This window comes from Triticum urartu, chromosome 7, assembly GCF_003073215.2.
Source record: "Triticum urartu cultivar G1812 chromosome 7, Tu2.1, whole genome shotgun sequence".
Lineage (NCBI taxonomy): Eukaryota > Viridiplantae > Streptophyta > Magnoliopsida > Poales > Poaceae > Triticum > Triticum urartu.
The window spans coordinates 199486635-199630813 of record NC_053028.1 but is presented as its reverse complement, the minus strand read 5'-3'; the positions used below and the strand labels follow the sequence as shown (position 1 = coordinate 199630813).

The window sequence follows — 144179 nt, the reverse complement described above, 5'->3', positions numbered from 1 at the left end:
TATCTTGTTCCGAGTCGGTGCCGTCAATGATGATGTAGTCTTCCGGGCTAATCTCCTTAGGTTCTTCGTCTTCATCTACTGGTGTCGGGATTCCCATAAATATTCCAACCTTCTTGATCAGATCGTCATTCTTCTCCACCAATACTTCAATTTCCTATCCATAATCTTCACGTGTATCCTTGAGTTCCTCCTCCAGTTCCTTGATTCTAGTCTTTGCCTTCTTCAGGTCTATCATGTCGGCGCACGTCTGATTCTCTTGTCGTCGAATGTGATGATTTAACTCCTGAATAAAAGCTGCAATTGATCCATCTTTCCTGGTGCTAATCGTCTCCCGGTGTTCATCTCGGCGCCCACAAATCTGGTAGATAGTATCCTTGAGATCCTTGCGGTAGACTTCGCTAATGCGTCCCATGGCGATGTGAGGTGCCATACTCTTTCCTAGACTCCAAGTTGGTGCATCAAAAGAAAACTCTATGGCTCAGTGACTGGCATGAACGTCCTTCCTGGAACTTGAACTTGAATCATCCAGCGCTCTTCTTCAGGTAAAGTGGCGTTGTAGGTTCCCGTGAAGCTTGGTACTCCTATGTTCAGGTATCTAGTGACTTCCTTCAAGTGGCATCCAAAGGGTGTATCTTCATCTGGTTGTGTGAACTTGTTCCTTGCATCCGCCATCCTAAAGAGTAGAAAAGATAAGAAGTCGGAAGAGAGGAGAGTGAGTAGTGATCTAGGTCTTTAGCTTAGTGGTCGTGTCCTACAGTCAGCGTGTGCTCTGATACCATCTCTGTAGCGACCAGACCTCAAACAGTCTGATCTCTGTGCTTCGGTGTCATCCCTGGATCAGTAATGCTGACACCACACAGTACTCGAAGGATTTATAGCAGAGTAGCAATCACACACTTATTACATCGAGTGTCTCAAAAGAGAACTTATTACAATAAATATGGCTGAAGGCCATCCAATAACGATAACAGCGGAAAGCTTGGAAGATAGGTGAGTCCATCAACTCCAACGGCATCACTGAGTATAGAACCACGACCTAAAAACTCCTTAATCATCGTCTGAAAAGTCTGCAACATTAACGTTGCAGCCTGAAAACGGGTCAGCACATGGAATATGCTGGCAAGGTAACACATAGAGAGTAATGGAATGCAACAACTATACTATATGCATATTTGGCTGGTGGAAAGCTCTATGGTTACAGTTTTTGCGTAAAGCCAATTTTTCCCTACTTCAAAGGAATAAATTAATTACTAACATAGTGGTTGTTAAACATTGAGAATGGTTGACAGCATTCTCAATCCCAATTAAAATAAGTAACATGTTGAGATTCACATGATAATCCAGGTACTAGATACTCAAGATGTCCATAACCGGGGACACGGCTAATCATGATTAGTTTATTACACTCTGCAGAGGTTTGCGCACTTTTCCCCACAAGACTCGATCGCCTCCGTTTGGTTCTCGCACTACAGGGTGTTTGAGAAGACGGATGACCGAGACATAGTCTTTCAAAAGCGCTAGCACCTTACGATCGGGTAGACCATACCACCTACAACCCCTACATCTGCTAGTCTACCACTGTAAGAGTTCGCACAACTTAGTCAACTATGCCAGAGCCCATAATGGCTTGTGGCTGCACACGTAAGTTTCTAGTATGAAAAATCTCATGATCCCTTTAAGCCTGGATGGCGGTCCAAAAGAAAAACAGGCAAGTCCTAGAAACCCCAGGTGCCTCAATCCACCCAGATGTGTGTTTAAGTTGCCACCTTAGATAAACCATTAATTATCAATCTCACATCTGTCATGGATTTCACTCACCCAATCCACGTCTACTAGCATAGCATGGCATAATAAGCAAACGTAGAAGTAACTCCCAAAGGTTTGATAATAAACAGGTAATAGGTACTACCTCATCTACTTCCCATCCCACAATTTAATTAGATCCTAATCATGCAATGTATGAGGATTGATCTAATGCAATAAAACTGGGTTGTAGAAAGGTATGATCAAAGTGTTACTTGCCTTGCTGATGATCCGCGAAACCTAGAGATTCAACGTAACAGGCGGCGCACTCCGGGTATTCTATCACAGACAAACAAACAAGCATACAATAAGTACTCATCTAATGCACAGGTAAAACGCAAATAGAAGATCTAACCAGGAAGTTCAACTTAAGAACCCTGGTTGGCAAAAAGAATCAAATCGAACGAAGCAAAAGAAAACAAACGGCGAAAGAAACAACTTCATTCTAGTAATCTGGATCTAAGCCAAATTTTACAGTAGAAAAAACTTGTTTAAGCTGATTATTCGGAAAGAGGGTTTCGAGACGAAACTCCAGGCGCTTGAATCGCCTGATTCCAATAAACGAGCGAAAAGTTATACCAAAACGAAAATCGGATTAGAAATCGCGATCAGAAAATAACCGCGAAAAATCTGATGAAAAAGAAAAACGACGAACAGAAATTTTTTTAAACAGCACGGAAAACGAAGCGGCGGCGAACCTCGGGCGGCGCACAACTCCGGCGGCGGCGGGCGGCGGGCGGCGGCGGCTGGGGCTGGCGGCGGCTAGGGTTAGGGCGGCGGTGGCGGGCTGGCTCAGCTCGGGCCTCGGGCGCGCCTTATAAAGGTCCCGGCCAGGCGGAGTCCTGGCCGAGTACGGCCCAAAGTTGGTTCCGCGTTTTTTTTAAATAATTCCGCTCGGAAGAAAAATGAAAAGAAATACTAAACGGACTCCAAAAATCACGAAATAAATTTTCTCGGGTTCCTAAAATCAAGCCCGATAAAGTGAACATTTATCTGGGCCCAAACTACAACTTTGAAAAACGCGCATTTTCCTAAATTCAAATAAAAAATACTGAAAAACTCTGAAATAAATCTTATTTGATTTTTATTATTAAATCCTCAATATTTCTATATTTTGGGAATGTCATTTTATTCCCTCTCTCATATTTTTGTAATAGAAATAATTGATGATAAAATAAATAAAATCAAATGATCCTGTTTATATAATTTGAGAAAACTCAAATATGTAAATAACGAAATCCCCAACTCTCTCCGTGGGTCCTTGAGTTGCTTAGGATTTTCTAGGATCAAAACCAAAAGCAAAATAAAATATGATATGCATGATGACCTAATGTATAACATTCCAAATTGAAAATTTGGGATGTTACACTACATCATTATCATTGCTAGGTTGAGCATCAACATGAACATCATCATTAACATTATCACTAGGTTCATGTTCATTACCAGTTTGTGTTTCGGCATCAAAAATAGAAATATCATTGGGATTCTCAGGTGTGTCAACAACAGGTTCACTAGAAGCATGCAAAGTCCTATCATTTTTCTTTTTCTTCCTCTTAGAAGGACTAGGTGCATCTATATTAGGTCTTTGAGAATCTTGCTCAATTCTCTTAGGATGGACCTCATGATACAAAGGTTCCTGAGTCATTTTACCACCTCTAGTCATAACTCTAACAACATTATCATTCTTCTTATTATTTAATTCATTGAGCAAATCATTCTGACCCTTAAGTACTTGTTCTACTTGATTGGTGATGACCCACAAGTATAGGGGATCTATCGTAGTCCTTTCGATAAGTAAGAGTGTCGAACCCAATAAGGAGCAGAAGGAAATGATAAGCGGTTTCCAGCAAGGTATTCTCTGCAAGTACTGAAATAAGTGGTAACAGATAGTTTTGTGATAGGATAATTTGTAACGAGCAACAAGTAACAAAAGTAAATAAAGTGCAGCAAGGTGGCCCAATCCTTTTTGTAGCAAAGGACAAGCCTGGACAAACTCTTATATAGAGAAAAGCGCTCCCGAGGACACATGGGAATATCGTCAAGCTAGTTTTCATAACGTTCATATGATTCGCGTTCGGTACTTTGATAATTTGGTATGTGGGGACCGGTGCTTGGGTACTGTCCTTACTTGGACAAGCATCCCAGTTATGATTAACCTCTATTGCAAGCATCTGCAACTACAACAAAAGTATTAAGGTAAACCTAACCATAGCATGAAACATATGGATCCAAATCAGCCCCTTACGAAGCAACACATAAACTAGGGTTTAAGCTTCTGTCACTCTAGCAACCCATCATCTACTTATTACTTCCCAATGCCTTCCTCTAGGCCCAAATAATGGTGAAGTGTTATGTAGTCGATGTTCACATAACACCACTAGAGGAGAGACAACATACATCTCATCGAAATATCGAACGAATACCAAATTCACATGACTACTAATAGCAAGACTTCTCCCATGTCCTCAGGAACAAGCGTAACTACTCACAAAGCATATTCATGTTCATGACTAGAGGGGTATTAATATGCATATAGGATCTGAACATATGATCTTCCACCAAATAAACCAACTAGCATCAACTACAAGGAGTAATTAACACCACTAGCAACCTACTAGTACCAATCCTGGACTTGGAGACAAGAATTGGATACAAGAGATGAACTAGGGTTTGAGAGGGGATGGTGCTAGTGAAGATGTTGATGGAGATTGCCCCCTCTTGATCAAAGGAGCGTTGGTGATGACGATGGCGATGATTTCCCCCTCACGGAGGGAAGTTTCCCTGGCAGAACAGCTCTGTCGGAGCCCTAGATTGGATCCGCCAAGGTTCCGCCTCGTGGCGGCGGAGTTTCGTCCTAGGAGATGGCTTATGATTTTTTTTCCTCATTGAAAGACTCCATATAGCAGAAGATGGCCATCGGAGGGCCACCAGGGGGCCCACGAGGTAGGGGGCGCGCCCAGGGGGGTAGGGCGCGCCCCCACCCTCGTGGGTAGGGTGTGGCCCCCCTGGTGAACTTCTTGCGCTCAGTATTTTTTATATATTCTGAAAACGTCTTCCGTGAAGTTTCAGGACTTTTGGAGCTGTGCAGAATAGGTCTCTAATATTTGCTCCTTTTCCAGCCCAGAATCCCAACTGCCAGCATTCTCCCTCTTTATATAAACCTTGTAAAATAAGAGAGAATAGGCATAAGTATTGTGACATAATGTGTAATAACATCCCATAATGCAATAAATACCGATATAAAAGCATGATGCAAAATGGACGTATCAACTCCCCCAAGCTTAGACCTCGCTTGTCCTCAAGTGAAAGCCGAAATCAAAAAATATGTCCACATGTTTAGAGATAGAGGCATCTATAAAAATAAAATACAAACATGAGGGCATCATGATCATTCTTAGAACAGCAACTTACATAATTCTTGTCATATGATTTCTTATTCTAGTGTATTAATTCAATCACAATTTCAAGTATGAATCGTAAACTTCATTGAAAACTAACAAACTATAATCTCAGTCATTGGAGCAATTGCAATTTATCATAGCATAGGAAAGAGTCAATATATAAGAGCTTTTCAACAAGTCCACATATTCAACTATCATATAGTCTTTCACAATTGCGGACACTCACGCAATACTTATGGGTATGGAGCTTTAATTGGACACAGAGAAATATAGGGGCTTATAGTTTGCCTCCCAACGTTTTACCTCAAGGGTAATGTCAACAATAATAGTTCAGGAAAACCCACATCCAATTAGCTATATATACCAGGATCTTTCCAACATACTGTGCTTGCCAAAGGATAAAATGTAAAAAGGAAGGGTGAAGATCACCATGACTCTTATTCAATGTAGGAGATAAAAGTAAAAGATAGGCCCTTCGCAGAGGGAAGCAGAGGTTGTCATGCGCTTTTATGGTTGGATGCACAAAATCTTAATGCGAAAGAACGTCACTTTATATTGCCACTTGTGATATGGACCTTTATTATGCAGTCTGTCACTTTTCTTTCTTCCATATCACACAATCGTATAAAGCTTATTTTCTCCCACACTAATAAGTCATACACATTTAGAGAGCAATTTTTATTGCTTGCACCGATGACAACTTACTTGGAGGATCTTACTCAATCCATAGGTAGGTATGGTGGACTCTCATGGCAAAACTGGTTTAAGGGTATTTGGAAGCACAAGTAGTATCTCTACTTGGTGCGATGAATTTGGCTAGCATGAGGGGGAAAGGCAAGCTCAACCATGTTGGATGATCCATGACAATATAATTTATCTCAGATGTAAGAAAACATAACCCATTACGTTGTCTTCCTTGTCCAACGTCAACTCTTTAGCATGCCATATTTTAATGAGTGCTCACAATCATAAAAGATGTCCAAGATAGTATATTTATATGTGAAGACCTCTCTTTATTTATTAGTTCCTATTAATTGCAATGATGACCAAAACTATGTTTGTCAACTCTCAACAACTTTTATTCATCATACTTTTTCTATGTGAGCTCATTACTCTCCATAAGATCCTTATGATCTCTTTGTTTCTTTTTATTTCTTTCTCTTTTCTTTTATTCACTTAGGATCATGGCAAAATAATCAAGCCCTTGAATCAACACTAATCTTCATTATATATAGCTCACGGACTCGATTACATAGAAGGATCATAAAGTAGAACTCACAACTAGATCATACTAAAACTTTATGCTACTAGATCAAGATATTACCAAAAGGATCGAACTAAGAAAAACGATAAAGATAAAAGTGATGGTGATATGATACCGGGGCACTCCCCCAAGCTTGGCAGTTGCTAAGGGGAGTGCCCATACCATGTGATTATGTCTCCTTTGTTGGTGAAGAAGGTGGAGTTGTTGATGATGGATAGTCGCACATCGAGCGTAGGAGGTCTTCTAACTTGCGTATAATGCCTTTGAGTGCGATGATATGCTCCTTCAACAAAATATTTTCATGTGTGAGATACTTATTTTGTATACGAGCTAACTCAATCATCTTGAAAGTTTCGATCTCAGTTGGGGTAAGAAGATTGTGATCAAGTTGAAGGATGTCTTCTGTTGCCGGAGGTTGGTCCTCCGTTTCCTTCTTGATCCCTTCATCCTTGTTGATCTCCATGGGTTCTTCTCTCTTCAGCTCTATCTTCATTAGCCAAGCATCATTGCCCTCATTGTAGGAGGAGGAGGGAGATGACATGATGCCTAGCTTTGTCAACCCTGGCAGAAAACAGCTCGAAACAAGAATAAGAGATTTTTGCGTGATACGGTGGTCAAAACATTTGGGAGGTTATATAATGAATTTTTACCGACCAAAATACATGTCGTGTAAGAAAACGGAGTCCGGAGAGCGCACGAGGTGCCCATGAGGTAGGGGGCGCCACCAGTAGGGTAGGGCGCACCCTCCACCCTCATGGAGGCCTCGTGTCCTTCCCGGACTACTTCTTATTTTTCTATTTTTCTAAATATTCCAAAACGGAGAAATATTGCCTTAAAACTGTTTTGGAGTCGGTTTACTTACCATACCACATACCTATTACTTTTCGGAGTCTAAAACATTCCGGAATGTGTCCCTTATGTATTCCTCCGGGGTTACGGTTTCAATAACATTGGTTTCAACGTTTATGGGATTACCTGAGATATAATGTTTGATTCTTTGACCGTTCACCACCTTCAGATTTGTGCTTTCGAAGTTGTTGATTTTTATGGCACCGGAACGATAGACCTCCTCGATAACGTAAGGACCTTCCCATTTAGAGAAAAGTTTTCCTGCAAAAAATCTTAAATGAGAGTTGTATAGCAATACATAATCACATACAATAAACTCACGCTTTTGTATCCTTTTATCATGCCATCTTTTAACTTTTTCTTTAAACAATTTGGCATTTTCATAGGCTTGGGTTCTCCATTCATCGAGTGAGCTAATATCAAATAACCTCTTCTCACCGGCAAGTTTAAAATCATAATTGAGCTATTTAATAGCCCAATATGCCTTGTGTTCTAGTTCGAGAGGTAAGTGACATGCTTTTCCATAAACCATTTTATACGAAGACATACCCATAGGATTTTTAAATGTAGTTCTATAGGCCCATAAGGCATCATCAAGTTCTTGGACCAATTCTTTCTAGACCTATTGACACTCTTTTGCAAAATTAATTTGAGCTCTCTATTACTGAATTCTACTGGACCACTAGACTGAGGGTGATAAGGGGATGCAATTCTATGATTAACGTCATACTTAGCAAGCATTTTACGGAAAGCACCATGAATAAAATGTGAACCACCATCAGTCATTAAATATCTAGGGACTCCAAATCTTGGAAAATTAACTTCTTTAAGAATTTTAATAGAAGTGTTATGATCAGCACTACTAGTTGGAATAGCTTATACCCACTTAGTAACGTAATCAACAGCAACTAAAATATGTGTATAACCATTAGAAGCAGGAAAGGTCCCATATAGTCAAAGACCAAACATCAAATGGTTTAATAATGAGTGAATAGTTCATAGGCATTTCTTGACTTCTACTAATATTACCAATTCTTTGACATTCATCACAAGATAAGACAAACTTACGGGCATCCTTGAAGAGAGTAGGCCAATAAAAACCAGATTGCAATACCTTATGTGCAATTCTATCTCTAGCATGGTGTCCTCCATAAGCTTCGGAGTGACACTTGCGTAGGATCTGTTCCTGTTCATGCTCAGGTACACAACGTCTAATAACACCATCTACTCCTTCTTTATAAAGATGTGGGTCATCCCAAAAGTAATGCCTCAAATCATAGAAGAACTTTTTCTTTTGCTGATATGTGAAACTAGGTGGTATGAATTTGGCAACAATGTAATTAGCATAATCAGCATACCATGGAGCAGTATGAGAAGCATTTATGACATTTAATTGATCATCAGGAAAGCTATCATCAATAGGTAGTGGGTCATCAAGCACATTTTCTAGCCTAGACAAGTTGTCTGCAATGGGGTTCTCAGCTCCCTTTCTATCAACAATATGTAAGTCAAATTCTTGTAGCAAGAGAACCCATCTAATAAGTCTAGGTTTAGCATCTTTCTTTTCCATAAGATATTTAATAACAGCGTGATCAGTGTGAATAGTTACTTTAGAATCAACAATATAAGGTCTGAACTTATCACAAGCAAATACAACTGCTAAGAATTCTTTTTCAGTAGTAACATAATTTCTTTGAGCATTGCCTAGGGTTTTACTAGCATATTGAATAGCGTTTAATTTCTTACCAACTCTTTGCCCTAGAACAACACCTACAGCATAATCACTAGCATCACATATAATTTCAAAGGGTAAATTCCAATTAGGTGGCTAAACAATAGGTGCAGAGATCAATGCTTTCTTCAGTATTTCAAATGCTTCTACACAATCATCATCAAAGACAAATGGTATATATTTTTGTAATAAATTAGTCAGAGGTCGAGAAATTTTTGAGAAGTCCTTAATGAACCTCCTATAAAATCCGGCGTGACCAAGGAAACTTCTTATACCTTTGATGTCCTTGGGGCATGGCATCGTTTCAATAGCATCAACCTTGGCTTTATCAACTTCAATACCTCTTTCGGAAACTTTATGCCCCAAGACAATACATTCATTAACCATAAAGTGGCACTTTTTCCAATTCAAGACAAGGTTAGTTTCTTCACATCTCTGCAAAACTCGATCAAGGTTGCTCAAGCAATCATCAAAAGAAGATCCATAGACAGAGAAATCGTCCATGAGAACCTCACAAATCTTTTCACAGAAGTCAAAGAATATAGCCATCATGCATCATTGAAAGGTAGCAGGTGCATTACATAAACCAAAAGGCATACGTCTATAAGCAAAAGTACCAAAAGGGCAAGTAAAAGTAGTCTTTGATTGATCCTTGGCTGACACAGGTATTTGAGAGAAACCAGAATAACCATCTAGAAAGCAAAAATGTGTATGTTTGGATAATCTTTCTAGCATTTGATCGATAAAATGTAAGGGGTAATGATCCTTTTAGTGGCCTTATTTAATTTGCGGAAATCAATTACCATCCTATAACCTGTAATAATTCTTTGAGGAATCAATTCATCTTTATCATTAGGAACGACAGTAATACCTCCCTTCTTAGGGACACAATGGACAGGACTTACCCACTGACTATCAGCAATGGGATAAATTATACCTGCCTCAATGAGCTTTAGTATTTCCTTTCTTACCACTTCTTTCATTTTAGGATTCAGCCGTCGTTGATGATCACGAACTGGTTTAGCATCTTCTTCCAAATTTATTTTGTGTTGACATAGAGTGGGACTAATGCCCTTAAGATCATCAAGAGTATACCCAATAGCAGCACGGTGCTTCTTCAGAGTTTTCAATAATCTCTCTTCCTCATGATCTGAAAGGTTAGCACTAATAATAATAGGATATATCTTTTTCTCATCAAGATAAGCGTATTTAGGAGTATCAAGCAACGGTTTAAGCTCAAACACGGGATCACCCTTGGGTGGAGGAGGATCCCCTAGGATTTCAACAGGCAAATTGTGTTTCAGAATAGGTTCCTGTTTAAAGAATACTTCATCTATTTCCCTTCTTTCATTCATAAACATATCATTTTCATGGTCTAGCAAATATTGTTCTAAAGGATCGCTAGGAGGTACGACAATAGAAGCAAGACCAATAATTTCATCCTTACTAGGTAATTCTTCTTCACGGTGTTGTCTACTAAATTTAGAGAAATTAAAGTCATGAGACATGTCATCTAAACCGATAGTAACAACATCCTTTTTGCAATCTATCTTAGCATTAACAGTGTTTAAGAAGGGTCTACCAAATATAATGGGACAAAAGCTATCTTGTGGGGAACCAAGAACAAGAAAATCAGCAGGATATTTAGTTTTCTCACACAAGACTTCAACATCTCTAACAATTCCCATTGGTGAATTAGTATCTCTATTGGCAAGTTTAATTGTGACATCAATATCTTCTATCTCAGCAGGTGCAATATCATGCATAATTTCTTTGTACAAGGCGTAAGGTATTGCACTAGCACTAGCACCCATATCACATAAGCCATGATAACAATGATCTCCTATTTTAACAGAAATAACAGGCATGCCTACCACAGGTCTGTTTTTATCTTTTGCACAAGGTTTAGCAATTCTAGCAGTCTCATCAAGGAAATGAATAACATGCCCATCAATATTATCAGACAAGAGATCTTTAACAATAGAAATATCAGGTTCAACTTTAATTTGCTCAGAAGGTGTATAAGTTTTAATATTGCTTTTATGAACCACAGTTGAAGCTTTAGCATGATCCTTTATCATGACAGGGAAAGGTGGTTTCTCAACACAAGAAGTAGGAACAATAGGATCATTATAAGTGATAGTATTTTCTTCAACTTTAATAGGTGCAGCTACTTTTACTTCTATGTGAGGATGATATTTAAACCACTTCTCCCTAGGGAGATCAACATGAGTAGCAAAAGATTCACAGAAAGAAGCTACTATTTTAGAATCAAGTCCATATTTAGTGCTAAATTTACGGAAAACATCGGTATCCATAAAATATTTAACACAATCAAACTAAGGTGTCATACCTGACTCCTTACCTTTGTCGAGGTCCCAGTCTTCAGAGTTGCGTTTAATTCTTTCCAATAAATCCAATTTGAATTCAATAGTCTTCATCATAAAAGAGCCAGCACAAGAAGTATCGAGCATGGTGTGATTGTTATCATAAAGCCGAGCATATAAATTTTGAATAATCATCTCTCTTGAGAGCTCATGATTGGGGCATGAATATAACATTGATTTAAGCCTCCCCCAAGCTTGAGTGATGCTTTCTCCCTCGCGAGGCCAAAAATTATATATATAATTGCGATCACGATGAACAAGATGCATAGGATAAAACTTCTGATGAAATTCCAATTTCAATCGTTTGTAGTTCCATGACCCCATATCATCACATAGCCTATACCATGTCAATGCATCTTCCTTCAAAGATAAAGGGAAGACCTTCTTCTTAACAACATCTCCGGATACACCTGCAAGCTTAAATAATCCACAAACTTCATCCACATATATTAGGTGCTCATCAGGATGCGTTTTTCTGTCTCCTGCAAAAGGATTAGCTAGCAGTTTTTCTAATGCCTTCCTCTAGGCCCAAATAATGGTGAAGTGTTATGTAGTCGACATTCACATAACACCACTAGAGGAGAGACAACATACATCTCATCAAAATATCGAACGAATACCAAATTCACATGACTACTAATAGCAAGACTTCTCCCATGTCCTCATGAACAAACGTAACTACTCACAAAGCATATTTATGTTCATGATTAGAGGGGTATTAATATGTATATAGGATCTGAACATATGATCTTCCACCAAATAAACCAACAAGCATCAACTACAAGGAGTAATTAACACCACTAGCAACCTACTAGTACCAATCCCAGACTTGGAGACAAGAATTGGATACAAGAGATGAACTAGGGTTTTGAGAGGGGATGGTGCTGGTGAAGATGTTGATGGAGATTGCCCCCTCCCGGTGAGAGGAGCATTGGTGATGACGATGGCGATGATTTCCCCCTCACGGAGGGAAGTTTCCCCGGCAGAACAGCTCTGCCGGAGCCCTAGATTAGATCCGCCAAGGTTCAGCCTCGTGGCGGTGGACTTTCGTCCGAGGAGATGGCTTATGATTTTTTCCTCATCGAAAGACTCCATATAGCAGAAGATGGCCATCGGAGGGCCACCAGGGGGGCCATGAGGTGGGAGGCCTCGTGGGCAGGTTGTGGCCCCCTGGTGAACTTCTTGCGCTCAGTATTTTTTATATATTCTAAAAACGTCTTCCGTGAAGTTTCAGGACTTTTGGAGCTGTGCAGAATAGGTCTCTAATATTTGCTCCTTTTCCAGCCCAGAATCCCAGTTGCCAGCATTCTCCCTCTTTATGTAAACCTTGTTAAATAAGAGTGAATAGGCATAAGTTTAAGTTCATAATGTGTAATAACAGCCCATAATGCAATAAATATCGATATAAAAGCATGATGCAAAATGGACGTATCAAGTGGTAACCATAGAAGCATGTTTACTAATAAGTTTAAGTTCACCTTTAACATTAGCTATATAATCACCCAAGTGTTCAGGCATATCATCATTGTGTTTCAATTCTCTACCAACATAAGCATTGAAGATTTCTTGTTTAACCATAAAGTCATCAAACTCATCTAAGCACGGGCTAGCAAACTTAGTAAATGAGATTTCACATTTATCGGATCTATAGAGAGAATTTACCTTTACTACCTGTGTTGGGTTATCAAGACCATGTGTTTCTTTAACAGGCGGCAAATTAAGACCATGTAATTCTTCAATAGGTGGTAAATTCTTAACATCTTCACTTTTAATACCATTTTCTTTCATAGATTTCTTTGCCTATTGCATATCTTCAGGACTGAGAAATAGAATACCCCTTTTCTTCGGTGTTAGCTAAGGAGTTGGTTCAGGAAGCATCCAGTTATTTTCATTAGTCAACATATTATTCAATAGTAATTCAGCTTGATCAACGGTTCTTTCCCTAAAAACACAACCAACACAACTATCTAGGTGGTCTCTGGAAGCATCGGTTAGTCCATTATAAAAGATATCAAGTATTTCATTTTTCTTAAGAGGATGATCAGGCAAAGCATTAAGTAATCGGAGAAGCCTCCCCCAAGCTTGTGGGAGACTCTCTTCTTCAATTGGCACAAAATTATATATTTCCCTTAAGGCAGCTTGTTTCTTATGAGCGGGGAAATATTTAGCAGAGAAGTAATAAATCATATCTTGGGGACTATGCACACAACCAAGATCAAGAGAATTAAACCATGTTTTAGCATCACCCTTTAATGAGAACGTAAACAACTTAAGGATAAAGTAATAGCGAGTTTTCTCATCATGTGTAAACAGGGTGGCTATATCATTTAATTTAGTAAGATGCGCCACAACAGTTTCAGATTCATAGTCGTAAAAAGGATCAGATTCAACCAAAGTGATTAACTCAGGATCGACAGAGAAATCATAATCCTTATCAGTAATAAAGATAGGTGAAGTAGCAAAAGCAGGGTCATATTTCATTCTAGCATTCAAAGACTTTTCTTTAAGCTTAGCTAATAATTTTTTAAGATCAGGTCTATCATTGCAAGCAAGAAAGTCTCTAGCAGTTTCTTCATCCATAACATAACCCTCAGGCACAACAAACAATTCATATCTAGGTGTAGCGACCCGACCCGAATGGATCAAGTCTCTGTGCTTATGTGTCATCCCTGGATCAGTATGCTGACACACACAGTACTCGAAGGATTTATAACAGAGGTAAATCACATGTATAAAGTAACGTAAATACTATTACCTCAATCCAAACTCGCGGAAGCAACAAGGTTGTGGTTACCCATCAACACCAACGGCAAAGTTGAGTGTAGAAATCGTAACCCTAACGTATCACTTACTCGTCGTAAGAAACCTGCAACATAAGACGTTGCAGCCCGAAACGGGTCAGTACATTGAATGTACTGGCAAATTCACACCATAGAGAATGATGAACAATGGCTATCACTATATGCATATTTGGTTGGTGGAAAAGCTCTATGGTTATAAGGTTTTTGCGTAAAGCCAATTTTTCCCTACTGCAAAGGAATAAGATTAATTACTATCAGGGTGGTTGTGAAACATTGAGAATGGTTGACAGCATTCTCAATCCCAATTAAAAATAATTAAAACCCAACAACATTAATTAGAAGTAACATGATGAGATTCACAATGATATTCAAGTACTAGATACTCAAGTTGTCCATAACCGGGGACACGGCTAATCATGATTAGTTTGTAAACTCTGCAGAGGTTTGCGCACTTTTCCCCCACATGACTCGATCGCCTCCGTTTGTTTTCTCGCACTACACGGTGTTTGAGAAACGGATGACCGAGACATAGTCTTTCAGAAAGCGCTAGCACCTTACATGTGGGGTAGACCGGTACACCTACATCCCCTACATCTGCTAGTCCACCCCGTAAGAGTTCGCACAACTTAGTCAACTATGCCAGAGCCCATAGTAGCATGTGGCTGCACACGGAAGTTTCTAGCATGAAAGATCTTATGATCCCTTTGAGCCTGGGTGGCGGTCCAAAAAAAAACAGGCAAGTCCTGGTCCCGGCCTGGCGGTCCAAAAAAAAAAACAGGCAAGTCCTGATAGACATCAGGTGCCTCAATCCACCCAGATGTGTGTTTAAGTTGCCACCTTAGATAAACCATTAAAATTATCAATCTCACATCTGTCATGGATATCACTCACCCAATCCACGTCTACTAGCATAGCATGGCATAATAAGCAAACGTAGAAGTAACTCCCAAAGGGTTTGATAATAATACAGGTAATAGGTACTACCTCATCTACTTCCCATCCCACAATTTAATTAGATCCTAATCATGCAATGTGTGAGGATTGATCTAATGCAATAAAACTGGGTTGTAGAAAAGGTATGATCAAAGTGTGAACTTGCCTGCAATGTTGATGAAGATGATGCGCACTCAAAACTCTTGATAGATCTACTCGTCACACTCCGGTCAATCTATCGTAAGGCAAGCAATAGTAACCACACAATAAGTACTCATCTAATGCACAAGTAAAACTCGAACAGAGAACGAACCAGATAGTTCAACTTAAGAACTCCGGTTGCAAAGAAAGAAAAAACCGAACAAACGATGGAAAACGGCGGAAAAACAACTCGGTTCTAGCAAGTTGAAACTAGGTCAAATTTTATTGTGGCAAAAACTTGTTCAAGTTGATTAGACGGAACGGCGGTTTCGAGATGAAACTCCAGGCGCTTGAATCACCTGATTCCGATAAACGAGCGAGAAGATAAACTAGAACGAAGATCGGATCTGAGATCGCGATCGCGGAATAAATCCGACGAGAAGAAAAAGAAGAACGGTTATACGAACAGGCGTCGTTAACCGGGAAATAATCGGTGATCACGTTCGTTGAGACGAACGGTCCGAAAGAAGAACGAAAACCAATCTAGGGTTTTCGGAAAAGAGATCAAAACAAAAAACCGATCTAGAACACCGGAACGGTTTAGCGAAAAATCGGAAAGAAAACGAATCGGTAGAGAAGAAAAGAATCGGAATAGTTTATAAGAAAAACCGAACCGAGGGAAAGAAGAGACGCGGCGCGGTACCTCCGGCGAACGGCGGCGACGGCGGCGTTGGGCGGCGGCGGCGGTGCACAAGGCGGCGGAGGTGGTGACGCAGGGCGGCGGCGGCGCGGCAAGGTGCGGCGGTGGCGGTGACGCAGGGCGCGCGCGCGGCGAAACGGTGGCGGTGGCAGGCAGGCGGTGGCGCGGCAAGGTGCGGCGGTGGCGGTGACGCAGGGCGGCGGCGATGCGGCAAGGTGCGGCGCAGGGCGAGAGGCGCGGCGCGGGTGAGAGGCGTGGCTTGGAGAGGAGAGCTTTGATTTGATGTGTTTAGAGGGGGGGTGCTTGGGTATTTATATTGGGGAGGGGAGGGGTTTACTTGGGGTAGAGGACAAGGAATTAGAATAGGAGTAGGAAAGATCTAGAAAATAAACGAAAGTAGATGAATCCTACTAGGAATCCACAAAGGACGGCGGCTCCCTGGCGCCTTGCGCCTGTTGCGCTCCTCCCTGGGCGTGGCGCGCGAGGGCCTCTGGCCTGGCTGGCTCGGTGGCTTGGGCCTTAGGCCCAAGTCGCTGGAGCTGCTCTCTCTCTCTTTTTTTTTCTAAAACTGTTCCGCGCTCGGAAAAAAAAAACAAAACGAGATCTAAACGAACTCCAAATCTAATAAAGTAAATTTTCTCCGACTCCTAAAAATGAGTCGAACAAAATGAACTTTACTCCGGGCCTAAAAAGCAAATTTTGAAAACGCGCATTTTTCCCTATCCAAATAAAACGCGAACAAAACTCCGGCAAAAGCAAAATTTGATCTATTTATTAAATCTTCATTTTTTCCATAATTTCGGGAAAGTCATTTTATTCCCTCTCTCTTATATTTTTTTTTTGATATCGGAAAAATTATTGAAGATGGAATAAATAAATCAAAAGATCATCTTTCAAATTTGAGAAAACTCCCAACTCATATTTCATATAATTTGAAGAAGTCATTTTATCTTCTCTCGTGAAAATCATTGAGTCGCATAAAGTTTCAGAATTGGAATATTTTCAAATGAAATTCAAATATTTTCAACACCCCTTGTCATTTAAATAAATGGAAGAAGTCATGTCATCTTCTCTCCAGGGTTTTGTGGTGAAAAGAATTTGAATTCACGGAGAGCAGAAAGCAAATATGAAAGTTTGGGAAAGTCCTTTTATTCCCTCTCATTTAACTTTCAAAAAGTTCGAATTCACTCACTTTCAGACAATCAATCAAACAATCAATCAAATCTATCTATTTTTTATAACATTCCAAAATTTAGAATTTTGGGATGTTACATAGAATTTTGGGATGTTACACTAGGGGAGAATCTTCATCATCACTTTCATCAATATTATCAGTTTCAATAATTTCATTCTCTCTAGCCCTAGCAAGTTGCTAATCAAGAAATTCACCTAATGGCACAGTAGTATCAAGCTTAGAAGTAGTTTCATCATAAATATCATGTGAAGCAAAAGTGGCATCATCAATAACATGTGACATATCAGAATGAATAGCAAGTGTAGGTGTCGCAAGTTTACACAAAACAGAAGGTGAATCAAGTGCAGAGCTTGGCAGTTCCTTACCTCCCCTCGTAGTTGAGGGAAACATCTTGGTTCTTTGATCTTCCAAGTTCTTCATAGTGATAAGCAGATTTAAATCCCAAGTGACTAAAAGAATAGAGCTATGCTCCCCGGCAACGGCGCCAGAAAATAGTCTTGATAACCCACAAGTATAGGGGATCGCAACATCTTTCGAGGGTAGAGTATTCAACCCAAATTTATTTATTCGACACAAGGGGAGCCAAAGAATATTCTCAAGTATTAGCAACTGAGTTGTGAATTCAACCACACCTGGCAACTTAATATCTGCAACAAGGTATTTAGTAGCAAAGTAATATGATAATAATGGTAACGGTAGAAAAAGTAATATTTTTGGGTTCTGTAGTGATTGTAACAATAGCAACGGAAAAGTAAATAAGCGAATAACAATACATGAAAAGCTCGTAAGCATTGGATCGGTGATGGAGAATTATGTCGGATGCGATCGAGCATGCAATCGTTATAACATAGGGTGACACAGAACTATCTCCAGTTCATCAATGTAATGTAGGCATGTATTCCTAATATAGTCATTCGTGCTAATGGAAAAGAACTTGCATGACATCTTTTGTCCTACCCTCCCATGGCAGTGGGGTCCTATTGGAAACTAAGGGATATTAAGGCCTCCTTTTAATAGAGTACCAGACCAAAGCATTAACACATAGTGAATAAATGAACTCCTCAAACTACGGTCATCACCGGTAATGGTCCCGATTATTGTCACTTCGGGGTTAAGAGAACATAACACATAATAGGTGACTATAGACTTGCAAGATAGGATCAAGAACTCACATATATTCATGAAAACATAATAGGTTCAGATCTGAAATCATGGCGCTCGGGCCCTAGTGACAAGCATTAAGAATAGCAAAGTCATAGCAACATCGATCTCAGAACATAGTGGATACTAGGGATCAAACCCTAACAAAACTAACTCGATTACATGATAAATCTCATCCAACCCATCACTGTCCAGCAAGCCTACGATGGAATTACTCACGCACGGCGGTGAGCATCATGAAATTGGTGATGGAGGAAGGTTGATGATGACGATGGCGACAGATTCCCCTCTCCGGAGCCCCGAAAGGACTCTAGATCAGCCCTCCTGAGAGAGTTTAGGGCTTGGCTGCAGCTCTGTATCGTAAAACGCGATGAATCCTTCTCTCTGATTTTTTTCTCCCCGAACACAAATATATGGAGTTGGAGTTGAGGTCGATGGAGCGTCAGGGGGCCAACGAGGCAGGGGGCGCACCTAGGGGGTAGGCGCGCCCCCACCCTCGTGGACAGGGTGTGAGCCCCCTGACGTGGATTCTTATTCCAGTATTGTTTATATATTCCAAAAATAATCTCCGTTGATTTTCGGGTCATTCCGAGAACTTTCATTTCTGCACACAAATAACACCATGGCAATTCTGCTAAAAACAGCGTCAGTCCAGGTTAATAACATTCAAATCATGCAAGTTAGAGTCCAAAACAAGGGCAAAAGTGTTTGAAAAAGTAGAAACGACGGAGACGTATCAGGAATCGATCACGGAGGGCTTCTGTATCAACACCATAGCCTCTTCGAAGATGTGTGAGTAGTTTACCACAAACCTTCGGGTCCATAGTTATTAGCTAGATGGCTTCTTCTCTCTCTTTGGATCTCAATACAAAGTTCTCCTCGATTCTCTTGGAGATCTATTTGATGTAATTCTTTTTGCGGTGTGTTTGTCGAGATCCGATGAATTGTGGGTTTATGATCAAGATTATCTATGAACAATATTTGATTCTTCTCTGAAATGTTTTATGCATGATTTAATATCTTTGCAAGTCTCTTCGAATTATCAGTTTGGTTGGGCCTACTAGATTGATCTTTCTTGCAATGGGAGAAGTGCTTAGCTTTGGGTTCAATCATGTGGTGTCCTTTACCAGTGACAGCATGGGCAGCAAGGCACGTATTGTATTGTTGCCATCTTGTGACGCCCCCGATTTGACCATACACTAATCATACACACAAATTTGTATGATCAAGATCAAGGACTCACGGGAAGATATCACATCACAACTCTAGACACAAATTAAAATAATACAAGCTTTATATTACAAGCCAGGGGCCTTGAGGGCTCGAATACATAAGCTCGAATACTCCTACGGATAACTTTGTGCACCTATCGAGTATCCGCTCATCCTCAGTTGATTCTTGTACTTCACAAAAGTCTTCGTAATACCATTCGTTCTTGTGAAAATCCTCAACAGCCTATTGTTCTTGAATTTCCTGCTTGGTTGCATTATGGTTAATACCATAAGTCTAGTAATCTTATTGTCAGCCTTGTCATTATCATTTTGAGTCCGTTGATACAATATGTTGCGAATGCTCGCAACCCTCAATCAGGTCCTAGAATTCATCCTTCCGGCTCAGACGTCATTTTAACATGTGCTGAATCTCGATCAATCAAATCGCCATCTATTGTACCCCTAAGGCTATTCTACCTATACATCCCTAATCAGAGCATTGCTTCTGATCCCTTGTCATGGAATTCATAATTCCTTTGCAATTGAACTTTGAGTTAGTCAGTTGTTTCTATAATCTGATCTCCTTGCATTCTTTCTTCCTCTGGTTGAGTACTGATGCTCACATCAGATCCCTTGTGGACCACCAAACCCCCCTTTTTCGGATTTTACCCGACAACGTCCTTCATATTCAATAAGCTTGTGAGCCTTTCCTCGGATACATAATGCTTTTGGTAAATTGTATCCTCTGCTTTCTCAAGCATGCTCTACTACCGAGATCGCGTTATTTATTCTTGGAATTTATGATATATGTTCCTAAGATGCCTCGATGGGTTGAACCTATGCCTTCCCTAATCTATGTGAACTCGGGAGTTATGCGGGTTATACTCTACTGGCTTTTCGTCAGATAAATTTCAATACTACAGTTTCATCAAGAGCGAGAAATAAAATGAAAGGTTGTGGATTGTAGAAGTGGGAGTTGACCTTGAACCTTTGTGTTCATGCCCACAGACATGGTGTGGAACTTATCATGAAAGCTTCTTGCAAGGATATTTAATCTTTTGAATAATTCTTCCGGTATCTTCTTGCAAGGATATTTAATCTTTTGAATAATTCTTCCTAAGATCCCTTGCATTTATGGTCCCGACCATATTTCCTCCTTGATCCCATTTACTGGGTAAGTTAAATTACTTATCCTCTACAACTCATTTCCCCTGTCCAATCTCTACTCTGATTTACCTTCTGGCATTGCACCTAGTACTTGATACTGGGAAGCTTTATACCCCATCACATCATTCCTAGCCCGATCAGCTATATTTTTATCATATAAACTTTTTAACTGTGCTACCTGGTCCTTATGCCCGGAGCAACTTCCGAAGATGATCTAAGCTTACGTCGATCTTCCTCATCTTATCATTTCGCCTTGAACAACAAGCTTAATTTCGAGTTTGTGTCGTACCCATGGTCCCAATAATATTTCGATTCATCATTCCTTTGACTAGATGTCATCACCGATCGATTACGTCTTCATGAAATCTCTCGACAAATGTGTCATGATCATCATCAACATTCTGAGCTTTTCCAGGCTATCAATCGAATTCATGATGAGAAATACAATCCTTGCCCCTCGATGATTTGTGTTATCATTGACAACATTCTTATATTTTCCCCAACACAAACTTGTTCATATAATTTTGGAATTACATCCTTTTTGACAGGTCGATGGATCACAGCTGAACCCATCGGCCACATCCCCATCTATTTCCTGATAACAAATTCATGATATGTTGTAGAAAATTCCTGATGGATCCGTTGTGAATCCAAGGTCCGACCTTTACCCGATGACCATGTCAATGCTATCCCGAAGCATGATTGTTGTACTCAAACATCAACAAGAACATTGGAATCATAATGCTAAATGTTTTTTTATCATCTATCCAAACACCGTTGTACAGGTAACATCATGAATTCCCTCACCCCTTTACCTAATTGGTTATCTACTTACTATCGTATCGTGGATATCATCCTCTGCTTGTCCTTGGGAAGGATATACTCCTGATAATTTTGTTTAACCACATTTTCCCTTCCATTATTTTGATTAATATACTAATCATATTTTCCTTTCCATTCTTTTGTTTAACCTTTCCGGTAAACTAACTTATCTCATTAGAGATAATTTCCTACTTATGTAAACACCTCGGTGTACAATTTGTCAGTAATACCCTGTTACTATTGTTGATGACATTTTGGTAACCACCGATGGACGAGAACTTTGCCTATTGGTCCGCCTCGTTTCAACGAGCAGGAAAATAGTTCTCTTCGTCCCTCGCCCTTGGTACCAACGTTGTTGGCAACATAATTGGCAGTCTATCATCTGCCATGCCTTGCTATCGGTCCCCTTTCTACTTTAAACCCACATGGTGGGCCCATAACCCACAGTTCCACAGGATCGAAACCTTACTCTCATGTACAATATTGTTTTCGAAACATTCTTTGCACTTGGCTTTGTATGTAATTCACGAGCCAACTTCCACCCCATGTTTCATTCTGGTATCAGAGGCAACATTATTCTTCATTGCTCTGAACCCCATCATCACTTGTTTTAGGCATCCGCTGGATGCCTACCTGGTTGAAACTTGTTGAACCTCCTTATAGCACTCTTGATACATTGCTTGGTGCTTCTAAGATCTCCTTCCTTGAGATAACTATCGGATGTCGATCCTTTCAGACATCCGCTCTTATAGCTTCCCTCTTATTTCACTCCTTAAATCTCGGGACGAGATTTCTTGTAGTGGAGGAGAATTGTGACGCCCGAAAAATTAAGCTACAGTAATCCAAAGTTAATTGTGCCATGTCATCATTTTTTTCTGTTGCTAAATCCCACGTTGTTCCAAACCGGTTCAAAATTCAATTTCAAATTAAAGTCAAAATTCAGATTTGTCGAACGGTGAAACTAACATGTTTGAATAATTCTATAAATTCCCCTAATCATTGTCATGTTGGAACCAACCTCATTTGAATTCCCGAAATGCCCGTGAAATTTAATTTGGTGGTCCAGCAACAATTAAATTGGCCTATCCAATTTCTAAAAATCGTTAGGCAACTCCTTTTGAGCCCAAACTTTTTCGTGCCTTATAAGAATATTGTCTAGTATTTATATGACATGTTTCACATTTTACAAAAGTTTGTTTGGTGGGTCAACCAAATGCAAAAGTGGAGCTAAAAACTAAAACAGAAAAGTTTAAAAGGAAAACAAGAGAAAAATGAAAAAAAAGCCTCCCCCCAGGCTTCATAGCCCACTTGGCCACTAGGCCGGCCCACCTACCCCACCCTCCTGCTCCTTCCTGTTCACGAGAGGTGGTGGCGCGCATCCGACCACCATGGCCGCGGCTGTGAGTGCGTGGCGGCCATCCCGCGGTTCCCCGTCATGTATAAGCTGGCCCCGACGCCCTCCTCCCTCCCTTGACGAACCCTAGCCGTCCCCCCCCCCCCACTCGATCGCTCCACTCCTCTTGCTCCCCTCTCTCTCCCGAATACAGCCGACACCATGCATCGCTCGTAAGGATGGCAATGGGTCAGGTTTGGATCAGGTTGAACAATATCAAATCCATATCCATATCCATGAAGACAGTCTTTGCCCGTCCATGAATAAGTCCACGGGTGAAAAATTGTGTCCATGTCCAAACCCGATGGATATCCATACCCACTGGATATCCATTGGGTCCTCTCAATATATACAAATATGACATAAGACAATGTTAACATAAGATCTTCCATTCTTCACCTCGTGGCAAGCTAGACTTCACTTATTGTAAACATCATCTTATGGTAAATGAGCGTCCAGTAACAATCTAATATCATTTAGTATTTTACTAAAAGATGGAATAATGAGTCATTTAACGAGGAGATAAAAATAAAGGAAGGGGCGCTGGAGTATGTTAGTGGGGATTGAATGTCAACTAATGAAAGTTACGATGGGGATTGTGCAATTCCTTTTGCATGATTTACATAACAAAGTTTAAAATTGCAATGGGAGATGTGACTATGGGGTAGGGATAGCAGATTTTTGCCCATTAATGCATACTATCGGGTCGGATTTGGATATATCCATGGATACAAGATTATATCCATGCCCTACCCGCGAGCAATCGGGTCGGATTTGGGCACCGCCCATGGGCACAAAAATATATCAAAACCCTATCCATTCGGATCGAATATCCATGAATATGCATGTCCATGATTAAAATTGCCATCCTTAGTCGCTCGATTCCGCGGCCACCGGCGCCCCCGCGCTCGGGAGCCTTGTCTGCGAGGTGCGCCGGCCACCACTTCTTCTTCCTCGACCATTGGTTGAAGCCGGGGCGATCTACAGCGAAGGAATCGAGCCCTTCTTTGTCCTCGAACGGGCTTCTTCCCGGCGAACTCCGGCGCCGTCGATCCTCCCCGAGCCTGCTGCCCTCCCCTACCGAACCATAGTGAGCACATGCTCCCCCTCGTCCTGTTTGCTTTGATCCTCGTGCCCCTAGCATTTTTTTGCCTTAGCCGTTGACCGTCGCGCCGCGCCAGAGCTCGTGTCGAGCTCACGCTCGCAACCGCCATCGCCTGCTACCCGCGCCGCACGAACCTCGGCTGAGCTCGCAGTCGCCCTGACCGTCCGCGCTTCGGACGCGCTCACCGCGCCCGCACACCGAGTCCCGTCCGCACCCTGACCGCCTATGTCTGCTCAGGGCCGCGCCCTCGCACGTGCGCGCGTGCTCGGGGGCCGCCCTCCCTGCCTTGTGGGCTGCTGCTACCTGCTGCTTGTGCTGCTGCATGTGCACGCCCGCATTATGCCCGCAATTGCTCGCCGCGCCCCCCTGACTTGAGCTGTTGCCGCTGCTAGCTGCTCTGCCCGCACATCACCTCTGCCGCTCGTGCGCTCGCCCCCTGGCTAATGCCGTGACCTCCGGCGCGCCCGTATGTGTGCGTGCGTGCAGTGTGTGTGCGTTGAGTGGGTGGTCGAGCCCGCTCTGCCCGGCCATGCCCACCTCCAGCCTCGCCGCACCGCTGCACTACTTCTGCTTTCCTGCTCCCGCGGTGCCTGCTGCTATGCTACACTGCTACAGTAACATTCAGTTACTGTAGCTAGTGCTAGCTTTTCTAATTTGACATTGTCTGGCCCTCTGTACAGCCTCTAAAGAACGTCTAATCAGCGGTTAACATGGGTAAAATTAATATGAGTAGAAAGTACACTTGACAAACTTCATTTTATCCCACTAGACGAAATCCTTTCGATGCGTGGATTAATTCCTACGAAAATCACAAAGTTCAACGTTCTGTTAACTGAAAAACTGAAAACAGCTTTATTTTCATAGCTACTTTAGAGCTCTTGATGATCAAGCAAATGAACTCTAATATGGATGTAGTTGGTACTAACATGTAGATCACAGAAAAATTCTCAAAATTGATATAAGACACAAAATCATAGGAGGTACAGATCCATAGTTGTAGCCTTTTGAAAACAGCTAAGTGATGTTAAAAACTGGCAAATTCTCAGACTTAGCAGAATTTCAGAGGTTTTTCAGAATATTATTTAAATCTTTGAAAAATCTTAGAAAATAATCCGTAACTCGGATGAAAAAGTTTTATACATGAAAGTTGCTCAGAACGACGAGACGAATCGGAATACGCTCTTCGTTCGTCTGTCACATGCCCCTAGCATAGCAAACATCGAACTTTTCCCCTCCGGTTCATCTGTCCGAAAATGCCTAACTCCGGGAAAACATTCCCGGATGTTCTCCCCCTTCTCCGGTATCGTGTAGCACCGCGTTAAAACATACCTAGCTCTGCATGTTGTCCTGTTATGCATTGTTTGCTCTATATTTACTATTTCTTCCCCCTCTTCTCTCCGGTAGACCCCGAGACCGATGTCGCCCCTGTGTTTGACTACGTCGACGACGACCCCTCCTTGCTAGAGCAACCAGGCAAGCAAACCCCCCCTTGAGCATTCCGATATCGCCCATTTTCTTTCCCTCTCATGCTTGCATTAGAACTGCTACTGCTTTCTGTATGATCCTACTCGGATGCATAGCCTGTTTTTGTTACCTGCTTTCATACCTTACTTGCTTATCCTAAACTGCTTAGTATAGGTTGGATAGTGATCCATCAGTGACCCCCACCTTGTCCCAGTTGCCCCGCTTTATGTTCAATGGCTCGATCAACGTGATCGACGTCCAGGCCCCGACACCGCACATCACCCCCTAGTTGTATGACTCTGTAGAGTTACCATCGAGTGCCGAGGGTGGAACCTCTTACATCACTCCTGATGAGATCTCTGTAGTGTAGCTATATGGTCGAGGTCATCGAGGGTGATTTCCTCCTTAACCACTTACGTTACGGCTCTGTCGTGCAACCCATCAAATGTGAACCTCGAGGGTGGATCCTCTTACGTTCACCTTGATGATAACATCGAGTGGGATTCACCGGGGGTAATTCCTCGGGTTTTCCCCTTGGTGTTCGACACACAGTTACTATGGTTACTATGACTTTGCACTGAGCCATGTTACTAAAGACGGGTCGACCCCGAGGGGTACCCGCGCGAGCTTAGTAGCGAGTGATGTGGAGTCGGGTTGACCTGGAAGGTGCCCGCGAGATACTTATGAGGCGTGGCCGGGCATTATTAGCCCTTGCCGCAAGTACTCAAGATGGGGCGACGGGGTCACATTGATCGTGAGTCTCTGCTCGTTACCGCGTGCTCCTAATCCACTACAATTTGGATATTTGATCCGAGGGGCCTCTGGCCTGATAGCACTAACCATCACGTGGGCATAGTATGGGTGTTCTACGTCGTATTCATCAGCTGAAGTTTAATAGACGTCAGCGACTGAGCGGCGCGCGCCGGGTTGGACTGCGTAAGCTCCTTCCTTGTTGAAGGAGGTAGCTAGGTCTGCTCACCGGCCGCCCACGCAACGTGCAGGAGTTCCCGGGGAGATGGCCCATGACCCCTGGGGGCACAGGTTTAGTCCTGCGTGCTGACCTCTCTATTAAGCCTAGGTCGGGTTGCGGCGTATTGTTTGGCCGAGGCCGGTCATGACCCAAGAAAGTGTGTCCGGCCGGAGTTAATCAAGCATGGTGGGTAAGTTTGTGCACCCCTGCAGGGAAGAAAACATCTACCGATAGCCTGTCCTACGGTAACGGACCCTTGGAGTTGTATCCCGATCGATACAACTAGAACTGGATACTTGAGTTGAGAAATGGATATGAGAAATGGATAGTATGTCTCTGGGATTGCTTTCTCGCAGGGAGTCGAGAAAGGATCTCTGGCCGAGGTTGATAACACTACTACTTTACTTTATGCTACTCTTATCTCTCCTGACGCTTGAAGATGCTTGAAGATGCTAGTCTTCGATAGGCTAGGCTTTCTCCTTCTCTTCTGGAATTCTGCAGTTTAGTCCACAGATACAGCCCATTTCATCTGATACAGATGCATACTTAGTTTAGATCTGATGTAAGTCTTGCGAGTACTTTGGATGAGTACTCATGGTTGCTTTGCTACTTCTTTTCCCCCATACCCGTTTGTTGCGACCAGATGACGGATCCCAGGAGCCAGACGACGCCACTGATGACTACTACTACCCGAAGGATGCCTACTACTACGTGGAGACCGCAGACGACTAGGAGTATTTAGGAGGCTCCCAGGCAGGAGGCCTTGCCTTTTCGATCATTGTTGCTTTTGTGCTAGCCTTCTTAAGGCAATCTTGTCTAACTTATGTCTGTACTCAGATATTGTTGCTTCCGCTGACCCTTGTCTATTCAAGCTTATGTATTCGAGCCCTCGAGGCCCCTGGCTTGTAATATAAAGCTCGTATTATTTTAATTTGTGTCTAGAGTTGTGATGTGATATCTTCCCGTGAGTTCTTGATCTTGATCATACACATTTGTGTGTATGATTAGTGTATGGTCAAATCGGGAGCGTCACAAGTTGGTATCAGAGTCGACTGCCTGTAGGAATCCCCCTTCCAAACTCTTCGGCCGAAGTCGAGTCTAGACATTGAAAAACTTTTACTAACATGGATGTGTGCCTTACGGGCCCACGTCGCCATTTGGGTGGTATTAGGATCTTTTACTCCTCGATCTATACTCTGGGACTCTGATCTCTCTTCTATTCGGGTTAAATGATTTTACTAAATCAGACTCTAGGTTCTCGTAACTACATCCGCCCGGAGAGTCCCTTATTTCAGATGATCGCCTGCTGCATCAGAAGATTCCGAAGATACTCGACGATTTTCTCTCAAGACTTTGTGCCTGTTGCCTTTGCAATTCCCTACCACCGAAATATCCTTATGGATAACTACACACACTTACCAACCTTACATTATATCCCATTGATCTTGTTATTACAAGATGCCCTGAACTGCTCTCCTTTTCCAAGAATCCTTTGAGCTTACTGCCTTGCAGTTCCTTGTCATCTGAATACTCCTACGGATAACTTTGTGCACCTATCGAGTATCCGCTCATCCTCAGTTGATTCTTGTACTTCACAAAAGTCTTCGTAATACCATTCGTTCTTGTGAAAATCCTTAACAGCCTATTGTTCTTGAATTTCCTGCTTGGTTGCATTATGGTTAATACCATAAGTCTAGTAATCTTATTGTCAGCCTTGTCATTATCATTTTGAGTCCGTTGATACAATATGTTGCGAATGCTCGCAACCCTCAATCAGGTCCTAGAATTCATCCTTCCGGCTCAGACGTCATTTTAACATGTGCTGAATCTCGATCAGTCAAATCGCCATCGATTGTACCCCTAAGGCTACTCTACCTATACATCCCTAATCAGAGCATTGCTTCTGATCCCTTGTCATGGAATTCATAATTCCATTGCAATTGAGCTTTGAGTTAGTCAGTTGTTTCTATAATCTGATCTCCTTGCATTCTTTCTTCCTCTGGTTGAGTACTGATGCTCACATCAAATCCCTTGTCGACCACCAAACCCCCTTTTTCGGATTTTACCCGACAACGTCCTTCATATTCAATAAGCTTGTGAGCCTTTCCTCGGATACATAATGCTTTTGGTAAATTGTATCCTCCGCTTTCTCAAGCATGCTCTACTACCGAGCTCGTGTTATTTATTCTTGGAATTTATGATATATGTTCCTAAGATGCCTCGATGGGTTGAACCTATGCCTTCCCTAATCTGTGTGAACTCAGGAGTTATGCGGGTTATACTCTACTGGCTTTCCGTCAGATAAATTTCAATACTACAGTTTCATCAAGAGCGAGAAATAAAATGAAAGGTTATGGATTGTAGAAGTGGGAGTCGAGCCTGAACCTTTGTGTTCATGCCCACAGACATGATGTGGAACTTATCATGAAAGCTTCTTGCAAGGATATTTAATCTTTTGAATAATTCTTCCGGTATCGTACAGAGGTGGGCATGGCCGGGCAGAGCGGGCTCGACCACCCACTCAACGCACACACATTGCACGCACGTAAACACACGGGCGCGCCGGCGGTCACGGCATTAGCCAGGGGGCGAGCGCGTGAGCGGCAGAGGCGATGCGCGGGCAGAGCAGCTAGCAGCGGCAACAACTAAAGTCAGGGGGGCGCGGCGACCAGTTGCGGGCACAATGCGGGCGTGCACACACAGCAACACAAGCAGCAGGTAGCAGCAGCCCACAAGGCAGGGAGGGCGGCCGCCGAGCACGCGCGCGCGCGCGAGGGCGCGACCCTGAGCGGACAGAGGCGGTCAAGGTGCGGACGGGACTCGGTGTGCGGGCGCGGTGAGCGTGTCCGAAGCGCGGACTGTCAGGGCGACCGTGAGCTCAGCCGAGGTTCGTGCGGCATGGGTAGCAGGTGATGGCGGTTGCAAGTGTGAGCTCGACACGAGCTCGGGCGCGGTGCGACGGTCGACGGCTGAGGCAGAAAAAGGTTAGGGGCACGAGGATCAAAGCAAACAGGACGAGGGGGAGCATGTGCTCACTGTGGTTCGGTAGGGGAGGGCAGCAGGCTCGGGGAGGATCGACGGTGCCGGAGTTCGCCGGGAAGAAGCCACGGTCGAGGACTAAGAAGGGCTCGATTCCTTCACTATAGATCGCCCCGGCTTCAACCAATGGTCGAGGAAGAAGAAGCGGTGGCCGGCGCACCTCGCAGACAAGGGTCCCTAGCGCGGGGGCGCCGGTGGCCGCGGAATCGAGCGACGCATGGTGTCGGCTGCATTCGGGAGAGAGAGGGGAGCAAGAGGAGTGGAGCGATCGAGTGGGGGCGGCTAGGGTTTGTCAAGGGAGGGAGGAGGGCATCGGGGCCACCTTATACACGACGGGGAACTGCGGGATGGCCGCCACGCACTCACAGCCGCGGCCATGGTGGTCGGATGCGTGCCACCACCTCTCATGAATAGGAAGGAGCAGGAGGGTGGGGTAGGTGGGCCGGCCTAGTGGCCAAGTGGGCTGTGAAGCCCGAGGGGAGGCCTTTTTTCCTTTTTCTCTTGTTTTCCTTTTAAACTTTTCTGTTTTAGTTTTTAGCTCCACTTTTGCATTTGGTTGACCCACCAAACAAACTTTTGTAAAATTTGAAACATGTCATATAAATACTAGACAATATTCTTAGAAGGCACGAAAAAGTTTGGGCTCAAAAGGAGTTGCCTAACCATTTTTAGAAATTGGATATGCCAATTTAATTGTTGCTGGACCACCAAATTAAATTTCACGGGCATTTCGGGAATTCAACTGAGGCTGGTTCCAACATGACAATGATTAGGGGAATTTATAGAATTATTCAAACATGTTAGTTTCACCGTTCGAGAAATCTGAATTTTGACTTTAATTTGAAATTGAATTTTGAACCGGTTTGGAACAACATGGGATTTAGCAACAGAAAAAAATGATAACATGGCACAATTAACTTTGGATTACTGTAGCTTTATTTTCCGGGCGTCACACCATCGAGGATAAAAAGATGGGGTTTATATCATATTGATTGAGTTTATCCATCTACATCATGACATCTAGCCTAATGCGTTACTCTGTTCTTATGAACTTAATACTCTAGATGCATGCTGGATAGCGGTTGATGTGTGGAGTAATAGTAGTAGATGCAGAATCGTTTCAGTCTACTTGTCGCAGATGTGATGCCTATATATATGTTCATGCCTAGATATTCTCATAACTATGTGCCTTTCTATCAATTGTTCGACAGTAATTTGTTCACCCACCATAGAATTTGCTATCTTGAGAGAAGCCACTAGTGAAACCTATGGCCCCCAGGTCTATCTTCCTTTATATTATTCTCCCGTCAACAAGCCATTTTTGTCACCTTTATTTTGCAATCTTTATTTTCCAATATATACAATAAAAATACCAAAATATTTCTCTTATTATCTCTATCAGATCTCACTTTCGTAAGTGACCGTGAAGGGATTGACAACCCCTTTATCACGTTGGTTGCGAGGTTCTTGTTTGTTTGTGCAGGTACGAGGGACTTGCGTGTAATCTCCTACTGGATTGATACCTTGGTTCTCAAAAACTGAGGGAAATACTGACGCTACTTTGCTGCTTCACCCTTTCCTCTTCAAAGGAAAACCAACGCATGCTCAAGAGGTAGCAAGAAGGATTTCTGGTGCCGTTGCCGGGGAGATCTACGCACAAGCCAAGACATACCAAGTACCCATCACAAACTCTTGTCCCTCGCATTACATTATTTTCCATTTGCCTCTCGTTTTCCTCTCCCTCACTTCACCTTTGCCACTTCTTCGCCTTCTTCCCATATGTCTTTTTGTTTGTGTTTCCATGTGCCTTCTATTTGCTTGCTTCTTTGCTTGCTAAAAATCTATTGATATGGATCCACTTAAAGTGTTCTACTTGGATCATCTTTGATCCTTATGCGCTCGTGCTGAAACCCCAACTAGCCTAGTTTATGGGAAATCTTTAGATGAGCATGCTCATTTTGTGCGTCATCGTTTGTCTGAAAAGGGGAAGCTCTTATGGTATCAAATAAATAGTTTGCTATGCTATGCTTGGAATCTTTGTGAAATTTATGACTTTAATTGTTGCTCTAAGAACCCTAAAAAACACCTTCCCTACCTATGTGAGTTTAATGATAATGAAATCTTATCTTCTTATGGAAAAGGTGTTTATAGTTACTATGATATCGAACAAATTGAAGAATTTTTCATTTTTAAGGGTGCTCATGAAGTTGCTTCTTTGATTGAAAAGTATGATATTACTCTCTACAAATCTGAAAATTCCGACATACTTAAATATTGCTATGAAAACTATGCTCACAATGCCTATGTTAAGGAATTTATTGAGAGAATGACCGTTTCTTTGGAAGAAAATAATGATATGCACGAATCTATAGATAATTATGATTCCGATGATTTGATTGAAATATCCCTTGATGAACATGATGCTTTCTCTTCTTATAGCCATGATGCCAATATTTATGGAGATGAACTTGCTATAGTTCCTTATGTTAAACACGATATTATTGCTATTGCACCCATACTTGATAGTTCCTTGAATCAAAAGCATGATTGCAATGATTTTACTATAAATTCTATTGATGTCAATTGTGCTAATAATATGCAAAACCCTAAGCTTGGGGATGCTAGTTTTGCTCTGACTACTATTTATTGTAATGATCATGATTGGGGTGATTCTTCTTTTGATATTGAAAATTTATTTAATCTCCATGACGAATATGATATTGATAATAGTGTTTGCAATAATATTGAAAGTGGTTTGGAGAGGTCATGACTTCAGTTAATGGTAATCCCACTATTTTGGAAGAGTGTCAACTTCGTATGCATGTGGATCGTGTTGAGAATATGTTGTGTGATAGCTATTTTATTGAATTTGCTTATGCTCCTACATGTAATTATTATGAGAGAGGAAAATATGGTTGTAGAAATTTTCATGTTACTAAATTACCTCTCGTTATGTTGAGATTGCTATTGTTTCTTCCTCCTTCGTTGCATATGCTAGTTTTTGCTTGTCTTGATAATTTGTTTGCTTATATAATGCCTATGCATAGGAAGTATGTTAGACTTAGATGTTATTTTCATATGTTTCATGATGCTCCCTTCGCGTTTCAATTGCTATCTTTCATGTGAGCATCATTAAAATTATAGATGCCTAGCTAGGGGCGTTAAACGATAGTGCTTGTTGGGAGGCAACTCAATTATATTTTTTGTTTCTTGTTTTTTGTTCCTGTTTAGTAATAAATAATTCTAGCTTCTGTTTATATGTGGTTTTATGTTTTTAATTAGTGTTTGTGCCAAGTAGAACCTTTGGGAAGGCTTGGGGGAAGTCTTTGCGATCTTGCTGTAAAAAACAGAAACTTTAGCGCTCACGAGATTTGATGCCCTTTTTTACTGGAGAGTGCGATTAGGTTGATTCTTTTTGAAGATGATTAATAGGAAAATTCCTCACGTCCAAAAATTTATTTCAGAATTTTTGGGGTTACATAAGTATTCGAAACCTATAGATTAATACAGACTGTTCTGTTTTTGACAGATTCTGTTTTTCGTGTGTTGTTTGCTTATTTTGATGAATCTATGGCTAGTATCGGGGGGTATGAACCATAGAGAAGTTGGAATACAGTAGGTTTAACACCAATATAAATAACTAATTAGTTCATTACAGTACCTTGAAGTGGTGGTTTGTTTTCTTATACTAACGGAACTCATGAGATTTTCTGTTGAGTTTTGTGTTGTGAAGTTTTCAAGTTTTGGGTAAAGATTTGATGGATTTTGGAATAAGGAGTGGCAAGAGCCTAATATTGGGGATGCCCAAGGCACCCCCAAGGTAAAATTCAAGGACAACCAAAATCCTAAGCTTGGGATGCCCCGGAAGGCATCCCCTCTTTCGTTTTCGTCCATCGGTAACTTTACTTGAGGCTATATTTTTATTCACCACTTGATATGTGTTTTGCTTGGAGCGTCTTGTATGATTTGAGTCTTTTATTTTTAGTTTACCACAATCATCCTTGCTGGACACACCTTTTGGAGAGACACACATGAATCAGAATTTATTAGAATACTCTATGTGCTTCACTTATGTCTTTTGGGCTAGATAAATTTTGCTCTAGTGCTTCACTTATATCTTTTTAGAGCACGGTGGTGGTTTTATTTTATAGAAATTATTGATCTCTCATGCTTCACTTATATTATTTTGAGAGTCTTATAGAACATCATGGTAATTTTCTTTGGTTATAAAATTAGTCCTAATATGATAGGCATCCAAGATGTGTATAATAAAAACTATCATAAAAGTGCATTGAATACTATGAGAAGTTTGATACTTGATGATTGTTTTGAGATATGAAGATGGTGATATTAGAGTCATGCTAGTTGAGTAGTTGTGAATTTGAGAGATACTTGTGTTAAAGTTTGTGATTCCCGTAGCATGCACGTATGGTGAATCGTTATGTGATGAAGTCGGAGCATGATTTATTTATTGATTGTCTTCCTTATGAGTGGCGGTCGGGGACGAGCGATGGTCTTTTCCTACCAATATATCCCCCTAGGAGCATGCGCGTAGTACTTTATTTCGATAACTAATAGATATTTGCAATAAGTATGTGAGTTCTTTATGACTAATATTGAGTCCGTGGATTATACGCACTCTCACCCTTCCACCATTGCTAGCCTCTCTAAGACCGCGCACCTTTCGCCGGTATCATACACCCATCATATACCTTCCTCAAAACAGCCACCATACCTACCTATTATGGCATTTCCATAGCCATTCCGAGATATATTGCCATGCAACTTACCACCGTTCCGTTTGTTATGACACGTTTCATCATTGTCATATTGCTTTGCATGATCATGTATTTGACATCATATTTGTGGCAAAGGCATCTTTATAATTCTTTCATACATGTCACTCTTGATTCATTGGATATCCCGGTACACCGCCGGAGGTATTCACATAGAGTCATATGTTGTTCTAGTATCGAGCTATAATTTTTGAGTTGTAAGTAAATAAAAGTGTGATGATCATCATTATTAGAGCATTGTCCCAAGTGAGGAAAGGATGATGGAGACTATGATTCCCCCACAAGTCGAGATGAGACTCCGGAAAAAAAAAATAAAAAAAAGGCCATAAAAAAGAGAAGACCCAAATAAAAAAGGAGAAAAAAGGAAAAAAATGAGAGAAAAAGAGAGAAGGGACAATGTTACTATCCTTTTACCACACTTGTGCTTCAAAGTAGCACCATGATCTTCATGATGGAGAGTCTCCTATGTTGTCACTTTCATATACTAGTGGGAATTTTATATTATAGAACTTGTCTTGTATATTCCAATGATGGGCTTCCTCAAAATGCCCTAGGTCTTCGTGAGCAAGCAAGTTGGATGCACACCCACTTAGTTTCTTTTGTTGAGCTTTCATACACTTATAGCTCTAGTGCATCCGTTGCATGGCAATCCCTACTCATTCACATTGATATCTATTGATGGGCATCTCCATAGCCTGTTGATACACCTAGTTGATGTGAGACTATCTTCTCTTTTTTTGTCTTCTCCACAACCACCATTCTATTCCATATATAGTGCTATGTCCATGGCTCACGCTCATATATTGCGTGAAGGTTGAAAAAGTTTGAGAACATCAAAAGTGTGCAACAATTGCTTGGCTTGTCGTCGGGGTTGTGCATGATTAAATACTTTGTGTGATGAATATAGAGCATAGCCAGACTGTATGATTTTGTAGGGATAACTTTCTTTGGCCATGTTATTTTGGGAAGACATGATTGCTTTGTTAGTATGCTTGAAGTATTATTATTTTTATGTCAATATTTAACCTTTATCTTGATCTTTTGGATCTGAATATTCATGCCACAATAAAGAAAATTACATTGAGAATTATGCTAGGTAGCATTCCACATCAAAAATTCTGTTTTTATCATTTACCTACTTGAGGACGAGCAGAAATTAAGCTTGGGCATGCTTGATACGTCTCCAATGTATCTATAATTTTTGATTGTTCCATGCTATTATATTATCTGTTTTGGATGTTTAATGGCCTTCATTATACCTTTTTATATTATTTTTGGGACTAACCTACTAACCAAAGCCCAGTGCGAATTGCTAATTTTTTTTGCCTATTTCAGTGTTTCGCAGAAAAGGAATATCAAACGGAATCCAAATGGAATGAAACCTTCGGGAGAGTTATTTTTGGAACAAACGTGATCCAAGAGACTTGGAGTGGACGTCAAGAAAGAAGTGAGGAGGCCACGAGGCAAGAGGGCACGCCCAGGGGGGTAGGCGCGGCCCCACCCTTGTGGGCCCCTCGTAGCTCCACCGACCCACTTCTTCCTCCTATATATACCCATATACCCTGAAAACATCCAGGAGCACCACGAAACCCTATTTCCACCACCGCAACCTTCTGTACCCGTGAGATCCCATCTTGGGGCCTTTTCCGGCGCTCCGCCGGAGGGGGAATCGATCACGGAGGGCTTCTACATCAACACCATAGCCTCTCTGATTATCTGTGAGTAGTTTACCACAGACTTTCAGGTCCATAGTTATTAGCTAGATGGCTTCTTCTCTCTCTTTGGATCTCAATACAAAGTTCTCCTCGATTCTCTTGGAAATCTATTCGATGTAATTCTTTTTGCGGTGTGTTTGTCGAGATCCGATGAATTATGGGTTTATGACCAAGATTATCTATGAACAATATTTGATTCTTCTTTGAAATCTTTTATGCATGATTTAATATCTTTGCAAGTCTCTTTGAATTATTAGTTTGGTTTGGCCTACTAGATTGATCTTTCTTGCATGGGAGAAGTGCTTAGCTTTGGGTTTAATCTTGCGGTGTCCTTTCCCAGTGACAGCAGGGGCAGCAACGCACGTATTGTATTGTTGCCATCGAGGATAAAAATACGGGGTTTATATCATATTGATTGAGTTTATCCCTCTACATCATGACATCTTGCCTAATGCGTTACTCTGTTCTTATGAACTTAATACTCTAGATGCATGCTGGATAGCGGTCGATGTGTGGAGTAATAGTAGTAGATGCAGAATTGTTTCGATCTACTTGTCATGGATGTGATGCCTATATACATGATCATGCCTAAATATTCTCATAACTATGCGCTTTTCTATTAATTGCTCGATAGTAATTTCTTCACCCACCGTAGAATTTGCTATCTTGAGAGAAGCCACTAGTGAAACGTATGGCCCCGGGTCTATCTTCCATTATATTATTCTCCCGTCAACAAACCATTTCTGTCGCCGTTTATTTTGCAATCTTTATTTTCCAATCTATACAATAAAAATAAAAAATATTTATCTTATTATCTCTATCAGATCTCACTTTCGTAAGTGACCGTGAAGGGATTGACAACCCCTTTATTGCCTTGGTTCCGAGGTTCTTGTTTGGTTGTGCAGGTATGAGGGACTTGCGTGTAATCTCCTACTGGATTGATACCTTGCTTTTCAAAAACTGAGGGAAATACTTACGCTACTTTGCTGCATCACCCTTTCCTCTTCAAGGGAAAACCAACGCATGCTCATGAGGTAGCAATCAACCCGACTCCACATCACTCGCAATTAAGCTCGTGCGGGTACCCCTCGGGGCCGACCCGTCTTTAGTAACATGGTGATGTCTACTACACAACCTTCTTCTTGTAGACGTTGTTGGGCCTCCAAGTGCAGAGGTTTGTAGGACAATAGCAAATTTCCCTCAAGTGGATGACCTAAGGTTTATCAATCTGTAGGAGGCGTAGGATGAAGATGGTCTCTCTCAAGCAACCCTGCAACCAAATAACAAAGAGTCTCTTGTGTCCCCAACACACCCAATACAATGGTAAATTGTATAGGTGCACTAGTTCGGCGAAGAGATGGTGATACAAGTGGTATATGGATAGTAGATAAAGGTTTTTGTAATCTGAAAATATAAAAACAGTAAGGTAACTAATGATAAAAGTGAGCACAAACGGTATTGCAATGATAGGAAATAAGGCCTAGGGTTCATACTTTCACTAGTGCAAGTTCCCTCAATAATAATAACATAATTGGATCATATAACTATCCCTCAACATGCAACAAAGAGTCACTCCAAAGTCACTAATAGCGGAGATCAAACGAAGAGATTATGGTAGGGTACGAAACCACCTCAAAGTTATTCTTTCCAATCAATCCGTTGGGCTATTCCTATAAGCGTCACAAACAGACCTAGAGTTCGTACTAGAATAACACCTTAAGACACAAATCAATCAAAACCCTAATATCACCTAGATACTCCAATGTCACCTCAAGTATCCGTGGGTATGATTATACGATATGCGTCACACAATCTCAGATTCATCTATTCAACCAACACACAGAACCTCAAAGAGTGCCCCAAAGTTTCTATCGGAGAATCATGATGAAAACATGTGCCAACCCCTATGCATAGGTTCATGGGCGGAAGCCGCAAGTTGATCACCAAAACATACATCAAGTGAATCACGTGGTATCCCATTGTCACCACAGATACACACAGCAAGACATACCTCAAGTGTTCTCAAACCTTTAAAGACTCAATCCGATAAGATAACTTCAAAGGGGAAACTCAATTCATTACAAGAGAGTAGAGGGGGAAGAGAAACATAAGATCCAACTATAATAGCAAAGCTCGCGATACATCAAGATCGTGCCAAATCAAGAACACGAGAGAGATAGAGAGATCAAACACATAGCTACTGGTTCATACCCTCAGCCCCGAGGGAGAACTACTCCCTCCTCGTCATGGAGAGCACCGGGATGATGAAGATGGCCACCGGAGAGGGATTCCCCCTCTGGCAGGGTGCCGGAATGGGTCTAGATTGGCTTTCGGTGGCTACGGAGGCTTCTGGCGGCGGAACTCCCGATCTATTGTGATCCCCGATGTTTTTAGGGTATATGGAGATATATAGGCGGAAGAAGTACGTCAAGGGGGCCACGAGGGGCCCATGAGGGTGGAGGGCGCGCCCTAGGGGGGTGGGCGCGCCCCCCTACCTCGTGGCCTCCTCGAAGGTCCCCTGACGTGCACTCCAAGTCTTCTGGGCTTCTTCTGATCCAAAAATAGGTTTCGTGAAGTTTCAGGTCAATTGGACTCCGTTTGATTTTCCTTTTCTGCGATATTCTAAAACAAGGTAAAAACAGAAACTGGCACTGGGCTCTTGGTTAATAGGTTAGTCCCAAAAATGATATAAAAGTGTATAATAAAGCCCATAAACATCCAAAACAGTGGATAATATAGCATGGAGCAATCAAAAATTATAGATACGTTGGAGACGTATCAGCATCCCCAAGCTTAATTCCTGCTCGTCCTCAAGTAGGTAAATGATAAAAACAGAATTTTTGATGCGGAGTGCTACTTGGCATAATTTCAATGTAATTCCTCTTAATTGTGGCATGAATATTCAGATCCATAAGATTCAAGATAAAAGTTCATATTGACATAGAAATGATAATACTTCAAGCATACTAACTAAGCAATTATGTCCTCTCAAAATAACATGGCCAAAGAAAGTTCATCCCTACAAAATCATATAGTTTAGTCATGCTCCATTTTCGTCACACAAGAATGTTCTCATCATGCACAACCCCGATGACAAGCCAAGCAATTGTTTCATACTTTAGTAATCTCAAACCTATAAACTTTCACGCAATATATGAGCGCGCGCCATGGATATAGCACTATGGGTGGAATAGAATAATGAGGGGGTTATGTGGAGAAGTCAAAAGGGAGAAAGTCTCACATCAACGAGGCTAATCAATGGGCTATGGAGATGCCCATCGATTAATGTTAATGCAAGGAGTAGGGATTGCCATGCAACGGATGCACTAGAGCTATAAATGTATGAAAGCTCAACAAAAGAAACTAAGTGGGTGTGCATCCAACTTGCTTGCTCACGAAGACCTAGGGCACTTGAGGAGGCCCATTGTTGGAATATACAAGCCAAGTTCTATAATGAAAATTTCCCACTAGTATATGAAAGTGACAAAACAAGAGACTCTCTATCATGAAGATCATGGTGCTACTTTGAAGCACAAGTGTGGCAAAGGATAGTAGCATTGTCCCTTCTCTCTTTTTCTCTCATTTTCATTTTTTCATTTTTTTGGGCCTTCTCTCTTTTTTGTGGCCTTTTTCTCTTTTTTTCTTCTTTTTTTTTGGCCTTCTCTTTTTATGGCCTTTCTCTTTTTTTTTTTTCTCACTTAGGACAACTCTCTAGAAAATGATGATCATCACACTTCTATTTATTTACAACTCAATGATTACAACTCGATACTTAGAACAAGATATGACTCTATATGAATTCCTCCGGCGGTGTACCAGGATTGCGATGATGCATGAGTGACATGTATGAAAGAATCATGAGAGGTGGCTTTGCCACAAATACGATGTCAACTACATGATCATGCAAAGCAATATGACAATGATGAAGCGTGTCATAATAAACGGAACGGTGGAAAGTTGCATGGCAATATATCTTGGAATGGCTATGGAAATGCCATAATGGGTAGGTATGGTGGCTGTTTTGAGGAAGATATAAGGAGGTTTATGTGTGACAGAGCGTATCATATCACGGGGTTTGGATGCACCGGCGAAGTTTGCACCAACTCTTAATGTGAGAAAGGGCAATGCACGGTACCGAAGAGGCTAGCAAGGATGGAAGGGTGAGAGTGCGTATAATCAATGGACTCAACATTAGTCATAAAGAACTCACATACTTATTGGAAAAATCTACAAGTCATCAAAAACCTTGGTACTACACGCATGCTCCTAGGGGGATAGATTGGTAGGAAAAGACCATCGCTCGTCCCCGACCGCCACTCATAAGGAGGACAATCAAATAACACCTGATGTTTCAAATTTGTTACATAACTTTACCATACATGCATGCTACGGGACTTGCAAACTTCAACACAAGCATTTCCCAACTTCACAACTACTCAACTAGCACGACTTTGATATTATTACCTCCATATCTCAAAACAATCATCAAGCATCAAACTTCTCTTAGTATTCAAAACACTCATAAGAATTTTTTTACTAATCTTGTATACCTAGCATATTAGGATTTTAAGAAAATTACCATGCTATTTAAGACTCTCAAAATAATCTAAGTGAAGCATGAGAGTTCATCTATTTCTTCAAAACAAAACTACCACCATGCTCTAAAAGATATAAGTGAAGCACTAGAGCAAATGACAAACTACTCTGAAAGATATAAGTGAAGATCAATGAGTAGTCGAATAATTATGCAACTATGTGAAGACTCTCTAACATTTAATAATTTCAGATCTTGGTATTCTATTCAAACAGCAAGCAAAGCAAAATAAAATGACATTCTAAGAATGGCAAACATCATGTGAAGAAGCAAAAACTTAGGATCAACCGAAACTAACCGATAATTGTTGAAGAAGAAAGGTGGGATGCCAACTGGGGCATCCCCAAGCTTAGATGCTTGAGACTTATTGAAATATTATCTTGGGGTGCCTTGGGCATCCCAATCTTGAGCTTTTGTGTCTCCTTAATTCCTCTCATATCAAGGTCTCCCTAAATCTCAAAAGCTTCATCCACACAAAACTCAACAAGGACTCGTGAGATAAGTTAGTATAAACCATTGCCAAAACCTTATCATACTCTACTGTAGCAAATCACTAAAATTATAATTCAACATTGCATACTAAATGCCTCTGCATATTTAATAGTCCTATCCTCAAATAGAATCATTAAAGAAGCAAACATATGCAAACAATGCAAACATAACAGCAATCTGCCTAAAAAGGACAGTCTGTAAAGAATGCAGCAACATCCATACTTCTCTAGATCCAAAAATTATGAAAGAAAATTACCACTTCATTAAATTTATCAGATCTTAATATGCAAAAGGTTTCAACATTTTATCACATTCTGACTTTTCTAGGGAATTATTGCAACAGCGGTAAACTTTCTGTTTTCAAACAACAACATGAAGACTTGTAACATAGGCATAGTAAAGACTATTAATGCCACTTTTATTGAAGTAAAAGATGCAAAACATTGTTATAAATAACAGAAAGAAAATATTAACAAAATAAATTGACGCTCCAAGAAAAAAACATATCATGTGGTGAATAAAAATATAGCTCCAAGTAAAGTTATCGATGAACGAAGACGAAAGAGGGGATGCCTTCCGGGGCATCCCCAAGCTTAGGCTCTTGGCTATCCTTGAATATTACCTTGGTGTGCATTGGGCATACCCAAGCTTAGGCTCTTTCCACTCCTTATTCCATAGTCCATCGAATCCTTACCCAAAACTTGAAAACTTCACAACACAAAACTTAACAGAAAACTCGTAAGCTCCGTTAGTATAAGAAAATAAATCACCACTTCAAGGTACTGTAATGAACTCATTCTTTATTTATATTGGTGTTAAACCTACTGCATTCCAACTTCTCTATGGTTTATAAACTCTTTTGCTAGCCATAGATTCATCAAAATAAGTAAACAACACATGAAAAACAGAATCTGTCAAAAACAGAACAGTCTGTAGTAATCTGGATCAAACTTATACTTCTGGAACTCATAAAATTCTCAAATAGATTTATGAACCTGAGGAATTTATCTATTAATCATCTGCAAAAAGAATTAACTAAATAGCACTCTCAAATAAACATGGAAGCAATTCTCGTGAGCGCTAAAGTTTCTGTTTTTTACAGCATGATCAACAAGACTTTCCCCAAGTCTTCCCAACGGTTCTACTTGGCACAAACACTAATTAAAAGCATAAAACCACATCTAAACAGAGGCTAGATGAATTATTTATTACTAAATAGGAACAAAAAGCAAGGAATAAAAATAAAATTGGGTTGCCTCCCAACAAGCGCTATCGTTTAACGCCCCTAGCTAGGCATGATGATTTCAATGATGCTCATATAAAAGATAAGAATTGAAACATAAAGAGAGCATCATGAAGAATATGACTAGCACATTTAAGTCTAACATACTTTCTATGTATAGGGATTTTGTGATCAAACAACTTATGGGAACAATAATCAACTAGCATAGGAGGGCAAAACAAGCATAACTTCAAAACTTTAAGCACATAGAGAGGAAACTTGATATTATTGTAATTCCTACAAGCATATATTCCTCCCTCATAATAATTTTCAGTATAATCATGAATGAATTCAACAATATAACCAGCACCTAAAGCATTCTTTTCATGATCTACAAACATAGAAAATTTACTACTCTCCACATGAGCAAAATTCTTCTCATTCGGAATAGTGGGAGTATCATAAGAGACTCGAATACTATAAATTGTTTCCACATTAAAAGAGTAATGTTCAGAAAATGGGCAACCATAATCATGAAAAGTTTTATAAATATAATCACTACTTTTTATAGCATAAGTATCATCACAATAATCATCATAGGTAGGAGGCATGCTATCATCATTATAAATTTGCATATCAAAACTTGGGAGACTAAAAATATCATCTTCATTAAAATAGCTTCCCCAAGCTTAGGACAAACATTAATTTCAGCAAATATATTCTCAAAAACATCATCTTCATCAAACATAACATCCCCAAGCTTGGGCCTTTTCATATCATAAGCATAATCACTCTCATAATTAATAGTATGGATAGCACCAATAGTATAGCAATTATCATATTCTTCCAAGCAAGTGCAAAAAAGATTTTCAAGATCATAAGAAGTATCATTATCTTCCACAATTATATTTTCATGAGGCACAATAGTAACAGTAGCAACATTATTTGGGAGAGATATCTTCTTACCTCTCTTCCTTTTTCTTTTTTTCTTCTTCACCACATCATGTGTGGGTTCAATCCTCTTCTTGGAGCTCCTTATTAATGAGATTGGTTGAATAGGAGGCTCCTCCTCATTACCTGATTCATCATAAGAAATAATAGGAGGGTATTGGGAAGCCTCTTCCCTTTCATTAGTATTCTCTTCATCTTCTATTTGTTTTCTTTTCTTTATGTAATTGGCAATATAAGGATTTTCAATACAATTCACCGCACAATACATATAAATCTCCTCTAAATCAAAATGAAGAACTCTATCAAGGGAAAATTTTGGAATATCCTTAGTTATACGTTTCATTTCTTCATAACCCAAGAGCAAACTAAGTTTTTTTTGAATATTAAGAGCAAACTAAGTTCATTATGATGTGCAAGGGAAATCAAGTCATCACAATTTTTGGACACGATACGATCATGAAACAATTTGCATCGGATAGCTAAATGACTCTGTTCATTGCAAAGTCCACAAGTACGGCCAAGAAAATTTAAATTTTCAGCACAATCATCTAGCCTTTCTTGCAACAATTTAGTTTCTAAGTACTTATGCCTCTTGCAATATCTATCTTCCCTATTTGGTGTGTTTGTACAAACCCAATGTACTCCACAAAAATTGACATGTTTATAGGAGACAACATAACTAGTGCAATCATCATTAGTATCATGGATATTCAAAGAATTCGTACTAACAACATTGCAATCATGCTCATCATTCAAAGATTTAGTGCCACACATTTTATAGATTTCTTCTTCTAGCACTTGAGCACAATTTTCCTTTCCACCATACTTACGAAAGATATTAAAAGGTGAAGCGTATGAGACAAACTCAATTCCATTTTTTATAGTTTTCTTTTATAAACTAAACTAGTGATAAAATAAGAAACTAAAAGACTTGATTGCAAGATCTAAAGATATACCTTCAAGCGCCAACCTCCCCGGCAACGGCGCCAGAAAAGAGCTTGATGTCTACTACACAAACTTCTTCTTGTAGACGTTGTTGGGTCTCCAAGTGTAGAGGTTTGTAGGACAGTAGCAAATTCCCCTCAAGTGGATGACCTAAGGTTTATCAATCCGTAGGAGGCGTAGGACGAAGATGGTCTCTCTCAAGCAAGCCTGCAACCAAATAACAAAGAGTCTCTTGTGTCCCCAACACACCCGATACAATGGTAAATTGTATAGGTGCACTAGTTCGGCGAAGAGATGGTGATACAATTGGTATATGGATAGTATATAAAGGTTTTTGTAATCTGAAAATATAAAAACAGCAAGGTAACTAATGATACAAGTGAGCACAAACGGCATTGCAATGATAGGAAATAAGGCCTAGGGTTCATACTTTCGCTAGTGCAAGTTCCCTCAACAAAAATAACATAATTGGATCATATAACTATCCCTCAACATGCAACAAAGAGTCGCTCCAAAGTCACTAATAGCGGAGAACAAATGAAGAGATTATGGTAGGGTACGAAACCACCTCAAAGTTATTCTTTCCAATCAATCCGTTGGGCTATTCCTATAAGCATCACAAACAGCCCTAGAGTTCGTACTAGAATAACACCTTAAGACACAAATCAATCAAAACCCTAATGTCACCTAGATACTCCAATGTCACCTCAAGTATCCGTGGGTATTATTATACGATATGTGTCACACAATCTCAGATTCATCTATTCAACCAACACATAGAATCTCAAAGAGTGCCCCAAAGTTTCTACCGGAGAATCACGACGAAAACGTGTGCCAACCCTTATGCATAGGTTCATGGGCAGAACCCGCAAGTTGATCACCAAAACATACATCAAGTGAATCACGTGGTATCCCATTGTCACCACAGATATGCACGGCAAGACATACATCAAGTGTTCTCAAATCTTTAAAGACTCAATTCGATAAGATAACTTCAAAGGGGAAACTCAATTCATTACAAGAGAGTAGAGGGGGAAGAGAAACATAAGATCCAACTATAATAGTAAAGCTCGCGATACATCAAGATCGTGCCAAATCAAGAACACGAGAGAGAGAGATCAAACACATAGCTACTGGTACATACCCTCAGCCCCGAGGGAGAACTACTCCCTCCTCATCATGGAGAGCACCGGGATGATGAAGATGGCCACCGGAGAGGGATTCCCCCTCCGGCAGGGTGCCGGAACGGGTCTAGATTGGCTTTCGGTGGCTACGGAGGCTTCTGGCAGCGGAACTCCCGATCTATTGTGCTCCCCGATGTTTTTACGGTATATGGAGATATATAGGCGGAAGAAGTACGTCAGGGGGGGCACGAGGGGCCCACGAGGGTGGAGGGTGCGCCCTAGGGGGGTGGGCGCGCCCCCTACCTCGTGGCCTCCTCGAAGGTCCCCTGACGTGCACTCCAAGTCTTCTGGGCTTCTTCTGATCCAAAAATAGGTTCCGTGAAGTCTCAGGTCAATTGGACTCCGTTTGATTTTCCTTTTCTGTGATATTCTAAAACAAGGTAAAAACAGAAACTGGCACTGGGCTCTGGGTTAATAGGTTAGTCCCAAAAATGATATAAAAGTGTATAATAAAGCCCATAAACATCCAAAGCAGTAGATAATATAGAATGGAGCAATCAAAAATTATAGATACGTTGTAGACGTATCACATGGTTCAGTGTAAAGTCATAGTAACCATAGTAACCGTGTGTCTAAAACCAAGGGGAACCCTGAGGAACCACCCTCGATGAAATTCCACCTGATGTTATCGTCAAGGTGAATGAAGGAGGAATCACCCTCGAGGTCCACTCTTGAGGAGTTGCACGAAAGTGACGTTATCGGGAGTGGAGAAGGACGAATCACCCTCGATGGCCATAACCGATGAACTAACCTACAAGGTTAGCATCAGAAGTGCCGATGAGGTATCACCCTCGGCACTCGATAGTAACCCAGTAGTGTCGAGCAACTAAGGGGAAAGTGATGTGCAGTGCGGGGGCCTGGTCTTGGATCCCGTTGCTCGGGTCTTCTGATAATCCAGTGGGGCAGTCGGCACAAAGTGGGGGCCTCTGATGGGTCTCTACCCAGCCTATACTAAACAATTTAGGATAAGCAGGTAGGTAACAACAGCAGGTTACAATAAACAGGCTATGTAGCAGAAATAGGATAACAGTAGTAGCAGCAGAGTCTAATGCAAGCACAATAGAGAAGGGAATGGGTGATATCGGAATGCTCAAGGGGGGGGGGGTTGCTTGCCTGGAAGCTCTGTCGAAAAGGAAGAAGTGTCGTAGTCGACGTAGTCGATCACGGGGGCATCATCGGCCTCGGGGTCTATCGGAGAGAAGAGGGGGGGGGGACAGTAAATTTAAGCAAACAGATGCAACACTAAGCATGAAAAGACGATATGCAGAACTAGGGTCGACCTAACGTAGTGCTGCACGAAATAGATGAAGGGGGAATTCAACCGGGAATGTATTCCCGGTTTCGGACCGTGTCAGACAGATGACCAGAGGGGGAATGTTCCATGTTCAGATAGTTAGAGGCATCTAACAGGTAAACGGACCGGGTATTCGGATTCGTTGGATTTTTCTGAGCAACTTTCATATAAAAAACATTTTCATCAGAGCTACGGTTTATTTTCTAGGAATTTCTAAAGTTTTAACCATTTTTCTAAATTGTTTAACTCAAATTTTATTACAGAAATACATTTGTTACCCTATGTGTGTCTAGCCATAGTGTATGACTAGTGGTCCAAGTAGTGCTGAGTCAGCTAGGTCAATAGCAGTTGACCAGTCAACATTGACTGGTCAACAAGGTCAAGGGGACCCACATGTGGAATTTTAACACTAGTTTATCATTATTTTTAAAGTAGTGGGCTCCAACTGTCATTGATACAAAAGGGTAATTAGAGGGGGGGTTAGTTTGACAGTGGGTTAGCCCCTAATTAACAAGGGCAGGGCCCGCTGACAGTGGCCCAGGGGCGGCTGCAGTAGCCGGCTAGCCACGCTGGGCCGCATGCGCGCGACCTCTGGTCGAAGCCACGGGCGCGGCAAGGCCGACCGGCCGGGACTCCGGCGGGCGTGGCACCGGCAGCCGGTGGCGGGCACGGCCGCGAGCACAGTAGGGCGAGCAAGCGATGGAGGGCTGTGGGGGCACGGTGAACTGGAGGGGAGGCGGTTGCAGGAGTGCGGGGCGAGGGCCGGCGCGAGGCAAGGCTTGGCGGGCGCGTGCCTGGGCGCAGCCGGGCCACAGGGTGTGTGTGTGTGTGTGGGGGGGGGGGGGGGGGGGGGGGGTGTAGCAACGAGACACATAGCGGGGCGAGGGTGCAGCCGGCGGAGCATCCTCGGCGGCGAGCAGCAGCAGGGCAAGCGGTGGCGGCGAGCAGCAGCAGGGCAAGCGGTAGAAGGCTGCGAGCGGCGAGCGGGAGGTGAGGAGCACGGGTGAGGAAAGCCGCAGACAGCGGCAGCAGCGCGGGGTGCAGCCGGACATCGGCCGGAGCAGGCAGGCGCGCGATCGGGTCGGCGGCTGCGGGCGAAGGCGGGCGCAGGACGGAGCGGACAGGGGCGCAAGAGACGCAGACCGGGCATAGGTCCGGCGGCCTATGTCAAGAGGAAAACGGGAGGAGGAGCAGGGGAACCGGAGGAGGGCTCACTACGAGAAGGTCGTGGATGAGCTCGAGGGGGTTGGGGACGGCCGGAGCTCGCGGTACGATGGCGAGATGGCGGCGGTCGAGGTTGGTGGAGCCGGTCGATGCCGTCGTTGTGGTGCTGCTCCCGACGAACGGTGACTCGAAGAAGACGCGGTGGTCCACGGGGGTCCGCCTGGACAACTCCTCCAACGCCGGGGAGTACGCAGGCCACGGCAACGGCGACGACACACACGGTCACAACGCGATCTCGCGAGCTCGTTTTCAAGCGGAAGGAGAGGGGGCACGATGGGGAAAGAGAGGGGATCAGATGCGCTCGATCTAGGGTTCCCAAGGGACGTTCTTAAAGGGCTGGGGGTACTGTGATGTGCGTGGCGGCTATCTAGCCGTGGTGGCCATGGATGTGCACCACGCACATGTCCCTGCCTCCTCCCTGTTGAGAGATAGGAGAAGGCCTTAGGTGGGCTGGACTTTAGACTGTAGCATTGGGCTATAAGTGAACAGTGCTCATTTCTATCCCCTTTACATTTTCTCCAGTGTTTTGCATTTAGAATTCATACCAAATAAATTTAGTCGATTAAGAAACTTGCTACATAAATATTAGTCATTATTTTGGAGAGGCCCGCAATGTTTCAAGTCAAATGGAAAATACATAAACATTCGTTTATTTTGAAAAGGGTATTTTTGTTGTTTCTGAACCACTTTATATTTTACTAGGGATTAATTGGTGAGTAAAATGATGTTGGTTCAACATGTTAAAAGATCAGGGGAATTTATACTAAATTTTGAACATTTTAGTTTTATACTTTGGAGAAATAAACATTTGACTTGCAATTTAAATTTGAATTTGACTTTGATTTTTGGACAAGTGGCAAGTTGCATAGTAATCATGATGATATGGCCACCATTAGGGGGGATTACTGTAGCAAGATTCTCGGGGTGTTACATCCAATCTAGGAGCAACGAATGTTTTACTAGCATGTTCTTTAGCAAAGACAAAAGGATTCCGGCTTTGGTTCTCTCATGAATAATGTTCAAAAAAAAATCGGTCAATGCAGCGATTTATCAGTACTCGGTGGGTGAACGAAAAGATTATGCCATATCATCACCGTTTATCATTTGGGCCAATTTATTGCTCTGATAAGCGATTTATCGGGAATCTATCGATAAATCAGACCTATTCATAGCACTATGTGTGTAAGAAATATGTTTATTTGTGTTTTGTGTGCCTTGTTATGTAATATGTACAACTATCCTATTTTGTTTGTCATTGGACAAGGATTCAAAGGCAAAAAATCAAGGTAACACTTCTGTCCAATATTATTTTGTGTTGGATATAGCATATTTTAGTGCTGAAAACCAGGGATTTGTAAAAAATGGCCGATTAATGGTCAAGTGGTCATAAAATCGATTAATCGTCTAATTTTTGATTAATCCCCAATCCCTAGCCGACCGAGACGCTAATAATAATCGATATCCGCAACATGTCATGATTAGGCTCAATACTCACATGAACATTCGACCATAAGCTCCCCTCTGAACTCAGCAATCGGGTTCTCCTGCATAGATTGAAGGGGGTTGAACCGATGAGAGCATCGGGGGATTATGCAGCACAACTTCTATATTGAAGAAGCGTGCACAGTATTGTTGATTTGGACTCTAGCATTGGCACGCTTGCCTCATAGGAACATTGTGCAGTCGCCGCCAGAAGCGGCACCACACTATCACGTGCGGACGGACCTGTGCTGGATGTGCTACATGCAAGATTGTGGAGAGGCAGTCGGCCAGTAGGTGAGTGGGTTTTGATCGAATGGGTGGAAGTACACTAAGAATTTGATGGGTAGAATTTAGTGAGCGAGTAGTCGATGATAATTTGGTCATCCAGATTTTAGCATGTCTAGCCGGACTTACTATTAAAGCGTACACATGTCCAATACTCCAATACCAGATGAAACTTAGTGCTACATGACAAGAAGTATCTAGTACTCCCAACCTTGGATGTTCCCATGCTCCCATGTTTTAAAAAATATATTCAATATTTCAGAAAGTTCTAAGACTTTTAAGAATGTTCATAAGACATGTGCCTACAATCACTATTTTTTTTAAATCTACCCTCGAAACATATAGAGAAACAAAAAAAAGGCATCTAAATGTGGTTTTTTGCTTGTCTTTTGGTGACACTAATTGTCCTATTTCTTTTTAATTTGTCAATGTGTATTTTGATTGGATTGCAAAAATTACGGGCATAAACACATGTCTCATGAACATTCACACTTTCTTTGAATTTTTTGAAACATAAAAATCAACCTTTTTATACATGAGAGTACCAAGGCCTCCTTTGGTTCATATTTTTTTTGAGCATCAGTACAGACACAAACGCTCATATACACGCGCATACACTCACCGCTATAAACGCATACACGCACACCCTACCCCTATGAGCACCTCCGAGAGACTGAGCCGGCATATCATCTTGAGATTTACGAAGTCACCGTAGACGCCTCGTCGTCGACGGGAACGTCTCCTCCCGCTGAAAGCGCATCGCCGGAAATCCTGAAATAAATTCAGAAATAATGCGAGCACCAGGATTTGCACCCTGGTGGGTTGGGGATACCACTGTCCGCCTAACCATCTCAACCACAGATTGGTTCGCCTCCTTTGGTTCATATGATAGGAATGGAATAAATAAATTATAGAAAATAAAATGGCATGTATCTTGATTCCTACAGGGAAAACGATGTCATTTCATTCATAGGGTAAGAAAAGTTTCCATTAGATCTTACCCTTTTTTTCTTCCTTTGAAATGCGAAAGATAGGAATCAATCCTACGACAGGAACCCACAAACCTATATAATTCCTATAGAATTTTTTTTATTTTAGAGCCATTTGATTTGTAGAAATCAATTCCTATTTTCATGTAGGATTGGTTTCTCTCCTTCATATTTAAGAAATTTTTAGCTCAGATCCAATATATTAATGAAAAAAATCCTATCGTATGAAAAACTAAGATACGTGCAGCTTCAGTTCCTACAACTTTTTTATTGCCATGCTATTTCCTACCCTATGAACAAAAGAAGACCTTAAATAAAAAAACTTCTTGCAAGAATCCTATCATATATAATTCATACAAAATTCCTAATATTCAAAGTTCCCAAGATTGGGAGCATTAGACATTCTGCCTGCTACAGGACTCCACTAGATTGCGGGCCCTTCTAAAAAAACTAGATTGCGGGCCCGTGGTGTCAGATTTAGTGAGTCCACGCTCCTCATGCCACATGAATCTGCCATTATGCTGCCACTACCTATCCATTGGATCTATCGTACATGGACCGTCCGTGCTAAACACTTGTCACTGCCATATGGGCCCAAGAATCGTAATCATCAGTAGGCCCTACCTGTAGTGGACAGCCAACAGGTAGCATAATCTTCCATGAAAGAGACGAGGGGAGAGCGATTAGCTAAGGCTTTAAAAAAGAAGAGGGGGAATAACCGGAAAAAATAACGTGGAAAAACATAGCGAACTCAGAGTGGGGGATTGGATCCCTAGGCGAGGCCGGCGGCGATGGCGGCAGCTTCGGAGATGTACATTGGGAGCGTGATAAGCCTCATGTCGAAGAGCAAGATCCGGTACGAGGGCGTCCTGTACACCATCAACACCGAGGAGTCCAGCATCGGGCTCAGGAATGGTGGGTGTCCCGCATCCCTTCCGTCGTTACCCTCCTTCGCTTCCTGGTCGGTCGCAATTTGTGGAGCGAGTACGCAGTGCCCCACGATGTTGTTGAATTGTCGTAGATTTTAGTTTATTTTCATTTCCTTTGCTCAACTTTGTGTTGCCGGTGGTGCGAAATTTTAGTCCCCCTTTTGCAGGATTTATGTCGAAGTTGGGATTTAGGTTTTATTCCTACATCTTTTCAATTTCCAAACAAAAGCATTCTATCAATTATCTTCTAGTGAATTATTAGGTGGCGTTGGGGAAGGCGAATTCAAATTCATGAAGTTGGTGATTAGTTGAAGATTTGTTACTTATCTCTTTGTTTCCTTGTGCTTAGTAAAAGTTCATCATCTTCGGCATAGCCTAGCACAATTACTTTAGTTCAACAGCGAGTCTGACTTAAATGTGGGGTGGGGGATTGTTCACAGTGATCCCGTAGTCAAGCTGTGGCGCCCCCCATTCAATCGTACACTAATCATACACGCAAACGTGTACTATCAAGATTAGGGACTCACGGGAAGATATCACAACACAACTCTACAAATAAAATAAGTCATACAAGCATCATATTACAAGTCAGGGGCCTCGAGGGCTCGAATACAAGAGCTCAGTCATAGACGAGTCAGCGGAAGCAACAATATCTGAGTACATACATAGGTAAACAAGTTGCCATAAGATGGCTGGCACAAACTGGGATACATATTGAAAGAGGCGCAAACCTCCTGCTTGGGATCCTCCTAAACTACTCCTGGTTGTCGTCAGCGGCTTGCATGTAGTAGTAGGCACCTCCAGAGTAGTAGGAGTCATCGTCGACGGTGGCGTCTGGCTCTTGGACTCCAAAGTCTGGGCACAACAACCGGGTATAGAAAGGGGAAAAGGGGGAGAAAAGCAACCGCGAGTACTCATCCAAATTACTCGCAAGCAAGGAGCTACACTGCATATGTGGACTGAACTGCAGAATGCCGGAATAAGAGGGGGATAGCTAGTCCTGTCGAAGACTACGCTTCTAGCAACCTCCATCTTGCAGCATGTAGAAGAGAGTAGATGGTAAGTTCACCAAGTAACATCGCATAGCATAATCCTAACCGATGATCCTCCCCTCGTCGCCCTGTGAGAGAGCTATCACCGGTTGTATCTGGCACTTGGAAGGATGTGTTTTATTAAGTATCCGGTTCTAGTTGTCATAAGGTCAAGGTACAACTCCAAGTCGTCTTGTTACCGAAGATCACGGCTATTCGAATAGATTAACTTCCCTGCAAGGGTGCACCACATTTCCCAACACGCTTGATCCCCTTTGTCCGGACACACTTTTCTGGGTCATGCCCGGCCTTAGAAGATCAACATGTCGCAGCCCTACCTAGGCACAACAGAGAGGTCGGCACGCCGGTCTAAATCCTATGGCGCAGGGGTCTGGGCCCATCGCCCATTGCACACCTGCACGTTGCGAGGGCGGCCGGTGAGCAGACCTAGCAACCTCCATTTCCAAGGAAGTTGCGTTACGCGGTCCAACCCGGAGCACGCCGCTCAGTCGCTGACGTCACGAAGGCTTCAGCTGATACCACGACGTCGAGTGCCCATAACCGTTCCCGCGTGGTTGGTTAGTGCGTATAGGCCAGTGGCCAGACTCAGATCAAATACCAAGATCTCGTTAAGCGTGTTATTTAGAAGTAACCGCAGACGCCGACCAGGGCCAGGCCACCTCTCTCCTAGGTGGTCTCAACCTGCCTTGTCGCTCCGCCACAAAGATCCACCCAGAGGACCGTCGGGACAAAGGGCCTTTCAGCCCCCAATCTGTGAATCACTCGCGGGTACTCTACGAGCCGACCCGTATTTAGTCATCACATGTATCATGTATAAAATATATAATATATACCCGTGATCACCTCCCTAGTGGTCACGACCCGATAGTATATCATGGAAGACGGACAAGAATGTAGGGTCACTGATGATAAACTAGCATCCTATACTAGGCATTTAGGATTGCAGGTAAGGTATCAACGACTGTAGCAACAATGACAGGCTATGCAACAGAATAGGATTAACCAAAAGCAGTAACATGCTACACTACTCTAATGCAAGCAGTAAAGAGAAGAATAGTCGATATCTGGTGATCAAGGGGGGGGGCTTGCCTGGTTGCTCTGGCAAGTAGGGGTCGTCAACAACGTAGTCGACCGGGGCACCAGCAGTGGCGTCAGTCTCGTAGTCTACCGGAGAGAAGAGGGGGAAGAAACAATGAATACAATGCAAACAGATGCATATCGATGCATGACATGACAAGTAACGGTGCTAGGTGTGCCCTAACGCAGTAGGAGGTGATACCGACGAAGGGGGAAAACATCCGGGAAAGTATCCCCGGTGTTTCGCGTTTTTGGACAAATGAATCGGAGGGGGGAAGTTGCGTGTTTGCTATGCTAGGGATGTGTGGCGGACGAACGGGCTATGAATCCGGATTCGTCTCTTCATTCTGAGCAAGTTTCATGTACAAAGTTTTTCCATCCGAGCTACGGTTTATTTTATATTAATTTTAAAAGATTTAAATCATTTTGAGGATTTATTTAATTATTTTAAATAAATATTATCCAGAATAGTGTTTGTTGGCGTCATCATGACGTCAGCATGATGTCAGCAGTCAACTATGACCGTTGACCGGTCAAACTAACGTGTGGGTCCTGCATGTCATACACTGCTAACTAATTAACCAATTTAACTAGTTTAATTAATAGATTAGTTAGGTTAGGTAATTGATTAGGTTAATTAAACATGATTAATTAAGTTAATTAATCGATTTTTAATTAATTCTTTTTTTAAATGTCCTCGGCAGTGGGTCCCGTTCGGCAGTGGCCTAGAGGGGGCCTAGCGGGCGCTGGGGACGGGCATGCGGGCATAGCCACAGCCCGCCCGTTAGCGATGCGAGGCCGGGGCCATCGGCAGCGGGGGCAGGAGGGGGGCTCGGCGAACGGCGGTGAGCAAGGAGGGGCCGGCGAGGCGCGGCGTGGCCGGTAGAGGCACGAGGCACGGCGAGCCACGGGAGCAGTGGGGCGCCGGTGGTCATGGCCACGGTCGTAGGCAACGGCGGGCGTCGCCAGGGCGTGCAGCAAGAAGGCCAAGAGCGGGGCCGGCGACGAGCGGGCGCGGTGGAAGTGGCCAGCGCGGTGGCGGCGGGCACGCGGCGGTTGCAGCAGCCGGCAGCAGCAGCAGTGGCGGCACGGTCGGGCCGGCAAGCTAGCCAGGGGCTCCGGTGACAGGGGCCATCCCAAGCGCGCGCGTGAGGGCGAGGTAGGGCACGGGCCAGTGGTGGACGGCGCCACGGGGAGGGAGAAGGGGCCGGGGTGTGGTGAGCGGCAATGACGGACTAGCAACAGGGGACAAGGCTACGGGCGGTTGCGGGTGTGCACGCATAGGCACGTGCAGGGGGCGCAGCTCGGCGCGTGTATGGGGTGGTGTGCGCGTGTGTGTTGTGGACGGCGCCGACAACAGAGGAAAAGGAAGGGAGCTCATGGCGGGTCGCAGGGAACGGGGTAGTGGGGCATGGGGAGGACGACGAGGACGACGGCGTCGGAGACGGGGAGGTAGTCCGATGAGGTGGTCCTCCAGGGGGTGCCGATGCGACATCGACGAGGTGGCTGTGATAACCCACAAGTATAGAGGATCACAACAGTTTTCGAGGGTAGAGTATTCAACCCAAATTTATTGATTCGACACAAGGGGAGCTAAAGAATATTCTCACGTATTAGTAGCTGAGTTGTCAATTCAACCACACGTGGAAACTTAATATCTGCAGTAAAGTGTTTAGTAGCAAAGTAATATGATAGTAGTAGTAACGATAGTAAAAGGTAATGATAGCAAACGTAATGTTTTTGGTATTTTTTAGTGGTTGTAACAATAGCAACGGAAAAGTAAATAAGCAAAGAACAATATATGGGAACAGTCATAACATAGGGTTCATCATGTCACATGCGGTTCATCATGTAACAGTCATAACATAGGGTGACACAGAACTAGCTCCAATTCATCAATGTAATGTAGGCATGTATTCCGAATATAGTCATATGTGCTTATGGAAAAGAACTTGCACGACATCTTTTGTCCTACCCTCCCGTGGCAGCGGGGTCCTAATGGAAACTAAGGGATATTAAGGCCTCCTTTTAATAAAGTACCAGACCAAAGTATTAACACATAGTGAATACATGAACTCCTCAAACTACGTTCATCACCGAGAGTGGTCCCGATTATTGTCACTTCGGGGTTGCCGGATCATAACACATAGTAGGTGACTATAGACTCGCAAGATAGGATCAAGAACTCTCATATATTGATGAAAACATAATAGGTTCAGATCTGAAATCATGGCACTCGGGCCCTAGTGACAAGCATTAAGCATAGCAAAGTCATAGCAACATCAATCTCAGAACATAATGGATACTAGGGATCAAACCCTAACAAAACTAACTCGATTACATGATAAATCTCATCCAAGCCATCACCGTCCAGCAAGCCTACGGTGGAATTACTCACGCACGGCGGTGAGCATCACGAAATTGGTGATGGAGGAAGGTTGATGATGACGATGGCGACGGATTCCCCTCTCCGGAGCCCCGAACGGACTCCAGATCAGCCCTCCCGAGAGGTTTTAGGTCTTGGCGGCGGCTCCGTATCATAAAACGTGATGAATCCTTCTCTCTAATTTTTTTCTCCCCGAAAGCAAATATATAGAGTTGGAGTTGAGGTCGGAGGAGCTCCAGGGGGCCCATGAGGTAGGGGGCGCGTCCAAGGGGCAGGCGCGCCCCCATCCTCGTGGCTAGGGTGTGGGCCCCCTGGTCTTCATCTTTTGCAAGGACTTTTTATTATTTCCAAAAAGACGTTCCGTGAAGTTTCAGGTCATTCCGAGAAATTTTGTTTCTGACATAAATAACACCATGGCAATTCTGCTGAAAACAGCGTCACTCCGGGTTAGTTCCATTCAAATCATGCAAGTTAGAGTCCAAAACAAGGGCAAACGTGTTTGGAAAAGTAGATACGACGGAGACGTATCAACTCTCCCAAGCTTAAACCTTTGCTTGTCCTCAAACAATTCAGTTGACAAACTGAAAGTGATAAAGAAAAACTTTTACAAACTATGTTTGCTCCTGTTGTCGTAAATATGTAAAGCCAGCATTCAAGTTTTCAGCAAAGATTATGAACTAACCATATTCACAATAACGCTTAGGTCTCATGTTTACTCATATCAATGGCATAATCAACTAGCGAGCAATAATAATAAATCTCGGATGACAACACTTTCTCAAAACAATCATAATATGGTATAATAAGATGGTATCTCGCTAGCCCTTTCTGAGACTGCAAAACATAAATGCAGAGCACCTTTAAAGATCAAGAACTTACTAGACATTGTAATTGTAACGCCTGGATAATCATGCTACAGTAGTCCCACTTAACGATGCCACGTCACCTCTCTCATTGTAGTTAATCTCGGGTTAGTTCAAAACCGATTCAAATTCAAATTTAAAATAAAGTTAAATAATAAAAGTTTTCAAAAGTTAAAACAAAAATGTTCGAGCGGTGCAATAATTTGCATATGTAATTATGGTGTAATAAACACATTTTTATAAAGTGCCTAAGTATTTTAAAATGAATTAAAACAGAAAAGAAAATAAATAAAAAGAAAAACTAAAACTAAAACAAAAAAAGAAAAGGGGAACAAAGCCCCCCCGGCCATTTGTGGCCCAGCTGGCCAGCCCAACTGGGCAAAGGGCCAACCAGGCTGGCCCAACCGGCCACTCCCCTCCATAACCCCCCACCCACTACCTAGACCCCGACCGACACACCCCCACTCCCCCCCTCCCGCAAAAATATCTCCCCCCTCTCCCCCGACTGGATCGGGATCAAGGGAGGAGACCGCCGCCGCCGCTCAGACCCCCTCGCCGGCCTGCCTCCCGCTCCGCCGCGTCGTCTCCATCCTCCTCCTCACGCCCCGCTGCCCCCCCCCCCCCGATTCCCCCGTGAGGCCCCCTCCTCCTCTCTCCCCCGCACGTGCCCGCACCGGCCGCGCTCACCATGCGCCCGCGCTGCCCCGTGCCCGTGCAAGCGCCGTGGCCGCGCCCTCTTCCCCCCCACGGCTCCCTCGCCCCGCGCTCGTCCCACGCCTGCTGCCGCTCTGCACAGCTGTTGCCGCTCGAGCTGCCCCCCTCCCTGCGCGCACAGCTCGCCTCCGCCGCATGCAGCTCGCGCGTGCGCGTCCCTGACGCGGCCGCGCCCGCCCTGCTGCCGCCTTTCCTCGACCGCCTCCGCCTTGCCCGCAGCCTCGGCTGCTAGCACAGCCGCCGCCGCCCGAGCTCCCACTCACGGCCACCACGGCCCCTGCCGCTCCCCACCGCGCGGCCTCACGCACGCGCTAGCACCGTCCCATCGCCGCGCGCCGCTCCCCAGCTCCCCACGTCGTGAGCTCCTGCCCCTCGCCTGGCCTCCACTCGCCGGTGGCCGCGCTTGGGTCCTACGCCCGCGCCCTGGCTACTCTGGCGCTCGCCCCGCCCTGCCCTTGCTGTCCGCCACCACCGCCCGTCGCAGCGCTCGCGACCCCTAGACGCGTGCCTGCCTCATTGAAGTGCCCCACCTGCTGGTCGTCGCTCTGCTCGGCGCCGCCTCCTCTGCCGCGCCACCGCGGCCCCTCCCATCTCCGGCCGCTGCAGGCCCTACCCCGCTGCGCCATGCTCGCTGGCGGCGCGCCTTGGCCGCGGCCACGCCTCGGGCGTGTGCGCGTGAGCCCTGGAGGGTCCGTCCCGCCCCGCCGCCCATTACGTCCGCCCGTTAAGGCTCCCCTCTGGGCCACAGACAAGTGGGGCCCAGCCCCTAAAACGTTTTTATAAAATGAAAGAAAAAGAAATAAAAATAAATTAATAATTAATTAATTAATTAATCATGTTTAAATTAATCTAAGTAATTATTTAATTTAATTAAATAGTAATTAATTAGCTAAACCCTAATTAAAATAAGCAGTGTATGACATGCGGGACCCACCTGTCAGGTTGACCAGGTCAACTACTGACGTCATGCTAACGTCAGCAAACACTATTCTGGATAATGTTGAATTAGAATAATTAAATAAATCCTAAAAATGATTTAATTCTTTCAAAATTAATAAAAAATAAACCGTAGCTCGGATGGAAAAACTTTGTACATGAAAGTTGCTCAGAACGATGAGACGAATCCGGATACGCAACCCGTTCGTCCGCCACGCATCCCTAGCATAGCGAACATGCAACTTTTCCCCTCTGGTTCATCTGTCCAAAAATGCGAAACACCGGGGATATTTTCCCGGATGTTTCCCCCCTTCACCAGTACCACCTCTTACCGCGTTAGGGCACCCCTAGCACCGCTACTTGTCATGTCATGCATCACTATGCATCTGTTTGCTTAATATTTATTGTTTCTTCCCCCCTCTTCTCTCGCAAGACACCGAGATCGACGCCGCTGCTTCCCAGTACGACTACGGTGTTGACGACCCCTCTCTCTTGCCAGAGCAACCAGGCAAGCCCCTCCTTGATCACCAGATATCGCCTACTCTTCTCTCTACTGCTTGCATTAGAGTAGTGTAGCATGCTACTTCTTTCCGTTAATCCTATTCTGATGCATAGCCTGTCATTGTTGCTACAGTTGTTGATACCTTACCTGCAATCCTAAATGCTTAGTATAGGATGCTAGTTTATCATCAGTGGCCCTACATTCTTGTCTGTCTGCCATGCTATACTATCGGGCCGTGATCATGTCGGGTGTTGATCACGGGTATATACTATACCCACTACACATGATATATGTTGTGCCTAAAGTCGGGTCGGCTCGTTGAGTACCCGCCGTTGATTCACGAATTGGGGGCTGGAAGGACATACTTTCCCGACGGCCCTCAGTGTGGATCTTTGTGGCGAAGCGACAGGCCAGGTTGAGACCACCCAGGTGAGAGGTGGGCCTGGCCCTGGTCGGCGTTCGCGGTTACTTCAAGATAACACGCTTAACGAGATCTTGGTATTTGATTTTAGTCTGGCTACTGGACTATACGCACTAACCAACCACGCGGGAACGGTTATGGGCACTCGACGTCGTGGTATCAGCTGAAGCCTTCGTGACGTCAGCGACTGAGCGGCGTGCTCCGGGTTGGACCGCGTAACGCAACTTCCTTGGAAATGGAGGTTGCTAGGTCTGCTCACCGGCCGCCCTCGCAACGTGCAGGTGTGCAATGGGCGATGGGCCCAGACCCCTGCACCATAGGATTTAGACCGGCGTGCCGACCTCTCTGTTGTGCCTAGGTAGGGCTGCGACATGTTGATCTTCTAAGGCCGGGCATGACCCAGAAAAGTGTGTCCGGACAAAGGGGATCAAGCGTGTTGGGAAATGTGGTGCACCCTTGCAGGGAAGTTAATCTATTCGAATAGCCGTGATCTTCGGTAACAAGACGACTTGGAGTTGTACCTTGACCTTATGACAACTAGAACCGGATACTTAATAAAACACATCCTTCCAAGTGCCAGATACAACCGGTGATCGCTCTCTCACAGGGCGACGAGGGGAGGATCATCGGTTAGGATTATGCTATGCGATGTTACTTGGTGAACTTACCATCTACTCTCTTCTACATGCTGCAAGATGGAGGTTGCTAGAAGCGTAGTCTTCGACAGGACTAGCTATCCCCCTCTTATTCCGGCATTCTGCAGTTCAGTCCACATATGATACCCCCTTTTCCATTTGATACCAATGCATACATTTGTAGTGTAGCTCCTTGCTTGCGAGTACTTTGGATGAGTACTCATGGTTGCTTTTCTCCCTCTTTTCCCCTTTCTATACCCGATTGCTGCGACCAGGCGATGGAGCCCAGGAGCCAGACGCCACTGTCGATGACGACTACTACCACTCGGGAGGTGCCTACTACTATGTCCACCCCGCTGATGATGACCAGGAGTAGTTTAGGAGGATCCCGCAGGAGGCCCGTGCCTCTTTCGATCTGTATCCCAATTTGTGCTAGCCTTCTTAAGGCAAACTTGTTTACTTATGTCTGTACTCAGATATTGTTGCTTCCGCTGACTCGTCTATGATCGAGCTCTTGTATTCGAGCCCTCGAGGCCCCTGGCTTGTAATATGATGCTTGTATGACTTATTTTTATTTGTAGAGTTGTGTTGTGATATCTTCCCGTGAGTCCCTGATCTTGATCGTACACGTTTGCGTGTATGATTAGTGTACGATTGAATCGGGGGCGTCACAAGTTCGTATCAGAGCCGACTGCCTGTAGGAATCCCCCTTCCACACTCCTTGGCCGAAGTTGAGTCTAGACATTGCAAAAACTTTTACTAACATGGCTGTGTGCCTTACGGGCCCACGTCGCCATCTGGGTGGTATAATGATCTTTTACTCCTCGATCCTTACTCTAGGACTCTGAACTCTCTTCTACTCGGGTTAAACGATTTTACTAACTTTAACATTAGGATCCCGTGACCACCTTCACCCCAAAGTTGGATAAGCCCTAGTTATTCCTTAGAGTAGTACATTCAACTTTATCCACACTGTCATTTGACTCCTTTGAAACACCCTTGTTTTCAGATGGAGCCCACGAGACAGGTCGTGCACCACACGACGGCCATTGGTGCCTCGGGATCACCTGCTGTGTTGGTTGAGATGATGACCTATCTGGGTTATCGCTGGCACCCTGAGTACACCGTCTACGAGGAGTACCAGGACTTCAACCAGGAGCAGTACCGTGCCATCGTCCACCTCTACTCTCGGGAGTATGACTCCACTACCGTGCTGCACACTGCTCATGGTGTTGGAGTGACTATCGACATGGCAGTCCACGATGCTGCTTATGCTGCTCTAACATGGCTTCGTGGCGAGTACCGGGAGTTGGACACCTCCCCCTTCAGGCACATTGCTATCGCATCCGATGTTGGTGCGGAGGGATACTACACTGCTGCCTACTCTACTGTCACCCGAGAGCCCTTCTACCATCAGAACCTGGTTCTGCATGCTGATGGGCTGGATAGAGCTAACCGAGCTCTTCACCACGAGTTGTACACCGCCCGTCAGCACCTGTACCATGCTCTGACGCTGTTGCACTACCCCTCTGTCTGATCTGGTGATCCGCCGTGTTCTGCTATCTACCCTACCAGGACCGTGATGCCCCAGGGTGTCGGCTGGCCGGATGTGGGAGGCTACTCTCCCGCACTTGGTCCTCTCCTACCACCTGCGTGTCGGGTTCCGCACCAGAGTATCCGCTGACCCCAGGCTACTCACGTAGAGGACTTCCCTTCGCGTCACTACCAGCTGTCAGGCTACACCTACCTCCATAGTTCCTCCTGGGACTGATGTAGGCTTGCTTGTTAGTGTTAGATGCATTCACTGCGAGCCTGCGTGCCGCCTATGATGTTCTTAGGCTATGTACTGAACTCTGTGTATCGAATTCTATGCATGATCTCTTCTGTAAGATATGCCAACTACTAAGTAGTATCTATCGTGTTCCTTTCATTATGTATGTTTCATCATGAATGATTCTTGTCCTTGCAAATTCTCAATACTGAACTACCCTTGTTATATATTAGCAGGATGGTTAGACCAGGTGGTCGTGGTCGTGGTGGCCATGCCCCACCACCGCCTGAGTACATGGCTGGTATGATCCAACAGTTCGAGCTGAACCGCCAATTCATGGAAAATATGATGGCTCAGTTTCCTCGCCCCAATACGGACCAGCAGCCAGCCCAAGTGACTCTGCAGGATTTCATGCGCCTCAACCCAACTGTGTATCACAGATCAACTCAGCCTCTGCATGATGATGACTGGCTCCGTGACATCACCTATGAGATGGAGTCTGCTGATGTAGCCCCTGCCAGCTATGTCACATTAGCTTCCTTCTTCCTGAAAGGACCCGCTGCTCAATGTGTTGGAAATATGCCCTAGAGGCAATAATAAAAGCATTATTATTATATTTCCTTGTTCATGATAATTGTCTTTATTCATGCTATAATTGTGTTATCCGGAAATCGTAATACATGTGTGAATAATAGACACCAGCATGTCCCTAGTAAGCCTCTAGTTGACTAGCTCGTTGATCAACAGATAGTCATGGTTTCCTTTCTATGGACATTGGATGTCATTGATAACGAGATCACATCATTAGGAGAATGATGTGATGGACAAGACCCAATCCTAAACATAGCATAAGATCGTATAGTTCGTTTGCTAGAGTTTTCCAATGTCAAGTATCTTTTCCTTAGACCATGAGATCGTGTAACTCCCGAATACCGTAGGAGTGCTTTGGGTGTGCCAAACGTCACAACGTAACTGGGTGACTATAAAGGTATACTACGGGTATCTCCGAAAGTGTCTGTTGGGTTGACACGGATCAAGACTGGGATTTGTCACTCCGTATGACGGAGAGGTATCACTCGGCCCACTCGGTAATGCATCATCATAATGAGCTCAAAGTGACCAAGTGTCTGGTCACGGGATCATGCATTACGGTACGAGTAAAGTGACTTGCCGGTAACGAGATTGAACGAGGTATTGGGATACCGACGATCAGATCTCGGGCAAGTAACATACCGATTGACAAAGGGAATTGTATACGGGATTGATTGAATCCTCGACATCGTGGTTCATCCGATGAGATCATCGAGGAGCATGTGGGAGCCAACATGGGTATCCAGATCCCGCTGTTGGTTATTAACTGGAGAGCGATCTCGGTCATGTCTACATGTCTCCCGAACCCGTAGGGTCTACACACTTAAGGTTCAGTGATGCTAGGGTTGTAGGGATATGTATATGCAGTAACCCGAATGTTGTTCGGAGTCCCGGATGAGATCCCGGACGTCACGAGGAGTTCCGGAATGGTCCGGAGGTAAAGAATTATATATAGGAAGTGCTATTTCGGGCACCGGGACAAGTTTCGGGGTCACCGGTATTGTACCGGGACCACCGGAAGGGTCCCGGGGGTCCACCGGGTGGGGCCACCTGCCCCGGGGGGCCACATGGGCTGTAGGGGTGTGCGCCTTGGCCTACATGGGCCAAGGGCACCAGCCCCAAGAGGCCCATGCGCCTAGGGTTCAAGAAGGGAAGAGTCCCAAAGGGGGAAGGCACCTCCTAGGTGCCTTGGGGAGGAGGGATTCCTCCCTTGGCCGCACCCCCCTAGGAGATTGGATCTCCTAGGGCGGCGCCCCCCCTTGGACTCCCTATATATAGTGGGGAAAGGAGGGCCTCTCACCCCACGCCTTTGGTGCCTCTCTCTCCCTCTCCAACACATCCTCCTCCTCCATAGTGCTTGGCGAAGCCCTGCCGGAGTACTGCAGCTCCACCACCACCACGCCGTCGTGCTGCTGCTGGAGCCATCTTCCTCAACCTCTCCTTCCTCCTTGCTGGATCAAGAAGAAGGAGACTTCACGCTGACCGTACGTGTGTTGAACACGGAGGTGCCGTCCGTTCGGCGCTAGGATCTCCGGTGATTTGGATCACGTCGAGTACGCCTTCCTCATCCCCGTTCTTTGAACGCTTCCGCGCCTGATCTACAAAGGTATGTAGATGCAATCTGATCACTCGTTGCTAGATGAACTCATAGATGGATCTTGGTGAAACCGTAGGAAAATTTTTATTTTCTGCAACGTTCCCCATCAGTGGCATCATGAGCTAGGTCTATGCGTAGTTCTCTTGCACGAGTAGAACACAATTTGTTGTGGGAGTAGATGTTGTCAACTTTCTTGCCGCTACTAGTCTTATCTTGCTTCAGCGGTATTGTGGGATGAAGCGGCCCGGACCAACCTTACACGTACGCTTACGTGAGACCGGTTCCACCGACTAACATGCACAAGTTGCATAAGGTGGCTGGCGGGTGTCTGTCTCTCCCACTTTAGTTGGAGCGGATTCGATGAAAAGGGTCCTTATGAAGGGTACATAGAAGTTGACAAATCACGTTGTGGCTTTCACGTAGGTAAGAAAACGTTCTTACTAGAACCCTATTTCAGCCACGTAAAACTTGCAACAACAATTAGAAGACGTCTAACTTGTTTTTGCAGCAAGTGCTTTGTGATATGATATGGCCAAAGTTGTGATGAATGATGAATGATATATATGTGATGTATGAGATGTTCATGCTATTGTAATAGGAATCACGACTTGCATGTCGATGAGTATGACAACCGGCAGGAGCCATAGGAGTTGTCTTTATTTTTTGTATGACCTGCGTGTCATTGAGAAACGCCATGTAAATTACTTTACTTTATTGCTAAACGCGTTAGCCATAGTAGTAGAAGTAATAGTTCGCGAGCAACTTCATGGAGACACGATGATGGAGATCATGATGATGGAGATCATGGTGTCATGCCGGTGACAAGATGATCATGGAGCCCCAAGATGGAGAGCAAAGGAGCTATGTGATATTGGCCATATCATGTCACTATTATTATTTGATTGCATGTGATGTTTATCATGTTTTGCATCTTGTTTACTTAGAACGACGGTAGTAAATAAGATGATCCCTCATAATAATTTCAAGAAAGTGTTCCCCATAACTGTGCACCGTTGCGATAGTACGTTGTTTCGAAGCACCACGTGATGATCGGGTGTTAGATTCTAACGTTCACATACAACGGGTGTAAGACAGATTTACACATGCAAACACTTAGGTTGACTTGACGAGCCTAGCATGTACAGACATGGCCTCGGAACACAGAAGACCGAAAGGTCGAGCATGAGTCGTATAGAAGATACGATCAACATGAAGATGTTCACCGATGTTGACTAGTCCGTCTCACGTGATGATCGGACACGGCCTAGTTAACTCGGATCATGTTATACTTAGATTACAGGAGGGATGTTTATCTAAGTGGGAGTTCATTGAATAATTTGATTAGATGAACTTAATTATCATGAACTTAGTCTAAAATTTTACAATATGTCTTGTAGATCAAATGGCCAATGTAGTCCTCAACTTCAACGCGTTCCTAGAGAAAACCAAGCTGAAAGACGATGGCAGCAACTACACGGACTGGGTCCGGAACCTGAGGATCATCCTCATAGCTGCCAAGAAAGATTATGTCCTACAAGCACCGCTAGGTGACGCACCTGTTCTCCCTGTAGAACTAGACGTTATGAACGCTTGGCAGGCACGTACCGATGACTACTCCCTCGTTCAGTGCGGCATGCTTTAAAGCTTAGAGCCGGGGCTCCAAAAGCGTTTTGAGAGACATGGAGCATATGAGATGTTTGAAGAGCTGAAAATGGTTTTTCAAGCTCATGCCCGGGTCGAGAGATATGAAGTCTCCGACAAATTCTTCAGCTGTAAGATGGAGGAAAACAGTTCTGTCAGTGAGCACATACTCACTATGTCTGGGTTACATAACCGCTTGACTCAGGTGGGAGTTAATCTCCCGGATGACGCGGTCATTGACAGAATCCTCCAGTCGCTTCCACCGAGCTACAAGAGCTTTGTGATGAACTTCAATATGCAGGGGATGGAAAAGACCATTCCCGAATTATTTGCAATGCTGAAATCAGCAGAGGTAGAAGTCAAAAAGGAACATCAAGTGTTGATGGTGAATAAAACCACTAAGTTCAAGAAGGGCAAGGGAAAGAAAGCTTTCAAGAAGGACGGCAAGGGAGTTGCCGCGCCCGGCAAGCAAGCTGCCGGGAAGAAGCCAAAGAATGGACCCAAGCCCGAGACTGGGTGCTTTTATTGCAAGGAAAGTGGTCACTGGAAGCGGAACTGCCCCAAATACTTAGCGGACAAGAAGGCCGACAAAACAAAAGGTATATGTGATATACATGTAATTGATGTGTACCTTACCAGTACTCACAGTAGCTCCTGGGTATTTGATACCAGTGCGGTTGCTCACATTTGTAACTCAAAACAGGAGCTGCGGAATAAGCGGAGACTGGCGAAGGACGAGGTGACGATGCGCGTCGGGAATGGTTCCAAGGTCAATGTGATCGCCGTCGGCACCTACCTCTACATTTACCTTCGGGATTAGTTTTAAACCTTAATAATTGTTATTTAGTGCCAGCTTTGAGCATGAACATTGTATCAGGATCTTGTTTAATTCGAGATGGCTACTCATTTAAATCCGAGAATAATGGTTGTTCTGTTTATATGAGAGTATGTTTTATGGTCATGCTCCGATGGTGAATGGTTTATTCTTAATGAATCTCGAGCGTAATGCTACACATGTTCATAGTGTGAGTACCAAAAGATGTAAGATTGATAATGATAGTCCCACATACTTGTGGCACTGCCGCCTTGGTCACATAGGTGTCAAACGCATGAAGAAGCTCCATGCTGATGGACTTTTAGAGTCTCTTGATTACGAATCATTTGACACGTGCGAACCATGCCTCATGGGTAAAATGACCAAGACTCCATTCTCAGGAACAATGGAGCGAGCAACCAACTTATTGGAAATCATACATACTGATGTGTGCGGTCCAATGAGTGTTGAGGCTCACGGTGGCTATCGTTATGTTCTCACCCTCACTGATGACTTGAGTAGATATGGGTATGTCTACTTAATGAAACACAAGTCTGAAACCTTTGAAAAGTTCAAGGAATTTCAGAGTGAGGTTGAGAATCAACGTGACGGGAAAATCAAGTTCCTGCGATCAGATCGCGGAGGAGAATACTTGAGTCACGAGTTTGGCACGCACTTAAGAAAATGTGGAATAGTTTCACAACTCACGCCGCCTGGAACACCTCAGCGTAATGGTGTGTTCGAACATCGTAATCGCACTCTATTAGATATGGTGCGATCTATGATGTCTCTTGCCGATTTACCGCTTTCTTTTTGGGGCTATGCTTTAGAGACTGCCGCATTCACTTTAAATAGGGCTCCGTCGAAATCCGTTGAGACGACACCGTATGAATTATGTTTTGGGAAGAAACATAAGCTGTCGTTTCTAAAAGTTTGGGGATGCGATGCTTATGTCAAGAAACTTCAACCTGAAAAGCTCGAACCCAAGTCGGAAAAATGCGTCTTCATAGGATACCCTAAAGAAACTATTGGGTATACCTTCTACCTCAGATCCGAAGGCAAGATCTTTGTTGCCAAGAATGGATCCTTTCTAGAGAAGGAGTTTCTCTCGAAAGAAGTAAGTGGGAGGAAAGTAGACCTTGATGAAGTATTACCTCTTGAACCGGAAAATGGCGCAACTCAAGAAAATGTTCCTGAGGTGCCTGCACCGACTAGAGAGGAAGTTAATGATAATGATCAAGATACTTCTGATCAAGCTCCTACTGAAATTCGAAGGTCCACAAGGACACGTTCCGCACCAGAGTGGTACGGCAACCCTGTCTTGGAAATCATGTTATATGGACGAAAGTGTCGAACCCCTCTGAACTGGACAGAAACTGGGGAACGTCCACTCTTCGGTCCGAATATTATCCAACAGGCCGAAGAACAAGTCCGCATTATTCGCGAGAATCTCAAGACTGCTCAGTCACGTCAGAAAAGTCAGTATGACCGTCATCACAAAGACATTGTCTATCAACCTGGCGAAAAGGCTTATCTTCGAGTTACACCAATGAAGGGTGCTCACCGCTTCGGGATCAAGGGAAAGCTAGCTCCTCGCTATATCAGTCCCTTCACTATTCTCGAAAGGCGTGGAAAGGTGGCATATCAACTGGAGCTTCCGCCGAACCTTTCTCAGGTTCATGATGTGTTCCACGTGTCATAGCTCCGCCGTTGCTTCAAGGACCCAATTCGAGTAGTGGATCATGAAGTGCTCGAATTGCAACAGGACCTCTCCTATAAAGAGCATCTGGTCCACATTCTCGACCAAGCTAAACGCCGCACACATCAGAAAGCGATCAAGTTCCTCAAGGTCCAATGGTTGCATGACTCTAATGATGAAGCCACTTGGGAACGCGAGGACCGCCTCTGTGATGAATACCCCGCACTGTTTCCTTCTACCTCCTAAATCTTGGGACGAGATTTCTTGTAGTGGAGGAGTTTTGTAACGCCTGGATAATCATGCTACAGTAATCCCACGTTAATGATGCCACGTCACCTCTGTCACTGTAGTTAATCTCGGGTTAGTTCAAAACCGATTCAAATTCAAATTTAAAATAAAGTTAAATAATAAAGTTTTCAAAATTTAAAACAAAAATGTTCGGGCGGTGCCATAATTTGCATATGTAATTATGGTGTAATAAACACATTTTTATAAAGTGCCTAAGTATTTTAAAATGAATTAAAACAGAAAAAAAAAAAAATAAAAAGAAAAACTAAAACTAAAACGAAAAAAGAAAAGGGGAGAAAGCCCCCCCGGGCCATCTGTGGCCCAGCTGGCAAGCCCAACTGGGCAAAGGGCCAACCAGGCCAGCCCAACTGGCCACTCCCCTCCATAACCCCCCCTCCCCACACACACACACTACCCAGACCCCTACCAACACACCCCCACTCCCCCCCGCAAAAATATCTCCCCCTCTCCCCCGACTAGATCGGGATCGAGGGAGGAGACCGCCGCCGCCGCCCGGATCATCCATCGCCGCCCAGACCCCCTCGCCGGCCTGCCTCCCGCTCCGCCACGTCGTCTCCATCCTCCTTCTCACGCCCCGCTGCCCCCGTCCCTACGATTCCCCCGTGAGGCCCCCCTCCTCCTCTCTCCCCCGCATGCGCCCGCACCGGCCGCGCTCACCGCGCTCCCGCGCCGCCCCGTGCCCGTGCACGCGCCGTGGCCGCACCCTCTTCCCCCCACGGCTCCCTCGCCCCGCGCTCGTCCCACGCCCGCTGCCGCTCTACACAGCTGTTGCCGCTTGAGCTGCCCCCCTCCCCGCGCGCACAGCTCGCCATCACCGCACGCAGCTCGCACGCGTGCGCCCCTGACGGGGCCGTGCCCGCCCTGCTGCCGCCTTTCCTCGACCGCCTCCGCCTTGCTCGCTGCCTCGGCTGCTAGCACAGCCGCCGCCGCCCGAGCTCCCGCTCACGGCCACCACGGCCCCTGCCGCTCACCGCCGCACGGCCTCATGCACGTGCTAGCACCATCCCGTCACCGCGCGCTGCTCCCCTGCTCCCCGCGTCGTGAGCTCCCGCCCCTGGCCTGGCCTCCACTCGCCGGCGGCCGTGCTCGAGTCCTACGCCCGTGCACTGGCTACTCCGGCGCTCGCGCCGCCCCTGCCCTTGCTGTCCGCCACCGCCGTCCGTCGCAGCGCCCACGACCCCCTGGATGCGCACCTACCTTGTTGCCGTGCTCCGCCTGCTGGTCGTCGCTCCTCTCGGCGCCGCCTCCTCTGCCGCGCCACCGTGGCCCCTCCCATCTCCGGCCGCTGCAGGCCCTGCCCCGCCGCGCCATGCTCGCTGGCGGAGCGCCTTGGTCGCGGCCACGCCTCGGGCGTGTGCACGCGAGCCCTGGAGGGTCCGTCCCGCCCCGCCGCCCGTTACGTCCGCCCGTTAAGGCTCCCCTCTAGGCAACACACAAGTGGGGCCTAGCCCCCAAAACATTTTTATAAAATAAAATAAAATGAAATAAAAATAAATTAATAGAATTAATAATTAATTAAGTTAATTAATCATGTTTAAATTAATTAAGTTAATTAATCATGTTTAAATTAATTAAGTTAATTAATCTAATTAATTAGTTAATTAAGTTAAACAGTAATTAATTAGCTAAACACTAATTAAACTAAGCAGTGTATGACATGCGGGACCCACCTGTCAGGTTGACCAGGTCAACTGCTGACGTCATGCTGACATCAGCAAACACTATTCTGGATAATGTTGAATTAAAATAATTAAATAAATCCTAAAAATGATTCAAATATTTTAAAATTAATATAAAATAAACCGTAGCTCGGATGGAAAAACTTTGTACATGAAAGTTGCTCAGAACGACGAGACGAATCCGAATTCGCAGCCCGTTCGTCCGCCACGCATCCGTAGCATAGCGAACACGCAACTTTTCCCCTCCGGTTCATCTGTCTGAAAATGCGAAACACCAGGGATATTTTCCCGGATGTTTCCCCCCTTCATCGGTACCACCTCTTACCGCATTAGGGCACCCCTGGCATGTAACGCCCCGAGACCGATGTGCCATGTGTCTTCCTGTTATTCGCTGTTGTTGCCTTGTCATTGCTTGCGTGTCATGCATTGCATATCATGTCATCATGTGCATTTCATTTGCATACGTGTTCGTCTCATGCATCCGAGCATTTTCCCCGTTGTCCGTTTTGCATTCCGGCGCTCCGTTCTCCTCCGGTGGTCATTTCTACCTTCTTCTCGTGTGTGGGGATTAAACATTTCCGGATTGGACCGAGACTTGCCAAGCGGCCTTGGTTAACTACCGGTAGACCGCCTGTCAAGTTTCGTACCATTTGGACTTCGTTTGATGCTCCAACGGTTAACCGAGTAACCGAAAAGGCCTCGTGTGTGTTGCAGCCCAACACCCCTCCATTTTGGCCCAAAACCCACCTAAACCTGCTCTATTATCTCGGTCGTTCAATCACGATCGCGTGGCCGAAAACCGCACCTCATTTGCACTCTCCTAGCTCCCTCTACCTATAAATAAGTGCACCCCGTTCATTTTCGCGGACGAAACCCTAGCCATCTTCTTCACCGCGTCGCCGGACACGTCCGGGCGGAGCCGGACATGTCCACCGCCGCACTGCCACGTCGCTCGACCAATAGGAGTGCGCCACGTCACCCCGCCGCTGATCTCCACCAACCACGCGCTGCCACGTCGCCAGCGCCGCGCCCTCCTCTCTCCTCCGCCGCCGTGGCCCGAGGGAGCCCAGATCGGGCCCGCCCCGGGCCATATCGGGCCACCGCCGCCCTAGCGCCTCCTGTCGGCCGCGAGCATCTCCGCCGCCACCGACGCTCGCCGGTGTCGACCGCCGGCTCGCCTCACCTTCCCCGCCGCCGTTTCTTCGCCGGAGTGCGCGCCCCGGCCGGATCCGCCTTATCCGTCGCACCTCGCCTCCACTCGAGCGCCACCGGGCGCCGCTTCCACCGGACGGCACCTCCTCGGCGGCCGGGAGCCCGGCGCCTCGCCGGACCTCGCCGGTCGTACCGGACTCGAGCTCGCCGGAGTGCCTCGGTTTCCGTGCCAAACCCTAGATCTGTTTTCAGAGGGTATATTTTTCCTAAGTCCCCGAAATTCCCAGATTCAAATGCTCATGTTCATCGCATCGTAACTTTGCATCCGTAGCTCCGTTTTGGGCATATAGCATATCAAAATGTTCGTCTCAGAGAGTACATCATTTCATCTCATTGCATCATTTTCATTTGAGTTCTTCTTGATGCCCGAAATGCTGTTAGAAGAGTGCTACTTGAGATAATTGTTAGATCTGCTGCTCCATTTAGATATTTGTCATTTTTGCCATGATTATTGTGTGCATGATATGCCCATGAGCTCTACATATGTTTTGTTAAGGGTTTTGCCATCTTTCCAGAGGTGCAACCCATGTATTTTTTTGATGTGTGTGGTGACTAGCACAAGCTTGCAAAGTGAGGCACTTGGTAATGCTGATTTCAGGGACTTACCATTTCCACCAAGTCTTTGAGCTGTTTATCTCATATGGCCATATGTTCATGTTGTTTCCTAGTGATCCGTTGTTTCCTAGTGATCCGTGCATCTTTTGAGGATGATTAGTAAGGATGTTTTGTTACTCTTGTAGTGCTTTATCCATCCATGTCTTTGTTTGCAATTATGGAGCACCCTAGCTTGAGTCAATCGAGCTCTACTTTTTCTATTTCGTGAATCTGGGCAGATTGTCTACTTGTTAGCAATTTTGCCGATGATGTTGTAGTTGATACGTGCATGCTATGGTATTGTTCTTGCCATGTCTAGCTTGTATAATGTGTATTCTTGATGGGTGTATGCTTATATTGTCATGCCTTGCTCTGTAGTGAGTGCATCGAGCTCGTAAACATGCCTACTTGATATCTGTTTTCAGCATGCTCCGGTTTTCACTAAGTCTGTGATTTGATTATGTTTTTGCCATGTTCACATGCTTGCAAATGTATTTTCTGATCCCTTTTGGCTCAAGGACACTAAGGGACTTTTGTTAATATCTTTGATTAGCTCCATGCCATGCTTTACTTTTCCATGTTCAGGTCCTGTAGCATGTAGTTTTGTTGCTACAAAGTGTGCTACCTGATCTGAAATTCCAGACAAGTGTTAATTTCACTAAGTCTGAAATCTGTTTACCATATGCATTTTTGCCATGCTTGTTTGAACCTGTTAATGTATGAATTGGCCGTAGCTCAGTGCTAGACTTTTGTTAAGCATCATGAATGGATCCCTGCCATGTATTTTGTTGTCATGTTTGAGTGCTCTAGCATGTTCATCTCATTGCATTTAGATGGCTACTTGCTGTAAATCGCAGACCGGTGCCATATTTGAATCGCTTGCCATTTCCAAACCGTAACTCCGATTCCGGTGATCTTTATATCGTTTTCAAGCGATTTCATCTCACCTTTCCAGTGGCATGCTTGGATTTCCATGTTGAGTCCAGGTTCAATCATTCCTTGTAAAATCATGCATATGCATTGCATACCGCATCTCGCATATCATACCATGTTCATGTGTTGGTTGTTTACTATGTTGTGTGCTTCTTTTCCGGTGTTTGCTTCTTCGGGTTGCTTCTGATAACGTCGCGATTGTGAGGACCCGTTCGTCTACGTCCGTTTGTCTTCTTCATGGACTCGTTCTTCTTCCTTGCGGGATTTCAGGCAAGATGATCATACCCTCGAAAGCACTTCTATCTTTGCTTGCTTAGTTGCTCGCTCTTTTGCTATGCCTATGCTGCGATACCTATCACTTGCTTATCATGCCTCCCATATTGTTGAACCAAGCCTCTAACCCACCTTGTCCTAGCAAACCGTTGTTTGGCTATGTTACCGCTTTGCTCAGCCCCTCCTATAGCGTTGTTAGTTGCAGGTGAAGATTGAAGTTTGTTCCTTGTTGGAACATGGAGATGTTGTTCCTTGTTGGAACATGTTTACTTGTTGGGATATCACATTATATCTTATTTTAATTAATGCATCTATATACTTTGGTAAATGAAGGCTGGCCTCTTATGCGCTGTGTTTCCCACTCTTGCCGCCCTAGTTTCCGTCATATCGTGTGTTCCGGAGTTCCTTACGCGGTTGGGTTATAATGGGAACCCCTTGACAGTTTGCTTTGAATAAAACTCCTCCAGCAAGGCCCAACATTGGTTTTACCATTTGCCACCTAGCCTTTTTTTCCTTGGGTTAGGCCAGCCCAAGGGTCATCCTTATTTTAAACCCCCCCGGGCCAGTGCTTGTCTAAGCGTTGGTCCAAACTAGAGCCCCTTGCAACGCCACCTCGGGGAAACTCGAGGGCTGGTTTTAGTTGTACGGATTGCTTATCCGGTGTTGCCCTGAGAACGAGATATGTGCAACTCCTATCGGGATGTCGGCGCATCGGGTGGTCTTGCTGGACTTGTTTTACCATTGTCGAGGATGTCTTGTGGAACCGGGATACCGAGTCTGATCGGAACGTCTCGGGAGGAGGTCTATTCCTTCGTTGACCGTGAGAGCTTGTGATGGGCTAAGTTGGGACACCCCTGCAGGGATTTGAACTTTCGAAAGCCGTGCCCGCGGTTATCGGCAGATGGGAATTTGTTAATGTCCGGTTGTAGAAAACCTGAAGTTGACCTTAATTTAAAATGCATCAACCGCGTGTGTAACCGTGATGGTCTCTTTCCGGCGGAGTCCGGGAAGTGAACACGGTGTTGGAGTTATGCTTGACGTAGGTTGTTCTAGGATCACTTCTTGATCATACTTCTATCGACTGTGCTTTGCCTTCTCTTCTCGCTCTCATTTGCGTATGTTAGCCACCATATATGCTAGTCGCTTGCTGCAGCTCCACCTCATACCTTTTACCTTACCCATAAGCTTAAATAGTCTTGATCGCGAGGGTGCGAGATTGCTGAGTCCCCGTGACTCACAGGTACTTCCAAAACCAACTTGCAGGTGCCGATGAGTCCGTGCAGATGACGCAACCAAGCTCAGGAGGAGCTCAATGAAGATCTTGTCCTTTGTGTTGTTTCATTCTAGTTGATCAGTAGTGGAGCCCAGTTGGGGTCGATCGGGGACCGTGTCGCATTTGGGGTTCTTCTTTTATTTTGGTTCCGTAGTCGGACCTTGATTGTATCTGGATGATGTAATGCTTTATTCCTGTAATTGTGTGAAGTGGCGATTGTAAGCCAACTATGTATCTCTTTTCCCTTATTGTATTACGTGTGAAGATTACCTCACTTGCGACATTGCTTTCAATGCGGTTATGCCTCTAAGTCATGCTTCGACACGTGGAAGATATAGCCGCATCGAGGGCGTTACATGGCACCACTACTTGTCATGTCATGCATCGCTATGCATCTGTTTGCTTAATATTTATTGTTTGACCCCCCTCTTCTCTCGCTAGACACCGAGACCGACGCCGTTGCTTCCCAGTACGACTACGGTGTTGACGACCCCTTTCTCTTGCAAGAGAAACCAGGCAAGCCCCCCCTTGATCACCAGATATCACCTACTCTTCTCTCTACTGCTTGCATTAGAGTAGTGTAGCATGTTACCGCTTTCCGTTAATCCTATTCTGATGCGTAGCCTGTCATTGTTGCTACAGCTGTTGATACCTTACCTGCAATCCTAAATGCTTAGTATAGGATGCTAGTTTATCATCAGTGGCCCTACATTCTTGTCTGTCTGCCATGCTATACTATCGGGCCGTGATCATGTCGGGTGTTGATCACGGGTATATACTATACCTACTACACATGATATATGTTGTGCCTAAAGTCGGGTCGGCTCGTTGAGTACCCGCGGTTGATTCACGAATTGGGGGCTGGAAGGACATACTTTCCCGATGGCCCTCTGTGTGGATCTTTTTGGTGGAGCGACAGGGCAGGTTGAGACCACCCAGGTGAGAGGTGAGCCTGGCCCTGGTCGGCATTCACGGTTACTTCAAGATAACACGCTTAACAAGATCTAGGTATTTGATATGAGTCTGGCTACTGGCCTATACGCACTAACCAACTACGCGGGAACAGTTATGGGCACTCGACGTCGTGGTATCAGCCGAAGCCTTCGTGACGTCAGCGATTGAGCGGCGCGCGCCGGGTTGGACCGCGTAATGTAACTTCCTTTGTAATGGAGGTTGCTAGGTCTGCTCTCCGGCCGCCCACGCAACGTGCAGGTGTGCAATGGGCGATGGGCCCAGACCCCTGCGCCATAGGATTTAGACCGGCATGCTGACCTCTCTCTTGTGCCAAGGTAGGGCTGTCCGTGTTGATCTTCTGAGGCCGGGCATGACCCAGAAAAGTGTGTCCGGACAAAGGGGATCGAGTGTGTTGGGAAACGTGGTGCACCCCTGCAGGGAAGTTAATCTATTCGAATAGCTGTGATCTTCGGTAACAGGACGACTTGGAGTTGTACCTTGACCTTATGACAACTAGAACCGGATACTTAATAAAACACACCCTTCCAAGTGCCAGATACAACCGGTGATCGCTCTCTCACAGGGCGACGAGGGGAGGATCATCAGTTAGGATTATGCTATGCGATGTTACTTGGTGAACTTACCATCTACTCTCTTCTACATGCTGCAAGATGGAGGTTGCCAGAAGCGTAGTCTTCGACAGGACTAGCTATCCCCCTCTTATTTCGGCATTCTGTAGTTCAGTCCACATATGATACCCCCTTTTCCATTTGATACCAATGCATACATTTGTAGTGTAGCTCCTTGCTTGCGAGTACTTTGGATGAGTACTCACGGTTGCTTTGCTCCCTCTTTCCCCCCTTTCTATACCCGATTGCTGCGACCAGACGATGGAGCCCAGGAGCCAAACACCACTGTCGATGACGACTACTACTACTCGGGAGGTGCCTACTACTACGTGCAGCCCGCTGACGACGACCAGGAGTAGTTTAGGAGGATCCCAGGCAGGAGGCATGAACCTCTTTCGATCTGTATCCCAGTTTGTGCTAGCCTTCTTAAGGCAAACTTGTTTACTTATGTCTGTACTCAGATATTGTTGCTTCCGCTGACTCGTCTATGATCGAGCTCTTGTATTCGAGCCTCGAGGCCCCTGTCTTGTAATATGATGCTTGTATGAATTATTTTTATTTGTAGAGTTGTGTTGTGATATCTTCCCGTGAGTCCCTGATCTTGATCGTACACGTTTGCGTGTATGATTAGTGTACGATTGAATCGGGGGTGTCACAGTAATTCATGGTAAATGAGATCCAGTCAAGTCATACTCAATGTAAACTAACAGTAATGAATGCAAATGACAGTTGTGCTCTCCAGCTAGTCTTTTTTAATAAGAGGATGATGACTCAACATAAAAGTAAATAGATAGGCCCTTCGCAGAGGGAAGCAGGGATTTGTAGAGGTGCCAGAGCTCGGTTTTGAAATAGAGGTGAATAATATTTTGAGCGGTATACTTTCATTGTCAACATAACAACCAAGAGATGGCGATATCTTCCATGCTACACACATTATAGGCGGTTCCCAAACAGAATGGTAAAGTTTATACTCCCCCTCCACGAACAAGCATCAATCCATGGCTTGCTCGAAACAACTTGTGCCTCCAACTAACAAGAATCCCAGGGGGAGCTTTGTTTGCAATTATTTTGATTTGATTTGCTTAAAGCATGGGACTGGGCATCTCGGTGACTAGCCATTTTCTCGTGAGTGAGGAGCGGAATCCACTCTTCTTGAGAATAACCCGCCTAACATGGAAGATATGGACAACCCTAGTTGATACATGAGCTATTCGAGCATACAAAATAGGATATTTATTTGAAGGTTTAGAGTTTGGCACATACAAATTTACTTGGAACGGCAGGTAGATACCGTATATAGGTAGGTATGGTGGACTCATATGGAATAACTTTGGGGTTTATGGAGTTGGATGCACAAGAAGTATTCCCGCTTAGTACAGGTGAAGGCTAGAAAAAGACTGGGAAGCGACCAGCTAGAGAGCGACAACAGTGATGAACATGCATTAAATTAATCAACACCGAATGCAAGCATGAGTAGGATATAATGCACCATGAACATAAATATCATAGAGGCTATGTTGATTTTATTTCAACTACATGCGTGAACATGTGCCAAGTCAAGTCACTCGAATCATTCAAAAGAGGATACCACCCTATCATACCACATCACAACCATTTTAATAGCATGTTGGCATGCAAGGTAAACCATTATAAGCTCCTAGCTAATTAAGCATGGAACAAGAAACTATGATCTCTAGTTGTCATTGCAAGCATGTTTATTCATAATAGGCTGAATCAGGAACGATGAACTAATCATATTTACAAAAACAAGAGAGGTCGAGTTCATACCAGCTTTTCTCATCTCAGTTAGTCCATCATATATCGTCATAATTGCCTTTCACTTGCACGACCGAACGATGTGAATAATATTAAGAGTGCACGTGCATTGAACTAAGCTGGAATCTGCGAGCATTCAATAAACAGGAGAAGACAAGGCAATATGGGCTCTTGGTTAAATCAACAATAATGCATATAAGAGCCACTTCAACAATTTAATCATGGTCTTCTCCTATCGCCCCCCAAAGAAAAGAAAAGAATTAAAACTATTTACATGGGAAAGCTCCCAACAAGCAAAAGAAGAATAAGAAATCTTTTTGGGTTTTTTTATTACTACTATAAGCATGGAAATTAAAACTAGCTAAAAGCTACAACTATTTTTTTGTTTTTCTTAAAGTTTACTAAACACACAAGAAGAAAGCATAAAAAGTAAATAAACTAGCATCGATGATACAACGAAAAAGTATGAGCACCGACATCTAACAATGAGTGTGTGAACATAAATGTAATGTCAGTGAGAAATACGTACTCCCCCAAGCTTAGGATTTTGGCCTAAGTTGGTCTATGGCCACGGTCGGCCTGGCTGATATCCATAGTAACAGTTGGGGTCGTACTGCGATGCAGCGGCTATTGCCTCCTGAGCTGCAGCGTGGCGGCGAGCTGCCTCCACCCTCCTCTCATACTCATCTGCCTCCTCTCTGGTAATAAAATGTCTTCCTTTCGCCTGATAATCAAAGAAGGCAGGAGCAGGGAGAGTAATACGGACAACATGACGTCTGTCAAAGATTAAGCGATACTGGAGAGGTGATTCATTCCTCTCGACAAACTGGTGGTGAACCATAGCATTAAAGTCTAGGTAAGTAGGAGGCAATTCAATATCATCATTACGTATGGTTACACCAAGAAAATCAGCTAAGCGGGTTGCATAAATTCCTCCAAAGAAATCTCCATTAAATCTATTATGATGCAACCTACGTGCAACAATGGCTCCCAAATTATAAGATTTATCTCCTAACACAACACTCCTAAGAATACTGAGGTTAGGGACACACATGTGACATGCCTCATCTTTACCATTAATGCATCTACCTATGAAGAGAGCAAAATAATGTATAGCAGGAAAGTGAATGCTCCCTATGGTAGCTTCTGTTATATCTCTAGATTACCCCACAGTTATACTAGCAAGAAAATCTCTAAATTCAGATTTGCGAGGTTCCATGACACTACCCCATTGTGGAAGTTTGCAAGCAGTGGTAAAATCCTCTAAGTCCATAGTATACGATTTTTCATAAAGATCAAACAGGACAGTTGGAGAATTACGTGAAGATGAAAATTCAAACCTCCTCACAAAGGAACTAGTGAGATAGTGGTACTGGCGGCACTTTTCCTCCTCGAAGCTCACAAGATCAGCGTTACACAAATATGCGTTAAATTCTTCCTTGATTTATGCTTGATCCATAAAGTCCTCTGAAGGCCATTCACAGGGCCACACTGGAGCGTCCCTTGGTGGCTCATCATCAGCATCACGCATTGCAAGCTTGGGCTCTTGTTTCCTTGAAGAGCCGCCTTGGTACATTTTCCTGAACATATTTCTTCCTCTGAAAAATTTCTGAAATTTTTAGTAACTTCAAAAATAAAAGTGAACCAAACTCAACAAAATTGATAGCAACAACTCCTACAAGTGCCTAGAGCCTTGATACGTCTCCAACGTATCTATAATTTTTGATTGCTCCATGCTATATTATCTACTGTTTTGGGCAATATTGGGCTTTATTATCCACTTTTTTATTTTTTGGGACTAACCTATTAACCGGAGGCCCAACCCAGATTTGCTGTTTTTTTGCCTATTTCAGTGTTTCGAAGAAAAGGAATATCAAACGGAGTCGGAACGGAACGAAATCAATTGGAGAAGTTATTTTTGGAAGGAAAGCTACCGGAAAAGCTTGGAGTGCACGACAGGAAAGAAGGGAGGTGCTCACGAGGGTGGGGGGCACGCCCACCCCCCTAGGGCGCGCCCCCTGCCTCGTGGCCCCCCCTTCGGTCTCCTGATGTATCTCTTTCACCCATATATACCTACGTATCCTAAAACTTCCAGAACAGACAATAGATCGGGAGTTCCGCCGCCAGAAGCCTTCGTAGCCACCGAAAACCAATCTAGACCCGTTCTGGCACCCTGCCGGACGGGGCAATCCTTCTCCGGTGGCCATCTTCATCATCCCAGTGCTCTCCATGACGAGGAGGGAGTAGTTCTCCCTCGGGGCTGAGGGTATGTACCAGTAGCTATGTGTTTGATCTCTCTCTCTCTCTCGTGTTCTTGAGGTGATACGATCTTGATGTATCGCGAGCTTTGCTATTATATTTGGATCCTATGATGTTTCTTCCCCCCTCTACTTTCTTGTAATGAATTGAGTTTCCCCTTTGAAGTTATCTTATCAGATTGAGTATTTAAAGATTTGAGAACACTTGATGTATGTCTTGCCGTGGATATCTGTGGTGATAATGGTATATCACGTGATTCACTTGATGTATGTTTTGGTGATCAACTTGCGGGTTCCGCCCATGAACCTATGCATAGGGGTTGGCACACGTTTTCGTCGTGATTCTCCGGTAGAAACTTTGGGGCACTCTTTGAGGTTCTATGTGTTGGTTGAATAGATGAATCTGAGATTGTGTGATGCATATCGTATAATCATACCCGCGGATACTTGAGGTGACATTGGAGTATCTAGGTGACATTAGGGTTTTGGTTGATTTGTGTCTTAAGGTGTTATTCTAGTACAAACTCTAGGGCTGTTTGTGACACTTATAGGAATAGCCCAATAGATTGATTGGAAAGAATAACTTTGAGGTGGTTTCGTACCCTACCATAATCTCTTCGTTCGTTCTCCGCTATTAGTGACTTTGGAGTGACTCTTTGTTGCATGTTGAGGGATAGTTATGTGATCCAATTATGTTATTATTGTTGAGAGGACTTACACTAGTGAAAGTATGAACCCTAGGCCTTGTTTCCTAGCATTGCAATACCGTTTACGCTCACTTTTATCATTAGTTACCTTGCTGTTTTTATATTTTCAGATTACAAAAACTATTATCTACTATCCATATACCACTTGTATCACCATCTCTTCGCCGAACTAGTGCACCTATACAATTTACCATTGTATTGGGTGTGTTGGGGACACAAGAGATTCTTTGTTATTTGGTTGCAGGGTTGCTTGAGAGAGACCATCTTCATCCTACGCCTCCTACGGATTGATAAACCTTAGGTCATCCACTTGAGGGAAATTTTCTATTCTCCTACAAACCTCTGCACTTGGAGGCCCAACAATGTCTACAAGAAGAAGGTTGTGTAGTAGACATCAAGCTCTTTTCTGGCGCCGTTGTCGGGGAGGTGAGTGCTTGAAGGTATATCTTTATATCTTGCAATCGAGTGTTTTAGTTTCTTATTTTATCACTAGTTTAGTTTATAAAAGAAAACTATAAAAAAATGGAATTGAGTTTGTCTCATACGCTTCATCTTTTTAATATCTTTCGTGAGTATGATGGAAAGGAAAATTGTGCTCAAGTGCTAGAAGAAGAATGCATTAGAATGTTTGGCATTAAATATTTGAATGATGAGCATGATTGCAATGTTGTTAGTATGAATTCCTTGAATATCTAAGATGCTAATGATATGCAAAGCCACAAGCTTGGGGAAGCTATGTTTGATGAAGATGATATTTTTTGTCCCCCAAGTTTTGATGAGCAAATTTATTATGATGAAAGCATGCCTCCTATATATGATGATTATTGTGATGACACATATGCTTTAAATAATAATGATAACAATGAAACTTGTCATCTTGATTTCAATTTTCAATCCCATGATAGTTACTTTGTTGAGTTTGCTCCCACTATTCCGAATGAGAAGAATTTTGCTTATGTGGAGAGTAATAAAATTTCTATGATTGTAGATCATGAAAAGAATGCTTTAGGTGCTGGTTATATTGTTGAATTCATTCATGTTGCTACTGAAAATTATTATGAGGGAGGAATATATGCTTGTAGGAATTGCAATAATATCAAGTTTCCTCTCTATGTGCTCAAAGTTTTGAAGCTATGCTTGTTTTACTTTCCTATGCTAGTTGATTGTTGTTCCCATAAGTTGTTTGCTCACAAAATCCCTATGCATAGGAAGTGGGTTAGACTTAAATTTGCTAGTCATATTCTTCATGATGCTCTCTTTATGTTTCAATTCTAATCCTTTATGTGAGCATCATTGAAATCATCATGCCTAGCTAGGGGCGTTAAATGATAGCGCTTGTTGGGAGGCAACCCAACTTTATTCCTTATTTTTTGTTCCTGTTTAGTAATAAATAATTCATCTAGCCTCTGTTTATATGTTGTTTTATGTGTTTAATTAGTGTTTGTGCCAAGTAGAACCTTTGGGAAGACTTGGGTGAAGTCTTTGTGATCATGCTGTAAAAAACAGAAACTTTAGCGCTCACGAGAATTGCTGCCATTTTTTATTGGACAGTGCTATTTAGTTAATTATTTTTGCATATGATTAATATATAAATTACTCAGGTCCAGAAATTTATTTTAGAATTTTATGAGTTCCAGAAGTATACGTTTGATCCAGATTACTGCAGACTGTTCTGTTTTTGACAGATTCTGTTTTCAATGTGTTGTTTACTTATTTTGATGAATCTATGGCTAGTAAAATAGTTTATAAACCATAGAGAAGTTGGAATACAGTAGTTTTAACACCAATATAAATAAATAATGAGTTCATTACAGTACCTTGAAGTGTTCTTTTGTTTTCTTTCGCTAACGGGGCTTACGAGTTTTCTGTTAAGTTTTGTGTTGTGAAGTTTTCAAGTTTTGGGTAAGGATTCGATGGACTATGGAATAAGGAGTGGCAAGAGCCTAAGCTTGGGGATTCCCAAGGCACCCCAAGGTAATATTCAAGGACAACCAAGAGCCTAAGATTGGGGATGCTCCGGAAGGCATCCCCTCTTTCGTCTTCGTTCATCGGTAACTTTACTTGGAGCTATATTTTTATTTGCCACATGATATGTGTTTTGCTTGGAGCATCAATTTATTTTGTTAGGATTTTCTTGCTTTTATTTATAACAATGTTTTGCATCTTTTATTTCAATAAAAGTGGCATTTATAGCCTTTACTATGCCTATTTTAGAAGTCCACATGTTGCTGTTTGAAAACCGAAAGTTTACCGCTGTTGCAATAATTCCCTAGAAAACTCAGAATGTGATAAAATGTTGAAACCTTTTGCACATTAAGATCTGATAAATTTACTACAGTGGGAATTTTCTTTCATTATTTTTGGAGCTAGGTAAGTATGGATGTTGCTGCATTCTTTACAGACTGTCCTGTTTAGGCAGATTGCTGTTATGTTTGCATTGTTTGCATATGTTTGCTTCTTTAATGATTCTATTTGAGGATAGGACTATTAAATATTCATAGGCATTTAGTATGAAATTTTGAATAATAATTTTAGTGACTTGCTACAGTAGAGTATGGTAAGCTTTTGGCAACGGTCTATACTAACTTATCTCACGAGTCCTTGTTGAGTTTTGTGTGGATGAAGCTTTTGAGATTTAGGGAGACCGTGATATGAGAGGAATTAAGGAGACACAAAAGCTCAAGCTTGGGTATGCCCAAGGCATCCCAAGATAATATTTCAAGAGGTCTCAAGCGTCTAAGCTTGGGGATGCCCCGGTTGGCATCCCACCTTTCTTCTTCAACAACTATCGGTTAGTTTCGGTTGATCCTAAGTTTTTGCTTCTTCACATGATGTTTGCCATTCTTAGAATGTCATTTTATATTGCTTTGCTTGCTGTTTGAATAAAATACCAAGATCTGAAATTCTTAAATGTTAGAGAGTCTTCACATAGTTGCATGATTATTCGACTACTCATTGATCTTCACTTATATATTTCGGAGTAGTTTGTCGTTTGCTCTAGTACTTCACTTATATCTTTTATAGCATGGTGGTAGTTTTATTTTGTAGAAATATATGAACTCTCATGCTTCACTTATATTATTTTGATAGTCTTAAATAGCATGGTAATTTGCTTAAATAATCCTAATATGCTAGGCATCCAAGAATAGTAAAAACTTTCTTATGAGTGTGTTGAATACTAAGAGAAGTTTGATGATTGATGATTGTTTTGAGATATGGAGGTAATAATACCAAAGTCGTGCTAGTTGAGTAGTTGTGAATTTGAGGAATACTTGTGTTGAAGTTTGCAAGTCCCGTAGCATGCACGTATGGTAAACGTTGTGTAACAAATTTGAAACATGAGGTGTTATTTGATTGTCCTCCTTATGAGTGGCGGTCGGAGACGAGCGATGGTCTTTTCCTACCAATCTATCCCCCTTGGATCATGCGCGTAGTGCCGAGGTTTTTGATGACTTGTAGATTTTTGCAATAAGTATGTGAGTTCTTTATGACTAATGTTGAGTCCATCGATTATACGCACTCTCACCCTTCCATCCTTGCTAGCCTCTTCGGTACTGTGCATTGCCCTTTCTCACATTGAGAGTTGGCGCAAACTTCGCCGGTGCATCCAAACCCCGTGATATGATACGCTCTGTCACACATAAACCTCCTTATATCTTCTTCAAAACAGCCACCATACCTACCTATTATGGCATTTCCATAGCCCTTCCGAGATATATTGCCATGCAACTTTCCATCATTCCGTTCATCATTGTCATATTGCTTAGCATGATCATGTAGTTGACATAGTATTTGTGGCAAAGCCACCATTCATAATTCTTTCATACACGTCACTCTTGCTTCATTGCATATCCCGGTACACCGCCGGAGGCATTCATATAGAGTCATATCTTGTTCTAGTATCAAGTTGTAATCATTGAGTTGTAAATAAATAGAAGTGTGATGATCATCATTTTCTAGAGCATTGTCCCAAGTGAGGAATAAAAAAGGCCATAAAAAGAGAAGGCCCAAAAAAGAGAAAGGCCATAAAAAAAGAAGAAAAGGCTCAAAAAATGAGAGAAAAAGAGAGAAGGGACAATGCTACTATCCTTTGCCACACTTGTGCTTCAAAGTAGCACCGTAATCTTCATGATAGAGAGTCTCTTGTTTTGTCACTTTCACATACTAGTGGGAATTTTTCATTATAGAACTTGGCTTGTATATTCCAACAATGGGCTTCCTCAAGTGCCCTAGGTCTTCATGAGGAAGCAAGTTGGATGCACACCCACTAGTTTCTTTTGTTGAGCTTTCATACATTTATAGCTCTAGTGCATCCGTTGCATGGAAATCCCTACTCCTCGCATTAACATCAATCAGTGGGCATCTCCATAGCCCATTGATTAGCCTCGTTGATGTGAGACTTTCTCCTTTTTGTCTTCTCCACATAACCCCCCTCATTATATTCTATTCCACCCATAGTGCTATGTCCATGGCTCGCGCTCATGTATTGCGTGAAAGTTTATAGGTTTGAGATTACTAAAGTATGAAACAATTGCTTGGCTTGTCATCGGGGTTGTGCATGATGAGAACATTCTTGTGTGACGAAAATGGAGCATGACTAAACTATATGATTTTGTAGGGATGAACTTTCTTTGGCCATGTTATTTTGAGAGGACATAATTGCTTAGTTAGTATGCTTGAAGTATCATCATTTCTATGTCAATATGAACTTTTGTCTTGAATCTTATGGATCTGAATATTCATGCCACAATTAAGAGGAATTACATTGAAATTATGCCAAGTAGCACTCCGCATCAAAAATTCTGTTTTTATCATTTACCTACTCGAGGACGAGCAGGAATTAAGCTTGGGGATGCTTTATACGTCTCCAACGTATCTATAATTTTTGATTGCTCCATGCTATATTATCTACTGTTTTGGGCAATATTGGGCTTTATTATCCACTTTTTTATTATTTTTGGGACTAACCTATTAACCGGAGGCCCAACCCAGATTTGCTGTTTTTTGCCTATTTCAATGTTTCAAAGAAAAGGAATATCAAACTTAGTCGGAACGGAACGAAATCAACTGGAGAAGTTATTTTTGGAAGGAAAGCTACCGGAAAAGCTTGGAGTGCATGACAGGAAAGAAGGGAGGTGCTCGCGAGGGTGGGGGCGTGCCCACCCCCCTAGGGCACGCCCCCTGCCTCGTGGCCCCCCCTTCGGTCTCCTGCCGTATCTCTTTCACCCATATATACCTACGTATCCTAAAACTTCCAGAACAGACAATAGATCGGGAGTTCCGCCGCCAGAAGCCTCCGTAGCCACCGAAAACCAATCTAGACCCGTTCTAGCACCCTGCCGGAGGGGGCAATCCTTCTCCGGTGGCCATCTTCATCATCCCGGTGCTCTCCATGATGAGGAGGGAGTAGTTCTCCCTCGGGGCTGAGGGTATGTACCAGTAGCTATGTGTTTGATATCCACTAGTAGAAAACGGGCCTATTGTCCCAGTTCGTAAGGGTCTTTTGTCCCGGTTCGTGAACCGGGACTAAAGGGTCATTACTAATGCTCTGTCCCTTTAGTCCTGGTTCAGTCCAGAACCGGGACAGATGGGCCTCCACGTGGCCTGTGCGCGGAGCCCAGGAAGGAGGGCCTTTGGTCCCGGTTGGTGGCACCAACCAGGACCAATAGGCATCCACGCGTCAGCATTTCTGTGGCTGGGGTTTTTGTTTTTTTTGGAAGGGGGGGGGGTTGGGGGGTTAATTTAGGTGTTTCATATATTGTGTTAGCTAGCTACAATTAATAGAGAGAAGTGTCCTCTCTTATGTCCGTGCTTGGTCGATGCTACGTACTATACATACGTATAGAGAGGACTAGACACGCTAGCTAGCTAGTAAGCAAATGAAGGAAACAGAAGATCGTCATGAACATATATGCATACAGAGAGAAGTGATATTGACCACCTCTCCTTCTCCGAGAGATTGGTCGAACAACAAGTTCTCTTATATCTATCCGACACTATCGGCTACATATATACAATAATTATCTCTTACAAATATAATCTCCTAACATACGGATGCATGGTCCACATAGTATTCTCCGTCTTCAGCGATCACGTGGTCAAGAAAGAATGCCGCCAATTCCTCTTGAATTGCTCGCATGCGAGCTGGTGCTAGGAGTTCATCCCGCTTCCGAAACATCTAATTTGAAGAAGGGGGTCAATACATATATATATATATATATGAATGAATGAAACTCAATACAAATGATGGTAATAAAATAAAATTGTGAATATTGTTATTTACGCACTTAATATTGTTCGCCAGAGTAGCCCCGCTCACAGGGCGTGTGGCGGATGGACTCGCAAACGTAGTATCCACAGAAATCATTCCCTTGTTCCTGCCACAACCACTTTACAAGAAATAGAGGTCGATCAAACTGATAAGCAAGAATGCCAAATGGTATTGATGAAACTAGCGCTTGAATCACTAGGAGATGCGCGGAACATGCTACTATAGTACTTACTTTCGGGTGTCTAAATTCCAGCTTCTTCGGCAGTCCCGGAGCTTTTTTGGTGAATTTTCTCCAAACCCTGCCAAACAAAGAAAACAATTACTTGATATCAGAAATGAACAAAGTTGCTGATATGGTGGATAATGATTGATTTAACTTACTTCTCGAGCATTTGAGTCATGTCCGCATACTCCTGGGGATCTTTTCATTTAGAGTCCAAGACAGTTACTACTCCCTGCTCAAGCTTAATCTCTAGGAGAATATAGTGGAACCTGCGCACGCATGCATAACTCATCAATTACATTACTATAACCTTGACTAATATATAAGGGAAACCGAATATGCACAAGACAGTAACACTCACTTGAAGTTGTAAGGAAAGAGTATTATATCTTTGTTTTCATTTATTACCAACGATCGTAGCAAGTTGGCCTCGGTATCTGCGACATGAAATTTAACCTCAGTTGCATCTATGAGATTTGTGTTAATGAACCCAATATCACCGATTTGTCTTTTCTTTAATTCGACGATCTTCAATCTGCATAATATAGTGAGGATAATTATAAATACATGCAATGAAAGAGCTGAACTATATAGAGAGACTTAATGACAGAAGTAGTACTACTTACAGACAGTAGCAGGTGACCGTTGCTTTATCGAGGGCCAATTGATTGAAAAACTGAAAGAACTCCTCAAATGGAACATGCAACAGTTCAATTCCAACGAGGTCATGCTCCTTTTTAACTCTCACATACAAAGTATTCCTCCCCCCAGACTCTCTGCAGATTTTCAAGTACCAACCATGCAATCTTCGCATCATCGTTGATAGAGATCTTTCATCTTTGACGAGAGGCTTCCCGTACTCGTATCTTTGTATCTGCACCTCCAAGAAATCATAATGTACATCGTCGGGCAGGTAATCTCCAAGATTGCTATAACCGGGCACCATCCTCAGATCATTAGCGACGATGTCGCTAGGCACCTTGAGCGGGGGGCACGATTGCTTCGCTTGTTCGCCGAGCTGGGCAATTTGTTTCCCAGCTCGTTGTTCTTTCATCCTTTGATCACTGACAGTACTTCCCGACCGCTCCGCTTCGGCAAATGCCTTTCCAATAATGCGCTCATAGTTGCCTTTCGGCGGAGACTTGGGTGGTTTTATCAGGGCAGCCAGAGTGCGCTTCGCTTTCACCGGATCTACCTTCTCCTCCGGAGGTGGATGTTTCTTTGCTTTCACCCCTTCAAAGAAGTTCCTCACTTCTTCTCGCGCAATCTCGGCGTTCTCCTCTGGGGTCCTCTCGTATGGTAACTTCTCTGGAGTCTTCAGAGAAGGACTGAATCTATATGTCCTCCCGCCTCTGGCTGTACTGCTAGACGTCGGCAGAGCAGATGGAGCAGCTATCTTCTTTACTTACTTACGAGGCGGAGGAGAAGGAGTACGATGCACCGGAGCAGCCGGAGCAGCGGAGGGTCTCTTCCGCCCTTGCTGACGAGGCGGGGAAGGAGGAGGCTGGCTGCTCAGGCGCGCCGGCACAGGCGGAGAAGGAGGCGGAGTGCTGCCACACGCCGGAGAAGGAGCCGGCCGAGTGCCCTGATCGTCACTCGCCGGAGGAGGAGGCGGTGGAGGAGGCGGAATGCCCTGACTCGCCGGAGGAGGAGGCGGTGGAGGAGGCGGAATGCCCTGACTCGCCGGAGGAGGAGGAGGCGGAGGCGTCCAGTTCGGAAGGTTGATGAGCTCCTTCCGCCATAGGCATGGAGTCTTCAGAGCAGAACCCAGCCGAGTCTCCCCTTCACCAGTAGGGTGGTCAAGCTGGAGGTCCTCAATCCCTCCGTTATTTCATCCACCATGACCCTAGCATATCCTTCTGGAATCGGCCGGCAGTGAAAAGTTGCGCCGGGTTCAGTAGGAAAAACAGAGCCAACAGCCGCCTTGACCTTCATATTAATCCATTGCATCATAAGGTGGCAATTTTGAGACTCCGTGATAGCATCCACGGGATAGCTGGCAGGATCCATCAAGACATGCTCCGGCTGAAGCAGCTCGGTGGAAGCCACGCTGCTTCTCCGCTGAGATGGCGGGGTAGCTTCGGGGGAAGCTTCGGCAGTTCTTTTGCTGCGATTTGCTTCTCGTTCCTCTATCGCTTGTACCCTAGCGTGCAGCGCCTACAGTTGGGTCTGCTCCACTTTCTTCCTCCTCTCGTGGCATTTGTAACCGCCTGCGTCCGGAAACCCAGCCTTCCACGGAATGGAGCCTGGCGTGCCTCATGTCCGTCCAGGGTGCTCAGGATTCCTGAGGGCCATTGTGAGCTCGTCGTTCTCTCTGTCTGGAACGAACGTCCCTTGCTGCGCTGCTTCGATATAGTGCTTAAGCCTCTTGACTGGTATTTCCATTTGCTCGTCTGTCCAAATGCACTTCCCTGATACAGGGTCCAAGGTTCCGCCAGCCCCGAAGAACCAAGTCAGGCAACGGTCTGGCCAGTTAATTGTCTCTGGTTCGATCACTTTATCAACCAGATCATTCTCAGTCTTGGCCCACTTAGGCCGGGCTACGAGGTAGCCACCTGACCCCGTGAGATGGCAATGCTTCTTCTTTGCAGCATTTTGCTTGTTTGTCGCCGACATCTTCTTACTCTTTTTCGATGTCTTGTGGGCCACAAATGCGGGCCAGTGATCTCTGATCTTCTCATATCTGCCCTTGAATTCTGGTGTCTCTTTTTTATCGACAAACTTATTCAGCTCGTTCTTCCACCTCCTGAATAGGTCTGCCATCCTCTTAAGAGCAAGAGACTTGATTAATTGCTCTTTAACTGGCTTCTCCGGATCATCCTCTGGCAGTAGGGTGAAATTTGACTTCAGCTCAGTCCAAAGATCATTTTTCTGCATATCATTGACATAAGACACCTCAGGGTCTTCTGTAGTCGGCTTTAACCATTGCTGGATGCTGATCGGGATCTTGTCCCTAACCAGAACCCCGCACTGAGCAACAAATGCGTTCTTTGTCCAGATGGGTTCAATCGGTTGGCCGTCGAGCGTGATTGCTATGATCTCAAACCTTTCATCCGAGCTCAACTTTTTCTTCGGGCCTCGTCTCTTTACCGAAGTTGTGCTCAATCCGTAGGGCTAGAAAAAAGAACAAAGACTTAATTAATATGTGTACATACCAAAACAATGAATGCATCAATTAGCTAGTTAGCACAGGCTTAACTAATATATATACCTGGCCGGACTCGGTTCGGTCACCGGAGCCGTCATCACGGTCTCCTTCTTGCACCGGCATTGGGTCACCGGAGCCGTCCTCACGGTCTCCTTCTTGCACCGGCATTGGGTCACCGGAGCCATCATAATCATAGCCAGCTGCTTCTAGACCATCGGTGTCGTTGAGAAACAACGAGGAGACGACATCACTTCCTCGTGCGATCATGTCCCCCAACAACTCTTCTTGTACTTCGTCTCGGGCAGTGTCCATAGTTTCTACAAATATTTACAACATGGCAATTATTATTCAAACATGACAGATGGATATATTAGTGGCAAACATAGAACTAATATTAATTAGTGGCCTCGACGCTGCTTCTCTAGGGTTTGGGGTGGCCTCGACAATGCTTCAAGTGTTTGGGGTATATCGACAACGACAACACACGTACATGGGAAAATAATATTATCGGGGAGGGGGTATATTGACCCCCCATGTGTTGAAGTTATTGGGAGGGGGTATATCGACCCCAACCCCCATGTGTTGAAGTTATCGGGAGTTTATATCGACACAACATACGTACATGGGAAAAAAATATTATCGGGGAGGGGGTATATCGACCCCCCCCCCCACGTGTCGAAGAAAAAAAGAAGAAAAAAAATAAGAGAAGAAGAAAGGAATAGAGGAGAAGAAGAAAAAATAGAATATATCTTTTTTTCTTCGACACGTGGGGGGGGGGGGCGATATACCCCCTCCCCGATAATCTATCTTTTGCATATATACATGAACATATATACGTGTGGCTTGTGGGACATGGATGTAGTGTCCGACATCGACGACCACATGTATCTCACACCGACGATACTTGCTATTTAGGGTTTTCCTCTACCGCTCGGCGACCCTCGACGACCCTCGTTCCCGATAAAAAAAAGAGGAAGAAGAAGAAAAAAAAGAGGAGAAGAAAGAATAGAGGAGAAAAAAGAGGAGAAGAAAGAATAGAGGAGAAGATTCTCCTCTATTCTTTCTTCTCCTCTTTTTTTTCTTCTTCCTCTTCTTTTTTCATCCTCCTCTTCCTCTCATGTTCGACGACCCTCGACCCCTCGGCGGCCCTAGACCCCCTCTCGACCCTCGACCCCTCGGGGACCGTCGACCCCCTCTCGACCCTCGACCCCTCGGCGACCCTCGACCCCTTGATGATCCTATAACTTTTTTTCTCCCCGATAATTTTTTTTCTCCGAGAGAGTTAGTGTTCCCGAGTGAACCGGAGGGGGCATTGGTCATATCGGATTCGTCATATTTTCTATGAATGTTCTATATACATACATCCATCGATATCATTCCATACATACATAGACATCTACATTATATATGAACAAAAAATATCAAAATTTACATATACATACACACATACATACATACACATGACCCCCCTCATTCATCATATCAAATTCATCATATCAATATTTTGCAAGGGGAAGGAAGGAATGGGGGAGGATGGGGCGGTAGCTACCTCTCCCGGCAGGATCGGGGAGGAGACGCGGGCGGCCGGCGTCGGGGGCGACGGCGACGAGGACGGGCTCGGGGTCGGTGAGGGCGACGGCCGGGCGCGCTCGGCGACGACGGCGAGGCAGGGCGCGCTCAGTGGGGCGGACGGGCTCGGGGGCGCAAGGGGTGCGGCAGGGCACGCTCGGGGGCGGCGGACGGCAACGGCGTGGGCAGCGGACGGCGTCGGCGTGGGCTCGGGGGCGGGGCAGGGGCAACGACGTGGGCGGCAACGGCGAGGCAGCCTGGCGGCGATGAGCTCGGCGGCGTCGGGGGGAAATGGGCGATGTAAACTGAAACCGCTAAGTGGTGGGTATATATACATGAAGCATTGGTCTCGGTTCGTGGCACGAACCGATACCAATGCCACCTATGGTCCCGGTTCGTGCTACCAACCGGGACCAAAGGTCTCATTTCGGCAGCCCAAAGGGCGGGAAGCAGAGGCCATTGGTCCCGGTTCGTGCTTCTAATCGGGACCAATGGCCTGCGCCGCGGTGCGGTGGGAGTTTTAGTCCCACCTCGCTAGCTGAAGAGCTCCCGCACCTATTTATAAGCCCTGCTTTGTGTTCCCTTTCGAACTCCTCTGAACTGCAGGCTTACGAGCCTAATGGGACACTGCAATGCCTGTGGGCCAATGGGCCTGCTGCGGGCCTGAATCCTGGCCCATGCTTGGGTTTCTAGTCGTATTCAGGCCGTGCTGGCCTAGTAGGTGGCATTTTTTTCTTTTTTGCTATTTATTTTTTCATTTCTACTTAGAACTAAAAACTTATAGTTTTTTAGTGATTTCTTTTTTCTTTTAGGTCACAAAAATTATAAACTTTCTGTTAGTGCCATTAGTTTTAAAATTTGAATAGTTTAAATTTGAATTTTTTAAAATTTGTGTGAATCACTAGTTTATGAATAACTTTACTATAAAAATTGATTTTTGAGTCATTCTTTTTCCTGCTATTTAATATTACTGTGTTTTATCATTATACTCAATTTGGTAATTTTAGTTAGTCATAACAAATATTATAGGCATTTTTTTCTTTTTTGCTATTTATTTTTTCATTTCTACTTAGAACTAAATACTTATAGTTTTTTAGTGATTTCTTTTTTCTTTTAGGTCACAAAAATTATAAACTTTCTGTTAATGCCATTAGTTTTAAAATTTGAATAGTTTAAATTTGAATTTTTTAAAATTTGTGTGAATCACTAGTTTATGAATAACTTTACTATAAAAATTGATTTTTGAGTCATTCTTTTTCCTGCTATTTAATATTACTGTGTTTTATCATTATACTCAATTTGGTAATTTTAGTTAGTCATAACAAATATTATAGGAATTTTTTTTCTTTTTTGCTATTTATTTTTTCATTTCTACTTAGAACTAAATACTTATAGTTTTTTAGTGATTTCTTTTTTCTGTTAGGTCACAAAAATTATAAACTTTTTGTTAGTGCCATTAGTTTTAAAATTTGAATAGTTTAAATTTGAATTTTTTAAAATTTGTGTGAATCACAAGTTTGTGATTAACTTTACTAAAAAAATGAACATAGATGCACCTATAGAGAAAATTCAACCTAAATTCATAATCAATTTCTATGAATTTCAGAGAAATTCATTATGAATTTAGGTCAAATTCCCTGTATAGGGGCATCTATTTTCACTTTGAGAGGAGCTCAACAAGGCAGAGAGGGACGGGCTTATAAACCGGTGTGGGCGCCCTTCGGTTGGCGAGGTGGGACTAAACTCTGAGCGCAACGAGGACCAACCCTTTAGTCCCGGTTTGTGGCACAAACCGGGACTAATGGTCATGGGCCAGGGGCGAGCCCTATTTTTTCCAGTTTTTTTGTTTTGTTTTCTGCATTATTTATTTTCTTTTGTTTTTTGCTTCATTTTTAAATTCTTTTTGCTTTTAGTTTTAGAAAAATTATAAACTTTCTGTTAGTGCCATTAGTTTTTAAATTTGAAAACACTTTTTTAGTTTTTTTGTTTTCTTTGTTGCTTTATTTATTTTATTTTGTTTCTACTTACAACAAAATACTTATTGTTGCTATTTCTATGTTTTTCCGGTTTTTTTTATTTTGTTTTCTGTATTATTTATTTTCTTTTGTTTTTTGCTTTATTTTTTAATTCTTTTTGCTTTTAGGTCAGCAAAATTATAAACTTTGTGTTAGTGCCATTAGTTTTAGAAAAAATTATAAACTTTCTGTTAGTGCCATTAGTTTTCAAATTTGAATAGTTAAAATTTGAATTCTTTGAAATTTGTGTGAATCACAAGTTTGTGATTAACTTTACTAAAAAAAATGAACATAGATGCACCTATAGAGAAAATTCAACCTAAATTCATAGTTTTCAAATGAACTCTGAAAAAGTTGGCATAGCATACTCGTGTGTTACAAAGTTGGCATGGTATCATCATAATAGTTGCGGGAGAAAGTCTTCACTTTTTCTTCGCTTGTGTCATTTGCTTATTGCGCCGTAACCATGGATAATCTTCATCGTTTATCAGGATGCTTGGGTCAGCCTTGACATTGAAGGGAGGAATTTCATGAAACTTTTCATAATCTTCAGACATGTCTGTCTTGCCCTCCACTCCCAGGATGTCCCTTTTTCCTGAAAGAACTATGTGGCGCTTTGGCTCATCGTATGATGTATTCGCTTCCTTATCTTTTCTTTTTCTCAGTTTGGTAGACATGTCCTTCACATAGATAACCTGTGCCACATCATTGGCTAGGACGAACGGTTCGTCAGTGTACCCAAGATTTTTCAGATCCACTGTTGTCATTCCGTACTATGGGTCTACCTGTACCCCACCTCCTGATAGATTGACCCATTTGCACTTAAACAAAGGGACCTTAAAATCATGTCCATAGTCAAGTTCCCATATGTCCACTATGTAACCATAATATGTGTCCTTTCCGCTCTCGGTTGCTGCATCAAAGCGGACACCGCTATTTTGGTTGGTGCTCTTTTAATCTTGGGCGATCGTGTAAAATGTATTCCCATTTATCTCGTATCCTTTGTAAGTCAATACAGTCAAAGATGGTCCCCTGGATAACAAGTACAGCTCATCACAAACAGTGTTGTCAGCTCTGAGACGTGTTTCCAGCCAACTGCTGAAAGTCCTGATGTGTTCACATGTAATCCAGTCGTCGCACTGCTCCGGGTGTTTGGAGCGCAGACTGTTCTTGTGTTCATCGACATACGGGGTCACCAAGGTAGAGTTCTGTAGAACTGTGTAGTGTGCTTGAGACCAAGAATATCCGTCCCTGCATATTATTGAGTCACTTCCAAGAGTGCCTTTTCCAGTCAGTCTCCCCTCATACCGCGATTTAGGGAGACCTATCTTCTTAAGGCCAGGAATGAAGTCGACACAAAACCCGATAACATCCTTTGTTTGATGGCCCATGGAGATGCTTCCTTCTGGCCTAGCGCGGTTACGGACATATTTCTTTAGGACTCCCATGAACCACTCAAAGGGGAACATATTGTGTAGAAATATGGGCCCCAGAATGACAATCTCGTCGACTAGATGAACTAGGACGTGCGTCATGATATTGAAGAAGGATGGTGGGAACACCAGCTCGAAACTGACAAGACATTGCGCCACATCACTCCTTAGCCTTGGTACGATTTCTGGATCGATCACCTTCTGAGAGATTGCATTAAGGAATGCACATAGCTTCACAATGGCTAATCGGACGTTTTCCGATAGAAGCCCCCTCGATGCAACCAGAAGCAGTTGCGTCATAATCACGTGGCAGTCATGAGACTTTAGGTTCTGGAACTTTTTCTCTGGCATATTTATTATTCCCTTTATATTCGACGAGAAGCCAGTCGGGACCTTCATACTGAGCAGGCATTCAAAGAAGATTTCTTTCTCTTCTTTTGTAAGAGCGTAGCTGGCAGGACCTTCATACAGCTTCAGAGGCATGCCGTCTTTTTCGTGCAAACATTGCAGGTCCTCCCGTGCCTCAGGTGTATCTTTTGTCTTTCCATACACGCCCAAGAAGCCTAGCAGGTTCACGCAAAGGTTCTTCATCACGTGCATCACGTCGATTGAAGAGCGGACCTCTAGGTCTTTCCAGTAGGGTAGGTCCCAAAATATAGATTTCTTCTTCCACATGGGTGTGTGTCCCTCAGCGTCATTCGGAACAGCTAGTGCGCCGGGACCCTTTCCAAAGATTACGTGTAAATCATTGACCATAGCAAGTACGTGATCACCGGTACGCATGGCAGGCTTCTTCCGGTGATCTGCCTCGCCTTTGAAATGCTTGTCTTTCTTTCGACATTGATGGTTGGTCGGAAGAAATCGACGATGGCCCAGGTACACATTCTTCCTGCATTTGTCCAGGTATATACTTTCAGTGTCATCTAAACAGTGCGTGCATGCGTGGTATCCTTTGTTTGTCTGTCCTGAAAGGTTACTGAGAGCGGGCCAATCATTGATGGTCACGAACAGCAACGCCTTTAGGTTAAATTCCACCTGTCTGTGCTCATCCCACGTACGTACACCGTTTCCATTCCACATCTGTAAAAGTTCTTCAACTAATGGCCTTAGGTACACATCAATGTCGTTGCCGGGATGCTTAGGGCCTTCGATGAGAACTGGCATCATAATGAACTTCCGCTTCATGCACATCCAAGGAGGAAGGTTATACATACATAGAGTCACGGGCCAGGTGCTGTGATTGCTGCTCTGCTCCCCGAAAGGATTAATGCCATCCGCGCTTAAAGCAAACCATACGTTCCTTGGGTCCTTTGCAAACTCATCCCAGTACTTTCTCTCAATTTTTCTCCACTGCGACCCGTCAACGGGTGCTCTCAACTTCCCATCTTTCTTACGGTCCTCACTGTGCCATCGCATCAACTTGGCGTGCTCTCCATTTCTGAACAGACGTTTCAACCGTGGTATTATAGGAGCATACCACATCACCTTCGCAGGAACCCTCTTCCTGGGGGGCTCGCCGTCAACATCACCAGGGTCATCTCGTCTGATCTTATACCGCAATGCACCGCATACCGGGCATGCGTTCAGATCCTTGTATGCACCGCGGTAGAGGATGCAGTCATTAGGGCATGCATGTATCTTCTCCACCTCCAATCCTATAGGGCATACGACCTTCTTTGCGGCGTATGTACTGTCGAGCAATTCATTATCCTTTGGAAGCTTCTTCTTCAATATTTTCAGTAGCTTCTCAAATCCTTTGTCAGGCACAGCATTCTCTGCCTTCCACTGCAGCAATTCCAGTACGGTACCGAGCTTTGTGTTGCCATCTTCACAATTGGGGTACAACCCTTTTTTGTGATCCTTTAACATGCGATCGAACTTCAGCTTCTCCTTTTGACTTTCGTATTGCGTCCTTGCATCGACAATGACCCGGCGGAGATCATCATCATCGGGCACATCGTCTGGTTCCTCTTGATCTTCAGCAGCTTCACCCATTGCAGCATCATTGGGCACATCGTCTGGTTCCTCTTGATCTTCACCAGCACCCGCCGTTGCAGCATCACCGTATTCAGGGGGCACATAGTTGTCATCGTACTCTTCTTATTTGCCGTCTTCCATCATAACCCCTATTTCCCCGTGCCTCGTCCAAACATTATAGTGTGGCATGAAACCCTTGTAAAGCAGGTGGGAGTGAAGGATTTTCCGGTTAGAGTAATACATCGTATTCCCACATTCAGTGCATGGACAGCACATAAAACCATTCTTCTTGTTTGCCTCAGCCGCATCGAGAAACTCATGCATGCCCTTAATGTACTCGGAGGTGTGTCTGTCACCGTACATCCATTGTCGGTTCATCTGCGTGCATTATATATAATTAAGTGTGCAAATTAATAGAAGTTCATCATCACATTAAAACCAAAGTACATACATAGTTCTCATCTAATAACATATAGCTCTTCAGAGCATCTAATTAATTAAACCATACATTGAAACTATGTAAAACATTTCAATGCGAAAACAAATGCGATCATAATCGCAACCAAGGTAACAATTGATCCAACGGCATAATGATACCAAGCCTCGGTATGAATGGCATATTTTCTAATCTTTCTCATCTTCAAGCGCATTGCATCCATATTGATCTTGTGATCATCGACGACATCCTCAACATGCAACTCCAATATCATCTTCTCCTCCTCAATTTTTTTTATTTTTTCCTTCAAGAAATTGTTTTCTTCTTCAACTAAATTTAACCTCTCGACAATAGGGTCGGTTGGAATTTCTGGTTCACATACATCCTAGATAAATAAAATCTATGTTACGTTGGTCGGCATAATTTTCATAAACAATAAATGAACCAATAGTTATAAAGATAATATATATACCACATCCGAATCATAGACAGGACGAGGGCCGACGGGGGCGGATACCAAAACCATCGCACTATATAAGATGAAATAATAAAAGTAAGAAAATAATACAAGTATCTATGTAAACATACAAGTAAGAATATTTTTTCCTTTCAGAAAGAAGATAAGAACAAGAGGCTCACCACGGTGGTGCCAGCGATGAGCTCGGCGCGGGTGATCAACGGCAGTGAAGACGGGGACGAGGCGTGACGGACCGCTAAACCTAGACAAATATTGAGGAAAATGGAGCTTGGAGGTCGAGCTTGGAGAGGAGAAAGCTTAAGTAGTGTGGCTCGGGCATTCCATCGAACACCTTGTGTGCATAGGAGGTGAGCTAGAGCACCACCAAGCCCTCTCCCCCTCGGCCAGAAAAAACAGAGCAGTGTGCTCTACTCTTACGCAAGGGGGTATATATAGGCACCTCATTGGTCCCGATTGGTCGCATGAACTAGGACTAAAGGGGAGCCTTTGGTCCCGGTTCAAGCCACCAACCGGGACCAATGGTGGTGGGCTAGGAGCGAGGCCCATTGGTCCCGGTTCATCCCACCAACCGGGACCAAAAGGTCCAGACGAACCGGGACCAATGGCCCACGTGGCTCGGCCGGCCCCCTGGAATCACGAACCGGGTCCAATGCCCCCATTGGTCCTGGATCTGGACTGAATCGGGACAAATGGGCTGACCCGGCCTGGACCTTTGCCCCCTTTTCTACTAGTGCTCTCTCTCTCTCGTGTTCTTGAGGTGATACAATCTTGATGTATCGCGAGCTTTGCTATTATATTTGGATCCTATGATGTTTCTTCCCCCCTCTACTTTCTTGTAATGAATTGAGTTTCCCCTTTGAAGTTATCTTATCAGATTGAGTCTTTAAAGATTTGAGAACACTTGATGTATGTCTTGCCGTGGATATCTGTGGTGACAATGGGATATCATGTGATTCACTTGATGTATGTTTTGGTGATCAACTTGCGGGTTCCGCCCATGAACCTATGCATAGGGGTTGGCATACGTTTTCGTCATGATTCTCCGGTAGAAACTTTGGGGCACTCTTTGAGGTTCTATGTGTTGGTTGAATAGATGAATCTGAGATTGTGTGATGCATATCGTATAATCATACCCGCGAATACTTGAGGTGACATTGGAGTATCTAGGTGACAATAGGGTTTTGGTTGATTTGTGTCTTAAGGTGTTATTCTAGTACGAACTCTAGGGCTGTTTGTGACACTTATAGGAATAGCCCAACGGATTGATTGGAAAGAATAACTTTGAGGTGGTTTCGTACCCTACCATAATCTCTTCATTCATTCTCCACTGTTAGTGACTTTGGAGTGACTCTTTGTTGCATGTTGAGGGATAGTTATGTGATCCAATTATGTTATTATTGTTGAGAGGACTTACACTAGTGAAAGTATGAACCCTAGGCCTTGTTTCCTAGCATTGCAATATCGTTTACGCTCGCTTTTATCATTAGTTACCTTGCTGTTTTTATGTTTTCAGATTACACAAACTATTATGTACTATCCATATACCACTTGTATCACCATCTCTTCGCCGAACTAGTGCACCTATACAATTTACCATTCTATTGGGTGTGTTGGGGACACAAGAGACTCTTTGTTATTTGGTTGCAGGGTTGCTTGAGAGAGACCATCTTCATCCTACGCCTCCTACGGATTGATAAACCTTAGGTCATCCACTTGAGGGAAATTTGCTACTGTCCTACAAACCTCTGCATTTGGAGGCCCAACAACGTCTACAAGAAGAAGGTTGTGTAGTAGACATCAAGCCTATATCATGCATCAAGACTACTTGGAACCACATAAATTTGACATGCAAGCTCAAGAACAGGGTCACCTAGGCAGCACAAATTTGCAATGAATAAAGTACTAGAACAAAAACTAATTGGACCAATGGAGGAGTCACATACCAAGGAACAATCCCCCCAAGCAGTTTTGTGAGAGGTGCTTTGAGCAAGGAGATCGAAAATGGCAGCAAAATGAGCTTGGACTCGGGTTTGAATTGGATAATTGTGTTTGTGGGAGGAAGGAGTGTGTGGGTGCAGGAATAAGTGGAGGAGGGCCATCGTGGGCCCACGAGGCAGGGGGGCGCGCCCTCCACCCTCGTGGCCAGGTGTATGCCCCGCCTGCTGTGTTCTCAGTGCCAAATATTCTCAAATATTCCAGAAAAAACATATTTAAATTTCAGGGAATTTGGAGAACTTTTATTTTTGGGGTATTTTTATATTGGACGGATAATTCAGATAACAAACAGAAAATACTAATTTTATTTTATTTAATATAAATAACAGAAAGTAAACGGAGGGTACAGAGAGTTGTGTTTTCTAAATTCATCCATCTCATGATCATCAAAAGGAATCCATTAACAAGGTTGATCAAGTCTTGTTAACAAACTCATTCCGAATAACATGGAACCGGAGATTTCTCGAATAACACTAGGTTACCTCAACGGGGATATGCACATCCCCAACAATAAGAATATCATATTTCTTATTGACAGTAGGTAGAGGAAATTCAAAACCTCCAAAAATAATCGATGGAATTTTTCCAATAGAATTGATACTATGAACTTGAGGTTGTTTCCTCGGAAAGTGTACCGTATGCTCATTACCATTGACATGAAAAGTGACATTGCCTTTGTTGCAATCAATAACAGCCCCTGCAGTATTCAAAAAGGGTCTTCCAAGAATAATAGACATACTATCATCCTCGGGAATATCAAGAATAACAAAGTCCGTTAAAATAGTAACGTTTGCAACTACAACAGGCACATCCTCACAAATACCGACATGTATAGCTGTTCATTTATCATCCATTTGCAAAGATATTTCAGTAGGTGTTAACTTATTCAAATCAAGTCTATGATATAAAGAGAGAGGCATGACACTAACGCCGGCTCCAAGATCACATAAAGCAGTTTTAACATAGTTTCTTTTAATAGAGCATGGTATAGTGGGTACTCCTGGATCTCCAAGTTTCTTTGGTATTCCAGCCTTAAAAGTATAATTAGCAAGCATGGTGGAAATTTCACCTTCCGGTATCTTTCTTTTATTTGTAACAATATCTTTCATATACTTAGCATAAGGATTCATTTTGAGCATATCAGTTAATCGCATACGCAAAAAGATAGGTCTAATCATTTCAGTAAAGCGCTCAAAATCCTCATCATCCTTTTTCTTGGATGGTTTGGGAGGAAAAGGCATGGGTTTCTGAACCCATGGTTCTCTTTCTTTACCGTGTTTCGTAGCAACAAAGTATTTCTTATCATAACATTGATTCTTTGATTGTGGGTTATCAAGATCAACAACAGGTTCAATTTCTATATCATTATCATTGCTAGGTTGAGCATCAACATGAACATTATCATTAACATTATCACTAGTTTCAGGTTCATTACCAGATTGTGTTTCAGCATCAGAAATAGAAATATCATTTGGATTCTTAGGTGTTTCAGCAATAGGTTCACTAGAAGCATGCAAAGTCCTATCATCTTTCTTTTTCTTCCTTTTAGAAGGACTAGGTGCATCTATATTATTTCTCTGAGAATCTTGCTCAACTCTCTTAGGGTGGCCTTCAGGATACAAATGTTCCTGAGTCATTTTACCAGTTCTAGTAGCCACTCTAATAGCAAAATCATTATTCTTACTATTCAATTCATTGAGCAAATCATTTTGATCTTTAAGTACTTGTTCTACTTGAGTGGTAACCATAGAAGCATGTTTACTAATAAGTTTAAGTTCACCTTTGACATTAGCCATATAATCACCCAAGTGTTCAAGCATATCAGCACTGCGTTTTAATTCTCTACCAAAATAAGCATTGAAGTCTTCTTGCTTAACCATAAATTTATCAAACTCATCTAAGCATGGGCTAGCAAACTTAGTAAATGTGATTTCAGCTTTATCATATCTATAGAGAGAATTTACCTTTACTACCTCTGTCGGGTTATCAAGACCATGTATTTCTTCAATAGGAGATGGATTAAAATTATGCATTTCTTCGACAGGCGGTAAATTAAGACCATGTATTTCTTCAATAGGAGGTAAATTCTTAACATCTTCAGCTTTAATACCCTTTTCTTTCATGGATTTCTTTGCCTCTTGCATATCTTCAGGACTAAGAAATAGAACACCTCTCTTCTTCGGAGTTTGTTTAGGAATAGGCTCATGAAGTGTCCAATTATTTTCATTAGTCAACATATTGTTTAATAGAATTTCAGCTTCATCCGGTGTTCTTTCCTTGAAAACAAAACTAGCACAACTATCCAGGTAATCTCTGGAAGCATCGGATAGTCCATTATAAAAGATATCAAGTATTTCATTTTTATTAAGAGGATGATCAGGCAAAGCATTAAGTAATTGGAGAAGCCTCCCCCAAGCTTGTGGGAGACTCTCTTCTTCAATTTGCACAAAATTATATATATCCCTTAAGGCAGCTTGTTTCTTATGAGCAGGGAAATATTTAGCAGAGAAGTAATAAATCATATCCTGGGGACTACGCACACAACCAGGATCAAGAGAATTAAACCATATCTTAGCATCACCCTTTAATGAGAACGGAAATATTTTAAGGATATAAAAGTAGCAAGATTTCTCATCATTAGTGAAGAGGGTGGCTATATCATTTAATTTAGTAAGATGTGCCACAACAGTTTCAGATTCATAGCCATGAAAAGGATCAGATTCAACCAAAGCAATTATATCAGGATCAACAGAGAATTCATAATCCTTATCAGTAACACAGATAGGTGAAGTAGCAAAAGCAGGTTCAGGTTTCATTCTAGCATTAAGGGATTGCTGCTTCCATTTAGCTAATAACCTCTTTAGATCATATCTATCATTGCAAGCTAAAATAGCTCTAGCAGATTCTTCATCCAGAACATAACCCTCAGGAACAACGGGCAATTCATATTTATTAGGGGAGGAGTCTTCATCATCACTTTCATAAATATTATCAGTTTCAATAATTTCATTCTCTCTAACCCTAGCAAGTTGTTCATCAAGAAATTCACCAAGTGGCACAGTAGCATCAAGCATAGAAGTAGTTTCATCATAAGTATCATGCATAGCAGAAGTGGCATCATCAATAACATGCGACATATTAGAACGAATAGCAGAAGCAAGTTTAGGTGTCGCAAGCTTACTCAAAACAGAAGGTGAATCAAGTGCAGAGCTAGATGGCAGTTCCTTACCTCCCCTCGTAGTTGAGGGATAAATTTTTGTTTTCCCGTCTTTCAAGTTCTTCATAGTGACCAGCAGATATAAATCCCAAGTGACTCAAAGAATAGATCTATGCTCCCCGGCAATGGCGCCAGAAAATAGTCTTGATAACCCACAAGTATAGGGGATCGCAACAGTTTTCAAAGGTAGATTATTTAACCCAAATTTATTGATTCGACACAAGGGGAGCCAAAGAATATTCTCAAGTATTAGCAGCTGAGTTGTCAATTCAACCACACCTGGAAACTTAATATCTGCAGCAAAGTGTTTAGTAGCAAAGTAATATGATAGTAGTGGTAACAGTAGCAAAAGGTAATGATAGCAAAAGTAATGTTTTTGGTATTTTGTAGTGGTTGTAACAACAGCAATGGAAAAGTAAACAAGCAAAGAACAATATATGGGAAGCTCGTAGGCAATGGACCGGTGATAGAGAATTATGCCGGATGCGGTTCATCATGTAACAGTCATAACATAGGGTGACACAGAACTAGCTCCAATTCATCAATGTAATGTAGGCATGTATTCCGAATATAGTCATACATGCTTATGGAAAAGAACTTGCATGACATCTTTTGTCCTACCCTCCCGTGGCAGCGGGGTCCTAATGGAAACTAAGGGATATTAAGGCCTCCTTTTAATAGAGTACCAGACCAAAGCATTAACACATAGTGAATACATGAACTCCTCAAACTATGGTCATCACCGGGAGTGGTCCCGATTATTGTCACTTCGGGGTTGCCTGATCATAACACATAGTAGGTGACTATAGACTTGCAAGATAGGATCAAGAACTCTCATATATTGATGAAAACATAATAGGTTCATATCTGAAATCATGGCACTCGGGCCCTAGTGACAAGCATTAAGCATAGCAAAGTCATAGCAATATCAATCTCAGAACATAATTGATACTAGGGATCAAACCCTAACAAAACTAACTCGATTACATGATAAATCTCATCCAACCCATCACCGTCCAGCAAGCCTACGATGGAATTACTCACGCACGGCGTTGAGCATCATGAAATTGGTGATGGAGGAAGGTTGATGATGACGATGGCGACGGATTCCCCTCTTCGGAGCCCCGAACGGACTCTAGATCAGCCCTCCCGAGAGGTTTTAGGGCTTGGCGGCGGCTCCGTATCGTAAAACACGATGAATCCTTCTCTCTGATTTTTTTCTCCCCGAAAGCAAATATATAGAGTTGGAGTTGAGGTCGGAGGAGCTCCAGGGGGCCCACGAGGTAGGGGGCGCGCCTAGGAGGGCAGGCGCACCCCCACCCTCATGGCTAGGGTGTGGGCCCCCTGGTCTTCATCTTTTGCAAGGATTTTTTATTGTTTCCAAAAAGACGTTCCGTGAAGTTTCAGGTCATTCCGAGAACTTTTCTTTCTGCACATAAATAACACCATGGCAATTCTGCTGAAAACAGCGTCAGTCCGGGTTAGTTCCATTAAAATCATGCAAGTTAGAGTCCAAAACAAGGGCAAAAGTGTTTGGAAAGTAGATATGACATACATGTATTAGGCTGCGATAGCGCGGCGACGGGGTAGGGGTCGCCCAATCCCGATCCAGTCGGGGGAGAGAGGGAGGAGTGAGTGGGGTTCGTGGGGCGGTTGGGCTAGGGTTTCGGGGTCCATGGGATAAGGAGAGGAGTGGGGGTGGGCTACTTGGGCCGGCCTGGTGGCCAGCTGGGCTAGTTGGCCCAATGGGAGCGGGGGGCTTTTCTTTGTTTTTCTTTTGTTTTGTTTTATTTTCACTTTTACTTTTTTTTCTTTTTTGTTTTATTTCACTTTAAAATATTTAGGCATTTTCAAAAACAATTCTCCACAATATCAGTGCGGGGTATTCATCACGCAGGCGGTCCTCGCGCTCCCAAGTGGCTTCATCTTCAGAGTGATGCGACCACTGGACCTTGAGGAACTTGATCGCCTTCTCACGTGTGCGGTGTTCAGCTTGGTCGAGAATGCGGACCAGATTCTCTTTATAGGAGAGGCCATGTTGCAATTCGAGCACTTCATGATCCACTGCTCGGATTGGGTCCTTGAAGCAGCGGCGGAGCTGTGATACGTGGAACACATCGTGAACCTGAGAAAGGTTCGGCGAGAGCTCCAGTTGATATGCCACTTTTCCACGCCTTTCCAGAATAGTGAAGGGACCGATATAGCGAGGAGCTAGCTTGCCCTTGATTCCGAAGCAGTGAGCACCCTTCATTGGTGTAACTCGAAGATAAGCCTTTTCACCAGGTTGATAGACCATGTCTTTGTGATGACGGTCATCCTAACTTTTCTGACGTGAGTGAGCAGTCTTGAGATTCTCGCGAATAATGCAGACTTGTTCTTCGGCCTATTGGATAATATCCGGACCGAAGAGTGGACGTTCCCAAGTTTCTGACCAGTTCAGAGGGGTTCGACACTTTCCCCCATATAACACTTCGAAGGGGCCCATCTTCAGACTAGCCTGATAGCCATTATTATAAGAGAACTCTGCATAAGGGAGAGATTCCTCCCATTTCTTGCCTAAGGAAATTACACAAGCTCGAAGCATGTATTCGGGTACTTGGTTGACACGTTCAACTTGACCTTGCGACTGAGGATGAAACGCACTACTGAACGACAGATGAGTTCCCATAGTGTAACATCCCAAATTTTCAATTTGGAATGTTATATATAGGTCATCATTGCATATCATATTTTATTGCATTTTGGCTTGATCCTCGAAATCCTAAGCAACTCAAGGACCCTCGGAGAGAGTTGGGGATTTCCCTGTCTTCATATTTGAGTTTTATCAAATATTGAAACAATGATTTTGGTTTTAATTATTTTTCTCTCTGAAAATATTTCATATTAAAATATATGAGAGCATTGAGAGGAGATAATATGACTTCTCCAAAATAAATGAAATATTGGTGGAAAAAGATTAAAATCAAATATTTAATTTTTTTATCCGGAGTTTATTGCTATTTTATTTGAATTAGAAAAATTGCACGTTTTTCAAATTGCATTTTAGGGCCAAGAAAATGTTCATCTTGTTCTAAATATATTGTTTAGACGGTGAAAATTTGTTTTGGCATTTTTAGATTTTTATTTTATTTTCTAGGATTTATTTGGTTTCGGTGAAATTATTTTAAAAAACGTGCAGCACCCGACTGGGCCAAGGCCCAGCCGAGCCAGGCCGCCGGCCCAAGCCGCCCGCGCCTCGTCTCCGAGCTGGAGACCGCGAGCGCCACCGCCGCCGCTAGTGGAGTCCGGCTGGGACTCCTCCCACACCGCTTGCCCCTTCCCCAAGCCGCCGCCCCCCCCTCCCCTTATAAGCCGCCGCACCCCCCCCCCTTGGACTCCGAGCCGCCCTGCGCCACCTGCCACCGCAAGCCGCCCGCGCCGCCGCCTCGCGCTGCCGCTGCCGCTGCCGCTTGCCGCTGCCGCCGCTACCCCGCGCCGCCGCTTGCCTCCGCTGCCCCGCGCCGCCCCGCCCCACTCGCCGGAGCCGCCCCGCCGCGCCGGACCTCGCTGGAGGTATAAGCGCCGTTCATTTTTTTTATAAAAACTGGTTCGTTTTTTTAGAAAACCCTAGTTTTTTTGGATATTGGTTCGCCGGTTTTTCTCGGTTTAGTTACTTTGCGGATGTTCGTCCATACGTTCGTCATAACGAACGTGTTCACTCGTTAGCCGCAGACAACGAACGTCGTTCGTTAGCCTTTTCGTCAGTTTTCTTTTTTTGGAACTTTCCGCGATTATTTTCAATCGCGATTTCTGATCCGATTTTCGTTTTAGTTTATCTTTTCGCTCGTTTCTCAGAATCAGGCGATTCAAGCGCCTAGATCTTCGTCTTGAAACCCTCTTTCCGTTTAACCAACTTGAACAAGCTTTTGCTACTATAAAATTTGACCTTAGTCCAGATTAGTAAACGGATCTTGTTTCTTTCGCAGTTTGAGTTTCGTTGCTCCGTTTGACTTGATTCTTTTCGCAAACCGGAGTTCTTAAGTTGAACTTTCTGGTTAGATCTTCTTATTTGAGATTTGCCCATGTTTCTTTGCTTGATTGCTTATGTATGCTATTGTTTGTTTGCGATAGAACACCCGGAGTGCGAAGCGTGCTACTACGAGTCCCTAGGTTTTGCAGATCATCAGCAGGGCAAGTAACACTTTGATCATACCCCTTTATCACCCAGTTTTATGCATTAGATCCAATCCTCAAACATTGCATGGTTAGGATGTGATTAACATGTGGGTTGGGAAGTAGTTGATGAGGTAGAACCTATTGCCCTGTTATATTCAAACCCTTGGGAGTTACTTCTATGTATTGCTTTTATTGCTATGCTATGCTCGTAGACGTGGTTGGGTGAGTGAAATCCATGACAGATGTGAGATTGTTAATTAATGGTTCAACTTAAGGTGGCAACTTGAATACACATCTGGGTGGATTGTTTGTTGGGCACCTAGGGAATCCAGTGTTGTCCTAGGATATCCTAGAGTACCGGTGTGATAATCCTATGGTCCGCCACCCAGGCTCAAAGGGAACTGAGATATTTTCATGCTAGAAACTTACATGTGCATCCACAAGCTATTATGGGCTCTAGCATAGTTGAGTAAGTTGCGTGAAGCTCCCGAAGAGGTGGATCAACAGGTAGAGGGATGTAGGTTGGTATGGTCTGCCCGGAGTAAGGGGTTAATGCTTCTGAAAAACTGTCTCTCGATCATCCGTTTCTCAAACACCTTGTAGTGCGAGAAATCCATCGGAGGAGATTGGGTCTTGTGGGGAAAAGTGTGCAAACCTCTGCAGAGTGTATAAACTAATCATGGTTAGCCGTGTCCCCAGTTATGGACATCTTGAGTATCTAGTACTTGGAGTATCATAAGTATCTCATCACTCTAAACTAATAATGTTGGGTTGATAATTACTTTAATTGGGATTGAGTTGGAGGAACCTTCTCAATGATGTTTCAACTACCATGATAGTTAAATAAAATCTATTCCTTTGTTGTAGGGAAAAATTGGCTTTTCACAAAAACCATAACCATAGAGCTTTCCACCAGCCAAATATGCATGTAGTGATAGTATTATTCTGTTCTTGCTCTACTGTGTTACTTTGCCAGCATATTCCATGTGCTGGCCCGTTTTCGGGCTGCAACGTATTATGTTGCAGACTTTTCAGACGAGGAGTAAGGTCCGTTAGGTCGTTGCCGTGCAGCTCAGCTATGCCGTTGGAGTTGATGGACTCACTTTATCTTCCAAGCCTTCTGTTGTTATCGTATTAGATGGCCTTAAGCCATATTTATTGTAATAAGTTCTCTTTTGAGACATTCGATGTAATAATTGTGTGATTGCTACTCTGTTATAAATCCTCGAGTACTGTGTGTGTCAGCATTACCGATCCAGGGATGACACTAAAGCACAGAGACTTGACCGTTTGAGGTCGGGTCACTACACATAGCTTCTTGGAAACTTGCCCAGAATCTTGAAGTGAACAAGCTGCCATGGTCTGAACTCATAACCAGTGGGATACCGTGAAGTGAAACAATTCTGGACTTGTAGAGAGTTGCAAGCTGACTAGCACTGATTGTTTCTTTGACCGCCAGAAAATGTGCAACTTTAGAAAGCCGGTCAATGACGACAAGAATAGCATCATTACCTTTCTGTGATTTGGGAAATCCAGTGACAAGTCCATTTCAACATGGTCCCATTTCCATTCAGGAATAGAGATAGGTTGCAGAGTTCCAGCAGGCCTTTGATGCTTTGCTTTGATACGACGGCAAACGTCACACTCAGCAACATATCGAGCAATGTCTTGCTTCATATTAGACCACCAGAATCTCTGACGAATGTCTTGGTACATCTTTGTACTACCGGGATGAATAGACAAAGGCGTATCATGAGGTTCTTTCATAACCCATTTAGTCTGATCCAGGTTTTTTCTTCAAACATGGTACCACTAGGCAGCCTTTGAAGTACAAGGCGCCATCATCGGTGATACTGTAGAATGATGGCTTTCCTTCTGCGAGATAGCGTTTAATCTTCTCGACTTCAGAGTCATAAAATTGAATAGTCTTGATACCGTCTAGGAGATCTGGTACGACAGCCAGGGTATTTAGAGAACCCTTAGTAACAACACAAAGATCAATGTTTTGGAACTCTGAGGGAGGGGGAGTGCTACCTCCTGAGCACTGTGTTGGTTTTCCCCGAAGAGGAAGGGATGATGCACCAAAGTAGCGTAAGTATTTCCCTCAGTTTTTGAGAACCAAGGTATCAATCCAGTAGGAGGCTACGCGCGAGTCCCTCGTACCTGCACAAAACAAATAAATCGTCGCAACCAACGCGAATAGGGGTTGCCAATCCCTACACAGCCACTTACGAGAGTGAGATCTGATAAATATGATAAGATAATATTTTTGGTATTTTTGTGATAAAGATGCAAAGTAAAATAAAGGCAAAGTAAAATGCAAAGGAAATAACTAAGTAGTAGGAGACTAATATGATGAAGATAGACCCGGGGGGCATAGGTTTCACTAGTGGCTTCTCTCGAGAGCATAAGTATTCTACGGTGGGTGAACAAATTACTGTTGAGCAATTGACAGAATTGAGCATAGTTATGAGAATATGTAGGTATGATCATGTATATAGGCATCACGTCTGAGACAAGTAGACCGACTCCTGCCTGCATCTACTACTATTACTCCACTCATCGACCGCAATCCAGCATGCATCTAGAGTAATAAGTTAAAAACAGAGTAACGCCTTAAGCAAGATGACATGATGTAGAGGGATAGACTCATGCAATATGATGAAAACCCCATCTTGTTATCCTCGATAGCAACAATACAATACGTGCCTTCCTGCCCCTACTATCATTGGGAAAGGACACTGCAAGATTGAACCCAAAGCTAAGCACTTCTCCCATTGCAAGAAAGATCAATCTAGTAGGCCAAACCAAACTGATAATTCGAAGAGACTTGCAAAGATAACCAATCATACATAAAGGAATTCAGAGAAGATTCAACTATTATTCATAGATAGACTTGATCATAAACCCACAATTCATCGATCTCAACAAACACACCGCAAAAAGAAGATTACATCGAATAGTTCTCCACAAGAGAGGGGGAGAACATTGTATTGAGATCCAAAAAGAGAGAAGAAGCCATCTAGCTAATAACTATGGACCCGTAGGTCTGAGGTAAACTACTCACACTTCATCGGAGGGGCTATGGTGTTGATGTAGAAGCCCTCCGTGATCGATGCCCCCTCCGGCGTAGCTCCGAAACAGGCCCCAAGATGGGATCTCGTGGATACAGAAAGTTGTAGCGGTGGAATTAGGTTTTTGGCTCCGTATCTGATCGTTTGGGGGTACATAGGTATATATAGGAGGAAGGAGTACGTCGGTGGAGCAACAGGGGGCCCACGAGGGTGGAGGGCGCGCCTGGGGAGTAGGCGTGCCCCCTACCTCGTGGCCTCCTCTTTTGTGTCTTTATGTAGGGTCCAAGTCTCCTGGGTCTTGTTTGTTGAGAAAATCACGTTCCCGAAGGTTTCATTCCGTTTGGACTCCGTTTGATATTCCTTTTCTTTAAAACCCTAAAATAGGCAAAAAACAGCAATTCTGGGCTGGGCCTCCGGTTAATAGGTTAGTCCCAAAAATAATATAAAAGTGGATAATAAAGCCCAATAATGTCCAAAACAGTAGATAATATAGCATGGAGCAATCAAAAATTATAGATACATTGGAGACATATCAAGCATCCCCAAGCTTAATTCCTGGTCGTCCTCGAGTAGGTAAATGATAAAAACAGAATTTTTGATGCGGAGTGCTACTTGGCATGATTTTAATGTAATTCTTCTTAATTGTGGTATGAATATTCAGATCCGAAAGATTCAAGAATTTTTTTTAATATTGACATAAAAATAATAATACTTCAAGTATACTAACAAAGCAATTATGTCTTCTCAAAATAACATGGCCAAAGAAAGTCATCCCTACAAAATCATATAGTCTGGCTATGCTCCATCTTCAGCACACAAAATATTTAAATCATGCACAACCCTGATGACAAGCCAAGCAATTGTTTCATACTTTTGACATTCTCAAAACTTCTTCAATCTTTACGCAATACATGAGCGTGAGCCATGGACATATCACTACAGGTGGAATAGAATGGTGGTTGTGGAGAAGACAAAAAGGGAGAAGATAGTCTCACATCAACTAGGCGTATCAACGGGCTATGGAGGTGCCCATCAATAGATATCAATGTGAGTGAGTAAGGATTGCCATGCAACGGATGCACTAGAGCTATAAGTATATGGAAGCTCCAAACGAAACTAAGTGGGTGTGCATCCAACTTGCTTGCTCATGAAGACCTAGGGCATTTTGAGGAACCCCATCATTGGAATATACAAGCCAAGTTCTATAATGAAAAATTCCCACTAGTATATGAAAGTGATAACATGAGAGACTCTCTACTATGAATATCATGGTGCTACTTTGAAGCACAAGTGTGGTAAAAGGATAGTAACATTGTCCCTTCTCTCTTTTTCTCTCATTTTTTTAGTTGGGCCTTTTCTCTCTTTTTTTGGCCTCTTTTCTTTCTATTTTTTTCGTCCGGAGTCTCATCCCGACTTGTGGGGGAATCATAGTCTCCATCATCCTTTCCTCACTGGGACAATGCTCTAATAATGATGATCATCACACTTTTATTTTTCTTACAACTCAACAATTACAACTCGATACTTAGAACAAAATCTGACTCTATATGAATTCCTCCGGCGGTGTACCGCGATATGCAATGAATCAAGAGTGACACGTATGAAAGAATTATGAATGGTGGCTTTGCCATAAATACGATGTCAACTACATGATCATGCTAAGCAATATGCCAATGATGGAGTGTGTCATAATAAACGGAAAGGTGGAAAGTTGCATGGCATTATATCTCGGAATGGCTATGGAAATGCCATAATAGGTAGGTATGGTGGCTTTTTTGAGGAAGGTATATGGTGGGTGTATGATACCGGCGAAAGGTGCGCGGTATTAGAGAGGCTAGCAAAGGTGGAAGGGTGAGAGTGCGTATAATCCATGGACTCAACATTAGTCATAAAGAACTCATATACTTATTGCAAAAATCTACAAGTTATCAAAGCAAAGTATTACGCGCATGATCCTAGGGGGGTAGATTGGTAGGAAAATACCATCGCTCGTCCCCGACCGCCACTCATAAGGAAGACAATCAAAAAATAAATCATGCTCCGACTTCATCACATAACGATTCACCATACGTGCATGCTACGGGAATCACAAACTTTAACACAAGTATTTTTCTCAAATTCACAACTACTCAACTAGCACAACTTTCACCATCTTTATATCTCAAAACAATTATCAAGCATCAAACTTCTCATAGTATTCAACACACTCATAAGAAAGTTTTATTATTAATCTTGTATACCAAGCATATTAGGATTTTAAGCAAATTACCATGCTATTTAAGACTCTCAAAATAATCTAAGTGAAGCATGAGAGATCAATAGTTTCTATAAAACAAATCCACCACCGTGCTCTAAAAGATATAAGTGAGGTACTAGAGCAAAACTACATAATTCAAAAGATATAAGCGAAACACATAGAGTATTCTAACAAATTCCAAATCTTGTATGGCTCTCTCAAAAGGTGTGTACAGCAAGGATGATTGTGGTAAACTAAAAAGTGAAGACTCAAATCATACAAGACGCTCCAAGCAAAACACATATCATGTGGCGAATAAAAATATAGCTCCAAGTAAAGTTACCGATAGAAGTAGACGAAAGAGGGGATGCCTTCCGGGGCATCCCCAAGCTTTAGCTTTTAGGTGTCCTTAGATTATCTTGGGGCTGCCATGGGCATCCCCAAGCTTAGGCTCTTGCCACTCCTTGTTCCATAATCCATCAAATCTTTACCCAAAACTTAAAAACTTCACAACACAAAACTTAAAGTAGAAAATCTCGTGAGCTCCGTTAGCGAAAGAAAATAAAAGACCACTTCAAGGTACTGTAATGAACTCATTCTTTATTTATATTGGTGATATACCTACTGTATTCCAATTTCTCTATGGTTTATAAACTACTTTACTAGCCATAGATTCATCAAAATAAGCAAACAACACACGAAAAACAGAATCTGTCAAAAAACAGAATAGTCTGTAGTAATCTGTAGCTAGAACAAGATCTGGAACCCCAAAAATTCTAAAATAAACTTCTGGACGTGAGGAATATATCTATTAATCATCTGCAAAAAGAATCAACTAAATATCACTTTCCAAATAAAAATGGCAGTAGTTCTCGTGAACGCTAAAGTTTCTATTTTTTACAGCAAGTGTAACAAGACTCTCCCCAAGTCTTCCCAACGGTTCTACTTGGCACGAACACTAATTAAACACAAAAAACACAACCAAAACAGAGGCTAGATAAATTATTTATTACTAAACAGGATCAAAAAGAAAGGAATAAAAATAAAATTGGGTTGCCTCCCAACAAGCGCTATCGTTTAACGCCCCTAGCTAGGCATAACAAGCAAGGATAGATCTAGGTATTGTCATCTTTGGTAGGAAATTCTTCAATGAGGCATCTACCATACTTAGGAATTTCTTCATTTTTATTGATTATCAAATTTTTAGGCACAAGATCGAAAACCAAGCTTTAGCATGATCTCTAAGCGGAAAAGGAAATAGTTTCAATTTAACAATATCATTATCCACATCTTTCTTCTTTTGCATATCACACAAATCAACGAAGCTAGTTAGATGGGTAGCGGCATCTTCACTAGGAAGGCCGGAAAACGGATCTTTCATGACATGATTCAGCAAAGCAGTATTAATTTCACAAGATTCAGCATCGGTAAGAGGAGCAATCGAAGTGCTAATAAAATCATTGTTGTTGGTATTGGTGAAGTCACACAATTTAGTATTATCTTGAGCCATCATGAGAAGCAAGCAAACTAACACACAAGCAAACAAAAAGCAAGTGGGCAAAAAGAGGCAAATAGAGAAAGAGAGGGAGGATAGAGAGAGAGGGCGAATAAAACGGCAAGGGTGAAGTGGGGGAGAGGAAAACGAGAGGCAAATGGCAAATAATGTAATGCGGGAGATAAGGGTATGTGATGGGTACTTGGTATGTTGACTTTTGCGTAGACCTCCCCGGAAACGGCGCCAGAAATCCTTCTTGCTACCTCTTGAGCACTGCGTTGGTTTTTCCCGAAGAGGAAGGGATGATGCGCCAAAGTAGTGTAAGTATTTCCCTCAGTTTTTGAGAACCAAGGTATCAATCCAGTAGGAGGCTACGCGCGAGTCCCTCGTACCTGCACAAAACAAATAAATCCTCGCAACCAACGCAAATAGGGGTTGTCAATCCCTACACGCCCACTTACGAGAGTGAGATCTGATAGATATGATAAGATAATATTTTTGGTATTTTTGTGATAAAGATGCAAAGTAAAATAAAGGCAAAGTAAAAAAGCAAAGGAAATAACTAAGTAGTAGGAGATTAATATGATGAAGATAGATCCGAGGGCCATAGGTTTCACTAGTGGCTTCTCTCGAGAGCATAAGTATTCTACGGTGGGTGAACAAATTACTGTTGAGCAATTGACAGAAATGAGCATAGTTATGAGAATATCTAGGTATGATCATGTATATAGGCATCACGTCCGAGACAAGTAGACCGACTCCTGCCTGCATCTACTACTATTACTCGACTCATCGACCGCTATCCAGCATGCATCTAGAGTATTAAGTTAAAAACAGAGTAACGCCTTAAGCAAGATGACATGATGTAGAGGGATAGACGCATGCAATATGATGAAAACCCCATCTTGTTATCCTCGATGGTAACAATACAATACGTGCCTTGCTGCCCCTACTGTCACTGGGAAAGGACACCGCAAGATTGAACCCAAAGCTAAGCACTTCTCCCATTGCAAGAAAGATCAATCTAGTAGGCCAAACCAAACTGATAATTCGAAGAGACTTGCAAAGATAACCAATCATACATAAAGGAATTCAGAGAAGATTCAAATATTATTCATAGATAGACTTGATCATAAACCCACAATTCATCGGTCTCAACAAACACACCGCAAAAAGAAGATTACATCAAATAGTTCTCCACAAGAGAGGGGGAGAACATTGTATTGAGATCCAAAAAGAGATAAGAAGCCATCTAGCTAATAACTATGGACCCGAAGGTCTGAGGTAAACTACTCACACTTCATCGGAGGGGCTATGGTGTTGATGTAGAAGCCCTCCGTGATCGATGCCCCCTCCGGCGGAGCTCCGGAACAGGCCCCAAGATGGGATCTCGTGGATACAGAAAGTTGCGGCGGTGGAATTAGGTTTTTGGCTCTGTATATGATCGTTTGGGGGTACGTAGGTATATATAGGAGGAAGGAGTACGTCGGTGGAGCAACAGGGGGCCCACGAGGGTGGAGGGCGCGCCTGGGGAGTAGGCGTGCCCCCTACCTCGTGGCCTCCTCTTTTGTGTCTTGATGTAGGGTCCAAGTCTCCTGGGTCTTGTTCGTTGAGAAAATCACGTTCCCGAAGATTTCATTCCGTTTGGACTCCGTTTGATATTCCTTTTCTTCGAAACCCTAAAACAGGCAAAAAAACAGCAAGTCTGGGCTGGGCCTCCGGTTAATAGGTTAGTCCCAAAAATAATATAAAAGTGGACAATAAAGCCCAATAATGTCCAAAACAGTAGATAATATAGCATGGAGCAATCAAAAATTATAGATACGTTGGAGACGTATCAGGGAGCGAGGAACAATATGAAGGTTCAGCTTCCTAAAATCTTTGACAAGCGAGGGCTGAACTTTTCGAACCTGGAGGTGGTTGTAGTAAGACTTGTGGTTCAAGGCATCAGCCATTACATTAGCCTTGCCTGGGGTATAGGATATACCCACGTTAAAGTCTGCAACAGTCTCCATCCATCTCTGCCGACGGAGGTTCAGGTCTGGCTGAGTAAACAGATACTTCAGACTTTGGTGGTCGATGAAGATCTCGCAATGATTACCGAGAAGGTAATGTCGCCACTGCTTCAGAGCATGAATGACAACAGCAAGCTCGAGGTCGTGAACTGTGTAGTTTTCTTCGTGAGGGTGCAGTTGACGAGAGGCATAAGCAATCACTCTACGCTCTTGCATTAGGACACAACCTAATCCTTGACGGGAAGCATCGTAGTAAATGACGAAATCCTACTTAGTATCAGGTGGAGCAATCACTGGGGCAAAAGTCAACTTGTCTTTGAGTGCCTGGAAACTTTCCTGACACTTGTCTGTCCATTAGAACTTGGCGTCCTTATGAAACAGGTTAGTCAGAGGCCTGGCGATCTTGGAGAAGTTCTCGACAAATCGACGACAATAGGTGGCGAGTCCGAGAAAACTTTTGACTTGCTTAACATTCTTCGAAGGAGTCCAATCGAGAATAGCCTGGACTCGTTCAGGGTTGACGACAATACCATCCTTGGAGATGACATGCCCAAGATAGGTTACTTCGGGTAGCTAGAATTCACACTTGGAATACTTAGCGTAGAGTTGATGCTCTCGAAGATTTTCCAGCACAAGACGAAGATGTTCAGCATGTTCTTCTTTGTTCTTGGAAAATACAAGGATATCATCAAGATAAACCATGACGAACTTGTCGAGGTAATCCATGAATATATAGTTCATCAGACGAGAGAAGGTGGTTGGAGCATTCATTAAGCTGAATGACATGACGGTGTACTCGTATGATCCATATCGAGTCACGAAGGCGGTCTTTGGGATATCCTCTTCACGAACACGGATCTGGTGGTAACCCAACCTCAAGTCGAGTTTGGAGAACACTGATGAACCAGGCAGTTGATCATAAAGATCATTGATCCGAGGGAGGGGATATTTGTTCTGAATGGTGGCTTGGTTAATAGGACGGTAGTCTTGGACTAATCGGTTCATCCCATCCTTCTTCTTAACAAAGAGAGAAGGTGCTCCCCAAGGAGAGTAACTACGGCGAATGAAACCTTTGCGAAGAGATTTGTCAGTTTCCTCCTTAAGCTCAATGAGTTCATGCGGTGGCATCTTGTAGGGTCGTTTGGCTATAGGGGTGGTGCCTGGTTTCAAGTCGATGATGAATTCGACAACTCTAGCAGGGGGAATTCCTGGAAGTTCTTCCAGAAAGACGTCTTGGAATTTTCGAATGACGGGAATGTTTTCAATGCCCTTGAGTGGTGCAGCGTTCAAAGCATTCAAGGCATAAAGCCGTGCGTCGGCATTTCGAACCAGATGAGCCTGGTAAGTAACTATTTCATCAGAAGGGTGTAGCAGATGGACGGTTTTAGTGGCGCAAACTATAGAAGCAGTATGCGCTTTCAACCAATCCATCCCTAGAATGAGGTCAATGCTACAAGACTTCAGTACGATGGGAGAGACAAGGAATTCTAGTCCTTCGATTTCAACGGGGACGTCGTTGCAAATCATGGAGGTCCGACATTGGCCCGCGGGGGTGTGTACTAATAGCGAAGTGTTCATGTCTTCGCTTTTAATGCCATGCATGAATGCAAAATCCTCTGACATGAATGAATGTGATGCACCTGTATCCAATAAAATAGATGCTGGTACTGAATTTATGAGGAGTGTACCCATCACAGTAGCAGGCTGGTCTTGAGCTTCATTGAGATCAACATGATTGGCATGAACATGACCATAAGGCTTGGCATTGTTGTTGCGGGCCTGGTTGTTTCCACAGCCAGCTGCGGGAAGGGCCAGTTGATTCTGGTTCTGATTCTGATAGCAGTTTCTGGCAAGGTGACCTAGTTGACCACACTTATAGCACAGACCATTACTGGGAGTGGGAACAGGAGCTCAGGGTGGTGGAGCTGGAAGTCTTGGCTGCCTAGATGGTGGGGGGAGGCAGACGCGGTGCAACATAGGACTGCCTTGGAGCAGGTGCAGTTGGCTGGTACATGTTGTTGGGAATCCATATTCTACGCTTCTGCGAGGGCGGGCCCGAAGATGAGTCTGTGTCACGGTTGCGCCTGTGAGAGCTCTGGTGTTCCTGCAGACCAGTTTCGACATTGATGGCCTTGTTCACCAAGGTGGCGAAATCAGTAAAGTCATGCACTAGAAGTGCGAGCTTGATGTCAGCTTGAAGGCCATCATGGAACTTCTCCTGTCTGCGTGCATCAGTTGCAATGTCCTCTTCAGCATAGCGGGGTAAGTCCAGAAACTCCCGCTGATAAGTTTCCACAGTTTTGTTGCCCTGGGTGAGGTTGCGGAACTCACGCTTCTTCCGGTCCATGACTCCCTGAGGAATGAAGCGGGCACGGAAAGCAGCTTGGAAAGTCTGGCCAGGTGATGATTGATCCAACCGGCAGAGTACGCCTGTGGCTGTCCCACCATTGAGCAGCGGGTCCCATCAATAAGAAGGAAGCAAAGGTGACATAGCTGGCAGGGGCTACATCAGCAGACTCCATCTCATAGGTGATGACACGGAGCTAGTCATCAGCATCTAGAGGCTAAGTTGAGTTGTGGTACACAATTGGGTTGAGGCACATGAAATCCTGCAGAGTCACTTAGGCTGGCTGCTGGTTCATATTGGGGCGAGGAAACTGAGCCATCATATTCTCCATGAACTGGCGATTCAGCTCGAACTATTGGATCATACCAGCCATGTACTCGGGCGGTGGTGGGGCGTTGCCACCACGACCACCTGGTCTAACCATCCTGCTAAAATATAACAGGGGTAGTTCAGCATTGAGAAATTTGCAAAGACAAGCATCATTCACGATGAAGCATGCACAAGGAAAGAAGAACGATAGTTACTACATAGTAGTCGACATATCTGACAAAAGGGATCATGCATAGAGTTCGGTACACAGAGTTCGGTACATAGACTAAGAACATCATAGGCGGCACGCGGGCTCACGACGAATGCATCTAATACTAATAAGCAAGCCTACATCAGTCCCAAGAGGAACTGTGGAGGTAGGTGTAGCCTGACAGCTAGTAGTGACGCGGCGGGAAGTCCTCCACGTCAGTAGCCTGGGGTCTGCGGATACTCTGGTGCAGAACCCGACGCTCAGGTGGCAGAAGAGGACCAAGTGCGGGAGAGTAGCCTCCCACATCTGGCCAGCCGACACCCTGGGGCATCATGGTCCTGGCTGGGTAGATCACAGAACGCGGCAGATCACCAGATCGAACAAGGGGGTGCAACAACATTACAGCACGGTAAAGGTGCTGACGGGTGGTGTACAACTCGTAGTGAAGAGCTCGGTTAGCTCTATCTAGCCCATCAGCATGCAGAACCAGGTTCGGATGGTAGAAGGGCTCTCGGGTGACAGTGGAGTAGGCAACAGTGTGGTGTCCCTCCACACCAACGCCGGACGCGATAGCAATATGCCTAAAAGGGGAGGTGTCCAATTCCCGATACTCTCCACGAAGACGTGTGAGAGCAGCATAGGCAGCATCGTGTACTGCCATAGCGATAGTCACTCCAACACCATGAGCAATGTGCAACACAATAGTGGAGTCATACTCCCGAGAGTAGAGGTGGACGATGGCATGGTACTGCTCCTGGTTAAAGTCCTGGTACTGCTCGTACCCGGTGTACTCAGGGTGCCAGCCATAACCAAGATAGGTCATCATCTCAGCTAACACAGCAGGTGATCCTGAGACACCAATGGCCATCGTGTGGCGCACGAGCTGCCTCGTGGGTTCCATCTGAAAACAAAGATGTTTCAAAGGAGTCAAATGACAGTGTGGATATTATTCAATATACTACTCTAACGGATAACCTGGGCTTATCCAACTTTGGGATGAACGTGGTCACGGGATCCTAATGTTAGAGTTAGTAAATTTGTTTAACCCGAGTAGAAGAGAGTTCAGACTTCCAGAGTAAAATTGAGGAGTAAAAGATCCTAATACCACCCAAATCGCTACGTGAGCCCGTAAGACACACAACCATGTTAGTAAAAGTTTTGTAATGTCTAGACTTGACTTCGGCCAAGGAGTGTGGAAGGGGATTCCCACAGGCAGTCGGCTCTGATACTAACTTGTGACGCCCCCGATTCAATCGTACACTAAACATACACGCAAACGTGTATGATCAAGATCAGGGACTCGCGGGAAGATATCACAACACAACTCTACAAATAAAATAAGTCATACAAGCATCATATTACAAGCCAGGGGCCTCGAGGGATCGAATACAAGAGCTCAATCATAGATGAGTCAGCGGAAGCAACAATATCTGAGTACATACATAGGTAAACAAGTTGCCATAAGATGGCTAGCACAAACTGGGATACATATCGAAAGAGGCGCATGCCTCCTGCCTGGGATCCTCCTAAACTACTCATGGTCGTCGTCAGCGGCCTATACGTAGTAGTGGGCACCTCCATAGTAGTAGGAGTCGTCGTCGATGGTGGCGTCTGGCTCCTAGACTCCAACGTCTGGTTACAACAACTGGGTATAGAAAGGGGAAAAGGGGGGAGAAAAGCAACCGTGAGTACTCATCCAAAGTACTCGCAAACAAGGAGCTACACTACATATGTATGCATTGGTATCAAATGGAAAAGGGTAACATATGTGGACTGAACTGCAGAATGCCAGAATAAGAGGGGGATAGCTAGTCCTATCGAAGACTACGCTTCTGGCAGCCTCCATCTTAAAGCATATAGAAGAGAGTAGATGGTAAGTTCACCAAGTAGCATCGTATAGCATAATCCTACCCGGCGATCCTCCCCTCATTGCCCTGTCAGAGAGCGATCACCGGGTTGTATCTGGCACTTGGAAGGGTGAATTTTATTAAGTATCCGGTTCTAGTTGTCATAAGGTCAAGGTACAACTCCGGGTCGTCCTTTTACCGAGGGACACGTCTATTCGAATAGATAAACTTCCCTGCAGGGGTGCACCACATTTCCCAACACGCTCGATCCCCTTTGGCTGGACACACTTTCCTGGGTTGTGCCCGGCCTCGGAAGATCAACACGTCGCAGCCCCACCTAGGTACAATAGAGAGGTCAGCACGCCGGTCTAAATCCTATGACGCAGGGGTCTGGGCCCATCACCCATTGCACACCTACATGTTGCGAGGGTGGCCGGTGAGCAGACCTAGCAACCTCCATTTCCAAGGAAGTTGCGTTACACGGTCCAACCCGGCGCGCGTCGCTCAGTAGCTGACGTCGCGAAGGCTTCGGCTGATACCATGACGTTGAGTGCCCAGAACTGTTCCCGCGTAGTTGGTTAGTGCATATAGGCCAGTGGCCAGACTCAGATCAAATACCAAGATCTCGTTAAGCGTGTTATTTAGAAGTAACCACGGACGCCGACCAGGACCAGGCCCACCTCTCTCCTAGGTGGTCTCAACCTGCCCTGTCGCTCCGCCACAAAGATCCACCCAGAGGGCCGTTGGGACAAAGATCCTTTCAGCCCCAATTCGTGAATCACTCGCGGGTACTCTACGAGCTGACCCGTCTTTAGTCATCACATGTATCATGTATAAAATATATAATATATACCCGTGATCACCTCCCTAGTGATCACAGCCTGATAGTATATCATGGCAGACGGATAAGAATGTAGGGTCACTGATGATAACCTAGCATCCTATACTAGGCATTTAGGATTGCAGGTAAGGTATCAACGACTGTAGCAACAATGACAGGCTATGCAATAGAATAGGATTAACCGAAAGCAGTAACATGCTACACTACTCTAATGCAAACAGTAGAGAGAAGAATATGCGATATCTGGTGATCAAGGGGGGCTTGCCTGGTTGCTCTGGCAAGTAGGGGTCGTCAACAACGTAGTCGACCGGGGCTCCAGCAGCGACGTCAGTCTCGTAGTCTACCGGAGAGAAGAGGGGGGAGAAACAATGAATACAATGCATATCGATGCATGACATGACAAGTAAAGGTGCTAGATGTGCCCTAACGCAGTAGGAGGTGATATCGGCGAAGGGGGGAAACATCCGGGAAAGTATCCCCGGTATTTCGCATTTTCGGACAAATGAATCGAAGGGGGGAAGTTGCGTGTTTGCTATGTTAGGTATGTGTGGAGGACGGATAGACTGCGTATCCGGATTTGTCTCGTCGTTTTGAGTAACTTTCATGTACAAAGTTTTTCTATCCGACCTACGGTTTATTTTATATTAATTTTCAAAGATTTAAATCATTTTTAGGATTTATTTAATTATTTTAAATTCACATTATCCAGAATAGTGTTTGCCGACGTCATCATGACTTGATTGGTCAAACTGATGTGTGGGTCCCGCATGTCATACACTGCTAACTAATTAACCAATTTAATTAGTTTAATTAACGGATTAGTTAGGTTAGTTAATTGATTAGGTTAATTAGACAGGATTAGTTAAGTTAATTAATTAATCAATTTATTTTATTTATACTTTTTAATTAATTCTTTTTTAAATGTCCTGGGCAGTGGCCCTGTTCGGCAGTGGCCTAGAGGGGGCCTAGCGGGCGCTGGGGACGGGCATGTGGGCGTAGCCACAGCCCGCCCGTTAGCGATGCGAGGCCGGGGCCATCGGCGGCGGGGGCAGGAGGGGGGCTCGGCGAACGGCAGCGAGCAAGGAGGGGTCGGCGAGGCGCGGCGGGGCAGCGGGAGAAGTGGGGCGCCGGGGCGGTGCGCCGGTGGTCATGGCCGCGGTCGTAGGCAACAGCGGGCGTCGCCGGGGTGTGCAGCGAGAAGGCCAAGAGCGGGGTCAGCGGCGAGCGGGCGCGGTCAGCGCGAGAAAGGCGCGCGGCGGTTGCAGCAGCCGGCAGCAGCAGCAGGGGCGGCGTGGTCGGGCCGGCAAGCGAGCCAGGGGCTCCGGCGACAGGGCCATCCCAAGCGCGCGCGTGAGGGCGAGGTAGGGCGCGAGCCAGTGGTGGACGGCACAGCGGGGAGGGAGAAGGGGCCGGGGCGTGGTGAGCGGCTACGGCGGACTAGCAGCAGGGGGCAAGGCCACAGGCGGCTGCGGGTGTGCACGCACAGGCACGTGCAGGGGGCGCGGCTTGGCGCGTCTATGGGACGGTGTGCGCGTGCGTGCTGTGGACGGCGCCGGCGACAGAGGGGAAGGAAGGGATCTAACGGCGGGTCGCAGGGAACGGGGCAGTGGGGCGTGGGGAGGACGACGGGGACGACGGCGTCGAAGACGGGGAGGCAGTCCGACGAGGTGGTTCTCCAGGGGGTGGCGATGCGACGTCGACGAGGTGGCTGCGACGGCGCGGCGACGGGGTCGGGGTCGCCCGATCCCGATCCAGTCGGGGGAGAGAGGGAGGAGTGAGTGGGGTTCGTGGGGCAGTTGGGCTAGGGTTTCGGGGTCCAGGGGATAAGGAGAGGAGTGGGGGTGAGCTTCTTGGGCCGGCCTGGTGGCCAGCTGGGCTGGTTGGCCTAGTGGGGGGCTTTTCTTTGTTTTTCTTTTCTTTTGTTTTATTTTCACCTTTTCTTTTTATTTATTTTCTTTTATATTTTATTTCACTTTAAAATATTTAGGAATTTTCTATAAAAAAAATTTCTCCACAATAATTATCAGTGCAATATTTGGCACCAACCGAACATTTTTGTTTCAATGTTTGAAAACTTTTGTTGTTTGCCATATTTTGAATTGATTTTTGAATCGGTTTTTGAACTAACGATAGATTAGCAACAGTAGCGGAGGTGACGTGACATCATTAACATAGGTTCACTGTAGCTTAATTATCCTGGCGTTACACAAGCACATAACCACTTGAAAGTCTTCTATTTTCTGTCCATTTACAGTAATCAAATTGCAAGTAGCAACACATTAACATTAATGACTTCGCGCCAAATCTTGTGAGAGTTTATATTCGGGATGTTGTTGTACAGCTGAAAGGGGCTTGGAACCTTTGCCATGTTTGGAGTGTGGATTAATGCATGTTCAAGGCCCCCATTGTGTCTGTGCGCGCATTTGTTTAACTATCAATTATGGACAAGCAAGCAAAGGCTTTAATTTTTGGCAACATATTCCACTTCATAGATTTTTCCTTTTTGGGAATGGTTGGCAAACAGTAAAGGCCACACATTTTTTTAGTAGCGCTGAAGAAGCAAAATTTTCTCTTATAGACATATGTTCGACCTTCCTGATCTTTCTCCCATACTTGGATAGGTACATAATAGGAGCTAACTATATTTGATCTACGTAGAAGTGGGATCCATTAGGAAATGTTTGCTGCAAGAAATTTTGACGTCTGAACAATATTTTGTCCATACATCAATAAGAGATTGGAGTCTGGAAGTCACTAAGTTTAAGTAATTCTTCTCATGTGGCATATTCACATTTTTACTGGACTATTCTGTATTGTACTACATCGCAGTTCGTTCATTTGGAAGTGAAGGTCGTAAGAAGGATGGTCAACAGATTCCTGCTAGTGATAAGATATATGAATACATACTCTTTCGAGGAAGTGATATAAAGGTAATGATGATTGATGGAAATCAGATACATTACTACAATTTCTTGCCATGTTTTTGCTGTTAGAATTGAAGTAGTAATCAGAATATGTTCAATACTTGTATAGTTTGTAGCTATATCCGTACGTTGTTATTACATTGCACATCTATTTTTTTTTCTGGTTTGACATGGTAGAATTTGGAAATTTCACCACATGCTTTCCTCACACCACGTTCAAAAAGGTTTATGGGAAATGTTGGAAAGCAACTTAATTATTTTGCAATCCCAAGTTTGGCACAACCAAAATGGGAAGTTGATTAGTTAGAGGTTTATAAACCTTAGCTATGTGGTACTTCCTCTGTCTGTAATTAGTTGACGCTCAAACAGATGTATCTAGCACTACAATACGTGTAGATACATCTGTTTGAGCTCCTATTATGTACCTATCCTCTGTCTAGAATTAGTTGATGCTCCAACAGATGTATCTAGCACTCAAATACGTCTACATACATCTGTCTGAGCGTCAACTAGTTCCAGGCGGAGGGAGTATTTTATTAGATTTGAGCATTGATGGAAAATTGTGGGATGATAGACGCTCATTAGCAAGCTTGCCAAGATTGGGATCCTAGCAGGTTCATTTTCATGCTAGCTGATTTGGGTTCGCAGGATCATTGTTAGGGTACCTTAAAAACTGTCATTCTAGAGATTATGACATTTAGATCATTATTCTATATGTTTTTACTTTATTTACATCCTACACGGGACTAGTTTCAGAATGCTCGAAACAAGATCATAGGTTCGTAAAGAGTTCTCGAGTCAAGATCTGAACAACCCTGTCCATAAGCGTTTTGAACACATATATGATACTGGGTCAGATCTGGAGAAGGACAAAGACATGATAAATGTCCTTGGTTTCTATACTACTTTCATCACTACTGTACCGAGTATAGTCTGTTAGTCCTGTCTTAAATATCTTCATAGTTGTTGTCTTACCTTTAGTTGCTTTACTTCAGGATTTAAAAGTCAAATCCTCTCCACCAGCTCAGCCTGCTTCTTTACACAATGATCCAGCTATTATTCAGGTAAATGTTGCTCCCTGGTTGTTTAAAAAGTAGACACCTTTTATTGTTTTTTCTGTTTGAAGTCTTGTTTTAGATTACTTAGATATCCAAGGCTCTGTTTTGTGCTCACCGTGATTTTCTGTTTGTGTAGTCACATTATGCTCGTCCTTCCTCATCGTCAACAAACTTGCCTCCTGCTGCAAGCACAACAATAGATGAACCTACCTCACAAAATGTTCAGTCAATGGTTCAGCTGCCACCACCATCTCAAGGGAATTTGCATCCTACCCCACAAAATGTCCAGTCAGGAATTCAGATGCCACCTCCATTTCAAGGGAATTTGCCTCCTACCTCACAAAATGTGCAGCCAGGCATTCAGATGCCACCACCATTTCAAGGGAATTTTGTTGGGGAACATAGTATTTGAAAATTTTCCTACGATAACGCAAGATCTATCTAGGAGAAACATAGCAACGAGCGGGGAGAGTGTGTCCACGTACCCTCGTAGACCGAAAGCGGGAGCGTTTAGTAACGCGGTTGATGTAGTCGAACGTCTTCACGATCCAACCGATCAAGTACCGAACGCACGACACCTCCGTGATCTGCACACGTTCAGCTCGATGACGTCCCTCAAACTCTAGATCCAGCTGAGGCTGAGGGAGAGTTTCATCAGCACGATGGCGTGGTGATGGTGATGATGAAGTTACCGACGCAGGGCTTCGCCTAAGCACTACGACAAATATGACCGAGGTGGAAATCTGTGGAAGGGGGGCACCGCACACGGCTAAGAAATCAACTTGTGTGTCTATGGGTGCCCCCTCCCCCGTATATAAAGGAGGGGAGGAGGGGGGCGGCCGGCCTCAAGGGGAGCACCCCAAGGGGGGAATCCTACTCCTACTAGGAATAGGTTCCCCCCCTTTCCTAGTCCAACAAGGAGGGGAAGGAAGGAGGAAGGGGAGATAAGGAAGGAGGGGGACGCCGCCCCCACCCCTTGTCCAATTCGAACTGTGGCGCGCACCACCTCCTGGCCGTCCCTCTCTCCTCTGAGGCCCATGATGGCCCATTAACTTCCCGGGGGGTTCCGGTAACCCTCTAGCACTCCGGTTTTATCCGAAACTCTCCGGAACACTTCCGGTGTCCGAACAACATGGTCCAATATATCAATCTTTATGTCTTGACCATTTAGAGACTCCTCGTCATGTCCGTGATCTCATCCGGGACTCCGAAAAATCTTCGGTACATCAAATCACATAAACTCATAATACCAATCGTCATCGAACGTTAAGCGTGCGGACCCTACGGGTTTGAGAACTATGTAGACATGCCAGCGACACTTCTCTGATCAATAACCAACAGCGGAACCTGGATGCTCATATTGGTTCCTACATATTCTACGAAGATCTTTATCGGTCAAACCGTACAACAACATACGTTGTTCCCTTTGTCATCGGTATGTTACTTGCCCGAGATTCGATCGTCGGTATCATCATACCTAGTTCAATCTCATTACCAGCAAGTCTCTTTACTCGTTCCGCAGTGCATCATCCCGCAACTAACTCATTGGTCACATTGCTTGCAAGGCTTATAGCGATGTGCATTACCGAGAGGGCCCAGTACCTCTCCGACAATCGGAGTGACAAATCCTAATCTCGATCTATGGCAACTCAACAAACACCATCGGAAACACCTATAGAACATCTTTATAATCACCCAGTTACGTTGTGACGTTTGATGGCACACTAAGTGTTCCTCCGGTATTCGGGAGTTGCATAATCTCATAGTCATAGGAACATGTATAAGTCATGAAGAAATCAATAGCAATAAACTAAACGATCATATTGCTAAGCTAACGGATGGGTCTTGTCCATCACATCATTCTCTAATGATGTGATCCTGTTCATCAAATGACAACACATGTCTATGGCTAGGAAACTTAACCATCTTTGATTAACGAGCTAGTCTAGTAGAGGCATACTAGGGACACTCTGTTTGTCTATGTATTCACACATGTACTAAGTTCTCGGTTAATACAATTCTAGCATGAATAATAAACATTTATCATGATATAAGGAAATGTAAATAACAACTTTATTATTGCCTCTAGGGCATATTTCCTTCAAATTTGCCTCCTACCTCGCAAAATGTGCAAGCAGGACTTCGGATACCACCCCCATATCAAGGGAATTCGCCCCTACCTCCCAAAATGTTCAATCAGGGATTCAAATGCCACCTCCATTTCAAGGCAATTTGCCTCCTACCTCACAAAATGTTCAGTCCGGAATTCAGATGCCACCACCATTTCAAGGGAATCCATTTCAACCTCTACATAGCTTACCTACATGGAACTCTTCATCTATGCCATCATCTGTCAATGGAAGTGGCCTTGCAATGCCATCAATGTACTCGCCAGGATACTACACTGCACCAACTGGGTTTGCTCATTTGCAGCAACCACCCTTTCTTCGCCCCCCACATGGTTTGACAGTTCCACAGGCCCTTCAGCAGTTTGTACAATATCCTGGACTCAACGCATCTTTGCCAGCTGGCTTTCCAAGCATGCCCTACTTTCCTTATTTACTGCAACCTAGTAACAGTTAAAGCCAAACTTTAGGTGCATCTGCATCTACATTGTTGTCAGTTCCTGCCTCATCAAGTGCTTCATCAAGTGCATCTACAACTGAAACCCAAGTGAGCCGGCTGCCAAATAAGTTGTCATCTGTTTTTGCTTCTACATTCTCTGTGGGTTTAACGCCCCCACCTGTCAACCCTTCCACTTCCACAATTGAAACCAGCACCCCCCTATCCCAAGGCATGCCTTCTGTAGTGAAGAATAAGCCAGTTGTTCTACCTGACAGTAGTGTGGCTTGTCTTAGCGGTGACAAGCCTGAAAATATACCTGTTTCTATGTCAACTTATCAAACTTCTCAACCACCAACTGCTGACATTGCATCTAGTGCAATCACTGTTGCGGAGTCAATTGCATTGGTCACTCCTGGACAACTTTTGCCAACTAATTCCGTGACTTCATCACAGACCATGCAAACTACTGATGTGGCTACATCTTATAAGTCTCCATCTGTGGTTTCATCCACTCAGGCAGCCTCTACGGCTCCATCCGCTCCATCTTATAAGTCTCCTTACGTGGTTTCATCCTCTCAGACTGCCTCTACAACTACATCCGCACATGCCAATTCTTTTGCAGGTTCACACTCGCAGGTTGCTTCTTGTTATATCATCACGACAGCTAGAGCCAAATAATGAAAAGAAAGACGCTAAGCAGACTGAACTGAAGGCTAAACATGTGGGGTCTCCATCTGAAAATAAGGAGCCTCTGTTGCCACCACCAAAGCCCATTCGTCAGAAGGTAATATTGAATGTTTGATTACTAATAGTTGAACTGAAGGCTACTACTTATTTCACTAAGCAAGTAATCTGTTTCTTCTACATTGTGATTAGTCCCTTTGTATTTAATACTTTTATTTCAGCCTGTTGAAGCTTCCTCATATGCTCAGTACAATAATAGAGGCCGAGGCCATGGAAGAGGTCGGGGAAGAGCAAATCGGGTATGCGTTTTTAGTAATACAAGATTTGCTGTCTTGAAGCTTTTCAAATCTGGAATCATTAATTCTTTTGAAGTTATTGCTTTATATATAGTACTAACCGGGTTTGTAACATTTTTTCTAGAACAACATTTGGAACATTTAACTATCAGTCTTTCTTTTTCTTGAACTTTGTAAACATCAAGGGTGACCTGATGGTATTCAATATTTCAGAGATAGTATTTGTGAAATAGTACATCTTCTATTACCGCTCCCTCTGTCTGGAATTAACTGTCGCCGAAATGAGTTTATCTAGTATCTACACAGCGAAACGCGTCTAGATACACTCATTTCTGCGACAGTTAATTTTGGACAAAGGTTGCACATTATTGGTATTAAATGCTTATACATTTTTTAATTTCACCAGCATGCTCGTGAAAGCACCAATAGACAACAACCTCACTGTTCATTACTTGTGGATTGTTGCAACAAGCAAATACATATTTCTATTTGCTAGAACTATGGCAATTTTGACATGGAATGCCTACTAAATAATGTAGCACAACAGAGTAGATACTAGAGAGATGGATCTGCTCTCTTCTCTCTAGTATTCGAGTAGTGCCAAAGCTATGTAATGGGGATGAATTTGGTTGCTCGAAGCATATTTTTTCCAGTGTTTTGCAGAACAATGCAACTAGCTGGGTGTCATTGTCGTAACGTATTTTAGATTCTTTAAAAGAGTGAATACAAATTAGGTTTTACTAGTCCATAATATTATCCAAGAGGGGGTATGTCTTGTGATCAGCTAACTTAACTGTCAATTGCACATGCATCTAATAGCTTGAATTAAATCATTTATATATATTATTATGATCGATGTATTCTTCTTTAAAATAGTGGAATGTAGTCTTACTAATTTCCCATCCACAGCAATCATGTCTGATACAGTCTTACTTATTTCCCTCTCTAGCAAGCACGTCCCGTAGCCAAGTTTGCAGAGGACTTTGATTTCATGGCTATGAATGAGAAATTCAACAAAGATGAAGTATGGGACGACCATCTAGGTAAAAGCAATGGATAGTTTGCTGACAATCCAAATGAATATGATGACAACATTGTAGAAGACGATGTGGTGTCTCCTGGAAAACCAGAGGTTAAGGTATGTATTTTTCATGGGTTGCTATTTATGAATCATCAATGTCTTGTCGATGCTGATTAGCCTCTTTTGTGAAGCCTGTGTATGTCAAAGATGAATTTTTTGATTCACTCTCAAACAACACAATTGATAATGGAGCTAGAAATGGAAGAATCAAATTCTATGAGCAGAGAAAAATAGACAGAGAGGTATTGTCATTGCATCTATAATCTTACCACGTTGCTTGACATTCAGCACTAATGATAAGAAACTGTTTGTAGACATTTGGTGACTCTGCAAGGCATCGACCTATGGGCATGCGGGGTGGAGGAAGGGGAGGCCCCCGTGGTGGAGGTCCTCGTGGTCATGGTGGCTACTATGGAAGAGGGTATGGATATACAGGGAGGGGGAGCGACTACTCTTACCAAAACCATCAGTCTTGATACAACAAAAGGCAGATTTGCTTACAACACATGTAATACAAGTGATTATGGGGGAGGCTATATCACTACTGTAAACTGTATTTTGGCTATTGGAGGCAGAAAACATGGTGGTCATTATCTTCCAGCCTGGCTGACAAAGCACTCAATTATCTAGCAGCTGATTTGGTAAATTAAGAATCATTGGGCTGACCACAGATTGGGTCCCCGTGGTTATAGAAATCTATCCACTTTCCTGATGGTCTTGATGCCCATTTTTTGCCGTATGGAGGTATGAACCAGACTTCTCCAGTGGGTGATTAAGCATTCCTATTGTGGCGATGGGACTGGTTATACCAGCAGAATTGCTATGGATTTTACAAGTGCCTTGTACAATTGTCAAACTTAGAAACTGAGTGCTCCGATTTTATCGCATGCTATTTAACTTGCCCCCATCTTGTGGCTTGTGGTGCTAATTGAAGAATTTGCATGATCACCTTCTGGATATGAACAAGTTTATTATACAATCTGGAATTGTAAGTTTTGAGGTTACACCGTGATAGTTCACTGAAAACCCAGATTTGCTTCTGTGTTATTTTTATTTTACTGCTTTTAAATTGTAAGCAATACAATTTTGCCCTTTGGACGATGTCTGTTTTTTTGGGTGAAATAAAAAGCATGCTGTTGATTAAAAGAAGTTAATAGAAACCTCAGGAGGGGGGAAAATGCCCTAGATTATATGTGCCGCTCACAAACATGCAGGGAAAGGGCACATGGATGGCCACACATCTAGCAAACACTAGGAGTTGTGGCCACTGATCGCCATTGAGGAGGATATGTGGCGAAACGTTGGTGGCAGGTTCATGGCCGATGACCTGGGAGAGGACCAAGACAACTTCGTATAGCAACATCTGAACATAGAGGATCAAGAGCGTGCCAAAGGACCCGAAGCCCCATCAATGAGTGGTGGCCTCATTGTGGAAAACGAAGGAGTGCCAAAGACCAGAACGCTAAGGAATTGCATCCAAAGATCACAATGTGGGCCTCCAGTGAAGGAGGTTGAGATGGATGGCTCCCTCAAAGCACACTTGACTTTGGCTAAAATCCCCATCATGCTAGAGACAAGATGGGATATGATACAATCCCCAACTTGAGTGAATGAAATGAGCACCAATCCATGGAAGATATAACATGCACTGTTTCCAAAGGGTGCTTCAGCTATCAGAAATCCATAAGTGAAGCACAGGATCTATTAGAGATACAACACACAATTGAAACGACGAAGAACAAAATCAACATAGAGGGGATACAAGAGTTTAACGTGTAAAACCCCTCCAACACGAAGGGGAAAAAACCAAGGGCGCCACCCAACAAATCTTCACTATGTGGGAAAGGTTACAAATGCAAGGGATTTATAGCTGGTCAACTTATTTCGTGTGGCGACTTACTAGAGGTATATATAACAACAGTGACCTAGGTCAATACTGATATGCTCCGTCCTAAGCCTCCCAGCGACGGGCGTCCACTCCGCTCGTCAGAAGTTAGCGTTTTATACTTATATATGAATTTGGATCACAACATAACAAGATCTATGGATTAAGTGATTTTTTTGAATCTCCATATATCCAGTGGGAATAATCTATCAGGAGAGCGAGGGATAGGAAAGGGGATTTGATCAAGTGGAATCCTAGATGCAACCCTTCCTCGATAGCTTCGCACTACCTCCATGCTAAGAATCAGAAGAGGAGACAATATCTAAGAGAACTGCATAAAAAGAGAGGCTATTTATGAGGGCACTGTTGGGTTTCGTAGTAATTTTAAAAAAATTCCTACGCACACGCAAGATCATGTGATGCATAGCAACGAGAGGGGAGAGTGTTGTCTACGTACCCACGCAGACCGACTGCAGAAGCGTTGACGCAACGTAGAGGAAGTAGTCGTACGTCTTCACGATCCAACCGATCAAGTACCGAAACTACGGCACCTCCGAGTTCGAGCACACGTTCAGCTCGATGACGATCCCCGGACTCCGATCCAGCAAAGTGTCGGGGAAGAGTTCCGTCAGCACGACGGCGTGGTGACGATCTTGATGCACTACAGCAGCAGGGCTTCGCCTAAACTCCGCTACAGTATTATCGAGGAATATGGTGGCCGGGGGCACCGCACACGGCTAAGGAATAGATCACGTGGATCAACTTGTGTGTTCTAGGGTGCCTCTACCTCAGTATATAAAGGACCAAAGGGGGGAGGCTGGCCGGCCACTGGGGGTGCGCCAGGAGAGTCCTACTCCCTCTGGGAGTAGGATTCCCCCCCCCCAATCCTAGTTGGAATAGGATTCGCGGAGGGGGAAAAGAGAAGGAGGGGGCCGGCCACCTCTCCTAGTCCTAATAGGACTAGGGGAAGGGGGAGGCGCGCAGCCCATGTAGGGCTGCCTCTTCTCTTTTCCACTAAGGCCCATCATGGCCCATTTAGCTCCCGGGGGGTTCCGGTAACCTTCCCGGTACTCCGGTAAAATCCTGATTTCATCCGGAACACTTCCGATATCCAAACATAGGCTTACAATATATCAATCTTTATGTCTTGACCATTTCGAGACTCCTCGTCATGTCCGTGATCACATCCGGGACTCCGAACAACCTTCGGTACGTCAAAATGCATAAACTCATAATATAACTGTCATCGTAACCTTAAGCGTGCGGACCCTACGGGTTCGAGAACAATGTAGACATGACCGAGACACGTCTCCGGTCAATAACCAATAGCGGGACCTGGATGCCCATATTGGCTCCTACATATTCTACGAAGATCTTTATCGGTCAGACCGCATAACAACATACGTTGTTCCCTTTGTCATTGGTATGTTACTTGCCCGAGATTCGATCGTCGGTATTCCTATACCTAGTTCAATCTCGTTACCGGCAAGTCTCTTTACTCGTTCTTTAATACATCATCCCGCAACTAACTCATTTAGTTGCAATGCTTGCAAGGCTTAAGTGATGTGCATTACCGAGAGGGCCCAGAGATACCTCTCCGACAATCGGAGTGACAAAACCTAATCTCGAAATACGCCAACCCAACATGTACCTTTGGAGACACCTGTAGTACTCCTTTATAATCACCCAGTTACGTTGTGACGTTTGGTAGTACCCAAAGTGTTCCTCCGGTAAACGGGAGTTGCATAATCTCATAGTTATAGGAACATGTATAAGTCATGAAGAAAGCAATAGCAACATACTAAACGATCGGGTGCTAAGCTAATGGAATGGGTCATGTCAATCAGATCATTCTCTTAATGATGTGATCCCGTTAATCAAATAACAACTCATTGTTCATGGTTAGGAAACATAACCATCTTTGATTAACGAGCTAGTCAAGTAGAGGCATACTAGTGACACTTTGTTTGTCTATGTATTCACACATGTATTATGTTTCCGGTTAATACAATTCTAGCATGAATAATAAACATTTATCATGATTATAAGGAAATAAATAATAACTTTATTATTGCCTCTAGGGCATATTTCCTTCAGTCTCCCACCTGCACTAGAGTCAATAATCTAGATTACACAGTAATGATTCTAACACCCATGGAGCCTTGGTGCTGATCATGTTTTGCTCGTGGAAGAGGTTTAGTCAACGGGTCTGCAACATTCAGATCCGTATGTATCTTGCAAATCTCTATGTCTCCCACCTGGACTAGATCCCGGATGGAATTGAAGCGTCTCTTGATGTGTTTGGTTCTCTTGTGAAATCTGGATTCCTTTGCCAAGGCAATTGCACCAGTATTATCACAAAAGATTTTCATTGGACCCGATGCACTAGGTATGACACCTAGATCGGATATGAACTCCTTCATCCAGACTCCTTCATTTGCTGCTTCCGAAGCAGCTATGTACTCCGCTTCACATGTAGATCCCGCTACAACGCTTTGTTTAGAACTGCACCAACTGACAGCTCCACCGTTTAATATAAACACGTATCCGGTTTGTGATTTAGAATCGTCCGGATCAGTGTCAAAGCTTGCATCAACGTAACCATTTATGACGAGCTCTTTGTCACCTCCATATACGAGAAGCATATCCTTAGTCCTTTTCAGGTATTTCAGGATGTTCTTGACCGCTGTCCAGTGATCCACTCCTGGATTACTTTGGTACCTCCCTGCTAGACTTATAGCAAGGCACACATCAGGTCTGGTACACAGCATTGCATACATGATAGATCCTATCGCTGATGCATAGGGAACATCTTTCATATTCTCTCTATCTTCTGCAGTGGTTGGGCATTGAGTCTTACTCAATTTCACACCTTGTAACACAGGCAAGAATCCTTTCTTTGCTTGATCCATTTTGAACTTCTTCAAAATTTTGTCAAGGTATGTTGTTTGTGAAAGTCCAATTAAGCGTCTTGATCTATCTCTATAGATCTTAATGTAAGCAGCTTCACCGAGGTCTTTCATTGAAAAACTCTTATTCAAGTATCCCTTTATGCTATCCAGAAATTCTATATCATTTCCAATTAATAATATGTCATCCACATATAATATCAGAAATGCTACAGAGCTCCCACTCACTTTCTTGTAAATACAGGCTTCTCCAAAAGTCTGTATAAAACCAAATGCTTTGATCACACTATCAAAACGTTTATTCCAACTCCGAGAGGCTTGCACCAGTCCATAAATGGATCGCTGGAGCTTGCACACTTTGTTAGCTCCCTTTGGATCGACAAAACCTTCTGGTTGCATCATATACAACTCTTCTTCCAGAAATCCATTCAGGAATGCAGTTTTGACATCCATCTGCCAAATTTCATAATCATAAAATGCGGCAATTGCTAACATGATTCGGACAGACTTAAGCATCGCGACGGGTGAGAAGGTCTCATCGTAGTCAATCCCTTGAACTTGTCGAAAACCTTTTGCGACAAGTCGAGCTTTGTAGACAGTAATATTACCGTCAGCGTCAGTCTTCTTATTGAAGATCCATTTATTCTCAATTGCTTGCCGATCATCGGGCAAGTCAACCAAAGTCCATACTTTGTTCTCATACATGGATCCCATCTCAGATTTCATGACTTCAAGCCACTTTGCGGAATCTGGGCTCACCATTGCTTCTTCATAGTTCGTAGGTTCATCATGATCAAGCATCATGACTTCCAGAACGGGATTACCGTACCACTCTGGCGCGGATCTTACTCTGGTTGATCTACGAGGTTCAGTAGTATCTTGTTCTGAAGTTTCATGATCATTATCATTAACTTCCTCACTAACTGGTGTAGGTGTCACAGGAACAGTTTTCTGTGATGTACTACTTTCCAATAAGGGAGCAGGTACAGTTACCTCGTCAAGTTCTACTTTCCTCCCACTCACTTCTTTCGAGAGAAACTCCTTCTCTAGAAAGTTTCCGAATTTAGCAACAAAAGTCTTGCCTTCGGATCTGTGATAGAAGGTGTATCCAATAGTTTCCTTTGGATATCCTATGAAGACACATTTCTCCGATTTGGGTTCGAGCTTATCAGGTTGAAGCTTTTTCACATAAGCATCGCAGCCCCAAACTTTTAGAAATGACAACTTTGGTTTCTTGCCAAACCACAGTTCATAAGGTGTCGTCTCAACGGATTTTGATGGTGCCCTATTTAACGTGAATGCGGCCGTCTCTAGAGCGTATCCCTAAAACGATAGCGGTAAATCAGTAAGAGACATCATAGATCGCACCATATCCAGTAAAGTACAATTACGACGTTCGGACACACCATTACGCTGAGGTGTTCCGGGTGGCGTGAGTTGCGAAACTATTCCACAATTTTTCAAATGTACACCAAACTCGTAACTCAAATATTCTCCTCCACGATCAGATCATAGAAACTTTATTTTCTTGTTACGATGATTTTCAACTTCACTCTGAAATTCCTTGAACTTTTCAAATGTTTCAGACTTATGTTTCATTAAGTAGATATACCCATATCTGCTTAAATCATCTGTGAAGGTGAGAAAATAACGATATCCGCCACGAGCCTCAATATTCATCGGACCACATACGTCTGTATGTATGATTTCCAACAAATCTGTTGCTCTCTCCATAGTACCGGAGAACGGTGTTTTGGTCATCTTGCCCATGAGGCACGGTTCGCAAGTACCAAGTGATTCATAATCAAGTGGTTCCAAAAGTCCACCAGTATGGAGTTTCTTCATGCGCTTTACACCGATATGACCTAAACGGCAGTGCCACAAATAAGTTGTACTATCATTATCAACTCTGCATCTTTTGGTTTCAACATTATGAATATGTGTATTACTACTATCGAGATTCAATAAGAATAGACCACTCTTCAAGGGTGCATGACCATAAAAGATATTACTCATATAAATAGAACAACCATTATTCTCTGATTTAAATGAATAACCATCTCGCATTAAACAAGATCCAGATATAATGTTCATGCTCAACGCTGGCACCAAATAACAATTATTTAGGTCTAATACTAATCCCGAAGGTAGATGTAGAGGTAGCGTGCCGACCGCGATCACATCGACTTTGGAACCGTTTCCCACGCGCATCGTCACCTCGTCCTTAACCAATCTTCGCTTAATCCGTAGTCCCTGTTTCGAGTTGCAAATATTAGCAACAGAACCAGTATCAAATACCCAGGTGCTACTGCGAGCATTAGTAAGGTACACATCAATAACATGTATATCACATATACCTTTGTTCACCTTTGCCATCCTTCTTATCCGCCAAATACTTGGGGCAGTTCCGCTTCCAGTGACCAGTCTGCTTGCAATAGAAGCACTCAGTTTCAGGCTTAGGCCAGGTTTGGGTTTCTTCTCTTGAGTAGCAACTTGCTTGCCGTTCTTTTTGAAGTTCCCCTTTTTCTTCCCTTTGCCCTTTTTCTTGAAACTAGTGGTCTTGTTGACCATCAACACTTGATGCTCCTTCTTGATTTCTACCTCCGCAGCTTTCAGCATTGCGAAGAGCTCGGGAATAGTCTTGTTCATCCCTTGCATATTATAGTTCATCACGAAGCTCTTGTAGCTTGGTGGCAGTGATTGAAGAATTCTGTCAATGACGCAATCATCTGGAAGATTAACTCCCAATTGAATCAAGTGATTATTATACCCAGACATTTTGAGTATATGCTCACTGACAGAACTATTCTCCTCCATCTTGCAGCTATAGAACTTATTGGAGACTTCATATCTCTCAATCCGGGCATTTGCTTGAAATATTAACTTCAACTCCTGGAACATCTCATATGCTCCATGACGTTCAAAACGTCGTTGAAGTCCCGATTCTAAGTCGTAAAGCATGGCACACTGAACTATCGAGTAGTCATCAGCTTTGCTCTGCTAGACGTTCATAACATCCGGCGTTGCTCCTGCAGCAGGCCTGGCACCCAGCGGTGCTTCCAGGACATAATTCTTCTGTGCAGCAATGAGGATGATCCTCAAGTTACGGACCTAGTCCGTGTAATTGCTACCATCATCTTTCAACTTTGCTTTCTCAAGGAACGCATTAAAATTCAACGGAACAACAGCACGAGCCATCTATCTACAACCAAACATAAACAAGCAAGATACTAATCAGGCACTAAGTTTCATGATAAATTTAAGTTCAGTTAATCAAATTAATTAAAGAACTCCCACTTAGATAGACATCCCTCTAATCCTATAAGTGATTACGTGATCCAAATCAACTAAACCATAACCGATCATCACGTGAGATGGAGTAGTTTTCAATGGTGAACATCGTTATGTTGATCATATCTACTATATGATTCACGCTCGACCTTTCGGTCTCCGTGTTCCGAGGCCATATCTGTATATGCTTGGCTCGTCAAGTATAACCTGAGTATTCCGCGTGTGCAACTGTTTTGCACCCGTTGTATTTGAACGTAGAACCTATCACACCCGATCATCACGTGATGTCTCAGCACGAAGAACTTTCGCAACGGTGCATACTCAGGGAGAACACTTCTTGATAATTTAGTGAGAGATCATCTTATAATGCTACCGTCAATCAAAGCAGGATAAGATGCATAAAAGGATAAACATCACATGCAATCAATATAAGTGATATGATATGGCCATCATCATCTTGTGCTTGTGATCTCCATCTCCGAAGCACCGTCGTGATCACCATCGTCACCGGCGTGACACCTTGATCTCCATTGTAGCATCGTTGTCGTCTCGCCAAGTTTATGCTTCTACGACTATCGCTACCGCTTAGTGATAAAAGTAAAGCATTACATCGCGATTGCATTGCATACAATAAAAACGACAACCATATGGCTCCTGCTAGTTGCCGATAACTCGGTTACAAAACATGATCATCTCATACAATAAAATTCAGCATCATGCCTTGACCATATCACATCACAACATGCCCTGCAAAAACAAGTTAGACGTCCTCTACTTTGTTGTTGCAAGTTTTACGTGGCTGCTACGGGCTTAAGCAAGAACCAATCTCACCTACGCATCAAAACCACAACGATAGTTTGTCAAATAGACTCCGTTTTAACCTTCACAAGGACCGGGCGTAGCCACACTTGGTTCAACTAAAGTTGGAGAGACTGTCGCCCGCAAGCCACCTATGTGCAAAGCACGTCGGGGGAACCGGTCTCGCGTAAGCGTACGCGTAATGTTGGTCCGGGTCGTCTCGTCCAACAATGCCGCCGAACCAAAGTATGACATGCCGGTAGGCAGTATGACTTATATCGCCCACAACTCACTTGTGTTCTACTCGTGCATATAACATCAACATAAATAACCTAGGCTCTGATACCACAGTTGGGTTTCGTAGTAATTTCAAAAAATTTCCTACGCACACGCAAGATCATGTGATGCATAGCAACGAGAGGGGAGAGTGTTGTCTACGTACCCACGCAGACCGACTGCGGAAGCGTTGACGCAACGTAGAGGAAGTAGTCGTACGTCTTCACGATCCAACCGATCAAGTACCGAAACTATGGCACCTCCGAGTTCGAGCACACGTTCAGCTCGATGACGATCCCCGGACTCCGATCCAGCAAAGTGTCGGGGAAGAGTTCCGTCAGCACGACGGCGTGGTGACGATCTTGATGCACTACAGCAGCAGGGCTTCGCCTAAACTCCGCTACAGTATTATCGAGGAATATGGTGGCTGGGGGCACCGCACACGGCTAAGGAATAGATCACGTGGATCAACTTGTGTGTTCTAGGGTGCCTCTACCTCAGTATATAAAGGACCAAAGGGGGGAGGCTGGCCGGCCACTGGGGGTGCGCCAGGAGAGTCCTACTCCCTCTGGGAGTAGGATTCCCCCCCCCCAATCCTAGTTGGAATAGGATTCGCGGAGGGGGAAAAGAGAAGGAGGGGGCCGGCCACCTCTCCTATTCCTAATAGGACTAGGGGAAGGGGGAGGCGCGCAGCCCATGTAGGGCTGCCTCTTCTCTTTTCCACTAAGGCCCATCATGGCCCATTTAGCTCCCGGGGGGTTCCGGTAACCTTCCCGGTACTCCGGTAAAATCCCGATTTCACCCGGAACACTTCCGATATCCAAACATAGGCTTCCAATATATCAATCTTTATGTCTCGACCATTTCGAGACTCCTCGTCATGTCCGTGATCACATCCGGGACTCCGAACAACCTTCGGTACATCAAAATGCATAAACTCATAATATAACTGTCATCGTAACCTTAAGCGTGCGGACCCTACGGGTTCGAGAACAATGTAGACATGACCGAGACACGTCTCCGGTCAATAACCAATAGCGGGACCTGGATGCCCATATTGGCTCCTACATATTCTACGAAGATCTTTATCGGTCAGACCGCATAACAACATACGTTGTTCCCTTTGTCATTGGTATGTTACTTGCCCGAGATTCGATCGTCGGTATTCCTATACCTAGTTCAATCTCGTTACCGGCAAGTCTCTTTACTCGTTCTTTAATACATCATCCCGCAACTAACTCATTTAGTTGCAATGCTTGCAAGGCTTAAGTGATGTGCATTACCGAGAGGGCCCAGAGATACCTCTCCGACAATCGGAGTGACAAAACCTAATCTCGAAATACGCCAACCCAACATGTACCTTTGGAGACACCTGTAGTACTCCTTTATAATCACCCAGTTACGTTGTGACGTTTGGTAGTACCCAAAGTGTTCCTCCGGTAAACGGGAGTTGCATAATCTCATAGTTATAGGAACATGTATAAGTCATGAAGAAAGCAATAGCAACATACTAAACGATCGGGTGCTAAGCTAATGGAATGGGTCATGTCAATCAGATCATTCTCTTAATGATGTGATCCCGTTAATCAAATAACAACTCATTGTTCATGGTTAGGAAACATAACCATCTTTGATTAACGAGCTAGTCAAGTAGAGGCATACTAGTGACACTTTGTTTGTCTATGTATTCACACATGTATTATGTTTCCGGTTAATACAATTCTAGCATGAATAATAAACATTTATCATGATTATAAGGAAATAAATAATAACTTTATTATTGCCTCTAGGGCATATTTCCTTCAGGCACCACTAAGGTGAATTTAGAAGAATCCATTAACGAGGAAGACCATGCCAAGGACGACCCCAAGAGGAGCTCGACGGTGCCTCCGTACCATTGAGGAACACCCCAACCTAGCCATTAAGGTTGCAAAAATATTTATTACTACTGCACAACAGGAGAGGGGACTCCCCTCTCGCACCTCACAGGACGGCGAGGCCATCGAATCTGGTGGAGAGAGGGGTCTGAGGAGGACATGATGCCTGAGGGAGATGTGAAGGGGAGAGGTGGAGAGAATGAGGCTGGAAGTAACCATGTCTGGTTGATTCATGAAAAAAGAAAGGAGTCGATTTGTTATTTTGGCCCCGTCCATCAAGTGTAGCCGAGCACCACTCATTCCGCTGGCCTTCACCCCGTGCTCTCTTGTGCTACGAGGCTATGAGAGGAACAAACAGGAGATAGTGTCGCTACCACCATGCCATGCCCCTACGGTCGTACCGACCTAACCATTGAACTCACATCCCCTACAACCTTAATCGGGTCTGCATTCCCTCCACATCAACCTCGCCAACATGATGTGCCACCTCTCAACCGAGACTGCCACCGCAACCGCGTTGTAGGCCCTCCCGCTTGACCACTGCCATCAGCTACAACCCACATCAAGTTTTCATGTAGAGGCAAGGAGGATGACTTCGAAACTATGGGTGACGAAAGTGCATGAGCTTTGGCGCTTGCAAGCAATATTAACCATGGGAGGCGTTGGCACTTGGAGGCTGAGCAAAGGCGGGGTGAGAGGAGGGAGGCGCCGCTGACAGTAGGGAAGACAGGATGAGCGGAAGGAGGCACTGCCACATATGTGGATGGGCTTGGTAGGCCCAACATGGAACCCTATGTGTGTCGTGAACATTGACGACATCCCACATGTGTCCCAAACACTGTTGTGGTATATGGCTACCTCAAGCCTTACCACCATTCAATGAGGCTGACATCAGTCCCTTGAGGCACCATGACAAAGGAATCAACCTATGAGGCTCTCTTTTGTCAGCTTCTTCATCCTTTTTGGCTCAGGTGTTGAGCCACCACCATCCGATCTATGCTTGTGTAGATCCGCAGACCCTTACACCATCTTCATGAACACGCGAGGTTCCTTTGAAGCCATGAAAATGTATGTATTGCGCCCTATTGAGTTTTGATGATATATGAAAGCTTGATTAAAGGGACTAATGTTCGCACTAAGTAATTTTTAGTCCAAGTTCAAAAAAGACCCTCCCCCTCCCAATTCTTCACATACAAGTGGTGGCAAGACTAAGGACCATTTCATAGATTTTAGATTTTGGTGATCCAAGGTCGAATTGAGTCCATAGGTATGTCAATACTACCAAAAGGGCAGTCAAATTTGTGAGGTGATAGTTTTCTTGCAAAGTGCATAGAGATCAAACTCCAAAATCACTCAAACACCTCAAACATTTCCATATCATCTCCCACATTTTACATTGTCCGAAGTCACAAACTCACATCCATTCGGAGCCTCTGACTCCTTTATGGAGAAATATCCGTTATGCCTAACTTTCATTTAGAGCCACCAACCCAATTCCTGTCGGAGCCGCCGAAACTGCTATAAGTCTCAGTTGCCTAGTCGGAGCCTTCAAACTGCTTCTGCATGTGCATATTATCCTTATGTTGTTGATGTTGTTACTACTTAGGTTCTTGCCATGACGGATGGACTATCATTTGCTAACTCCGTGGGATTTCATGCAGTCGATTCTTTGGAAGTAATTAACCTTTGCATGGGTCATAATTGATGGTGGGGTGTCGCTACACAATTTAGGCAGAGTGCTTGGACTTGACTACGGCTATTGGGAAGGTCAATTTTAAGCACTGTTTTAGAGAGGCTAATAGTTTGGCTCATGAGCTAGCTTAGTTCAGTTTTCATAATAAAAACTCTTGTACTTAAGATGGTGATCCTCCTAGTTCTCTCCTTAGTAAACTAACTGGTGATGTAAACTTTTTGTTGAGTTAATAATGCTAGGCCTTCCCTCAAAAAAAAATGGTCCAGCTGTCTCACATCACAGATGCATGGAAACTATACAGAAATGAATATGAGCCATCGTGAAGTGAACAAGCACGTAAAATACGTTATATTAAGAAAATTCTCTCAATGCCTCTGACAGCTAGATATCCATCTACACAAACAGAATATTCCATACTAAACATATCACAGATGCAATATATTATTAGGCTGATCTCTTGGTGACGGCTTCTCTAGACACTTGCTATAATGTAAAGAACTAATAATGTTCATGTATTTATAATGAGAGTGGATTTCTACAGAAAATAAGCCTGGGCAGTGCAACGAACTGTAGCATCAGATGCACGCACGCTTTCTTGAGCCAACGGCTGT

At 43.8% G+C, this 144179-nt stretch overlaps 1 pseudogene; it reads left to right on the top strand.

Annotated features, from left to right (window-relative positions):
- The first annotated feature begins 51505 nt into the window (after positions 1 to 51505).
- On the top strand, positions 51506 to 131831 carry LOC125518670 (annotated as a pseudogene).
- Positions 131832 to 144179: the final 12348 nt, after the last annotated feature.